Below are 144,179 nucleotides of genomic sequence, written 5' to 3'. Positions count from 1 at the left end.
ACACATTGAGGATTTTCTCGATTGGCTTTCTGAAGTTGAGCAATTCTTCGACTATATGGACATCCCTGAAGCAAATAAGATCAAGCTTGTGGCCTACAGTTGAAAGGCGAAGCTTCAGCTTGGTGGGAACAACTACAATTCACGCGAACCAGGCATATGAAAGCACCAATCTGTACACGGCAGCGAATGAAGTAACTACTACGTGCTCGATTCCTCCCTACCGACTATGATAAGGTATTATTCCAATAATACCAAAATTGTCGACAGGGTAGTCGGTGAGAGAATACGTAGAAGAATTTTACTGCCTCGTGGCGTGTAACGATTTGTCGAGACTGAATCGCAGCAAGTCGCCCGATTCAACGGTGGATTGCGTATGGTGATCCAGGATCCGGTCCAGATGCAGTCTATCTGGATGATGAATGATACAATCAAGTTGGCTACTCAGGCGGAAGTGTAACTTGAACGTCCTAACACACGGACCTATCATACCGCAAGGGTCACTATGGAAGGTCCGCCCTAGGGGAATGAGCCCGTAGAAGCACGTACTCAACCTCCTACATCTGAGAGCCGAGATCAGGGAAGCTTGCAAGCTATACCCCAAAGGGGTATATCGATTGCTGCTGGTCCAAGTAGAATCTCGAACCCCTATGCCCAGCCAAGGCCCGACAACTGCTATCGTTGTGGCCAACCGGGGTACCTATCAAATACTTGTCCCTAGCGAAAAGTGACAAACCTCGCTATCAATGATGATAGTGCTGATAACGCATATGAAAATTCAGATATCAAAGAACAGGAGCGCACCACCGAGGATGAGGCAAATGAGTCAGGTTAGGTTAAGCAAGATCGCGGTGAGTCGCTCATCGTGAGGCGACTATTATATGCGCTAAGAAAAGAAGTACATCCACAGTGGCATAACATCTTCCGAACTAGGTGTATGGTGAACGAAAGGTTTAAGATGTGATTATTGATAGTGGGAGCAGCGAGAACATCTTCTCCAAGTTCATGGTGGAAAAATTACAATTGAGAACGGAGCGTCATCCCTCCCCATATACAATCAGTTGGATCAAGAAGGTTAGCGAAATAAAGGTAACAGAACGGTGCACCATATCCTTTTCAATTGACAAATATTATAAGGATGAAGTAGTATGTGATGTGGTTAACATGGAAGTATGTCACATACTACTCGGTCGACCCTGACAATCTACCGTGACGCCACTCATAAAGGGCGAGATAACATATATATCTTCGTCAAGGACGACCGAAAAACTATATTGGCCCCTATGGATCCAGAGGGACCACTTGAAACTTCTAAAGTGGAGGGTCATTTTCTTTTAACCATACGGGACTTCGTGGAAGAATCCAAAGAAACAGGACAGTCTTACGCATTAATTGTAAAATGGGAAGAACTCGAGCCTACCATCATCCCTAAAAGACTAAGGCCCATGTTACATGAATTCAAAGAAATTTGGCCCGATGACCTTCCTGATGGGTTATCCCCCATGTGGGATATCGAACATCGTATCGACTTTGTCCTTGGGTCCAGTTTACCCAATCGCCCTCACTATCGGATGAGTCCGAATGAGTGCGAGATTCTGTAGGGGTAAGTGGAGGAACTGATCCATAAAGGTCTTATTCGAGAAAGCATGACCCCATGTGCCGTACCAGTTCTATTAACTTTAAAGAAATATGGGAGTTGACGCATGTGTGTCGACAGCCGGGCCATAAAAAATCACCATAAAATATAGGTTTCCTATACCACGATTGGACAATATGTTTAACATGTTGGAGGGTGCAAAAATATTCTCTAAATTGGACCTAAGGAGCGGATATTATCAGATTCGAATACGGCTAGGTGATGAGTGGAAAACGACCTTTAAGACCAAAGAAAGTTTGTATGAATGGATGGCCATGCCATTCGGTCTTTCGAACGCGCTTAGCACATTCATGAGATTGATGAACCAAGTTCTGAAACCTTTCATTGGGCGGTTCGTTGTGGTTTATTTCGATGATATTTTGATATACAGTCAAGACGAAACCACCCATATGGAATACCTTAAGAAGATCCTTCAAGTGCTCACTCAAAATAAATTATATCTCAATTTAAAAAAGTGCAGCTTCATGACTGATAGCCTGTTGTTTTTAGATTTTGTCGTAACATCCACGGGTATTCGGGTGAATGAGGAGAAGGTGAAGGCAATCAGAGAATGCTCGGTTCCCACAAATATTCACGAAGTGTGAAGTTTTCATGGATTGACGACATTCTATCATCGGTTTGTGAAAAATTTCAATACCATTGTGTCACTAATCACAGATTGCATGACGAAATGACAATTTCAGTGGATCAACGAAGCCGACAGGAGCTTTGCCGAAATTAAGCGCAGGTTATCCACAACCCCGGTTTTTATACTTCCCAACTTCGACAAACTATTTAAAGTCGAATGTGATGCCTCATAGGTTGGGATTGGGAAAGTTTTATCTCAAGAAGGTAGGCCGGTAGCCTTCTATAGTGAGAAACTTAGCGATGCACGCAAGAAGTGGTTTACATATGAGATCGAGTTGTATGCGGTGGTCTAGGCACGGCGACACTGGTAACATTATTTGATTCAAAGGGAATTCATACTTTACACAAACCATCAAACTCTCAAATTCATTAATAGCCAAGCTAACATTAACCGTGTGCATGCTAGATGAATCCTATTTTTGTAAGAATTCACATTCGTACTAAAACATAAGTCTGGGTAATAGAACAAAGTAGTCGACGCCCCGAGTCATCGTGCAACTTTGTTAGTCAATATGAACAATGAGGTTGCCAGGTTAGAGCGCCTCAAGGACATATATGCCGACGATGACGACTTCAAAGATGCATGAGTTAGATGCCAAGAAGGTCACCTCGGTGACTTACATATGCAAGATGGGTTCCTTTTCAAGGGGAATCGACTGTGCATCCCCAAAAGTTCGTTATGGGAATATATAATCCAAGAGCTACATAGAGGTGGCCTTAGTGGACACCTTACGCGAGACAAGACGCGAGCTCTTGTGGAAGAACGGTATTACTGGCCGCAATTGGTATGTAATGTGAGAAAGGCAGTCCAACGTTGTTATATTTGTTAGACCTCTAAGGGGTAATATCATAATACGGGCCTCTAAACCCCGTTACCCGTGTCTGACGGCCCTTGGGAGAATTTATCTATGGACTTCGTGCTTGGTCTCCCACGAACACAACGTGGCATGACTTCAGTGTTCGTAGTAGTAGATCATTTCTCTAAGATGACGCACTTTATTCTATACAAGAAGACTCTCGATGCAACTCATGTGACGAATCTATTTTTCAAAGAAGTTGTGCGGCTACACGAGGTTCCTAAGACTATTACTTCTAACCGTGACACGAAGTTCATTAGCCACTTTTGACGGACTTTGTGGACTCGATTCGATACACGACTTCAGTTCAGTAGCGCCTACCACCCACAGATTGATGAGCAAACTGAGGTTGTGAATCACACGTTGGGAAACCTCCTTCGATATATTTCAGGAGAAAAACTGAAGTAGTGGGATTTGGTCTTGTCTCAAGTAGAGTTTGCATTCAACAACATGGTAAACCGCTCGACAGGGAAATCCCTGTTCCAGGTTATTTACGAACGAGTACCTTGCCACACACTAGACTTGGTCCCTCTACCCAAGCTCCTAGACATGAGCATTGCAGCAGAACATATGATAGATAGGATCATGGGCATTTATGCGGAGGTACAGACCAAGTTACATGCCTTGAACGAAAAGTACAAGGAGCAAGCGGACAAGCATCGACAATAAAAAGTATTCAAGGTGGGCGACCAAGTAATGGTCTATCTGTGCAAAGAAAGATTTTCGACCAGAACGTATAACAAGTTGAAGAACAAAAATATTGGACCGGTATCAATCATCCAAAAGATCAACAATGCTTATGTTGTTGATCTTCCAGATGACATAGCGATTTCACTGACTTTCACCGTCGCGGACCTGACCGAGTATCATGAACCAGAGAAAGACGAGAACTCGAGGACGAGTTCTTTTAAAGTGGAGGAGACTGATGTAGAGCAGGTCACAGATAGTTACATGGCCAAGTTGGATGAGAAAAGGTCGAGTCGACGACAGAAGTGATCCAGACCATTGGACCTTAAATTGGGCGTATCTCGCTAGAGCTGGGCATTTCAGATCTGATCTGGTGGGTCCGAACCTATCCGACCCGATTTGAACTGAACCGACGGTCTGGATCGGTGCGGATCGGGTAGCTCCATCCAGATCCGAATTCTTTTTCGATCGAATTCGGATTAGGCATAATCCGACCCGATCCAGTTCGGTATTCGATCCGATTGGATCCGATCCGATTCGGGATCCGATCCGGACCTTACTCTCAATGTAACAGCTACTTCAAAGCTCTAACATGGAGAAGATACCACCAGCGGGTGGTAGCACCAACTATCGATTTCTACAATGGATAAAGTCAAATTAACAACAAGAATCTCAATCATCAAAGCATACAAGCTCTACATCTGCCACCTTCCAACAATCAAATTCCAAAACAATATCCCAAAAAAAAAAAAAATCATCTCAAAAATCAATCTCTCGCACCCAAATCACGTTAATTCAGAGCAGAAATTAAAAAAAAATCCAAATCAAATATCAAAAGAACCCAAACAGTGACTGCAACAAAATGATACTCCCATCAATCTACAGCAATAGCAGAGAGAGAGAGAGAGAGAGAGAGAGAGAGAGAGAGATCGCCGTACCGATGGAGCATCGACAGCTCGATTGACGATTCCATCTTCTACCAACTGGAAATGGAACATCTATTGGATTTCTGAGCTAGGGTTTCCTTTCTCCATTTTGGGCGGAAAGTAGAAGAGAAAAAGACCCCTGGAAAGGAGGAGAGAGAGAGAGAGAGAGAAGGAAAAACGATTGAAAACAGAGCTTGCTCTTGCTTTTCTTATATGATACTCCCGCTCCGTATGACACTTGATACACAGGCACTCCAATAGTGCACACGTGATATGTAATAACTCACATCTGGACCGATCCGAACCTAGCCCAATCGAAAAATCGAGTCAGGCACGGATAAGATCAGACAATCCACATTTCGGATCGGTCCGACTCAGGTGGCCCAAACTCAGTAACGGATCGATTCAGATTCAGCTCAGACCAATGGGATTTCGGATCGGATCGAGTTGGCCCGGATTTGATCCGATCCGGACCGATGCCCAGCTCTATATCTCGCAATTTGGAATGAGTTATCAGATGTAAAATATATGATTTTGGGGTAGAATGAGTTAGTTTAGCCAACCAACCCCGCTATGCCAGGTTACCCAAGCTGGATTTGCCAAATACCTCCCGATTGACGGTCGTTTCCCTGTTTTAATTCCGTTTTTACTATAAATAGTAAGTTTTAGTTTGATTATAACTCTTCATCCATTGGGCTTTAGGAGTTGTGTCCAACGTGAAAAGCGCATAGAAAAATTAGGAGAACAACTTGGTGAAGCCAAATAGGACACTTATTATTTTTGGTTGAAAAGCATGCGCACTAGTAGACATCATGACCATCTATAAATAGTAAGTTTACTATTTATAGTAAGTCGCAAATTCTAGGAGTTTTAGTTGTAGTTTGATTCTGATTTCTTTCTCATTGCTTGGTACCCCTATTTAAAGGGTTGTGAACTCGTTTTTATTCATTCATTAATCAATTTCGAATTCATTAGAATTTATTTCTATTTTCTTACATTCTTTCCTCGTGGATTCGAGAAGTCTCTGTGAGGAGTTAAGAGAAGTTCCGTGGATTCAGAATAGTTATCCTCTTGAGGAAGACGATGCTCGACCTCACGTCCTTCCCTGCGTCAGTAGCATAGGAGATATTCAGGGTGACTTGACAGAATATAAGTCAAGGTGGAGATTATTGTGTGGATGTCTAAGATTCTGCACAATCAAGGAGGTGAAGCAAGGCTCTATCGGTTGGACTGAATTGGGTTTTAGTCTGACCTATAGAGTGAAAGATTTCTCAGGAGTAGAGACGGACTATCGGTCCGATTGAAGATGAGTTTGGTCCAATCGATGGACATCGACTTTGCTATGCAATTTTTTGTAAGTCAAGGTATTTAAGTCCTAATTTGATTATGGCTTAGTTATGACAAGTGTTTTCTCTCATAGGGCAATGGTTTTATAGGGTGAGAGTTTTTTTTTACACTTGCAAGGGCTTGGAAATGTATTTGTATAAAAGACTAGGATTTTTCCTAGGGTGTGCATTGCAAAGGGAGAACGAGTTGCTTCTGTAATTGAAAAATGTTAGTAGTGTAATCTGTCGCTTTGTACCATAAATTTTATTTTATTTTTTCTGCAAGGGCTTTTCATGTAAAATTATATGTTTGTAATTGCTTGGTTGGTTGATTCTAGCTTGATTGTTATTTCTTCGTTGAACATGCTTTTGCACAACACAGAATTAATAGTGATATTAAATCTAAATTTCTAATATTTAAGGTTAATCCGGTTTTGTTGAGCATGCTTTTACATAACAGCCATCACTGTTACCGTTACAATATGAGTCACAAAGGCCCTTACTAATTTTTTTTTAAAAAAATTATTAAAAAAAACTATTTTGGTATAAGATTGTTAGGGGACCTTTACAGGCTATTACGGGGTCATTACGCGTCAATTTTTGCATAACACCGGTTACAAACCCATAATTATATAACCGTTTTGGAATTCCTTGCTCCATAGAGGCAGCATTTATGTGAATCACTACCAGAGAGAAGACTAACAGTTGACAAGCTCCAGAGATTCGAATGGCGCTTCCCAGTAGGTGCATTGTGTGAAGTCAGTCAGGAGATATCCCCCCATTCTCCTTTACTACCCAATAATGGAGATACGGAAATTCTTACCAGCTGAATTTAAGTTGTTCCAGCGCAGCAGCTACAAATTGGAGAAGCATTTATTAGATGAAAAAACGGTCCATTTAGGGGGAAATGAAGTATCATTTGGCTAATCATGCCCTGCGCGACTTGCTGGGAGATCTGGAAAAAAGAAACAATAACATTTTCAACGATATCCAGATTACCAACTTACTGCATATGGACAAGATCAAAGGGGCAATCACTGAGTGGGCTTCACTATCTTCAAAGTTGGAGGAACGTCAGCCTCGGATATCAGTTTTGAATGATCCAATATCGTGGCTTAGGTTCAGGTTTCTGCTTGTTTAAACACTTCATTCAAACTGCCATCATCTGAACCAAGCAACTTTCTATGTCCTTTTTCCTTTGTTTTTTTTTCCATGTTTTGTATCTTTCTCTAATAATACATTTTCTGTCATCTACTCGAACAAACAAAAAGTAGAAGAAGAAGAAGAAGAAGAGCTCATTAGTTTGTAATGTTTTACATCTTTGGATAGGCTGCATCACAATTTTTCAGTGAGATTTTGCAATGCATATAACATGCATGCATATGTGCTACTTGAACAAGAATGTTAGTTGCACGATGTTAGTTGTCTATCAAAAGCATAGCAACTTTCATACTGTGTAAACTCAGACTATCCCCCTTTTTTTTTCTACCTGATTTCCTTAAGGGCCCGTTTGGATGGGTGTGGATTGGAAGGGATTGAATGGTATTAGGGTGGATGGCATGGATTTCAAGGTAATGATGGTGTTGTCAGTGGATTGTCTTAAGATCCATGGGATTGCTATATCCCGGGATTGCTATATCAAGTCTGTTTGGCACGCCCGGCCAATCCCGGGATTACCAATCCCGGGATTAAACCTTCCCATCCCTTGAACCAAGCATGTCCCAGACAAATTTGAACAGATTAGGGTGGATTGGATGGGATTTAAAGGTAATGATGGTGTTGTCAGTGGATTGTCTTAAGATCCATGGGATTGCTATATCCCGGGATCAGGTCACCCAGTCTGTTTGGCACGGCCGGCCAATCCCGGGATTTAACTTCCAATCCCTTCCAATCCGCCCAGCCAAACAGGCCCTAAGTTATTACGAAATTGGGAAAATAGAATTTCTCGTAATAACCTAATCAAGTGAAGTATCCAAAGGTAGAAATCTCTGAAGCCTGCCAAGAGGAACTTGAGATCAAACAGCATTTGGCCACAACGAAACGAAGGAAACAAGAAAAGCTTGGAATATATGGAAAGCTCTATATTATTCTACAGGGGTACATGAGCACTACCCATACAAAGAAATACAAATATAAACACACAAGTATCAGAAACACAACAAGAACTATTTGTGCACCTTTAAAACCTACATTCACTCACCGCGGAAGAGTAAACAGGATCACTTCATTGAAAACTTTCAACGGAAAATTGTACCATCATGAGTGAGAGATGGAAATGGAGGAATAGATTGCAGTATCAATTTCCGGCCACTTCTCTGTCCAGGAGATGACCCAAATTCATTATGTGGAGGTGAGACCCTCTTACGGTTGGGGGAGGTGGTCTTCACTCCACTGACAGGCGAGGAGCTGCCTCTTAGAATCTCAGGGGTTTCATCTTCTGAAATGATCTGCAATTTCTTCTCAAACTTCAGTTGGGGTTGTAGAAAATCAGATTTTCGAAGTGTCTCACAAGTACTTAGGCAAGTAGATGATCCAACAGCAACTACAGGACATCGTGGGGGTTTCCGACCAGAGAAAAATGACAGTTCAACAGATGACCTACAACAGAAAATATTCACAATAAATCAAAACTTTAAAAACAGACAAAAAAGAAAAAGAAATCTGATCTTTACTTCAGCCAAAGGGTATTGGAATACAAAACCTGGAAAGATGGATAGGTGTTATTGCCAACATAGAGTCTAAATATTTCTTTTCATCCTTCTGGGCTTCAGTAATCTGCAGAGTTTCATCTGGCTCATCTTTCTCACCAGCTTCTGATTCTTCTTCTTCTGGTTCAGCTTCTTCTATTACTGGTGGTGCATACCCTGATTTTTTATTTTTTATTTTTTTTAAAAAAAAGAAGAAAAACACAAGGCAAGAAGGACTAAAATTAAAAGAACAGTGTGAAGCTGCATCCCTTGAACAGATAGAAAAAGAACAAGAAAAGAAGACTAAGGAGAAGATGATTAGGGGAATGATGGTTGCATAATTGCACCCATTGCATGGAACGGGAGTAACAATAAAGAGGAAGTAACCCATGCATACAGAAACATGACATGCTTGTTAACAGAATAGCCAACTAACCCACAACATTTTCAAAGTGGCAGAGAAAATAATAGGAACTCATAGTCTTAAGACAATAAATTAAAGTGGCCCACTTCCAAAAATTGCAGCACAACACATCAAGATCGTTTAACAGAATACCAGGGCATTTTGTTAATCATAAAAACGTTGAAACCATCTTTTCTTCCTTTTTTTTTCAAAAGGTGAAACCATTAAATTTTTTTTGGTATTTTTTGAAGAGTGAAACCAACAAAAGAAAATACTCACCATCTTTCCTACCAAATGCATTTTTACACCCTTCACATCTGCAATTACTGGAGCACCCGACTCCACCCTTTAAAGACGAACAATCAGATCCCAGTCAGATTGTATGCAACCTAGAAATCAATCAAATAATTCAACAGACAAAACCTGATAGCATTCACAGTATTTCTTCAGACAACTTGACTTCTTGCAATTGCATCCTCTTTTATGCCGAGCTGAAGCTGGAGTGTTATTACCTTCGTCCTGCAGTGCACAAGTGATGCCTAACCACTTAACAACAGCACAAGATTTCCAAATTAGCAAAATGAACTTTGGCTTTCTGTGCATACCCCAATGTCTGGAACAGACTCAGAGCTCCTAATGACTTTGGGAGCAAATGCAAGTGGATTGCGTGATTCTATCTGTTTGCGAGTTGCAAGAACAGTGTCTTCATGTATAGGCTTGTTAAAGCATTCTTGACATGAACAAGGCTCAACACAGTAGACACCAGCGGCAAAGCATTCACAATAACTGCATGGGAAAATTCAACATGTTAAACCATAAGCATAATTCAGAAAGGGGAATCAAACCAAAATTAAGATCTACCTAAAAATTTGAAAATGAATGCAAACCTCATACTGTGAAAATTTGATAGAAATTACTAACCTAGGTTTGAAGATCAAACCAATAGCTCACTTTGACAGACCAAATGATCAAAACCATCCACTCAATGGCTAGGAAAACTGTAAGCCCATATTGATTATAATAGAGAAGGTCCAGCCATTGATCTAGACCTCCCATCATGTGGAACACACCTTTAATTGCCTTGTCCACTTAAAAGTAGAGCTGGGCATCGAGTGGAGTCGGACCGAGTTAGGGCTGACTCGACTCAATCCGGTTTTGAAATAGGCCTGACCCGAACTCGATCCGACTTGATACCAAGTCCGATCCGGTCAGAAGTACCAAGTCGGGTCGAGTTGGCACCGAGTTGGATTGAGAGATGAGGGAGGGAGAGACCGAGATAGTAGAGAGGAGAGAGAAGAGGAGGAGGAGGAGGAGGGTGATGGTGGTGGGTGGTTGCCGGGCTTGGAAGATGAGGAGGATGAGGGAGGGAGAGAGGTTTTGGGATCGGGTCAGGGTAGGGTGCGGCGGGTAGGGTTAGAGAGTTGGGTTTCAGATCGAGTTGGGTCTAACCAGATCGAGTTTCGGGTGGAGTCAGGTTACTAGGTAACTCGAACTCGACTCGGTTTGACTTCGGATTGGGCGAAGCCTACTCGGTTCAGACTGACTCACCCATTCGGTTCGGGTCGAGTCGGACGAGTCGAGTTAGCCGGATCGAGTTGTCCGGTGCCCACCTCTACTTCAAAGTAACTTTGATTAGATGATCCAAGCCATTCAACCAATGGCTAGGAAAATGGAAGGTCCATATTGATTATAATAGAGAAGGTTTGATCATTGATTTGAAACTTCCATCATGTGGAGCCCACCATTGATTGCCAGCTCCGCCAAAAAACACTATGATAAGATTATCCTAATTATCCAATCAGTGGCTTAGAAATAGACCGTAAAAATTGATTATAAGAAAACTCCAGTAATTGACCTAGACCGCCCATCATATGGGCCAGCCTTTGATTGCTCATCCCTCACAAAGGTCACTTTGATCAAATAATCCTAGTCATCCAACCAGTTGCTAGGAAAATATGGACAGTACATATTGATTATCACAGAGAAGGTCTAATCATTGATCTGAACCATCCATCATGTGCATTGCACCTTTGACATGCCCATCTCAAACCAACGAACATCTACCATACTTAAGTGTGACAATTTTGGGAAGCAAATATGATCCTGACTAGAAACATTGGGAAGCCCCAGCAGCCATCAACTTCTTACTCAGGGAAAAAATTCAGTGCATGTAAGAAACTTACAGCTTCAAACACTTGGACTTCTTACAGTTACAACGCTTGCAAGCCTCACTTTCTCCAGCATTTTCCAACCTGCACCTGTTCATCGTGAAAGCTCATGAAAACAGCAGGTCACTTAAGAAATATCTCATGAACAAAATCAAATAACATTTCAACGACCAACACGAGCAAACTCATCATGCCTTTTCTTCTTGGGGCTACCCTGATTAAACTCTTCACCAACTCCAAATGTAGGTGTCTGTTGAGAACCTTGCATAACCTGAAGTTCATTACCAAGCAAGCCCAAGTCTCTTTCAACAGAGTTCGGAGCCAAGGAGTTATCCAGTGATTTCTGCCCAGTTGTTACAGAACAAAACGAACCAACAGAATTTGGCATGCTGATCAACTGGCTTCCAGAGGCCAGAGTCTCATGCTTGACCATTCTACAGTCCTTTGAAGTAGTTGCCAGAGCATTCAAGTGCAAACCAATTCCAGGTAGCTTGCACGAACCAATTCCAGGCTTGAGAGGGGCCAGTTGTTTATCACCAGAAGGAAATCTTCCCTCAGATTGAACCAAATTCGAAGAACTGCTTTTCGAATCATCCTCTGAGATCTTTTTCTTAGCTCCTGTCATCTCGAAAACCAGACAGCGTCTTCTCATGCCACGCTGCTGCTGAGTTTCATCCTATTCACAAGGATATGAATAATGTTATCTACAACTAAATAGTTCACTTTTTCTTTTCATTTCTTTCTTCTTCTTCTTTTCTTTTTTCCTTCGCATTGGCAGACATAAAGAACTCCAAAACATGCAGCAAGTGATATATGGCCAAGTTTATCTATAACGATTAACTGTTAATATAGGATTAACAAAAGCAAGCAGTAAACGGGCTAAATTGATAGATAGAAACTCTTTTACATGTCCTTCCAGAAGTTTTGGATTAAAAAATTAATTGCTAATGTGATTTTTCTAAATATTTCAGTATGTGAAACTTATTGAACACATCTAGATTACCAATTGATGCATCCACGCCAAACTAGTGGGTGTCTAATCAACCTGCATGTACATTTTCATCTGCCTACATTTGGAGTTCCATACACCATGTAAAAAATGGGGGAAAGTCACATCTTTATTTTGTGAATTGACTTTTGATAATCTAAAACATTGAAGCGATGGTATGTGGAAACAATAAATGGACCTGTGATCTTTAAAAACAAATAATAAATAAGCGGAACCATGTAGAAGTATTGGATGCAAATTACATCAACAAGAGTAAGCCACTGTCAAATCCTCCTATCTGCATAGGTTCTGAAATATACACATCCCAGCATATATTCTTAGAGAGGAACAGGCTTTCTTTAGTTGAATGGAATCAAGTACAAAAGTTTTGTTTATAATGTGCATGAGTGTTTGGATAAGTTCCAAGAAAAATACTGACATGGAAATTGACTTTATACACAATTCCATCCCCAGTTGCACAAACCTTCTATCAAGTATTGTTTCCACTTTGATTCATGCATCGTATTCATGCTTTCATTACTGCTTTGTAGCTGTTTATACTTGCTACGATTTTGAAACAAAGGCTTTCCAGTTCCCGAATTTGCTACCCCTTCCTTTCATACTTCATGCAACTATAATTCCATCTCTGTGTATGTTACCTTTTACCTTACTTCTCTTTTATGGGTCTATGAGGTATTGGGATCTTTTCTCAACAGCACTTCTACACCCTACATCAATCATGATTCTGTCTGGCTGGAAGCATTTGAAACTGCCGATCCCCAGACTGGCAGAGTTAATGTCAGGTAGGCAGCTGGGCATAAAAAGTTTGCCAATCTACCATGAGAAAATATCCTGTTTCATTTTGGTGAAACAGGATTTGTAAAGCTGAGTCAAATAACTAGGATAATATTATGATGATGAATTATATTCTCTTAATTTATACTCATACCTAAAAGGCTAAAAAATGTCATATGGGCCCATTCTTCTCCAAGCAGGCAGCATGCATGTACATTTTAAACTAAAGGTCTTCAAGAAAATGACATGAAAAGCCTTGTGAAACACATCAATGGAAGGGAACGATATGAATGGGCTCTGCTGTGACACTTCTATAATGTAGCATGCATGGGCTGCGAGTGTCAGAAGGCTTTGGTACCAAAAAGAAACTAAAACGGTCATGGCATCATTATCTTTATAATTACCCTTCGAAAAATAATTGTCTTCATTATTTAATAATCAAAATGGTGTGATGCCATAGGGTATGGTGTGACAAGCAGTGTTACAAGAGCATGTTGATGTCAGATCACTAGTGAGGTAGTTTTCCATTTTTCCATGTACATTATTTTCTTTCACCTTGAACTCTTTCCATTTTTCCATTTTCTTTCCATGTACACATCATGTGAGCTTTTCTCTTCTTGAGGTGGGCGCCTTGCAATGTGCAAGCATATCGTCAACTTGAGGTCTTCAAGAAAATTTACATAAAAGCCTAGCAAAAAATAGACATCCATATGCATATTACACTTCACAGGGAGGGTACAGGATGGCTGGGTTTTCTTGTGGCACTAGAAAAATGTAACGTGGATGGGCTGCAAGTGTTAGAAGACTACAATAACAAACAGAAATTAGGATGGTAGTGGTATTATTGCCTCTATGATACGACAATCAAAATGTTATGAACTTGTGATGTCACAGGTTTGCGACAGGCAGTGTTATCAAAGGATGCTGATGTTAGACCATGTTGGGGGGGTTAGGGTGCTGTGGAAGGGCTAAGTTAGTTCTGCCATCTTCTGTGTATACTAGTCTCTTTGCTGAATCCCTACCTCTTCTTCAAGGGTACGTGATTCAGCATAGGTATTCAGATCTTTTCATAACATTTTGTAATTGCAAGCTCTCTTTTCATAACATTGTGTGATTGCATGCTCCCTATTGTCGTGCGAGAATGAGAATTATATTCACCCAGTTAAAACTTATAGCTCATAGAAATTACACAAGCCTTTTTCTTCTCCAAGTGAGCACCATGAAATGTGGATGGAATATTTCTTTACAATAGGGCTTCAAGAAATGACACCAAAAGCCTTGTGAACAATACAAATCCATGTGCATATTACATGCTCGATAGAAGGCTACACTATGGTTGGGTTTTGTTGTGCCACTAGAAAAATTTAACTTGGATGGGCTGCAAGTGTTGTAAGGCTAAGATACCAAACAGAAACTAAGACGGTTGTGACATCATTGTATTTATGATTCAATAACCAAAATTTGGTGGCATCATAGGGCTGTGTCCAGCAGTGATCTCAAAGGATGCTGATGTCAAACTATTTTAACACCAGAATTCTATAGGCTTGAGAAAGCTAATATTTGACCAGCTTTGTTGTCTGAGTGAAGAATGTCCATGCACCAAAAGAGTTGAAAAGCTCTGAGAGAGAGAGAGAGAGAGAGAGAGAGAGAGAGAGAGAGAAGAATGTTCATGCACCAAAAGAGTTGTCTGAGTGAAGAATGTTCATGCACCAAAAGAGTTGAAAAGCTCTGAGAGAGAGAGAGAGAGAGAGAGAGAGAGAGAGAGAGTAAATGTGTGACTGATAAGAACAAATAGTGGTGTAAGAATGCAGTAAAGGTGATCAGCTTATGTAGCTATTCAAATTCAATATGAAATCTAAAATATCTTCTCACCTTAAAACCAAAGGGAATGCTATCCCTGGATCTGTCATCCATTTTATCGCTTAGATCACCAGTCCCTTGCTTATTCTGGAAGGTACTCGGAAGTAGCTGCGGAGTGTGATCTGTTTCGTTCTGCTCCCTAACTTCCTCAGGGTGAACTGCAGGATCTTGCAAGCGATGTTGATAAGAAGAACAGAGGGAACCAACAGATTGCACCTTATGCACATCTTCAGTCTTGTCATGTGGAAGTTTTGGAACACGCGAAGCAAAATCATTAGCATTATGATCCGCTACTTTCTTATCCGGCCCCCTAAAAGCCTCTGATTGATCAGCGGACGAATCGAAAATCAAAATCTCACCATCAGCATCAGCAATTAGATTCTCCCAATCATAACCCAGAACTTCTTCCTTAGATTGCTCATCCTGGCATCTCCCCTGCAACTCTAGTTCAATTTGCAGCGAGTGTTTCTCCCCTTCTTCTGGGCCCTTTTGAACAAGTCGAGTAAGTGATGCAGGTGTCGCAGACACCTCCATCTCAAGATCTGTCTTGATGCCACCATAGAAAGGGGTGGCATTACCTTTGGGGCTACCACAATCATATTGCAAAGTCCGAGGTGGCTTATTAGCTAGCTTTGAGCGCTTGTTATACGGGTCAATGTTGAATTCTTCCATAGAACTCCCAAGATCACATCTTTCCTGCGTGTCGGCTGAGCTACCAGGTTGATGAAGGGCATCTGAAACTCCCAAAGAAGTCTTGCCTTCATCCCCATCATCAGAAGAAAACTCGGGTTTTGACAAATCTGACAAGTGATGCCTGGAAAGAAAGCAATGAATCTCGGAAATTTTACTACAAAACTGAGATACAGCATCATTTTCAAAAAGAAGCAAGAAGCAATGAGTTGTTACCTTCTGAGGAACCTAGATTCTTTATGGGAACTGACATGCGGTGAGGTAAACACAGCTGGCAGGGACGCAACAAAACTAAGTGATGGGAAGCTTTGCGTGATATGCACAGACTTATCTAGCTTAATAGGAGACAGATTATTGATGTAATTGAAGACAGGCGAATCCTGCAATCAAAAGAAATCCTATTAGAGACCGAAACTTCACAACACAAGGAAAAAGGCAAGATAAAATCAATGACATATGAAAGGATGGCTGTTATATAAATATGTATATTGGTGGACTGATACATGAATATATATAAGAATGGTGGTGCCATAATTGAAATAGAGAAACAAACATGTATTGCCTCGGTACCATAACGCTACCTTTGTCCCAGCCAATGTGTCACTTGTGTGACATCCAAGATGTGCAAAGTTCAGCCTCATTGCGAATATCATCTGGCATGAACATCATACCAATCCAGAAATCATGTACATGACACGCCATAGAAATCAATTGGCAGATGACGTTCAGAGATAACATAGAGGTTTGCTCACATAATAAGTGGATTGGCCTGATTTCCACACCAGGAGATCGTCATGATAGAGCTGACCTTCTACACGGCTCCGAATTTCTAAATGTGCGAGACATTGGCAAGAAAAACATTGCAGTATGTTGAGCTTGCGATACAGTGGGTAGTGCTTAATCATTTCTCATTGAAGTAAAATACATTGCCGGACCGTGATTTCTATGTGATCAGCATGTATTGATCAAAAGACTGCTGGAACAAAGAACACAAACAAATTAAAATCAAACACCTAGCCAACTAGCAGTGGCAAAATTAGGAGAACTGCCAAGATTGAAGTCAGATTATCAGAGCTTTAAGGAACCAGAAAAAGGAAGTGTTTCAATAATCCAAACAATGGAAACAAGAGTTCCACTAATGATGAGCAAAGAATGCTGAGAATATCAACAAAATAACGGATTGGCATCAAAAGCAGTATGAAACAGTGAAGATAACATGGCTTAGGGACTGTTTGGGTCTTCAAGCCTTGTGCAGCAGGATGGAATGCACTCCACCCAGATCTCAATCCAGACAACTTCGAGTACAACTCAAAGTTACCCGGATGTCAGTTCGGAAATAGGGGCTTCCCAAACTGCATCCTCGTTCTGACATTCACCTGAATTACCTCAAGCATCAATTTAATTGGAATAATATACACAATTACAAATCACAAGAGCAAACAAAATAAGCATCCCTATGATAAAGATCACCTCGAAACATAGACAAATGAAGGACGGAATCTCAAAAACCTGTCGAAATGAAATCAATTGCATCGAACAGCCATACCCACCAAAAAAGGACCACTTTCATAATATATTTTTTAAGGAGTTGTCCTCAAATGGCACAAAAATAAACAGGAACTGATGACCGCACGCATCCAAGCAGCTTCAAATCCCAAAATGGACAACGGGCGTGTGCAAATTAATCAGGATTGGTGTAAATATCAGCTACCAAATAAAAACACTAACTCAAATTCTCAAAACATCTCATTGACTGCACACTGAGGGAGAGAAGAAGAAGAAGATGAAGAATCTCAAACCATAGCTAAACCCACCCTATCTCCTTAAAAGAAGAAGAAGAGAAGAACCATCGCCATGAATCTCAAATTATAGATAAAACCACCCTAATTTCCTAGAGAGAAGATCAAAAAAAAAAAAAAAAAATCACCATCACGAAAAAACAGAAACAATTACATCCAAAATCCACTCAAAAAAAAGAAAAAAAGAAAAAGCATCCATACAATCTTAATCACCCCAAAACACACACACACACACACACACACACACACACACACACACACACACACACAAAAGAAGGGAAGAATAGAACCTCAAAAACCCATCAAACAAATTCAATTACATCAAACAGCTCACGAAAGCCACCTCTAACCCACAAAATTTCCTCCCCTCGTACAATGCAAAACAGTAATAAAAAAACAGAATTTGAGAGAGAGAGAGAGAGAGAGAGAGAGAGAGAGAGAGAGAGAGAGAGATGATGATGATGATGATGATGATGATGAATTGGGAGGAAACGGCATGAAAATAAACCCGAGTAACTTTCCAATTCCCAAAATGGAGAACATGTGTATGCAAATCAATCAGGCTGGGTTTAAATATCAGCTTCCAAACAACTCGAAAATACGCAAAACATCTCTTCAATCACAAACCACAGAGAAAAAAAAATGGAAAAAATGGAAACACGAGCAACTAGAAACCCTGATTAAAAATAAAATGCAGATAGACCAGACGGCGGAGATCGAAACAAAACCCTAGAAATCAGAAGGCAGAAAGGAAGAAATGTGAGAGAGGGAGAGAAGACCTCGAATTTAGAGAGGGGAGTGCCGATCTGGCTCCGATCGGGCGTGTCCATCTCGATCGCGTGAGGAGGGAGGCCTCCTCCACATCCTTCTCTCTATCTCTCTACATACAGCTGCTGTAGCTGTAGTGAGGATTGAAAAAGAAAAGAGGGGGGAGAAAGAGCGGGAAAGATTGGGGATTTTGGGGATTTCTCCAAAATGCAGCGGTGGAAGGTGGGTGTGAATGTGGTCCTACCAAACGCCTTTCTTACACCAAGACCGCCTATTTTACAGTCTTATTTTAAAAAATAAAATAAATAACGCATGGCAAGAGAAGACACAGATTGCTCTGCCTCCTTCGCGACTTACAAACAATCCTCCGTCGACGTCAGTCGGGGCCAATATTTTGAGATATCCAATGATCGGAACCGTCCATGATTCGTATTTCATTCTATATAAGCCAAAAAAATAAAATAGTAGGAAATAAATTCTTTTGTTTTCTACAAAGGACTCAGGATCACCTGTGCGCCGATACTCATTCTGGGCACATATGCTTAGATGATCTGGTTATTTGTACTGTCCATATTCTATTTAACCACTAAAAATAAGTAATTCTACCTCCTAAAAACGTTAATTCTGATCTTCACCTTTGATTTTTAGAGTTGAATATGAACCGTTGAATTTTCTTTTCATCGCTCTAAATTTATCTATAAATTTAGCTCGATTTTCTTTTGGTAGATTATATGAATAGACTCGGAAAAATGGACGGTTCCGATCATTGGAGAACTCTCCGTGTAGGCGTTGCTGACGGCGACGGACACTTGATTCTACATCGCCACAGAGGCAAATCGAAATGGGGGGAAGAAACGTATATTTGAAATTGTTAACGGAAGTAAAGACGAAGAGTAAAGGGAAAGTAATAGGAAAAGGAAAAATGATTAATCGGTTGGACAGTACTATAATATCCAACAACGAATAAAACAGAAATCAATACCTAAGTATAAAATCCAAACGGTCAAATATCTTGACCCCACTGTATTAACCTCACTAAAAAAACTTCTATAGTTTAATTCGATTTATCAATGAATGGTTGGATATTTACATAATTAATAAAATAAAGATATGTCCCATATTATGATTGGTCTGAATAATTAAGCTATTAGATAATGGCTATCAATACAAAGTTTGGATGGCGTGGATTTTAGAAAAATGTTCTATAATGGAAATTATTTACTATTGGATAGTGAACTAGGGGTCCAACGGGTTGGACATTAGCATGTCTACAGAAAGAGAAACGCTTTTTTAATATTTATATATATATTATAAGTTTTGCCGTGAAAGGGAGTGTTTGTCACGTTGCAGAGAAATCCTGTAGGTGAACGGCTGGAATGCATGATGGTTCATCAGCCCCACCGTTTTGGAAATGGTGCTGACTCATCCTCATCACATGTGGCACTCATGCACTGCTATCCAGGCTATCCTCATCTGATCAGCCAATCCTAACCATCCATTTGATCAGGCTGTGAAATGGATGGTTAAACGAATCTTCACTAATAAAATCGGATGATTACTGTAATCTCGCTCGGTTTATTTTTTCGCACGTGGTCCGTCGATGATTGGTTTAGAATTTTGAATGGTCAAGATTTCGTTTAACTAGGCCGAGAATTACTAGTATTTTTTAAACTATCCCAAGACAGGAGTGCGTGCGTACTGCGGACCGAAGCTAGTTGGAGCCAACAGTAATGTTTGTGATAAATCCATCCCATCCGTCCGTTTTGGCACCTCATTTCAGGGCACTATACAAAAAATGAGACATTTCTAATAATCAAGAGGGCCACATGACAGGGTCCATGGTGAAGTTTATTTGCCATCCGAACCGTTCAGAAGGTCATTCGTGTGGCCCACTTTAGTTTTGTATCTGTCTCATTTTCTATATGAGAACCTAAAATGTGGTGGTTAAAACAGATGAACGGAGTGGATTATTCACAAGAATCACATTAGGCCCCACCTATAAAATTTTCACAAACTTCACAGTTGGGCCCACCTAGCTTCCGACCGCAGTAACCCCGTTCGGTGGGGGTCTCAGTCCTGTCCCAGAAATCTTATCCTTTTTGGGGTAAGGGGATTCCGTACTGACTTGGTACTGGAAGGGGTTCTGTGGGGCCCACCATGATGCATGGGTTTTATCTAGGCCATTCATCTATTTCGCCAAATCATTTTAGCATATGAGCCCAAAAAAAAGAACATCCAAAGGCTCAAGTGAAAAACACCAAAGGAAGCATCGGTTACAATGATGTCGAGCACCACTGAAGCCTTCATCCAACATGTTCATGAGTTCACATAGACATGAATGAAGGGAAAACACAAACGTTAGACTTAGATCTGGAAGTTCTTGATGGTGGGCCTTAAATCTCCACTGTCTAGTTTACTTGAGCCGCAGATCTACCCTCATTTTTTGGGCTTATACCTAAAAATGATCTAAAAACACCATGGTGGGTCCCACGGAGCTCCTGCCTGCATGGACTGAGTCTGCCTGGAGAAGCATGCCTGAATGCCCATAACTGCATTTCTTTCCCCACCGCTGATTAGGTCGGACGCGGATTAGCTACCGAGAGATTCCGTGCTGAAGTGATGTCACCGAGATCTGTGAGCCCCCCATGATTTCTGTATTGTATCCACACCGTCCATTCATTTGGACAGATCATTTGAGGGCATGAGCCAGAGAATAAGATAGATCCAAAGCTCAAGTGGACCCCACCACAGGAAACAGTGGGACAGTGATGCTCACCATTGAAACTTTTCTCAGGCTCACAAATGTTTTTTTGAGCTTCCAACCTATTTATAAGTTAACACAGATGAAAACACAAATATCAGCTTGATCAAAAACTTCTATGATCCTTAAGAAGTTTTTAATGATGGGATTCAATCCCATCACCGTTTTATATAGTAGGGTTCACCTGAATTCTGGTTCTGCCTCATTCTTTGACTCATGCATTAAAATTATCCCACCATATGGATAGATGGTGTGAACATGAACCATACATTATAGTGGGGGCCACGAAACTTGGTGATGTCACTTCACTAGTAGCCAGACACGGTCCTTAGCTAACGGGCGTCCAATTGGGTGAGGCAAGAGTAACAGCTTAGTGGGTGAGGCCTTGGCCATAGGACCCACTTCCATGTTATCCATTTTGTCAACTCATGTTAGGGCATGGTCTCAAAATATGAGTTAGATCCAAATCTCAAGTAGGCCCACTACAGCTCAACTGGTAGGCTGAGTGGAGATGCCTCGTTTCAACACTTGAGGTCTTGGTATGATCCATAGCAGGGGTGGCTAACATGGAGTGTGTGTACTAACAAGTTAACCCAACAAAAAAAAAAAAGTAGGCCCACCACAGTAAAACAGTGGTGATTGAATGCCCATTGTTAAAATCCTCGTGGAGCCTACCATAATGTTGATAGCCATTCATCCTTTTTGATAAAGACACATGGACCAAACCAGGCATAAACACAAATAACAGCTTCATCCAAAACTGTTGCGTGCCCAAAAAGGTTTTAATGGTGGGATTTTAATACCTGTTGTATGGTCCACATGAGATTTGGATTTGTCAATTTTTTGGACCATCTCTAAAATGAGCTCATAATATAGGTTGCTTGCATGGGTATACATAGGGCTGTACATGAGTTGCACTCAGTCGGGCTTGGCACAACTCAACTTCGATTGGCCACTAGCTAACCTCAACTCGAATTTGGCTCGGCTCAATTTGGTCAGCAGTTTGGGACAGTTTAAGCTGAGTTCGCTTGTGCAACATTGTCATAAACACATGGATTGCATCTTTAAATTCTCACTGTATATAAAACATCAGTAGCAATTTTATAAGTATTTCATTAAACACCTTTTAAGCAACATCAAAATCAAGAAAAAATAGTATTTGTTTCATATACATACCTTCTTTGCCACTAGCCAACACTTCATTGAGTCATTTCATCAAACACCTAGTGAGCAACATCAATATCAAAGCAAATGGGTCACCAAAACTTGATTCAAAAAATTTTTCGAGCTTAAAAAATCAGCTCTACTCTACTTGAATTCAATTTCGAACTGAGTCGAATTGAGCTTTTTCAAGCCAAGTCAAGCAAGCTAACTGAGCTAACTTGGCTCATGTACAGCCCTAGGTATACAACACATACAACAAGGTGAGCCCATGCTTAGTACCTCACCCACCAAGTTGTTATCCTTGCCTCTCATGTATATGTTATATAATCACACCATTCATCTATTATTTCAGCCCATTTTAAGTCATGGTCCCAAAAACAAAGCAAATCAAAATCTCTAGTGGATCACACCATATGAGAACAAAGGTATGCCCACCGTTAAAAACCCCATGAAGTCTTTTATGGTGGGAATTCAATCCCCACTATTTGGTCCACTTGAGATTTAGATATACTCTTTCTCGGCTCTTCTAAAAAATTGTTAATATAAAATTGTGCATGTGAAAATTTATTAACAACACCTTCCTTACAATTGATGTATCACTTGCGTAGAATATCTAAGAAATTCAAAAGGTGGGTTACATTGATTCAAATCATCATTTGTTGATTGGTTTCAATGAAGTAGCCTTCTTGGCAAGTAAATCATATCAATTTCACTTGGGTGATCTATACGAAAAAAGAAAAAAGAAAAAAAAAGACTCACCTTCAAATGCCTTGGGAAGTTTTCAACCGTCAGCATTCAATCCCCATTGTTTTGGGTGGTGTGGTCCACTTGGGCTCTAAAACGACTTCATTTTTGTGCCCAACCGTTAAAATGAGCTATCAAAACGGGTGGCCGTGGTGGATAAAACACCTGCATCCAGGTGGGGTCAGCAGAGCTTGGGTCACATCTCGTGCCACCAGGGTATATCCTTGGTGGCGGTTGCTGCAGGCAATCATCCCATCCACTGAAAATTAAAAACCGCCCATGAGGAAACGGATTAGCTACACCAGCCAATGGCTGATGATCGGTGTTCTGTGGGGTCAACCATGATGTGTGTTTCATCCATGCCCTCCATCTATTTTTTGAGATAATTTTACCGTGTGAGACCAAAAATGAGATATATCCCAATCTCAAGTGGACCACATTAAAGGAAACAGTGTTGAATGAACATGGACCATTAAAATTTTTTTGGGGGCCATAAAAGTTTTGGATCACGCTGATATTTTTTTCCCTTCATCTGGGTTTTTATGATCTAATTAACAGATTGGATGTCAAATAAACACTACAGTGGGCCTCAAGAGGATTTTAATGATGCATATCCAATCACTATTGTTTTCCTGTGGTGTAGTCCACCTGAGATTTATAACCCTCTCATTTTTTATATCAAGCACTAAGATGATCTGTAAAAATAGATGAACGGAATGGATGAAGTACATACATCATGGTGGGGCCCACAGAGCACCGACCAGTAGCCAATCCGTTTCCCAAAATTGATGATTTTGCCCGCATAAAATAATGATTTTTTTTTTCGATTTTTACTCTGTGGATCCACTCTGGACACATGGCATGAAATGATGATTTTACCCTCTTTGTTTTTTATTATTATTTTTTTTAATACCATTGTTCTCGCAGTTTTTCACTAGTACTGCTGGACATCATCCAGACCATTAAAACAAAGCAATCCACCGTGTGAATACTCACGGAGGGTGGGGATCTTTTCAAATCCTAATTTACAATGTCCACTTGTCAACCAAGGTGCATGGGCCATGAGCAAATGCACAAGCAGCGAATCATAACGGTCACGTACTCAAGTCATTCACTAGCAATCAATGTACGTGTGCATGTACACGCGGCAACTAAACAAATACGTTTGGATGTACGTGAGATCCTCTATCGGCAGTTATTTATACCATCTGCAGTGACAGTGATGGCCGTACTAGCGCATGTTAGTCTGTGACGAAATTGATAATCGGATAGCCCGAACCAGTGGCCTCTATCAGGCCTATCCTGCTATACATGTAAAATCCACTCCATCCATCAGATGTGACCTCACACGTTTACCATAGACAAAAACATTCAACTCCATATAAAATTCTGATGGGCAACACTACGGGAAATTATGTAATGGTGGGCACATAAATCCCTACTCTTCCCTTTGGTGTGGCCTACCTGAACCTAATTACAAGCTTGATTTTTGGTTTTCAGGTGAGTATGAGGCAATGAAATTTATGAACGGTGTGGATCTCATGCACGTTGTTCCACACGTGCTGAACGGTTGCTAGCAGGTATGCCTTGGCCATTCCTAAATTTTCTACTTTCATAAAGGCAGTCACGCGTAACTAGCCAACATCTGCACCGTATACTCAATGAATGATTTTTCAGGAAGGGAGTACTCTGCCGGAGTACGACGTTTAATACACAGGCACTTAAAAATTGTACAATGCATGCCACGTATGCTATCTTAAATGCCTGCGTATCATCCAATACACTCTACGAGAGTATCAAAGTTTAATGAATTCGCCCCAGTACACTTTGGACGCGGATTAATACTGACAGGTTGAGTCGCGAGTTGGCTACTGAAGTGACGTCACCAAGTTATGTGGGCCCTACTATAATGTATATGTTGTATCCACACCGTCCATCCATTCTGAGATATCATTTTAGGGCATTAGCCAAAGAATGAGGCAGATAAAAATCTGTGGTGGATCCAATCACAGAAAACAGTGGGGAGAGTGATTCTCACTGTTGAAACTATCCTAAGGCCCACCATAATATTTATTTAAAATCCAACCTGTCAAAAGTTTAAAAAAAGACATAAAATAAGGTAAAACACAAATATCAGCTATCAGCTTGATCTATAACTTTTGTGGCCTTTAGAAGTTTTTAATGATATGTGTGACTATCTCTACTGTTGTTTTTTGTGGTGGGGTCTATTGGAGCTTTTTATTTAATTTATTCTTTGGATATCACACTAAAATGATCTCTTAAAATGGATGGAAGGTGTAGATACAAAACATACATCATGGTGGGGCCCACATAACTTGGTGACGTCACTTCACTAGTTGTATTCCCTCACCCACATCAATGGGTCACACGTGTGAGAGATCTTCTCCTACATGTACAAAGAAGTCAAATTATCTTGACCGTTCATTTGGGTTGATCACTCGATCATCATACGGGTCAGTTTTTTTAGACAAGGGGTCCACATGATGGAGACCGATTGATGAGCAGATCTGATCCTACACACTTGCGTCTTGTTGGCACGTGTGAGGCGAATTAACTTAAACAGTGCACGGTGCACTCATGATGTTTGGATTCTTTCCCAATTCCCTACGAATTCAGGAAATCCATGCAATGATGTAGCTTGCACATGCGCGGATGCGCCCCAGGAGCATGCGGTCTGCAGTCGAGCGTAGGCTTCTCACACGTGGAAACCAGGAAACATGGAAGAAGGCACTCATGTGGCAAATGGAAGCCTCTCATCATGGGGGCATTATTTATAGATACCCTTTCTATAAAACCAGGCCGATCCGACCATCATTTGGGACCCATGTAATATGAACGGTTATCTTTTCTTCCTTAGCATCTATTTTTTAATTATAGAAAATGTGCTGATTTCTTCAAGAAGGAATGTACCCAGTGACATTGATCTGATGAACGGATAGGTTCTGGCATAAGCTTCGAGTTCCCACGCATGAAAGCCTAGTGCCGAAAAAGGTGCACCCTCTCAAGTCCACTCGCATTCCTTGTGTGCCCTCACATCACGTGCTAGAACGTGAGAGGGAGACTCTCTCGCGACTTAGGATCCATCGTGTGTCGCGTCCACTGGGGTGTGGCCACATGCTGAGTGGTCAGACGATCAGGACCGTCCATGCTTAGAATTTTTTCCCATATGGATCAACTTATCACTGGATAGACGAACGATCACTATCTGAGAATAATTTAATGGCTAGAATTGAATACCAAAAATAAAAGGATAGAATCATCGCCGAACTATGATTATTGAGAAGTGGTCCATCTACGGCAACAAATAGAAGATGGACAGTTTAATCATCAGATTATTTCATCATGTGGGCCCCAGTGGGTGGAGACATACAATATACTCTCAATCGCGACGGAGGCAAACATGATCCCACATAATTGGGCGCTTAAGTCGTTGTTGACTTCTATATATTTATAAAGCAGTTATATGATACTCTGATTGCTTACGATGCTTCATACACATGCACTTACAAATAGCATACGTGGCATATATAAACTCGAATAAATTAAATAAATCGTGCAACCCAATGTTCAAATCAGTTTGTTTGAACGAACCTAACTTCTGATTCGTGGAAGTTTTTTCGTAGAAAAAAGACCATTGGATAGTTTCCATTATCAACCGTCCATCAGATTCTAATAATCAGATGATCAAAAAATCATAAATTTTGGTTGTTATCTTTAAATAATCCGGACGGTACACAAATGTAGAGGATCTAACCTTTAGAATTCAACCAGATCCATCTGCAACCTGTTTAACAGGGACGCACCCCACCAGTAGTACATGTAAAATCCCAATCCGTCCATCAGATTCTAGCATGGATTCTGGATCCTAGGAATAATAATCTACCAGATCAGAATCTCAGGTGGGCCACACCAAGGGGAAAACGAGGAACAGGATGCCATCCATAGGGAAGTATACATGCCTCTTTTGAGGATTAGAATAGTTAGTAGAGACATGATATCCTAATAGACAGTACTAAAATAAAAGGCTATGAATTTTATTGATATATAAAAGAGATTTGTTTTATTGGGTTGAAACCCCATGACAAAAATCAAAGAAAAAAATTGGAAAAGGGTCACTATTCTAAGCTAACAACTAATAAATTAAAAACTAAGTATAACTCTAATGACAATTAAACTATATTTAATTATTTAAAACCATAAAATGGTTTAGTTAACAGACGGCCTGCACAGCGAGCCTCTTGTTAATGTTGTTGTCACAATTGCTAAGCCCTAATGTCGCCTCCGAGACATCGATTGAACAACTTTTCCGTCCCACACAAGCCTGCAATTTTTTTAAAACAAAATTAAAGTCAAAATTAAAACAAATTCAATCCATTTATTTTTTAATTTCGACAATATAATACGATGATTGCAAATGGCTCATGAGAAAAGAAAAAGACGAGAAGAAACATGCATGATAGTAAATAAAAATACCTTTTGCACTACCAAAAAGGCATGGTCAGCCTCACATGTGCCTTTTTCAAAGAACCCGCAAGTGCCTACAGGGTCCCCGAAGCTAGCAAATTGAATATCAGAGATGAAATGGCCACCCTGACATGACAATTCCAAAGTAGTCCCCTCATTAACATTAGCACAGATAGTTCCAGCGGTGACGGTCTGAAAATTAACTAATGTTGGATTGCCGCCTGCTTCCTCAAACAAGATCAAGGTGTTATTGTCTGTGTGGAGGAATGATCGGGGAACATGGTACCTACATTCAATTTCGATGTCAATCAATTGAATTTAGGAATTGGTAATTTTAAAGTATTAGTAGAAAATGATTGTATTCAAAACATGGGCCTTACCATCTTTGAGTAGGTTCACCACAATTAGTTGCACATCTTGTTTTGCTGAAATGTGGGTAATCACATTCCTCACAACCATCTGATGGAGCTATGACAGTGGGCCAATATCGACCGATGCTGTGACCATTAACCCATGCTTCACCCTTTCCTAAGCCTTGCAAATCCACTACCACTGGCTCTAGTCCTAAAGGAGCTTTGAATGTTGTCTAAAACAAAAAAATAAAATAAAATTCAATCAAGTACATGTTTATCAAACTAGCAACATAACTAATTAACAAAATGAGGAAAGAGATGGATAGAGAGTACCTTGTACCAAGTCATGGGTCTCTTAATAATAATTTCATCCGAATACCATTTAAGTTGTTGTGCATATTTATTATCATAAATCTTTTTATCCTCACCATTCAATCCCACCTGTAAGTTATCATCAACACAATGTAAGGTCAAATTAACCAAAAGAGAAAACATAAATAATGAAAAATAATATATATTAGTTATTTCACCTCATAGGTCCACTGGTTATAAGACAAGTCTCTAACAACACTTCCATTGCCAATGAGTTGTACGGGTCCGGTAATCCCAACTGGAATTATATCAAAGTACGCACCATAATTCTACACAGAGAAAAGATAAAATGGGCATTCAAAACTATAATTTAATAAAATAAATAATATAATACAAAAGAGTGTTTATGTAAAAACTATAATTTAATAAAATAAAATAATATAATTTATGACTATTGTAATGAGAAAACAGATATTACAAACCGCTAATCCAACTGTAACACTGAGAAGGGTAATGTAATTCTTTCCGGATTTCACTGTGACTGGAACATCAAGCTCAAAACTATATTTTCCAGTTGTGGCGTATTGCGATCCTGATTACGTCGAATTTAGAAATTTAGTTGCTTTCATTAATTCTCAAAATGGATGCATGAATTAATGATGATGAATTATTTACCTACAAGCTCGCCATTGAAATAGATGTAAAGACCATGACCTTCTGTCTTTATACGTAGCGTCATGTGTTTGCTATAGAAGGGATCATGTTTGCTAATGCGCACACTGTAAAATAATCAAATATTTTTAATAGTGAAATAATACTGCTATGACTCCCATTAATTAGATTCCTAGCCTAAATTAAAATTTAAATAAATGAATGACAATTTACCTGGTCATATACCATAGATAGTCACTTGCATCAGATGATGCCAATTTCTGTTCAAGAAGATGGTCTGCTTTGAATGAACCCTTACCACTAAGAGTATCTTTGATGTACTCAGGACGCCATGCCCAGTTTAGCTGCTCAGGTTCTTCTTCCGCCTTATTCGGCATCTTTTCTATTATAGAAGTTTGAGTGTTCACCTATGATAAAAAATCAAATATCATTCACATAAGAAGCCCAATTTTTATTATAGGTAGATTAAAAATTGTATTGATTGGATTACATGAATCATTTGAATTCACTTATGAGATTGGTCTGAATGAGATAGAGCTGGACTTGGACATGAATAAATACTAAGTAATTAACTTATTTTTTTTAAATGAGTTTTTTGGAATGTGGTTTCATAACTTCTTCAAATTTCAAATTTGAATAAAATTCCCACCAACATAAAATTTAGATGGTAATTTATTACATAATGTCAAAAACCATGACATAATACAATCTGATGTTGCTTGATAAGAGAATAAAAGCTTACAATTGCAGTGTTGTAGGCGACTTGCTTGCAATCAGGCAGAATACTAACAGACCACCTAGGCAAGAAATAATTATTTTTCTGGAAGTAGATAGTCTCATCACTCATTTCATTGCGATTGCTTAAAAAGCATGCTGACGTCTCATTAGTTGCGTAAATGGTTGCCTAAAAATGCAATAGGCCCAAGTCAATAAATTTCAAAGATAACAACAAAAGAAATTTCATGATCACATGATTATGGGTCTACCTCAACTCCGTTACCAAAATCGATGGGAGTTACATCGCCATATGTGAGAACTGTTTCCATTGATTTAATGATAGAATGAAGACGCTTGAGATGACCCCACTTAGGTTGATTAATATTACCTGAGAAAAATAAAATGCATGAATTCAATTTTGGAAAAAATGTGTAGTTAAGAAAATTCACTTTAATTGAGACCATTTATCAGGAAAAATCCACTTTGATATGGATGACCACATGCTTTGTATTAAATGGGAAAGTTTGTGCACCAACCATTTCTCATATACATGCTACTATTATCATTTTAGGGCATAGATTTGATAAGTAAATATAATATTAATGAAATGCACTTACCATATTCATCGAGGAAACCATCGTAATCATAAGACGTCGCAATATATGGACCACCTGTTGTGCGCCCAAAATTGGTACCTCCATGATACTAAATTAAGAGCAATACCAATAAATTCAAAAGAAAACATTAGAAATTTGTGCATATGAACCATATGCTTATTCATTTATTTACAGTCTATGCTCATGCTCATATGTATGAATAGGTCTATAAATTCTAAGTCTGTAAATGTTTCTTACAATACATACCATGTAATAATTTTGTAGAGTACCTCCCTTTTGATAGAATCGTGCAACTGCAAAGGCTACATCCTCTGCTCTCCTGTGAGGGTCCCTCTCACCCCATGATTTATACCTGAAAGCAAAAATTAAAAAACACAACAAAAGCTTAGGTTATAATTATTTCAATGAGATCGAATTAAAATCTTAGTTTTAAGCATTTTGAGCCATATCTGCTTTTAAAAAAATGGCCAAAGATTCCATCAACACAAAATTTGAACAGTTATAGCCTGAGTAAAAAATGGAAATGAATATCTAAGTTGTTAATGGCTTTAATAAAATAAAGATGATAGAAATCATACCAGCCAATCCAATTCTCAGTCCAAATCTTAGGACTATTAGGGTTGTTTGGCGAAAAGCCATCACAGAAATATCCATTACATGTATTGATCTGTTTAAATACAAATAAATAACTTTTAAAAAGTGTTATATGCAATCCAGTATGGTGTATCTCGTTAAAGATAGGCAATGATATATACATAAATGTCACTAAATATTGAATAATTACCATCGGCTGCGGCGCATCTTTTTCCTGACACATAATCCATGGAATGTCAATATTGAGAGATGTGGCCATCTTTGCACACCATTGAAGGTAGTTTCTTCCTTTTGCTCCATATGAACCAATGACATTACCATATTCATTTTCAATCTGTTACAATTAAAGAAAATCAACAAATTAATAATATTAATTAACATAAAAATACTACTATTTGAAAAAGATTATGGTGATAACATCTAATTTTATATATATAATTTTTGATATTATAATCATAAATTGACAACTAATCGAACTCAATTAAAACTTGGTCAAATCTAATATGACTTAACAATAGATTATATAAATAAGACAAATCAAATGAGTAACCCATAATTCTAGAGTTACTTTAGTGAGTTATAGTGGGAATTAGAACTAAATGAGATATTGGTATAAAGTTAAATCAAAGTTAATGATTAAAATAAAGTACCTGAGCAAGGATTATTGGACCACCTTGTGAAGCAAAGAGCTTCTCTTGCTTGATCATATTAACTATTAGAGTTGTAAAATTCTGCATCTCATTCTGAGAATAAAATTTTAAAAAATATTAACAATATTTATAAGCCAATATGCATGATTAAACACTTATTTGTAAGATCAAAAAACAAAAGTCCACACCTTAATTATCAAGGGGAATTATATATATATAAATCATTCTGTTTCTAATAGACTAACCTGATTTTAGACGGATAAAAAAAAGATTAACAAAAAGTAAAATAAATAATAAATAACAAAGAAGATTTAAAAACCTTGAATACTTCATTATCTGTTCTCAACTCAATTCCAGGCATATTGTGCAGCCAAACAGGAAAACCACTAACAACAAAAACAAATATATTAATTAAAGTGAAAATTTTAAAAATAATAAAGAATATGAAGTACTTATTACCGAATTACTTAAAAATCTTAAACTTACCCATAATTCCATTCAGCACATACATATGGTCCAATTCGAAGAATTGCATACAAACCAGCATCCTGTATTGTCTTGAGAAATCTAATGATGTCCCGGTTGCCGCTAAAATCATACTAAAAAAAATACAAAAATTAGCATGTAAAAAATTATTCAATTAATTAATTAAAATAATAATTTATCTTTAAGTAATTATCTAAAATTCCATGTTTCAAATAGATAAAAACCTCACGACGACGTGGCTCATGGATATTCCAAAAAACATACGTCTCGATCGTATCTATACCTCCCTCCTTAGCCTTTCGAAACAAATCAGGCCACATCTGAAACAAAGAAGAAATCAATGATATCAAAGATATATAAAAAAATCAAATAAATAATTAATTAATTATATTACGGACTATTGATGATAATGTTTTATTTTGAATTAAAAAAACAAATAACAATGATTTCATTGGTGCATAATCTATATTAGATAATAATTGTTAGAGTGCAACAACAACAACAACCATGAATTTAAGTAAGTCACAATAAATAGATTTGGAGATTAGTTACAAATTGCATAAGTAGCATATGATTAAGTAAATATTAAACTATCCCAAATCATAAATCCCAGATTAGATGCATTATATGTCTCCTGAGGGCATATATGGGACCATTAAATGCACGTCCCAGATTTCATGTAGTGGACCATTAATTTTTTTCAACTTAAAAAAAAAAAAAAAAGGGTGGTGGGAAATTTTCCAAATATTAACCTCTGCAGTACTACGTGGGTAATGAATAGCACCAGATATTAAAATCCGTCTCTGACCGTTGATCAGCACTGCTCTTCCATCATGTGAAACATTGATGGCTGATGATAGAGATAGAAACCCAGATGTTAAAACAAACAAACAAAGAAAAACAGCATTAAAAATCCCCATCTCTCAGGTCAGGGTGAAGATTGTGAATAGAAGAGAGAAAAGCTATGAAACTGGTTGTATTTATAGAAATCTGTTAGTAAGAATGGAGGAATGGATAGATAGATAGAATGGTATTTTGGATATTTCAAAATCATATACGTTCCTATCTTTAGATTTTTGAATTTTTTTTTTAATTTTTTGAACTCATTGTGATTACATTGAATACAGGCATACAGTCAGCCATTTTACATCATACTTTAACTAAATCCGAGCCGTTCAAAACAACAAGACCCACTGGATAATTAGTTTAAATGGTTTAGATCTTTGATTGATGGGCACTTCTTTGCTAAATCAAGATTATGTATTATGCTTTATTCCATTGGTCAATTATATTTCAATAAATCAGCCGATTATTATCGTCCATTGATTGTGATTTTTGAGTTGTAACTTATTTTAGTGTGGGCCAGCGATTTGGACGGTTTGATTGAAATTGATATATATATTTTTTTTCATGTGTTGTATGCATTGGGACACATTAATTGGATTGGATTGGAGATAATTATATATTATTTTAAACATCCATTTGAATTATTATTATTTTTTTAAATAAAAAAAACGTTGTTTTGATAGAATAGTGTGGAGAGAGAAGAAACGTAATGCATCTTTCCACGGGAAACGTAGTAGGGTTAACTGCAAATCAGGTCCGTTTGATCTGTGGCCGTTGATTACAAAACGGATCTAGGCCTTTGATTAATTAAATCATATTACCTAATGATGTCCATGTGATCTATGGCCATGAAAGTGACGGAAACTATGTGGGGCTCACCGTTATCTCTGTGAGAAATCCACACCGTCCATCAGTTTCACGAGCTGACGTCAGGATATGATAAAAAAAATGAGTCAGATCCAAAACACAAGTTGGCCGTACCAAAGGAAACAGTGGGAATCAAAACGGCCAATGTTGAAACCCTCGTGGGGCTCAATGTAATGTTTTCATGCCATCTAAACCGTTTATAAGGCTATTCCCACTGAGATTATTTTAAAAAATAATAAATAAATAAATAAATAATTAATTATACTGATCCATAAATTTGGTGGGCCGACGAAAGTTTCAACGGTGGGCATTCAATCCAGGTTTTTTATACGGGAAGGAATCGTTTGGTGAATTTGGGATCTATTAGGAATTCAATCCAGGTTTTTTATACGGGAATTTTTTATTTTTTATTTTTAAATATTAATGTATGGAAATCTTTCCAAACACCTAGTTGCATTTAGACAAATGTAGAGTGAATGTTACCAATCTGGATCATCCGTTTGGCGTCGCCCACTATTCATAGGTTGCCTTGAAATATTATTCTAATAAGATGATCCAAACCTTCCAATCCGTAGAGTAAAAAATTGGCTGGACGAGATAATTCATAGAAGACAGTTTCAGTTGCGGATGTTTAGGGCCTTCCAATTGAACTGATCTTTGTACAACAGTGAAAGAAAAGTGGGATGGAGTTTAATGGACGGTCCAGATTGGTGATTTGTGTGACAATAGTTCAAATGCAACAAGTTGCTTGGGAAGGTTTCCATACACTACAAGCGTACCGATCGAGGAGGGTTTGGTATAATACGTATTGCAATAGGATACGTGGGTTATTTTAGTCTTTGAATTTGAGTCAGCTTTCAAATTCTTTTTAGGCGAGCTTCAGTGGTACCAATACATATGTGGGGCCCACTTGATGTATGCATGCATCCAATCCGTACAAAAGAGGGAGCAGAATGAGAGGGGTGCCTGCCGTTGATATGTTCAGTGGCCCACCTTAATTGCAAAAGATATATGATTGTTTGGCTGTCCTTTCATCCAGGCCAGATGAAGGGTTGGAACGGCCTAGATTCCATACAAACAACATGGTGGGCCTTCCATATTAAAGGTCCATTAATATGTATCATATACAGTGTGGAGCTAACCCTTGATGGTCCATCCCTTTTAAATTACTTTGATATATAGGATGATTTTAACCATTGGAACAATGGCAGTAGAAATGTATAATCCATATTGATCATATAATAAAAGATTCAACCATTCATGTCATGTGGGGCCCACCTTTGATGGCCCATCCTTGTCAAATTACTTTGATGAGATGGTCTTAAGTATTTGATCAAAGGCTAGGGAAATGGATGATAAATATTCGTAATACTAGAAAGGTCCAGTTATTGATAGGGACCATCCAGTGTCTTGGAAAGATGGTTAGGACCGATCCTTAAAGGCCCATCCCTCTCAGAACATTTGAATTGAATTCTAACCATCAAATGAATGATTCGTATTAATTATATTAGAAAATGTCTTATTAGTGATATGGACCTTCTATCATGTGCCTACCTTGATAGCCCATCCCTTTAAGATGATCTAAACCACACAATCAATGACTATGGAAATGGATGCTTGATAATGATAAAAATCGAAAACGTGTAACCATTTATTTTGTGGATTGGGATGGCCCACTGGTATTAAATCACTATATATGATTAGATCATCCTAACCATTTGATCGATGGTTATAATGGAAATGGATCATACATATCCATTACACTAGAAAAGGTACATTATTGAAATGTACCACCCATAGTGTGGGGCCCACCTTGATGGTCCACCCTCTCAAATCAATTTCACAAAATGATCCTAACCATCAGCTCAATACCTATGGAAATGGATTATCCATATGGATTATGCTAGCATGTCTTATCATTGATATAAAATGTCCATCTCGGGGGCCGTCTGACCCTTGATGTCCTATTACTTTGATTGGATGCTCCTAACTGTCTTATCACTTTGAGTGATTGTAGCCATCTTATTAGTGGTTTGAAAATTTTTTTAAAAAATGGACGGTCTATATTAAATAGAGTAATGTTTGGCTTAAACATTAACATGGGATGACTATCATGTGTGACCCGCCTATGGTTGCCCATCCCTAGCATTGATTTGGCAATCCATCATGTGGGGCCCATCTTTAATTGTCAATGGCTCTCAAATCACTTTAATTGGATTGGACGCGGATTGCGTCGTACCCCCGCCCGGACGGTAATCCGTTCAAGCAGGGTTATGTGAGGCCTAATGTGATGTGAGTGTTTTATTCATACCGTTAATCGTTTTTCTAAGATCATTTTAAATTATGAAAATAAAAACCTGAGCGGGCAAAGGGATTAAATGGACCACAAAGTGGGGATTTAATTTCTACCATTAAAAACTTCTTGGGAGCCGGAGAAATTTCGGATCAAGTTAAAATTTGTTTTTTCCCTTCATCCACGTCTACATGACCTTATTAATAGGTTGGATGGTAAAAAAACATCACGGTGGCCCTTAGAAAGGTTTCAACAGTTGGTGTCATTATCACTACAGCTTCCTTTGGTGTAGTCCAGTGGAGCTGCTTTCCAGCCTCATTTTCTAATTCATATATTAAAATGATTTGATAAAAACGATGAACGGAGTGGATAAAACACTTACATCACTTTGGGCCCCACATAGCCAATTGGATTATTCTAATCACTTTACTAGGATCCAACAGCCCAGGTTACATTTTTGGCCCACCTGATCGGAATATTGGGAGGAGTTTTGCACCAGTTTAACCTCAGGATGCGGCCCACGTAATGAACGGCTCAGATATTTCACTACATGGGCTGCACATGTGCCTGCCGTAAAGTGTGCGAGGAGACGGTTGCAAGTGGCCGTGTGGCTGGACGCCTACCCCCGCCCGTCTATAGCCCCGAACGAGCAGTTCTATGGGTGGGCCCACCGTGATTTATCCGTTTATCTAAGCCGTTCATCACTTTTCTCAGATCATTTTAAGGCATTTGTATAAAAATGAGGCATATCCAACGCTAAAATGGACCACACAAAAGATGACTCTCGCATTTAATGCAACTGGCATTTAAAGCATTGAGCATTTAATGCAACCATGGTGTGGTGCACTTGAGCGTTGGATCTGCGTAATTTATTTTTTCATGCCTTAAAATTATCTTAGAAAAGAGATGGACGGCTCGGATAAACAGATACATCACGGTGGACCCACCCACAGAACTGCCCGTTCGGTGCTAGAGACGGGTGGGGGTAGGACGCAATCCGCGTCCGTGTGGCTGAATTTTCATAGAAATCAACGAATACAGTTTGGGCACGTCACATCAAAGGATTTATTTGGAACTTGGGTTTCCCAATCTTTGGGGAGTCCGAGGATCCGCCCTCAAACCTCGTGCCGATCAGATTCTTCCCGATTTAAAATGGAAATTACGAATCTCCTCGTTATCTTTGATGGATTGTACTTGCATTTGAACTCGTTGTCGTCTACAGAATCAACAGGGGCCGTCCATCAGGTTCGCTCTGCTCTTCACAGGCTGCGTTGAAAACATCATATTGATCGGATGATCCAGACCGTACAGTTAGTTCCATGGGAAAATGGATGGACAGATTCGCTTCAAAGAATATAATCCCAGTGAAGGATGTTTATAACGGGCGCACTACTCCGCACCGTCCATCAACTTTGAAAGATGCTTTGAAAGATCAAAATATCATTTTAGGGCACGAGCGGCATATCAAAGGTTAAGTGTACCATACCACGTGGATCTAAAGCTTATCCGCAAAACTCCCTGAAGGCCACCGATATTTATGATTTCCCTACATGAAGAGCTATGTGATTTTATGAAGAGGTTAGGAGGAAAATAAATATCGCGGTGGGCTATAGAAATTTTTCAACGGTATCCCACTGCTTCATGTGGTGTGTTCTACTTCAGTCTTCCATCTCCTCTTTTTTAAAATCATGCCCTAAATGATATGTCAAAATAGATGGATAGTGTGGATAAAACACATATGGCACCACGGAACCTCACATCGAGTCGGTCAGTAGCTAGGTTTATTGGAGTAATAAAGTCTCTTAAATATGCATGGATACACAGCGCTCTGAAAGCTCAGGGCATGTTTGGGCGGTGGGATTAGAAGGGATTCGGTGGGATTCAAAAAACAAAATTATTACCCATGGCAGGGATTGTCCCCTGTTGCCATGGGATAAGACTAATTCCATGCTTTGCCGGTGATATGGTGGTACATTGAATGGATATACCCAACATCATTTGAAATTACCGAGAATAACACATATGTGTTATATCTAAACCTTGTAACCTCATTTTATGGCATGGGCCTAAAAATGAGGCAGATCCAAAACTTATGTGGCCCAAAAAAGTTTTCAACGGTAAGTATTCAATCCTCATAGCTTTTTAAGGTGGGGTCCACTTGGGCTTTAGATTTACCTGATTTTTTTGGCCCATGCTCTAAAATAATCTCGAAAAATGAGTGGACGGTGTGGATATAGCCCACACATCAGGGTGGGACCTACACAACTTGCTAACATTGAGTGAAATTGGCATGGGACCCAATGCAATTCCATCTAATCTCATTCCAAGCTTTTCCACTCTTCTCAAACATGGAGTGGAATTGGCACACGACCAGATGCAATTCCATCCCACCTAATCCCTTCTAATCCCACTGCTCACATGCCCTTAGGCATTATTTCAGATGGTGTGACCCCCCTAAGTTTCGAATATGGCTGATTTTTGGGACATCCCATTACGAAGAGAGGACCCACCGAAAGCACACAGTAGATGTACGACACACATGAGGTCAACCTCTGTGGATCCCGATATGATTAATGTCGGACATCCACCCCGTAAATAATATGAACCTTCCATGGTGGGTGATGGGCCTAAAAATCATGCCAATCCATTGTCTAGCACCGTCCAAACATTATCCATGTAAATCAACGATTAAAAATCGTTGGTTAGTCACTAAAAAATGATCTTGTGCTTGTGGCCCATCCGAGACTTAGAATTTCATTATTTTCGGGCAAGGCATATATTTCAGCGAGCTTATCACAACCATTGTATCAAAAATTACATATATCACTAATAAGAGATGTTAAAGTTGATTTGGTAATTAAATTCAAATCCATGTAACTATACTAGGGATTAGTATTTTTCGATTAAAGTTGATTCACACTCCAGGGTGCCAAACACAATAAGAGGATTGCAAATCCAGTTGATTTCTAATCCTAGGGGTTTCGAATTCAGGGGGTTACAAATTCACGCTCCCAAACAGGCACTTAAGCTTTTAAAGTAAATGGTTGTCTGACAAGGTCAACTGAAGAAGAGTGGGCTGAATCTAATAGACAGTGTAGATAGATTATATGAATATCAAAGAGTATTATGTAACCATGTACATGATGAGGTTTCGATACACTAGGCCCACCAAATCATCTATTCACTCTGAATGCGGGTTGCATACTAACATTGCAGTGGCGAGCAACCATGATGTATGTGTTTTATCTTTGTTATTCATTCATTTTGTCAGCTCATTTTAGATTACGTGCTTAAAAACTAAGCTTATCCAAGTTTCGGGTGAACTACACTACAAGAAGCAATATTGATTGAACTTTTATCATTAAAAACTTTTTAGGAGCCATGGAAAGTTTTGGATCAAGGTAATATTTATATTTTTCATCATTCATCCAAATCTGTGTGGTGTAATTTACCAGTTATATGACAAATAAACATTATATTAAATCCTAGGAAGTTTTAGCCACTAGTGTTTAATCACCATTATTTTCTTGTGTAGTCCACATAAGCTTTCGATCTGCTTCTTTTTGGCTAAAATAATTATCCAAAATGGATGAACGGAGTGAAAAAATAAATAATTCATTGTGGGGCCTGCAGAGGACCCTTGTGATTGGAGTCAGTATACAATTGGCCTCCATCTTCCACAAGAAGAGAAATACTCCAATGCCCCGGTAGAAGAGTTGCAATTTATGTTTAAACAAACACTTGAAAATGGAAATAATTAGGGCTCATTTACTTTGCATTTCATATGAAATTAGAAAATTAAATAGGCCAAACCATCATTCTTGCAATGATTTTTGGGTGAAATAAATAATGTAGCAAAATTATTATTGCTAATATAAGTGATATCACCTCACAATTACAAGAATAAATAATAATTACTTGTTTACAGCCATTTACCATTGTAATAGGAAACCAAACAGGCCCCTTTGCATATTTACATGGTTGCCATTTGAGTTTTCCATTAGGTGAGTTGCATTGTTTATATCTTTTGGCCTAAAATTTAGACATTTTCACACCTATGGTGGGCCACAACACATCAAATCAAATGCATGGCTAGAAAAACTTTAACCATTTGATTTATATGTTATGGCCCATATTATTATTATTATTTTAATTAGTTGAACAATACAAATCTCTGAATTTAAGACACTAGTTTGTTGAAATTGGACAAGTAGATATCTTTCTTTTATTATACTACATAACTGTCTGAGTTGGAGTGACTCAGGAGCATGATTGGATCTGACTGAGTTGGGTTGACTAGGACTGGTAAAATCCAAATCTCCAACACTTAAAAACAATGTTTTGTATAAGTAGGCCCTATTGTCTAATGAACAGAGGCCCTGTCCCAAAGCCCTTCTGCTAACGGTTTATTAGCCAGCCACCTAAGGTTTAGGATTTTCTACATGGGAGTCTTTACCTGCATGAACCATTGGGGGGTGGATTCGGTGAGGTCTGGGCCTCACCCAACATGGTAAGACCTGATATGCTGAGGTTTGATTGGTCTAGTTGCATGTGATGTGATCTGGTTAAATCACTTTCAAGCATTAATCTAATGTGGTCAAGTACTGGTTAAATCACTTTCAAGCATTAAACACATGCACGCACACCGGCAAACACTGATGCTGTTGCAGGATTTCACCACCTGTCAGGTGTTGAAACTCCTAAGGGGGTGTTTGGCGCATGGTATTGGGAAGTATCAGGTGGGATGGGATTAAAAAAACGTAATTATTACTATGCATGGCAGCTATTACCATAGGATAAGCTTAATTCCATGTTATGTTTGTGATATGGTGGTACATTGAATGGATATACCCACAATCATTTGAAACTATTGAGAATAACACGTGTTGTATCTAAACCGTTCATCTGTTTTGTAATCTCATTTTATGGGATGGGCTTAAAAATTAGGCAGATCCGAAACTTATGTGGCCCCAAAGAATCTTTCAATGGTAGATATTCAATCACTGCTGCTTTCTATGGTGGGGTCCACTTGAGCTTTTAATATACCTAATTTTTTGGCCATACTCTAAAATGATCTCAAAAAATGGGTGGAAGGTGTGGATATAGCCCACACATCATGTGTGACTTACACAACTTGCTAACATTAAGTGGAATTGGCACGGACCCAATGTAATTCCATCTAATCTAATTCCAATCCCAAATGCAATTCCATCCCACCTAATCGCATATATAATACCATGCGCACCGGACGCGGACTGACAAGGTGAGTAGCGAGACCGGCGACTGGAGTGACGTCACCAAGTTAGGTGGGCCCCGCCATGATGTATGTTTTATATCAACACCTTTCATATATTTTGAGAGATCATTTTAGGGTATGATACAAAGAAAGAGTCAGATCCAAGGCTGGAGTGGACCCCACCACAGAAAACAGTGGAGAGAGTGATGCCCACCGTTGAAACCTTCCTAAGATCCACCATGATGTTTATTTGAGATCCAACCTGTTCATGTGTTAACTCAGACATGAAAGAGGGGAAAACACAGATATCAGCTTGATCGAAAACTTTCGTGGCCATTAGAACTTTTTAATGGTGGGCGTCACTCTCCCCACTAATTTTTGTGGTGGGGGTCCACTCTAGCTTTGGATCTGACTCATTCTTTCAATAATGTCCTAATATGATCTCTCCAAATGTATGGACAGTGTGGATATAAAACATACATCATAGTAGGGCCCACAGAAGTTGGTGACGTCACTTTCATAGCGAGTCTCGCTACTCAATCTCTCATTATCTAATCCGCGTCCGAGTTTACCACCGCAAGAGCAAGGACCAATAACTTTTAAGCATGCTTTTGAAGCCTTATCTCAATAATATTGATATGCGAGAAAGAAGGAATGATAACACATGATGGTGCGCAGGAAACTTGTAGTATGGTGCTATCATTCCCCCGACTTTTGTCGGACATTACAACCGTGGAAAATAGTGGCCTTTACTAAGAAGGTCAGTGGATTAGGTGCGACGCTGACAGTGGGGCCGACCTTGATGTTTGTATTTTATTTCATGGCATGAGACCAAAATATGAAGTAAATCCAAATATCAGGTGGACCACACCATAAGATTGAAGCCCTATTAAAAACTTCTTATAGCCTACCTCAATACCTATCATTATTTTTATTTTCCATCTAACCTGTCCATAAGATCTCATGGGCATGAATGAAGGGAAAAAACAAATATTAGATTGATCTATAACTTTTGTAGCCAACAAAAAGTTTCTAATGGTCAATCAGCATTGTTTCATGTGGTGTGGTTCATCTTAGACTTGTAATGCTACATTCTTGGGTTAATGTTCTAAAATGCGCTGAAAAAATGAATGGATGGAATAGACATACAATACATACATGAAGGTAGGTCATATGAGTAAGGGCACACTATGTTGAATGAGGCCAGGAGTACACCTAAGTCGCACCTAAGTGTAAGGTTCTTTTTTTTTTTTTTTTTTTTACTACAACGGCCCTGTAGTATAATAGAAGCAGGAGTTTGACTACTTTTCTTTAACACTTAGTTTTATGGCCTTAAATGCACTTTTTAGTTTTTACATGAGAAAATTGTACTCTTGCCTATTGCTCTCTCATTCAGCGGTAGCTTCTCTCAAAAGTTAAAAGATCTTTTCGAAGAGGGGATTGTGGGCTTCACTAAAGAATACGTAAACTCACTTATTGGTTGATCTGATTCGTTCATTTTAATCACATGGTTGTTAACCATGAAAATGTGTTTTTCAATTTTCAATGAGAAGCATTTTGTGATTAACAATGGCATTAAAGTTCTTCATTAATTTTAAGCTATTTCCTCGGTTGCGGTTCATCTATGATAAGTTCTGTTCTCAGACTTTAGTTGATGACACGAAATTAAAACTCTTTTTATATGGACGGTTTGGATTTACTTCACGACAAGCTAATGGGCCCCGCATAAGATCCTAGATGAGTTCTTATGGTGGGCCTTGCCGAAGGAAAGTTATTTGGCATTTTTCTTCTTTGCTTTTTTCATGAGAGGGGACCACGCTAAGAGTCGAAGATCTGTCAATATCTGACGAAGCTCAATTAAAACTTTAATGAAACTTAGTACATTCTCTGTGCTGAAAATTAAGGTTTTTTTAAGTTCTTCGATGTATAATTTATAACGACTAAAGGTAGGTTCTTTTGTATGTTGTATTTATTTTTATTGGTGAGTATCAATGCTTGAGGTTTGTAAAAGGGAGGAATGCGTGGTGATTTCTTTTTAGTTTTTTTTTTTTTTTTTTAATAGTTAGGTATGAATGGTGAAAATTTGTGAAAGAGATAATAGTGTGGAAGAATGTTGTAATGGATGAATTTTGTGAAGAAAGAATGTTATAGTGGATGAATCTAATGAATATTGGAATAAATGAATGTTATAATGGATGACTATTGTAATGAATGAATGTTGTAATGGATGAATTTTATGATGAAAGAATGTTATAGTGGATGAATACAATAAATATTAGAATAGATGAATGTTATAATAGATGATTGTTATAATAAATGAATGTTGCAATGGATACATTTTTGTAATAGAAGAATGTTAAGATATAAGAACGGTGTAATAAATGAATGTTGTATGGTAGATCGTTGAAATTCACTATAGATTACTGATATTCACCGTGGATCGTCAATCCACAGTGAATATCGACGATCTACTATACACCATTCATTCATCACACTATTCTTCTATCGCAACATTCATGCATTAGAAAAATTCTAAGCTTCATTGGAGATTGTTGTGGTCAACAGAGAGTGGTAGATCTTCATACAACTACCAACTCCCATAGAGGTTTCGATTTGTCGTGATCCCTTCCCATGAGAGAAAAAAAAGAAAAAAGAAAAATGTTAAATGACCTTTATGCAGCAGGGACCCAATATAAGAATCCATATGAGATCTTACGTGGGACTCATTAGCTTGTCGTGAAGTAAATCCAACCAATCTCACATGAAAGGGATTTTAATTTCATATAATCGTTCAAAGTTTGAAAACAAAATTCATTACAAATAGACCACATCAGAGGGAATAGTTCAAAATTAATGAAGAGGGTTAATGACATTATCAGCCATAAAGAGCCTAAATTGAAAAACACTTTTTCCTGATTCACAATTATTCAATTAAAATGAACCGATCAAATTGATTGAGTGAGCTCATTCATAGTTTAGTGGAATCCATAATTCCCTCAGCGAAAAGTCATTTCATCTTAAGAGGTAAGACATTGTCATAGGAGGAAGCAACTAGTAGAATAATATTTTTATCATATAAAAGAGCAAAAAGTGTCCTGAGAGCTTTTTTATAAAAAAAGACTAAAGTTTATAAGGGGAGACTAAAACCTTAGTTCCTTCATGCTTAAACCATTGTGGTTAAAATAAATAAATAAATAATAATACAAAAAACTAACCTTATATGGGACCGCATTTGAGTGGATCCGATGTCATTGGATCCTTGGGACCACCGTGATGTATGTGCCTTAAACTCACACCGTCCATCCATTTTGATAGCTCATTTTAGGGTATTGTGGACATTGAATATCGGCGCCCATGCTAATTTGTATGTTTTTGTTTTGATGGTGGAGGTGACCAGGCTGATTTGTGGATGTTGGAGTCACCACTAGCCGATGAATCTTAGAATCTCGCAGTTGGCTAGAACCGGGGAATTTGTAAGGTTGGAGAAATCCAAAGACTCTCCTACCTTAGGTTGACTCCTTGTCCACGATCCGGGATTACGAGTAAGGGACCTCGGTTACAAAGGGAAAGATGTTAGGCACCCTATCTGTCCGTACAAATCTACGATCTCTACTTCGTGTAATAGAATACTCTTAAGGGAAGATGCATGCTGTGGTTGGGATGAGACTAGACACATGCGCAGATTTCTGATGTGACAAGATCGGAAGTTTCGACAAGTCATAGAGCGTACGTCCAATAGTGTGTCTAGAAGGCAGATGTGATGATGTTTATGCAAAGAGATAGAGGAAATCAGACTAGACTACTAGGAATTTCTGATGTGACAGGATCCATAGTACGGCAAGTCACAGAGCATACGTTCGCTAGAAGTCTAGAGGAGCCGGGGGGTTAGGAAGGGAGTAAATGTTATGATGGTGTATGAGATGAGTGGATCTTTAGCTTTAGACTTGGATAGGCTAAAACATAGGTTGAATCATGACCAACACGGGCTAGGCTAGAAGAGTCAAGAAGAAAGGCTAGGGGGTGGCTAAATGATCAAATCTTGAGGGCTTGGGAGCTCATTCCCTCTGATTCCCTCTCTTCTTCTCCCTCTTTCTCTCACTCTCTTAGATGTGGAAATGGTTAATGTGTTATTGTTGTTGAAAATGAGAGGAGGGGAGGGCTATTTATAGCCTTCTCCAATGGCATTGCTGTAATTGTGAGGTTTAGAAGGGGTAAAAGCTGAGGTGGCAAATGGTGATTGGTTGAGGAGAGAGAAACGGCACGTGGCGCGCTCTCATTGGCTCTTAAGCTTAGTAAAATTGTAAATAGGATAGAATATGGGGTAATTCCTGGAGAAATTTGACTTTCGGATGTTGTGACAGCTGTTGCTCGGAGGACACAAGCGTTCGGCGAGCGGAGGTAATCGGAGTACCACCGCGGTAGTCCAAATACAGCCTGGGCCGGGCCCAAACGTGCGGTCCTCATGTGGCACGCTAGTTTGTCCGGTGGTCCTTTTTTCGGATTTTTGGCTTGATCAAGTGTATTTCTAGGCTGACTTGTCTCGAATGGGTCTTAAATTTGGGATTTCGAACTGGGTTTGGGAGGTTTTAAAGGTTTGGATTAGGGTTTTGAGTTCGGGTAGGGTTTTGATTAGGGTTTTGGGTTCGAGTAGGGTTTGGATTAGGGTTTTGGGTTCGGGTAGGGTTTAGATTAGGGTTTCAAGTTTGGGTAGGGTTTGGATTAGGGTTTCGGGTTCGGGTTATTGATCATGGGTCGGATTGTCCTTGCCTCTTCAAGATGTTAGCTTGGGTGAAGTGTCTACAGGTATGATCTCAAAAATGAAGCAAGTCCAAATCTTACGTGGAAAATACCGCACAGTGGCTACTGGAATGTGTATTTGCCATCCAACCTGTTCATAAGGTCACACAAGACCGGATGAAGAGACCACACAAATATTAGCTTGATAGAAAACTTTTGCAGCCCACAAGAGACCACACAAATATCAACTTGATAGAAAACTTTTGTAGCCCATAAGAAGTTTTTAATGCTTGATCACCATTGTTTGGTGTATTATGGTATGCTTGGGATTTAGATCTCGTTCATTTTTTGGATCATTACTTAAAATGAGCTTTCAAAACGGATGGGATGTGTGGATATAAGGAACATAAATAAAGATGGGCCCACGTTCATGAATTGGTCCATCTTAACGGTAGTTTAATCGAGTCCCATCTAAGTCATCTCTACCATACAGTGGCAAATGCGTGGGCGTAGCCCAAAAATTATGTTGCCAGATACGGTAACATAATACGTACCTCAATGTGAATGGTTAAAAAGTTATTGAGTTAAAAGTAGTGATGGACCCCATCCGTTTAGACCCGCTTTATATGTGTGCTTTATATCCACGTTGTCCATCCTTTTGGGCCCTTGATTTTAGGGCATGAAAGCAATAATGAAGGAGATCCGAAGCTCAATTGGACCACACCAAAGGAAACAGTGTTGTTTGAACGCTTACCATTAAAAATTTATTGGGAGCCACAAAAGTTTTGGATCAAGTCGATATTTGTGTTGTCCCCTCATTAAGGTCCAAGTCACATCATCAACAGTTTGGATGACAAATACACATTATGGTGGGCCCCAAAAATATTTCAGCAGTGGGTGTCATTGTCCCTACTGTTTCCCGCAGTGTGGTCCACTTGATCTTTGGATTTGCTTTATTTTTATTTAATGTCTTAAAATGAGCTGGAGAAACGAATGGACAACGTTGATATAAAATACATTCATCAAGTTGGCTCCACAACGTCCAACACATCAACACATAATCTAATCTGTGTCCCAACACAATAATGGCAGAGCTCCCAAACTTTGGATCACCTGAAATTTGGTTTACCGTTCATTCAACTGATGGCCCACCAGATAAACGGCTGTGATTAGGGCTGTACAGAAACCGGGCTATCCCGGTTAACTCGCTCGACTCGGCCCGAAAAAGCTCAACTTGGCCCGACTCGGAACTGAGTTCAGGCCAGTACGGGCCATTTTCTTCAGCCCGAAACTGAGTTCGGGCCAAGTTCAAATATGTCCCAGTTCGGTCAGCCCGACCCAGCTTGGCTCGACTGTTTATATATATATATCTCCTAATATATTCTAAATCTTTATCCTAATCATTTGAGATAGAGAAGTGAGAACGCTGTCCGTCCTTTTGTAAATGGAGTAGGTCCGAACTCACCCGATTGTTGACTGGGCCGAGTTCGGGCTGGACATCTTGGCCCGATGATCGGGCCAGGCCAGGTTTGGGCTAGGTGTGGCTGGTGATAAGCCCTTCAACTTGAATCGATTCGTGTACACCCCTAGCTGTGATCGGCACTTGCCATGCAATGTGTACCGCGTGGAAGGCACTCCATGGAAATTTGACTAAGGGGGACATCATTTTCATTGGCATTTGGCACAATCCGTGACTTTTTGGATGGATTCGCAGCCAATAAAAAAAAGCGTTGGACTTCTCCACTAAAACTTGGAATTTTTGTGGTCATCTAAAAGAATACGCATGAGCCCTATTTCCACGGCCTAGAAATCAATTTTATAGGCCCATCTAGCCGATCAGGGAGATTTGGGCCGTTTGAATGTGCACCGTTGACTTAAAATTTATTCCTAGCCGTCCAGTTGGAACTAACGATGGGACATATCCTAACAGTTGGTTCAGTGATGTCGACCGTTGATCTGATGTACCCCACCGTGGATTAGAAAAGATGTTAGAAAGAGATTGGAAGACCCTGTGCAATTTCGGCATTTGTTTGGCCGTCGATCGAACGGACAGGATCTTATAATTGAGTGATTTTTGGGTTGTAGTAAATCTACCAGAGGGCATATATTATGAACGGTTTGGATTCGCTATCCATGGCCCACTCGGAATGAATGAGGACTAAGGAACACTACATGCCTCGGGTCGCGGATCATATACCGCCTCCCAAGAGAAAAGCTATTCGTCGCGGTGTACCAGCACTTGCCAAACAACCAGCGTCCAGCAGGCTCCGATGTGGCACATGCGTGCTAGATCTGTGCCACATCCAGGCCGTTCGACGAGGAGGTCCCACAATGAGCGACCCTCTATCCAAGAAAAATCCAAGCAGATCGCTGATCACACGTGCCATCTGAGTACGAAAAATAGACGGTTAGGATAAGGATAGCTATGGTCGGATCCGCCTGCAATCACTCGATTCGGGCTTGGATGCTTGAAAACGTGTGAGGAATGGTTGCCTCCCACTCATGGATTGGCCCGCAAGTGTCTTTTGAGCATAGACCGTTGATCATGTTCTTTTAACAATCCGTATGTTCTCATGCACGTGTGACCCACCTGATGAGTTTTTCATCGTGTGCCCCCACTTGATCAAAGTGGCACATGTGCGTCACGTGCACCAACAATCCCAGCATTTGCAGTACGAATACAAACGAAGTTTGCTACTTTGCTGAGCTCACGCGCGTGTGAACACTGCCAATCTACACGCAAGCATACGTGCCAATGAGGAGCACGTGTGTGGTGTCGGGCTATCCATCAGACGGGGCACATGGTTCAGATCTTCTTGGCCGAGGGGGTCGTTTGGCACTATGGATTGGAGGCGGTTTCAAATCGCCTTGGTTGTTTGGCAAAATAAAGTAACGGGGATTTTCAATACAGGAGTTTCCAATCCTCTCTTCGAGGGGGTGTGTAATCCACCGTGAGAGATAGGACTACACCTAAAATCATTTTAATAGATGCTGGTATAACATGTATGTTATTGTAGACTATCATTTTATTGGGCACATGACCCACTAATGATGATCAGCACTCTCTAAACATTGTCTAACAACACTCAAACATTATCTATATTAATCAACGATTAAAAATCATTAGTTAGTCGCTTAGACATGATCTTGTGCTTATGGTCCATTTGAGATTTAAAATTTTATCATTTTTAGGCAAAATGTATATTTTAGCGGGCTTCTAACAACCATAGTATCAAAAATTATATATCTCACTAATTAGGGATATTAAAATTAATTTAGTAATTAAATTCAAACCCTTATAAATATACCATGCATAGGTATTTTTAAATCAAATTTAATTCACACGACAGGTTGCCAAACACACTAGGAAAATTGCCAATCTAGGAGGTTTCCAATCCGAGGGTTCCGAATCCAACGTTTCCAAATCCACGCTCCCAAACAGGCCCTAAACATCATGCTATCTCCCTCCTAAAACAAATGGATGACTCCAAAGTTTGTTTGCCATCGATTATGATGGAAATTGTGGCCCACCTGGGTAGTAATATGGCTTTTATATTTAATCCACGACATCTAAAAGTGGATGTCATGCTGTAGGGATGGAGTGTCCGGCCGGCCATGGGTTGTTAGCTGTCATGACTGGCTGAAGTATTGCCGAACACCGCGCGTTCTTCAGTGTAGAATTAAAGCATCCGTGTCATGGATTGAATCGTCTACAACACTCGAGCTTTGTGTGGCCCAAAAATATATGTATAACATCTACTCCGTCCATATATTTATTCATCTCATTTAAACCGTAAATTAGGAAAATAAAATTGTTAAAATATTAGTATAGGCCAAACCATTGAAACAATATAACATCACCACTAAAACCTCTAAGTATACAATTTTTGGCCTGTATGAGTTCTAGATCAGACGTAATTTCATAATATCAGTTTATCCCGATATTTATCAATATATGAAGGGATGGGATTTCATATTAATGTACAGTGGACCCCATAAAGGCTTCTACAATGGGTTCCCACATTCCCGCCGTGCTCTATGGTATGACCTATCTGAGTTTTTATTCGGCATGATCATTTAGTATTAATATTAAAAAGAATATTTTACAGAAGATAGACGGATTGGATTTAAACATACATCACTGTAGAACCACATAGATTGTGCGTTGGATGCTTTGTCTACGACAGGTGGTGTAGAGGATTCAAGCAAACCTACCGTACAAACGCCATTACGGAGTTTTAGTCAACTCAGACAAAAAAAAGGTATTAATGTCGAAAGTTCTCCAGTTCAACTGCTTGGACCAGACTTATGGTCCATCCAGAAGAAAACTTCCAATTCATCAAGTTCATGAAAGATCCAACGCTTCCAATAGGTGGATCCCACTATTATTATTACATAAAAATAATCTCCATGTGATGATAAGGTGGGACATATTTTGTATAACAATAATTATCCATTAATAAATATAAATATAAAATTATGGTTCTTTTAATGAGTTTTTGTGGATGATTATTTCATGATATGATCCTTATACTCGGTCCAACGTATCTGAGGGTTTAGATATTTCATATGACAGATAGATTGGAAGTTATTTCCTGGGTTCTCCGTCACTAATAGTACAATTGGTTGTACTTGAGACTTTCTCGTTATTGTCACTTTCGAGGAAACTTCCGTCCATACAAAAATACAGAAATTGCAAGCATGATTTGGGTTTCGGTAGATCCGTTACAAACTAAAAGAAGGGGATCTGATTTGACGAGGAATTAAATGATACTCAGACAGCCTATGACGCTTGATACGCAGGCACTCGGATAGTGTGTACACGTGTCATGTATTAGCTATAATTAAACGGACTAAATAGTGGAAAACACTGTCTTACAGTCCCAAACTGGATAGCTAATTCTAACCTCTGATTGATGCTCACTTGTTTGTCGAAATAGGACCGTTGGATCTTTTACATTTTTAACCGTCCACTAATTTCCCACCAATTGAATAGTCAGATTATCAATTAAGTATAATTTGTGGTCAATGATACATCTAGACCGGGAACCATGATTTGAACTGTTCAATTTGACTTAATTGTATGCTATGAAAGCAATTTCCAAGCAAGTTCTAAGTGCCTGCGTATCATCCATCACACTCAGTCCGAGTATCAAAGTTTTTTTCCCTTCTTATTTGATACTCTGGTGGAGTGGGACGCTTGATACAACGTGTCATACCCCAACTCAAATCCACCCTTCCAAATTGTGGGATCGACTATAGATGGAGAGTTCATGATCTAAAAGCCCAACAGATTGAGCAATCCTAAAATTTCATATTGAATTTAGACCGTCGATTATTTTTCCTCTCAGTGGTCCACCAATCATCCATATGAAAAAAAAATTCAATTATTAAAGTTTACTTAACATGATCCATCTAAATTATTTAACACAATTTCAACAGTTGAAATTTGTATTTATTGTATTTACGTTAACAATATCTTATTACATGCGTATGAACCATCACAAGCTGTCGGAGTATCAAATTTTAGGAAGAAGAGAAGTCGAACTCTACCACTATTTGTACGGGTTCGTTCTCTGTCTGTCGCGTAACATAGTACAACGTATATATCCAGCCAGGGGAGACCAAATTATGAGATATCCTAATGATCTGAACCGTCCAAATTATCTCTAATACCATAAATAATCTAAAAATTAGAATAGATTTGCTTTTTAGATAATATAATTAGTAAATACTTGTATTTGAATAAGAACCATTGAAAATTTATTTTTAAGATAGAGGTGGTCAAGATCATCTTTCAGCCTAAGAAAGTTTTCATGGACAGTTCAGATCATTTAAATAATTAGTGAGTTGGATTCTGAGTCGCGACGGAGGTAAAACGACCTAACTGTTTGTTGGAGTCGGTCATAAATGGTCTTTTGAAGGCCGTGAAGGGCGCATTCTCTCTCTCTCTCCCTCTGATTCTTCTTCTTTAAATCTGGACCATTGGTTACAATGGATAACGGATGGATGATGTTGACGTCATGCCGGTCCTTTTACTCCACCTTCATTCCTCTCTAATTAAAGAAAAAAAAAATAAGAAGAAGAAAGGGAGAAAAAAAAGGATCGGCTGAGCTTCTCCTTCGCTTTTCTTACTCTTTCTTTCAATTCATACTACGGTCAACGAATCCGTCTCTTCTTTGGGATTTTCCCTTCTTGGGTTCCCTTTTTTTGAATTTTCCTTTACTGTGTTTCTGTTTTGTTTTGGGTTTTTGGTTTCGTTTCTTTGCTTTTCTGGGCTTTCTTTTATTTGATGGGTTGTTGTTTTTGTGGCCTTCTTTCAACCATTCGGCCTTGATTTTTGTGGGTTCCTTGGAGTCTTTGGATTCCCACAGGGATTGGGTCTTTTGAGTTTTCTTCGATTATTGGGTCTTTTCTATGTACTGGTTGGGATTTGGGGATTCTTGAGTTCCTGGCTTTTTGGGTTTGTATTGAATTTGATTGTGTGGAATTTTAATTTTGGCAGCGTTGGGAGTTTGTGATTGGTGATTTGGAAAATTGAGCTTGGGTCTCTTTGGTTCGCTTCTAGTTCTTTGATTTTGGATTTTGGGTGGCGATTGGTTTGGAATCCGATCCAGTGAGAATTCGTTTTTTACGTTTTGTTTGATTTTTTTTTTCGGTCGTTTGGGTCCCTTTCGATCGGAATTGGGATTGGTTTTGATTGGGTTTCATTGGGTCTTCTTATTGTGTTGAGAACTTGTTTCTTGTCTGGATTGTCATCTTAAGGGAAGGATTTGTTATTAATACTATTGTTATTTTTAAGTTTCGGATTTTGGGTGGCGATTGGTTTGGAATCTGATCCAGTGGGAATTTGATATTTCCATTTTGTTTGATTTTTGGATGGTTTGGGTCCTTATCAAACAGAATTGGGATTGGTTTTGATTGGGTTTCGTTGGCTCTTCTTATTGTGTCGAGAACTTGTTTCTTATCTGGATTACTAGCTTTTTCTTTAAATTTCCTGTTTTGCTTTTTTCCGCTGTAATTGGTTGGATTCGGTTTTTTTTTTAAAATTGTTTTTCTATCTATTTGCGAATTTGATGATGAAGATGAGAACATGCGTTTTAAGGAATTGCTGATTTTTTTTCTGTTTGGGAAAACTTCAATTGTGTTGGAATAGTCGCTTTTCTTTTTCCTTTTTCCTTGTTGGTATTTTGGGCGCTCAAATCTTTGGGTACGATTTGGGAATATGGATTCAAGGATGGGCGACGAAGATGAGAATGTTGGAATAGCCACAAAATCTGATGTTAGGGTGGGCGGTCCGGGTGAGAAGGTGAAGGGTGCCGCAAGCATTAGTAGTAAGGATGTGTTCTTCAGGGCAGATAAGATCGATTTGAAGAGTTTGGATGTGAAGCTAGAGAAACACCTCAGTAGGGTGTGGTCAAGGGATAGAGAAGCCCCGAGGCCGAAGGAAGAATGGGAAATCGATCTGTCTAAGTTGGATATAAAATATGTTATAGCTCATGGGACGTACGGTACTGTGTACAAAGGCATTTATGACGGCCAGGATGTTGCAGGTAAAACTGCAATGCACTTGCTCTCTTTTGTTTCTTCATTAACTTCCTGTTTTGGAATTGAATTTTTGAAGTGCTTGGTATGTTTCTGTTTGGGATCAAGCATGTTGCTCAATTCTATGGTGCTTTTTGTTGCAACACTGAGGTCATGGGTTCATGGTTCAAAATATCGTATGCTTTCAGTTGGGAACACGGACAGAACAATCAAACGGAATGAGTTGGGGAGACTTGTAGTAGGGAAGTCTTAGTCCAAAACCGCTATTTGGAACCATGCATGGGTTTGATCTCAGCTTATCTACCCAAAGGGGAGCCTTACTTGTGGTTTTGAGAACTTGATTGGATGCCACCTCATGTTGCAACATTTTGGCAGCCGTTCCGATCCCAATTTACATATTGAAAAAGAGAAATCCTTAAAAATGGGTTTTTCATGACTTCAGAGGAAGTGAAAGTGAGTTAGAATTACTTATTGGTTGTTCCATGTTTGAATGTTCTATACAACAAAAGAAAGTAGATTCTTCTTTCATTAATTTTCATTTTCTTTCTTTAAATTATGTATATTACCCTGATTCCTTTTTTTAGGGTAAGATTTGATTCTGTCTTATGCAATTAGCTGTTGTTTTTATTTATTTATTTATTTTAAAATTAGTCCTTTTTTTTAAAAATAAAAAATCTTTGATGATGGGATTTGTTTGGTTATCCATCTCAATTTGGGAAGAGATGCCAATCATAATCTCCAATCTACCTAGAAGTAAGCAGACAAACTTTTCTTAGCTTTAAGAAGTTTTGCTATGATCACATGCAACTCTAACTCACAAACTTCTATGCGACCACTTGGCACATGCCGAAAGGCCACATCATCTGTTAGGTGTGTCATACCATGTGGTGACTTTTAGGGCCTGTTGGAAACTATTGATTCTAATGAAGAGGAATCTAGGGCCCTTTTAATACTGTTATTATGTGGGCATCTTCATCAAATCTGCAATGGTTGCATCCTTTACCATTAAAGATATTTGACATTTGGTTAATCATTTTGGATGTATACTTTGCTCTTACTTGAGAGAGGCAAAGGAGTTGTCTGATCTCTTGTTAGAGAGGGATTGGAGGGAGATCTGTTGTTGTTAGATACCCATTGCCTCTTCTGGCCTTTTCTTCTTTTCTCTTTGGAAACCCAGTCATTCAAAAAAAAAGGAAAAAAAGAAGAAGAAGAAGAAGAAAAGAATAGGTGGCTAATTCTTTAGTTAAATAAATAATGTATAAATGGGAGAAATTCAATCAAAGTGGAGCTTAATAACATCACCCCTCCCATAGAGAACCAGGGCCTGAGGTAGTTAGGACCAAAACTGCAAAGTTTCAGTTAGGGAGATAATGACTAATCTGAAAGCATTCCCAAATGTCAAAGGTTATAAGCCAGGCAGATTTGTTTTTCAATATTAGCCTCTTTCTTTCTTTGATTTCTTGATCCAGATTACATATGGAAAGGCACAGCTGTAACAACAAAAGTAGTAGAACAAAAGAACTAAAAATGACCAGAAAGTGAAGAACATTCCTTAATAATTCAAGAAAGAAAATAAAAATACATGCATATAAAATATGTATACTTCAGTTCCACATGCATTCATTTGAAGGAAAAAAGAAAGAAAGAAAGAAACATAATCATAGCAAACAAAGGGCAAAAATAGGAAAGTATCTTCAATACTAGAGAAATTCTCTAATCGCCAGATCCACGCTTTGGGTTGTTGAAAGAGGTTTAGATTTCTGTTTTCTCGCACTTGATATCCATTTAGAACACTCAACGCTATGAAAGCTTCTTTTCTCCAATCCATGATGCCCAAATCAATGGAAGAAAATGACCAGAACATGATTTGTAGTCTTTTTCTAGGAACCAAAGTTATCTGAGTTGGTTGAGTTAGATAGGACTTGGTTCACCTGCAAGATTTTGTGGTATTATTTGCTAGATTGAGATTGATCCATACTATCCACATGATTTTGGCAGGAACCTTGAGTTTCATATTTGAAAAGAATGGCCCGGAGTGCCATTGCTTGTGTGGGATCAATCTGAAGAGGGCTTACTCGCGATTTCTTTGAGTGCAGCATGTGAGGAAAAAGACAAGGAGATACTGATGGTCAAAGGAATCGAACAACTAAGGATCAAAGAAGCATCCAAGACACTAGGGAAGAGGAAAGATAGTCCTACCCAGGCGATATTTAATTAATGATTTCCACAAACATACAACATAAAATGCAATGTAGGAGGAATATTTCAACTGGTAGGTTATCATATGAAAACATTAAAAAAACAATCAACTTCCATTCAATAACCAAAACCTTTATTACATCAGCACTCAAACAATATTGTAGATGAGTCAAAATATTAATTCTAGTCCAAAATCTTGATTCCTAAATCAATGTGGAACCAATATGATTGGGAATGTTTTCTAACCAAAAGAAACCCCAAAGGGAATAGGAAGTTGGTTTAAACACTGAACAATGATTCTTGTCCTAAAAAACAATAAAATGATAACTTCACCCCTAGTCTGGTAGTCTCATCACTAAAATTAGCATCCGTTTGGATGCACCCTCTACAAGGGCGTTTGATTCCTAAATGCCATTTTGATCCAAACGGCAGTTGAACATGTGCATTTGGATGCATTTTTCCAACCCCATCTCATTTTCCTCTCAATAAAGTAGGCACTAAAATGGCTGACTTGGCAAAAACCAGTCAACCAAAAAAGCAGGCCTAAAAACCCCTTTTCTGGAAACTCCCCTTTGAGGAAGTGCATCCAAACAGGATAATGTCAAAATGAAGTTATTCTAAAAATAACTTCACCTGAACTTAGCTCTTGCAGAGCAAAAATCTGTGGATCACATGAAAAACGGACACACAGGTGCAAGTTCTAAAGCTCTGTTATATATGACAGGAAACGAGTGCAAAGTTCATGTCTTTGGTGCATAGTGTGTTTATTTCAGAACCAAAGTTTATGTTTCCCATACAAAATGGGTCATTGGTGCGGACTTTTTGTATGCATGATTGGTATCTTCTAGTGACGATCATAGTTCAAAAACTCAACTCGATGTTCATCTGGGTCAGGCCAACTCGAAAACTAAACCCAACTTTACTCGATATTTAATAATTGTAATTAAAATATTTGTAATTATAAAGAAGATTAAAATAGTTATTTCTCTTATAAGTATTATAAAATACAATATCTATCTGCAAAGTGCTTTGTAGCTGAGTGGTGGAGGCTGCCACTTCATCTCATTGAACTCATGAGTTTGAATCCTGCATCCTTCTCTTTTTAGGTTTTTCTCCAAAACCACAAACAATCACTCCCATCATCGAGAGCCATGATGTGGTAGTGAACTGACTAGTCCGATAACCAGATCCACCCAAGCAGGTAAGTACCCTTGAATTCCTGTTTCACATTCCGAGTGACTCAGCTTGAGTCACCCTGAGTCGCACCAGGTCAACCTTATTTTGTGGGTCAACTCGACAAGTCTGACCAACTCCTGGCCGAGTCAGTCTCAAAACTTAGTTCCGTAAGGACTTGGCTTCAAATCTTGGCAAGTCAACTCAACTGAGTTTGAAGTAGAGTCAGCAGGTTCTAGAAATATGATGAAGACTCACTTCACATTTATTGTATCATTATTCGATCCCAGGTTGGCTGCACCTAAGTTTCATGATTTCTTACGGCTCTTCCATTGACAATCAACCATTTTAGTTGTGAGAAGGAGAGATGGCTAAATCATCAGCTTGTCAAAGAATTACTTGAGAACATATATTAAGTCATTCCTATTATTGACATTAAACTCACCGCATATTTTTTTTTCCGCATTACAGTGAAGGTGTTGGATTGGGGAGAGGATGGTATGGCCACAAATGCTGAAACCGCTGCTCTTCGGGCATCATTTCGGCAGGAAGTCGCCGTTTGGCATAAGCTCGACCATCCAAATGTTACAAAGGTAAATACATTCTGTATTTTTCAAACCTTTGTGAGTGATAATCATTCTAATGAAGAAAGGTGTAAGCCTTAAATTATCCTTTATCAAAATTTTAGGGAAAGCTAGCTTTTTGGATTTAAACTGTCTCTTTGGATTTTTTTAGCTTTTTTCTAGTTCCTATGCTACGTTGGTCTTCTTCAGTCTTCGAGGCTGGCAAGAGGACATAGTGAGTTTTTTTTTTAGGGGTGCGCCAGGCCATGCAGTAGTGCCATGCAAAGGTGTCAACGCTCAAGGGGCCCAACACCAAGTTGCTGTGGTGGGCCCTCTCCAACAAGAAACTAATTTAATATCATGTGATCTGCTGGGCCATGTAACAGATATTAAACTGATAAGAACATATACTATGCCTGATCTTTTAACCTTTTCATTCAAATTGTGACTTCTGTGTTTTGTGCTACATAGTTTGTCGGAGCGTCGATGGGAACTTCTGAACTCAAGATTCCAACTCAAAATCCTTCAAATAGTGCCAACCGTAGTTTCCTTCCAGCAAGAGCATGTTGTGTTGTCGTAGAGTATCTTGCTGGCGGGACATTGAAACAGTATTTGATAAAAAATAGAAGAAAGAAGCTCGCCTTTAAGATTGTGATTCAGCTCGCCTTGGACCTCTCGAGGGGGTGAGTGCGCCGGTTGTTTCTTGCATTTGAAATGCAAATGTTTGCAAACGGGCATCCACACAATTAAATATGCTTCCTTTGTTCTGATTTTGTAGATTGAGCTATCTCCATTCGAGGAAGATTGTACACCGTGATGTTAAAAGTGAAAATATGCTGCTAGATTCTCAGCGGAATCTCAAGATTGCTGATTTTGGTGTTGCTCGTGTCGAAGCTCAGAATCCCAAGGACATGACTGGTGAAACTGGTACCCTTGGATACATGGCCCCAGAGGTGTGCAAAGCTTGTTAATCTTTAAAAATATTTAGGAGGCGGAAATCTTTTATTGTGTCACTTTTATTGTCTGAAACCCACTACAGTCTAAAAGGTGACTGAAATATGCATTTCAGACTTGGGAAGATGGGCACTTGTCCTTCTACAGGAAGGACCAGGCTATTTTGTGTTTTTCACCATTTGTTGGATTTTGGTAACTAATTCATGGTGCATATGCTATATGGGTTCGTCAATTGAGACCAGCCAGATCAGTGGCCCCATTCTGGATTGAGCAGAACCCAAAAGTCTCACTGATTGGTTGATCATAACAATTTGATGTAGGCTCTTGAATTAGGACCTCTGACCATTTTCCTCTCTACTGACCATTTTGATGGTTGGAGTCACAATAATTATATTTTCAGGATTTGCTCCATCTAAATTGTGGCCCATGATTTTTGGGTGATCTGATTGAAATGCATGTATGCCATGTGTACAGTGGATGGGCCACTACCATTTAACAAATAGTGAAAGATACACATGGTAGACTAGATAGTGACTTTTGGAACAAGAGACCGTGAACTGGGTATAGGTTCCGAGAACTTGAAAATGAGTGCTGATTTCTTGCTGCTTCACTTCCATAATTCTAACAAAGTCCTCTGTATAGGTTCTCGATGGTAAACCTTACAACAGAAGGTGCGATGTGTACAGCTTTGGCATATGCTTATGGGAGATCTACTGCTGTGACATGCCATACCCTGATCTCAGTTTCGCAGAGGTCTCATCAGCCGTTGTGCGACAGGTTTGTCTGTCTACTATATGTTTCCCGCTTGATTAGATATGTAGATTATTCTTTCAATTGCAAGTCTAAATTACTTTGTTTTCTACAAACATGAGTTATCTTGAATTTTTTAGAAATCCAATGGCAAGAAACATTATGAAACTTTCATCAATGTGATTCTCATTCAGTGACATAATATCGGGTCTTCTAGAATCATGTGGGGTAAAAGGCTGGGAATTATACCAACGAATACGGTGCTGGAAGGGCATTCTCTTACTCTACACTAGGGTGTAAGGCATGTCTGATGCACATGGAGAGAGGAAAGGGGAGAGACGAGGTGAGGGCATGTGGCCACATGCTCCCCATTAAATGGTGGGTAACCCATCGCCACTTTTTCTGGTGTTATAGCCCACTTGAGTTTTAGATCTGCCTGTTTTCCTAACATGAGGGCACAATAGATGTATGGAGTGGGTTGCACATGTCATCATCGTGGATCCACAACATTTGTGGCATGGATCTCTGGTGGTACTGTCAGCGTGGGCTACAAGTAGAGAAGAGGAGCAGGCTACTCCCATTAGATATGTTGCTTCTTGCGGGTAAAATCTAGTTCGTCGTTGCAAGCATTTTGCGGGTGAAATCTGAACCTTTGGACTGATAGTAGCCACAATTTCTAGTTCCCAAAATACCCCTGCTTTTATTAGAAGTGTCTTCTCATGTACTTTGAATATCCAAAGATCTCTGCCCAATGGTACTATGAGGTCGAGCTGTGTGGACCCCACCGTGATGTGCATCGGATATCCACACCGTGTATTTGGTGGGTCCCCTATAGGTTATCTATCCTAAAAATCAGTCATATATAGAACTCTGGTGGGTCACACCATCTAAAACAGTGTGAAAACATTCTAAAATATCTAAAAGCATTTGGCGGGGCCCACCTGAGTTTTGGATACGGCTGAACCTTGGTGTGATCCTTCATCCAAATGGGACACACACAATGTATGGGCTGGATGTCTAAACCACATCTCATTGGGCCCTATAAACAATCATGAAGGTTTCAATGGGTGGGTAACTACTCTCAACTGTTGTTTGTGGTGTGGCCCACCTAAGTCATAGATTGAACTGATTTTTAGGCTCATGACCACCATGGAATGGTGCATCTGATTGATGGGGTGGATGTCCAACACGCATCACAGTGGGGCCCACAAAGCTCAACCTCATGGGAAGCACCCATGAGGTCGACCTCATGGTACACACACACACCCCAAATCTTGATTGTTCAAATATCTGAAAATTGACAAGTCATGAGTCATGAGCCAATACAACCTGTAATGGACCCAATTCTTTTACCCAAAAAATTTGAAAATTTATTGGAAAATATGGAAAATGTGAGACTACTATAATCTATCTTTTAAAAAAAAAATTTAAAAAAAAAAAAAAACAAAACATGTTTTCAATGGTGTAGTAGTTATCCTTTGATAAAAATGCTATTTTTCAGCCTAATCTGCTGAAAGTCAACCAAATAGGCATAATCAAAACACAAAGCAAGCATGAATGGTGGATTATGGCCAATTAAATTGATTTTTGTTTTTGAGACAAAATGGCCAATTACATTGAAACACACAACTAAAAAGAAAATGGAGAAAGAGAAAAAAAATCCCATTTACCCCATTTTCCCAAATTTATTCAATATGGTCCATTCCACTTCAGTTCATTCAATCCAATTCAAATCTTGTGTTCTGGTAATGCAGGGGCATTTTCACACCGGGCTCGAGTGGGGTCGCCTGTGGGATGCAGGGGCACGCTCGGGGTGGGTGGGGCCCACAGGGGAGGTCTCGTGTTCGAGACTTCCTCACCGGGGGTGATTAGTGCGCATTTCACACCGCCGGGCTCGTGTGGGGTAGCCCATGGGATGCGTGGACAAACTCGGGGTGGGCGGCCCATGTGAGGCAGTACCTATGTGATTTGGGGCCCATGAGAGGGGTTCGGCCGAGGTCCTAACTCATGAGATGTGGGGCCTGGGCTATGAGGTAAAGGGATTAATTCGCCATGCTCTAACAGTTCGAGCTTTTAGAACAAGTGGTTAATTGTCCTGCATCAAATTGGTATCAGAGCGGGAGGTCTCGTGTTCGAGACTCCTCATCGAGAGGTGATTAATGCATGGGCATTTTCACATCGGGCTCGAGTGGGGTCCCCTGTGGGGTGCAGGGGCACACTCAGGGTGGGCGGGGCCCACGGGGGTGATTAATACACATATCTAGTATACAATGAGCTTCTAAGTTTCATCTAAGATTGAAAACAGTTGAGGGAAGTCTTTATGGCCGTATTGGGTTGTATCGGATCTTGTACATCCCGTCGACTATCACAGGGATTGATATTTCAAGTCCCCCGTTGCACCCCTGAAACTCGTATTCACCAAAGCCAATATGGATAACAATATAGCTCTATTATTTTTGAACCATGATTGTAACCCAATCATTACATTGGAAATATGGTCCTAACTGGCGGATTGGTGGACATAATGGATGGTACTCAAATTCAACAGACAAATGCCCTTTAATCAGAGGTCAAGATTGATTTAAGCAATATGATTATGTGGATATAGTTGATCTACACAAGTCCCACTATCTGGGCAGTCTAGATTAGCGATACATGTAAAATGCATAGTAGAACCCCCAGCAACAGAGTTAGTATAATGAGCAATGACTGTCACCCCATCATTCCCGGACTCATGGTTGCCCTCCTTGACTGGTGATTTTTAAATGTAATCACAAATAGCTCTTCATTTATTCTAGGACCAGCGTACTCTTCAAAAGGGCCACTTCAATTCTCGGCTAAGCCAAGATCGTTACCTCACTACTGTAGTTACCATCTATGCTACCTACGGGATCATTTCATTTATAAAAATGTTGCCATCGCAGACACATATCCATGGTTTAAAGAGTTGGTTGAGTCTAATGCAACTTGTTCGAGTTGACTCGGACTCAGTCAGACTTGAACTGGTTTGATACCACGAGTTCCCCCCCCCCCCGACTCGCGTGAGTTCCGGTTCAGCCCCATTCTGGTGAGTCACGACTCTGACTCAGGTACAAATGAGTCGGGTCTTGTTGCCCAGTCTTCTGATCATGCACATATTGGATGTATGTCACATTGCTCTTAGGAGAACACCTTCATGATTCTTTTCTTCTATTTACATATTATTTGTACACTATTAATATAGTTTTTAAGTACTCAAAAGTTTATATCAATGAGTTTTGTTCTTCCTATGCTTTTAAGAACTAATGCTAATAGAATATTAGTTTTTACTGGTTTCATATGAATTGTAGAGATGTCCTCAGGTGTCATGTATTCAACATTCCATATTTGGGACCTCGTGTCTGCATTAGATGCCAATTAGGGCTGCAACTTGGGTGGGTTGGGTTGAGGGTCAATGTAATCCTGACCTTATATCAAGAAGACGCAATCCACAACCTGACCCAACCTGAATTCCAACCCAAGGTTCCTAACCTGAATTCAACTCAAATTCCTCTATACTTAACCCTAAACCGATCCAACCTGACCCAAATACATGCATTTTTATCCAACCTGACCTAACCTGACCCAAATTTGCTCGACCTGACCCAATCTAGTTTCAAATAAGTTTGGGAATTTTCCAACCCTGACTTGACTCAAGGACCCTGACAACCCGACTCGGGTTTGGTCAGTACCTAATACGAATGCTCATGCCATGTCTACATTATCTTAGACTATCATGGTTTATATGACTTGTGCTCTGTAGAATTTGAGAAATAAACAAAAGTCATTTGCATTTGTCTGAAGTTTTTGTTTAGTAGCTAGTAGGCGTACCACTGAATTTGAATTGTTCAGGGAAATGGCAAAAACGCCAGCCGGATCTTACTTCACTAGTTCTTCCAGATTGGTCAGCATATCTAATAAAAGAAAAGAAAATATCTAAGGACATGGAGATTGAAGAATATCTTAACAGCATGCATGTGGTCGTGTGAAAAGTCTGGACTGCCTGTTGGGTGCCCTGGCCAAAACATCAGGCTGGGCCACTCATCACGTGGACTTTGTGTTCATGAAAAAGAAGCCATTTAGAAAACCTGACCAACCTTCCATATTCAACATCCATGCTGCCTGATTTTTTAAAATGGGTCCATGGTAATTTCATGGTTGACCGCACCTGATGAATGAGTCGATATCTCAGACGTCCGTCATGTTGCCAAATGTGCAATGAAAATCTTCCTCAATAATCGTTCACTAAGAAACAAGAAAAAAGAAGTTAAAATCAGTCATGATTTCTAAGAAAAAAAGAAGCAGGACATTTAGGGCCCGTTTGGATACCACCAAATAAGTTACTTTTTCTACTTGAAGCAGTAGGTAAGTAAGAATGGTTTATGATGAATTCAAAGTAACTTTTTTACTTACAGTTAATCACTTCAGCTTAATATGTAGAAACCAAGATAAGTTACTTAAGGCATTAGTAGCTTATCTTAAGTAACTTATGATCCAAACACCCCCTTAACATCCATAGCTTTTTAACCACTGAAACGGATTTGAGTTTTCATTGTTTGATCATTGCAATACAAGAAATTGTTCTGATACAGTCGGAAGCACAGTTTGGATATGCTTGTCATTCTACTTATTGCATTAAGAGAACGGGACATGGCCGGCTTACTGAAACGACCAGTTTCTAGCATGATATAAAAACTTGAAAACTCAACTCGACCCAATATCCAGCTGGGTTGAGTTGACTCAAAGACTCGATTAAACTCAACTCGATGTTTAGTAATTAAATTAGGAATTTAATTACACTTAAATAGTATGAATAAAAAAATATGCAAATTTGAATACAGAACTCACATGTGGTCGGCTGGTAAATCCTGTCCCTCAGCTGACTCAAGTGAGTGACTTGGTTCTAGTCATGTTGAGTTGTGTCAAATTGACTGAGTAGGGGAGCTGACTCAGTCGAGCTGAGTCTGAACCAAATCTGACTCCTAAGCAAGTTTCACAATAACTCGACTTGATTTCCTGTCGAGTTGAGTCACTGAGTTTTCGAAGTATGGTTTCTGGTGGGAGTTTGTTTCATCTTTTTCTTATTTGAATTTGGCAGAATTTGCGACCTGAAATCCCTCGTTGCTGCCCAAACTCATTTGCGAACATCATGCGCAAGTGCTGGGATGCAAATGCGGAGAAGCGACCTGAAATGGCAGAGGTGGTGACTCTTTTAGAGGCTATTGACACGAGCAAGGGAGGCGGCATGATCCCTGACGATCAGGTGAATGGATGTTTCTGCTTCAGTGCAGCTCGGGGTCCTTGATCCTCTCTCTCTCTCTCTCTCTCTCTCTCTCTCTCTGGCCTGTGTTCTTTCTGCCTTTTCGTCTTCTTTTTTTTTCTTTCTTTCTTTCTTTCATATATACACGTCGAAGGAAGGCAGTTTCGTGTATGTTGTCACCCGGAATGCTAGTGCTTTGGGGTTGTTCTTAACTTCTAAACTGCTTGTAATGCCTGTATCATAAGTCCTGCTGGATCAGTAGTGGGTGTCGACCCATGGCAGGTCGATCAGGCCATCCATCTAAATCGGGTCCCATCTGTTGATGGGCCACTGGTTGAAAATCACGCTGGCTGAGCGATCCTTGCTATTGATTTCTCTTATTGAATCCATATCCATTTTTCAGAATCTGTTTGAATGGCCATCCGCTCATTCCTCTAAAATGTCTACTTCTTTGTGCATGTATGGCCCACTTGATTAACGGATAGATTGGTAAAATCGAAGTAAGAAATAGGGATTTTTATTATTATCAATCTTTGGTCTCAGGATTAAGGTCGGGCCTGCTAGCTAGGCCTGTGCTGGGCTGACCCAAACCAGGCCCTTGCCATCCCTAATTAAGTATGGTTTCAACGGCAATGATATTGGTAAAATGATATGTGGGCCCAATGTGGTGTTTATGTGCTATCTAATCCGTTCATCTGATGAAATAATTAGGCAAAATTCACACTATTCCAAAACTCAAGTGGGCCATACCACATGAATTTAGAGGTTTTAGTTATAGTTTTATATGATGCGGTAACTCTATAGGCTGTAGTGTACTGATTAAACTGTGTAAGCCTGAGTCGGATGAGTCGCATCAGACTCTTCGGAGTCTTAAAAATCATGATGGTACATGGATCTAAAACCCTTTAGGTTGGGAGATCTAATGGCTGCTGCCTCTTCTTTTTCTTCTTCTTCTTCTTCTTCTTCTAAAGAGAATATCTACAGGTCAAGTAATAGAAGGTTTAGAACTTGAAAACATTGGCAGGCTCTGGCCAACTACTGACATTCTCATACTATTCACATTCAATGAATTGGTTTGAATTTTAGATGGTAGTCCATGAAATGTGTGTTGGAGCTGATGGATGATCCGATATCAATCTATGTTTAGGATCACTTTTGTGGGGCTTCTAATGCAATGGCCAATTATCCAAACAATCGCTCCTGCCATCTCTGATGTTGACGCTGGAACGGGCAGATCTGTGTGGGAGCCCCACCACAAATGACTCTTGGATTTAATGCAAGCCAAGATGACTTGCATTGAGTGCAACCCAAGCTTAATACTTGGTGTGGTCTACTTTAGCGTTTGATTTGCCTCATTTTTTTGATTCATACCTTAAAATGAAATGAGAAAAGGGATGGATGATACATCATGGTAGACCCCCACGCTGCTCTGCCTGTTCCTGGCTAGAGATGGGCGGTGGTGTAAATCTGCCCTGCTGCCCACGGCCACACCACAGAAAAAGTGGTGATTAAATGTCTACCATTATAAACTTTCTAAGGCCTACTGCAATGTTTATTTTCCATCTAACCTGTGGAGTAGATCACACAGACCTGGGTGAAGGGAAAACAAAAACTTTCGTAATGCCCAAGATGTTTTTAATGGTGGGCGTTCAATTACTACTGTTTTCTGTGTGATCCACATGTTATTTGGATCTGACTCATTTTTGGGTTCATATCCTAGAATGAGCTGTAAAAATAGGTGGATAAGGCTCGCCTTGATACATTTGTCTTATATCCATGCCGTTCAACCGTTTCACTAGTTCAAACTAGTTCATTTTAAGGCATGAGCTAAAAAATGACTCGTATCAAATTCTAAGGAAATAATGGTGATTGAACACTACGTTAAAAAATTTCCAAATATAATTACGGTCTTCAGAAATATTTTAATGATAAGTGTTCAATCACTATTATTTCTTGTGGTGTGGTCCATCTGAATTTATTTTATTTTTGGAGTCATATTCTAAAATTAGCTCTAAAAAAAGATGGACATCAGTCACGGATACACTACCTTAGAAGTAGGGGTGCACATCGAACCGGTAGAACGGTGGAACCGGATTGGAACCGACCAAACGGTCCGGTTTAGTCTGGTTCTAGAGTGCAACGGTTCCGGTTTCAAAAATCGAAGAACCGTTTAATTTGGTTCGGTTTCAGTTTAGGGGTATGTAGAACCGAACCGAATCATGAACAAAACCGTAGATCTGAATTGTGGATCCGAACTGTGGAACTGAACTTGGAATCGAACGAACCGAACTAAGAATTGAACCTGTCTTAAAACTAGTTTATGAGTTTGCAATATATGTTAGTTGTATATTTAACTCGTGATTTATGGTTTATAATATACCATTTGATTGTTTTCATAAATTTATTTTTTCACACCGTACACAATATCTAAATCATTCATTAAATGGATCACAACATGAATGGACATTGGCTAAATTATAAAATAAAACATGTAATTGAGTTGGATTATAAAAAAAACTCAGAACTGTGGAGCCAATTCAAAACCGAACCGATTTTCATGGTCCAATTCCAGTTCGGTTCTAGAGTGTTAATGGTCAAGTTCCGGTTCCAAAAATCCTAAAACCGTAAGGAACAGTTTGGCTCCGGTTTCAACTCCAAACCAGACCGTGAAATTGGAGCCGAACCACTGTTGTGCGCCCCTACTTAGAAGTAGAACAACTATCCAGATTCATTTTGTAATTTGTATTGGTGGCCAACTTGTTCAAGTGGACACCACCTGCTTCAGTACGGATGGTGGACCCCACATGATAGAGGATGCCTTTCATGTCACGTATCTATCTTGGACACCAACAAGGCTTATCTCCATCAGTGGCAATTCCCACTTCATCCAAATCCAAACCCCACATGATATGGCCGACCGAAATGTCCATGCAATATGGTCGGCTGTCCTATCAGTTTTCTCCTTACAGGCCACCACATCACAGCCATCATTTCCCTTTTTTTTTATTCTTTCCATCTCGACCTCAACCCTTTTCTCGATTCTGACATGTGGGACCCGGAGTTCGATGATCAACACCGTTGGTCTTTCTTGGTTTATCATGAATGGACCGTTGTTTTTTTCGACCCTCTATTCGTGCATCATCCACCGTTGAGGGCAACCGAATCATGGATCTCAATTGTTCATTACTAAAAACCGGAGTATACCGTAGAAAGCATCGGGTCGAGACGCTGTTAATCGGCAAGGGAAAAAACTTTGATATCTCCTAAGCAGGGAGTGGATTACGTGTGACCCCAGGTGCCCAGGGCCATGTGGGCCCATGTCTCTGATAAATCCACTCCGTCCATCTGATTTTAAAGACCACAATAGGATAGGATTCCAAATATCAGACAGATCCAAAACTCATGTGTGCCATACCACACGAAACAGTAGGGATTGAATGCAAGGCGGTGATAGAAGTTTTATATCAGGATGATATTTGTTCCTACAGTTTATCTGAGTGATAATAATTCTATGAACGGTTTGGATGGAATATAAATATCATGATCAGCTCCAGGAAAGTTTCAATGGTAACTGTTGCTGTTCCCACTATTTTGTTGGTGTGGCCCACCTGAGTTTTGGATCTGCCTGATTTTTAGAACCCTGTTCTATCTTGGTCTTTCAAAACAGATGGATGGAGTGGTTTTATCACAGACATTTCTGCGGACACCCTGTAGATCTGGGCACTGAGATTTTTATGTACAGCATAACCGGCAATCGCTCCCGCGTGACCACCGCGTGGATATTCAGCTATTTCGTCCGTCACAAATTCACTTTATTCATCTGTTTTTTAGTACTACAAGAGGACAAAAATTTAAAAATTAATTGGATCTGGATCCCATTCAAGATCTCACGTGGATGTTTGTTCTTACGGTTTATCTGAGTGGCAATAACTTTAGGGGGTGTTTTTAGCATAGGATTAGATGGGTTTAAGTGGGATGGAATTATCAAAATGTAATGATTACACTGTGTGGTAGGGAGGCCATCCAACTTCATGTTTGAGAAATGGATTGGCTACTCATTTTGTGTACTACCGGTCGGTGCTCTGTGGGCCCCACCATGATGTATGTGTTTCATCCATGCCGTCCACCCATTCTTCCATGTCATTTTATGATATGAACTCAAAAATGAGTTTGATCCAAATCTCAAGTGGACCGCACATTTGGCCTTGGGAGGTTTTTAATGGTGTAATTCAATCACTACTGTTTTCCCATGGCACGGGCATGGTCCACCTGAGATTTATATCTACCTCATTTTTGGGATCAACCCTAAAAATTATATTTCAAAATAAATGGATGGCATTGATAAAACACATACATCATGGTGAGGTCTTCATAGCACCGACCGTTGGCTACATGAAACTCAAAGTAGGATTGGAGAAACCCTTGCCGCAACGCTAATTCCAAGAAGAGGCTTCACAACTCATACCTTATGTGAGTCCCAAACAGACGTTGCAATGATCCATGGGATCTTAAAACTCACTCCTACCAAATCCCATTTAAACCCATGTGCACTGTGGATTGTAGGGGATTTGACATGTTTCAAATCCCTAGGTTGTTTGGTGGCGTAAAGTAAACGGGTGTTTCAAATCCAGGGGGTTTTCAATCCCTCTATGAGGGATTTGCAATTCATGGTGAGAGTTTGGATTACACCTAAAATCATTTTAATAGTTGCAGGTGTAACAAGTGTATAACTATACACTATCATTCTATTGGGCACATGACTCACTAATGATGATCAACACCGTCCAAACATTGTCCAGCACCATCTAAACATTGTCCATGTTAATCAACGATTAAAAATTGTTGGTTAGTCACTCAAACATGATCTTGTGCTTGCGGCCTATACGAGACTTGGAATTTCATCATTTTCAGGCAAAACATATGTTTGAGTGGGCTTATCACAACCATTGTATCAAAAATTACATATCTCACTATTAGAGATATTAAAATTGATTTAGTAATTAAATTCAAACCCCTGTAAACATATCATCCATAGGTACTTTTGGATTAAAGTTGATAGTCACTCAGGGTGCCAATGACACTTGGAGGATTGCAAATCTAGGGGTTCCAAATCCACGCTCCCAAACATGCCCTTACGAACAATTTGATTAGCGTGAGGAAGGTTTCAGCTGTAGAAGATTCTGTTCCCACTTTTTTCTTTGGTGTGACCCTGCTTGAGTCTTGGATCTACCTAATTTTTATATTGCTATCCTATTGTTAGCCTTTCAAAACAGATGGAAGGAGGGGTTTTGTCACTGCATTTTTGTGGGCCCCACACAGCCCTGAGCAAAGAAATATCTATTCAAATCCATACCATCTAACGTTTCCAGATCATTTTAAGGCATAATAAAAAAATTGAAGCAGATTCAAATATCAGTTGGACCACACCACATGAAGCCATGATCAGTGAGCACCCACCATTAGAAACTACCTAGGGCCATTATATCACTTATTTTCCACGGCGTGGATGAACATAAATATATTAACTGATCTAAAACTTTCTTTGTTATCAATAAATTTTCAACCATGACCATTCAATCCCTAATATGTAATTCACTTGAGATATATATCTACTTCATTTTCAGTACGTCTTTAAAATCGGCAGGCAAATTTGAGGGAGAGCGTAGATATACAGCCCCACGGTCTATTCATTAATTTAGTTAACTTTTTTTTAGTAGTAAAAGTAACCATGGTTACTTTAGCAATTTTTCTTTAAGAAAACGACATTATTATTCAGAATCCTAAAACCCCATATCTAACCTTTTATATCTATCTTTCTCTTATGGTAGTCTATGATGGTGCCTATGACATAGTTCTTTCTTGAAGTCCTCTTTTATTTTCGAGTGCTTCAAGTTACTTTGATTATGAATGAAGAAAATGAACAGGGATTGAATCCAGCTGTGGACATACATGGTCCACACCCAATGCCCTGGGTCCAACCAGGTCATTGGATTCCTAGCTGTGAGCCTCACCATAATGTATTTGTCTTATATCCACATTGTCCATCTATTTCTTCGAATAATTTTTTAGAGTGCGAGGTCATAAATTCTGCATATCCAAATCTTAAGTAGACCACGCCGTAGGAAATTATAGTGATTTAATATTCACCATTAAAAACATTCTAAGGCCCATTGTAATTAGGGGTGTACATTGAGTCAAACCATTAGCTGACCTCAGCTCGAACTCAGCTCGGCTCGATTCGGTTAGCAGCTCAGACCAGTTCAATCCAAGTTCATCTGTGCAACATTTTCATAAACACTTGGACTACACCTTTAAAAGCCTATTGTATGTAAAACAACAGCAAAGGTTTTTCAGGTATTTTATCAAACACTATCAAAGCAACATAAAAATCGGATATCATATACATACCTTCCTTGCCACCAACCACACTTCGTTGAGTCATTTTATCAAACACTTGGTGAGCAACATCAATATCAAAGTAACCGTGTCACTGAATTGGTTTGATCCGAGTTCAATTCGAGCTGGGTTCAATCTGAATCGAGTCGAGCTGGGCCAGCTCACACTCGGCTCGAACTCATTTTTGAGCTAAAAAAATCAGCTCGACTTGGCTCGAACCAACTTCGAACTGAGTCGAATTAGGTTTTTTCGAGTCGAGTCGCGCGAGCTAACCAAGCTACTCAGTTCGCGTACACCTCTAACTGTAATGTTTATTTGTTATCTAATCTGTTAATTATTAGCTGAAGGGAAAACACAAATATCACCTTGATTAAAAACATTTCTGACCTGAGAAATTTTTAACAGTCAATCACTAAGGTTTCCTTGCTGTGGTCCACCTTAGATTTAGTTCTACTGAATTTTTCGACAAAGTGGATATAAGACACATAGATAAATGTGGGCCCGACAGTCAGGATCCTCTGAAGTAGCCGGAAATCTTTAATTCGCACCTGAGGTCCATGCCTATGCATGCCACGTGGTGTTTTTTTATTGGTGATGTACCAGTTGCGTGCATCCAAACACAATCCACATTTCAAGAGAACAGAGGAAGGTGGTGGAATATATTAATCTTTCTTAAAGATAAGCTCCACGCAGACTACACTTAAATGGACTTAAAAGATAATATTGTTTTTGCATGCTTGATATATGGGTAATTGAAGATTATATTATTTTTGCATGCTTGGAACATGAGTAATTGAATTCGAACCGTCCAAATTAAGCTTATTTCATTTATCTGACCATACATTAATTGATGGTTATTTATTGGATGGTTAAAAATGAACAGTAACTAATGGTCCGGTTTCAAAAAATAAGCCTCCATAAATCAGAGATTAATATTGTACAACCAATTTCATTTTGGGACTGTAACATAATTTTATACAATGGAGTCTGTTTAATTTGAATTTATGTATGCCATGCATATAATTTTTAGTGCTCGACTATCATTCATCATCCGCTAGCAGAGTACAAATTAATTCCCTCTCTCCTCCCAGGCGTACAACCAGATGGAATCCTCCATGCCGGGCACAAGACTTGAGTTGTGCAGGCCCACCATATTAATTATGAGAAATCTACTCCGTCCGTCAGTTGCACCTTTTAAAGTTAGGTCTGGGTACGGAAAATCAGTATGACCCACAAATCGGGTGGTCCACACCAAAAGGAAAAATGGGGAGGGGACACAACCATAGGTTTGTATAGGGCGCAATCCGGCAGTGTATATTCAATCCTACCTATTCATCAGGTGCACCCCATTGCGATGACTGCTAAAAATAGATTGATCCGAAACTAAGGCATGGAATAAAATGTTCCAGTCATTACTTTACATTTTCAACATGATGTGGCCAACCTGATTTTTGGGTCATTTTCATTTGAGACGTCACACGTGATTGTTGGTGTGGATTTTACATACACAATACAGTGGGTCCCACAAAGCAGGGTTTGGTAGAGATTTCATTTATGTTCTTCGTGATGGTTTTTTTTTTTTTTTTTTCTAATGATGAGGGCATGCATGCTTTCCTGTTATATATATTTATTTATATACAATATGGTGCGACCCTAACCTTGGGCCCTACCTTGATGTATATTTTATACACCCACACAACCCACATTGTTCATCTGTTTTTTAAACTCCCTTTAGGGCATGGGACCAAAAATGAAGCAGATCCAAGCGCTAGGTAGACCATATACCATAGGAAACAGTGGCAATTGAATCAGCCCATTAAAAACTTTCTAGTGCTCACCTTAATATTTATTTGTCATCCAACCTACTGATCAGGTCACATGGACCTGGATGAAAGGAAAAAAGTATATATTAGCTTGATCTGAAACTTTTGTGGCCTGTGAGAAATTTTTAATAGTTTATCACTACTTTTTTTTTCCAATGTATGCTCCACAAGAGATTTGGATCGTTTCATTTTTTGGGCTCCTGTCCTAAAAAGAGGGGGAAAAAGGGATGGGCAGCTTGAATACATAAAATATACATCAAGGTGGGCCCCAATGTCAGGGCCACACCTAATCCACACGCTCTTATACTAGTGCTTTCTCTAATTGCTTACGTGAACAACACTTTTCTCCCTTTTCAATCTCCTCGTTTCTTTCAATAATATACTATTGATAGGATATACATGTGGAGAGAGAGAGAGAGAGGGAGAGAGAGAGAGGGGAAAAGAAGAAGAAGAAGAAGGTGAAAGTGACACTGGGTAACCTCGTTTAGGTGCCTAAGGCATTTAATTTCACTAACATAAGGTAAAAACCTAACTTGCAAGAAATCTATGTTTTCCATCACTTGCTAGTCCATCATTCAAATTTTTTTTAAAAATCAGGCTTATTCAACTCTCAAGTGGGCCACCGTACCTAAACATGTAACTTATGTTAGCCACACCCCACTTAGGAATCAATACCAAGGCCTTAGAGGTCAAACGAGGTTATCTTCACTCAGCCTATCACTTGAGCAATAGATTGGAGTGTTGATATATCCCATGTAAGTTATAGAATTTGTGATTTTTTGGGTCATTCTTTGGCCCACTTGAGTTTCAGATGATCGTGATTTCAAGTTGAATGGTTGGAATGAGGCAGATAGACAGGGTGGATTTCATGAAAGTTTTACTACATGGCTTTTTATTCATCAACATAATCTCATACCTTTAAAAATATAAACTGTTGAGTGGAATTTACAGGTAAATATTTAACCACAGTTGTTCAAATTGAAAACTTTGAATGAATAGAGCCAAAATTCATGTTTAAACCAATGATCTTAGAATATGATTTTTGGCGGTTGAATTTGGACATCTGACCATGTAATTTCCAACATCCATCTGATAGCTAGCAATTAATTGGATTATATAGGATCCACCAACCAATATGTTTTTTTTTAAAAAAAATTATTAGCTATGGTCCACCACTACTTGTTCGACATTTTGGGTACATTTGGACAAATTTGCACAGAGGCCACTTCCGTAGTGGATGAGACACCACCAATTATAAAAAATGCTGCTGAAATAAGAAATATTCACTGGCCATATCGCCGAGGGAGTATATCATCCTCCTCCGATGTATGCTTGCAGTGTTCGGACCTTTCAATCCATACAGTGTCGTTTATGGTTGGGTGATCTAGCCCGATGATCTCAGGGAATCCATTGTGGATGGACCATCACAAGAATTTCATGGTTGGGAAAACTATGATCGTTCAATCTGTTTCGAGCTGATAAATTGGATAGTAAAACACTAATTCTTGGATCAGTGTCCATCTTCAATAGAAAAACTGCCCAAGTTTGGATACGAGAGATTTATAGCAATGATATGCATCTATGGTGGATCCCACTAAACTAATGGTCTAAATCATCCCACTATCAGGACCACTTAAAAGGGAACTGATTCAGCGATGCTGGGGAACAATGGAATCGATGAGGCATCTCTAGGGAACTGATTCTGCGACGCTGGGGAACAATGGATTCGATGAGGAAGCGGATTGCGTACTGAGTAACTCGGTACCCTTAGCGTACTTGGTGTGATTTGATTGGGCCAGCCGCAGGTGACGTGGGTGAGTCCCTGACTGCACGGCCCACCTTGATGTATGTGTTATATACCTTAGCGTTGATGTAAGACAAATACATTCATTATGGCCTCATAGCCCTTAGGACTCGCGCATAGAGTCCATAAGGGGTCGTTTGGCATCAGGGTTTCATATTCAGAAAATTTCAAATCTTTTTTTAAATTTAAAATCTACAGTAAAAACTTGAATTACATCTAAAATCCTTTCTATAGTTGCATGTGTAATATGTATATCACTAGGCTATTACTCTACTAGGCACATTGCTTGCTAATGATATCCTAAAATAATTAGATTATCAATTGCATCACTATAATTACTTTAATATGATGATCAACATTATCTGAACATTTTTTTTTATATAAATCAATGGTTAAAAATTGTTGGTTAGTTACTCACATATGATCTTGTGTTTGTGGCCCATCCAAAAGTTAGAATTTAATCATTTTTAGGCAAAGCATATATTTTAGCGGGTTTATTACAACCATTGTATTAAACATTATATACATTCACTAATTAAAGATATTAAAGTTAATTTAATAATTAAATTCAAACTCTTATAAATATACCATATATAGTTACTTTTGGACTAAATTTTATTCCAAGGGTGCCAAACACAATGGGAGGATTTTAAATCCACGCATTCCGAATCCAGAGGATTCTAGATCCACGCTCCCAAACAGGCCTTAAGTAAAATATGGCTTGTTGATGTGCATGGCTTAATACATGTTTGCCATTTGGTTATAAAGATCCAGACCATTGATTTGGTGGGCTCAATGCATGTTTGGCATCACAGATATTTAAGTTGAGGGTGTGTTTTTGTGAATTTTTTTTGATATTTGGTGCAACCGGATGTGCACTAAGCAAAATAATAATAATAATTAAAAACTCATTATTATAATATATGAAAATTTAAATTATTTATTATTTTGTAATAAATACTATTTAATGTTTTTCTACTTTTGGTGAGATTTTTCCCTAGCAAATCTCAAAAAATGGAAAATCTCCTAATAAATGTAATGGCAAAGATACATTGGAGGATGAGATCTGCCAGCATGTTCACCCAACTCAATCCTTCTAGTCAAACGTAGCTTAGAAGTTAGTTTTACACAATTTAATAAACAATAGCTTATCAATGGTACATCTTGTGTAGTTGGATAGCAAATCAACGGTGGATGGATGTGAATTTCCTTCTGAATCTCACGTAACCTCTGGCATGGATAATTGCACATTTTTGCCACATATCAAGCAAGTGGATTAAGTTTTTAACTGTGGATATTCAATCACCACTGTTTCTTACGGTGTGGTCTACCTAAGATTTGAATTGCTTCATTTTCGGGATCACGCTTTAAAATGAGCTTCAAATGGATGGACAGCTTGGATTAGATACTGACAAGGTCAGTAGCCAAATCCCTACTGAAGTGACGTCACCAAACTCTGTGGACCCCACCATGATGCACGTGTTGTATCCATACCGTCCATCCACTTGGAGAGATCGTTTTATGGTATGAGAAAAAGAATGAGATATATCTAATGTTCAAGTGGATCCCACCATAGAAAACAGTGGGGACAGTGACATCCACCGTTCAAAACTTCATAGGGGCCACAGAAGTTTCCGATCAAGCTTATATTTTTGTTTTCACTTCATATATCTCTAAGTTAACTTATGAATAGGTTGGATCCAAAAAATACATCATGGTGGGCCCTATAAATGTTTCAACGGTGGGTGTGACTGATCCCACAGTTTTCTGTGGTGGGTCCACTTGAATTTTAGATCTATGTCATTCTTTTTCTCATCAAATAAAACGATCTCTACAAATGGTTGGACGGTATGGATACAACACATGCATCATGGCGGGGTCCACAGAGCTTGGTGACGTCACTACAGTAGGGATTTAGCTACTGACCTTGTCAGTATCTAATCCGTGTACAGGTGAGATGCACTTTCGTAATTCAGCGACAGGACAGAGGTTATTTCCGTAATTTAGACCAAACCACTTCTCTTCTGTGTCGCAAGGAAGCGGCTACTGTCTTTCTCTTATGAGAGAGTAGCATCTATAAAATGGCGGGCGAGCAATTCAGGCCGTTGATTTCATCGCCTCTCTCTGCTTCTTATTTCTGTTCGTTGTGGGCGTTTGGAGATGGGATTTGTAGGGGAATGGGCAATGGCTGATTTCATAAAAGAGGCTGGTGGGTGGGCCGTGATCGACGGTGGCCTCGCTACGGAGCTGGAGCGGTATGGAGCCGACCTCAACGACCCTCTCTGGAGCGCTACATGCCTCATCAGCTCCCCTCACCTCATCCGTCAGGCATTCCTTCATTCCTTTTTCTCTGTTCTGCAATCCAAACTGTTTATTTGATGGATCTTATCATGGATGGTCCATGTACCTAAAATCTCCCAGTTGGATCTTTTGCCTTTCCTTTTCTTCTGTTGAATTTGGGGCTTTTGGCGAGTTTCTGTCCCTCTGGGAGATTTCCGGTGAGCATGGCCCATCATATCGATGGTTTGGATCTCTTATTCAGTTGCTCGGTTGCTTATTCTTTCATTCATTCATGTCATTCGTCTGATGTTGTCGTTTCAGTTTCTACCAACTGATTTTCATCTGCAGTTCTTAAATTTAGGTTTTGAGTTGTGGATGGATGTTTTGGTGTGTTTTGTTCCCATTTCTCAATGAGGTTGGATCCAATACAAACGTTTCTAGGAGAATCTTAACGTGCTAATTGATATGTGGGGCCCACCTTGATGTTTTAATGGCATCCAATCGTCCATCATGCCCACACCCTCCTGTTCTCTTTGGAAGACAAAGCTCAGGTTGATCCAAGACTTAGGTGGGCTCCACCACATGGAACAGTTGGGATTGAGATGCCCACAGTTACGAGGCGAAACAGGCCATTACGGGGCCTGTAAGGCTGTTACAGGTCATTTTTTTTATGACCGTTACGATCCTGTAACGCATAACAGTTGCCACACCATTACCTTCACATAACGGCTTTTACAGCCCCATAACGGCCATTATGGCACACCATGCTTAAGGGGGCTCCATAGTGCCATACGAATGCAGTGTGCCCATTGTACTCTCCGGAAGATAACTCAAGAATCAACCCGTAGAAAGAGCTAATTGAGAACTGACTGGACTTTTCTTTTATTCCACACCATTGCATCTCTAACTCCCAAAGAAGGACAAATACTATGAAGCTGCTCCAACATACGAATGAGCTCATCCTCTTTGTCCTCTAGTAAATTCCTCTGACATGGAGGAGACTAGACCACCGCATTACCTGAAACCATATAGCACCGAGCAATGGGAATGCTCACTTCTGGGGATAACCTAGCTAACCACGGAAAGTCTTCTAGAAGCACCCTCCCAACTGTCCATGCATCCTCTCAAAATCGAATCCTTTTACCATCTCCTAAGGAGAATCCAATCTCCTCTTTTTACTTTTCTTAGGTTGCTAGTTTTCTGCTATTTCAGCAGATTCTCTTCCCCTTTTGTATCTTTTCCTTCTCTTTTGAATGAAGTTATCCTTTTACAAATAAATAAATAAATTTAAAAAAAATAAATAAATCCAATCCCCTCTTTGAACTTGGTCCCCATACTGATAACCGTCTTTCACAGTGCCAAAAACCTATGAAAGGATGAATCTTTCACACCACCCCTACCTTTCTCCATAAACTACTATCTTCCAAACCAAATCTCAATGACCAATTACCCGACAACATTGAATTCATAACCTCCAGTTTATTTATACCTGCCCCCCCCCCCCCCCCCCCAAAAAAAAAGAAGAAAGAAAAGACTTTGCACCTCATCCCACTTCAACATATGAAACTTTTGCTTCTATTCTGCACCTTGCCACAAAAACTCATGCCTTAGTCTCCCCAACCTGTCCAACACAGCCTTCAGGCACTTAAAGAAGGATATGAATGTACAAAGGAACCACATCAAAGTATCTGGTTGTATCGGGCACTGGTACCGGTATCATACATGCATGGTTATTTTGCTTGGTAGACACATTTATCCATCATATCATTTAATTTTAAGATTTATTTCTATGCATCATGGTCAATTTCTCTACTTTATTAATTCCTAGTAGTGTGCTCTTGTCGTACTGTTACCACCGTAAACTATGATGGTACCAGGCAGAAGTGCGATCCACTTGATATATTCGTGACAGCCAATCCGTCCATTAGATGTGTTGCATTACGTTACACCCAAGGCCCAAAAATAAGCCCAAATGGAAACTCAAGTGGGCCACATAACAATGGACAAGTTCAGAGGGAATGCCTCAACCCTTAATCTTCCCCAGATAAAGGGTTAATACATTTTTCATATCCATTAATGAAACAGGTTCACCTAGATTACCTTGAAGCTGGCGCAGAGATCATTATCACAGCATCTTATCAGGTACTTGGGGCATCCATCTTTCCCTTGCTTTCACACGATAATGGTGTCTTAAGATCATTTCAACCATGGGTCAAAGCAGGCTACAATTCAGGGTTTCCAGTCTAAAGGCTTGTCTAGGGAAGAAAGTGAAGCTTTACTGCAGAGAAGTGTTGAGGTTGCACGTGAAGCACGCAATATATTTTGGGAGAGATGTGAAGAAGGACCACATGATGGCCCTGCGGATGGAAAAGTCTCCAAACGTCGTCGTATATTAGTTGCCGCTTCAATAGGAAGCTATGGGGCATATTTAGCCGATGGTTCTGAGTACAGGTGAATTGTTTTTTGGCCATTTCTTTACCATTTTAGCATCAATGTACAAGTGTTTTCACGTGATTCACTTGCTTTTATGATCCATTTAATTATCGCAGTGGGAACTACGGTGACACAGTTACATTGGCAACTTTGAAAGATTTTCATAGGAGAAGAGTCCAGGTTCTTGCAGAGTCAGGTGCTGATCTGATTGCCTTTGAAACGATTCCAAACAAGATCGAAGCTCAGGTATTTGCAAGCTTTCTATTATTTGGATCTGGTTTCACTAATAAGTTCTATTCATATAATCCCACTTATTGCTCTATTGACAACCCCTTTTAGGGCGTGTTTGTTTTTCAATTACAATGGTAAATGGCTGGTAATGGGTAATGATTACTTACTCATATAATAAACTAATTCAAAAACATTCACATAAAACTTCCACATCCCACACAAAAGTTGAAATATTCAAGCAAGGGGAATCTGTGCAGGTTCAGGCCTACACGTGTTAGGGCTGGATCAATAAAAATTATGAGCCAAACGATACTCAAAGGGAAGTAAAACTCATCCACACATGCACAACAATCAGTCCCTAATCCAAGGGATTCACTAGTTTCAATTCAAAAAACCCAAGGAGGGGGGGGCAAACAAATTGAAATAACGCAATCGAGGGTTAGAGTTATGGATAAGAGGCATGAGAGGAGTAAAATAGGCGAAAATCTGAACCTAGAGATAGTCCCCGTGCGCAGACAGCAGGCCAGGCCTGACGCACGTGCACAGGGGCCTGGCCGCATGTGCGAGGGGGGGTCCGAATCCCGAAACCGCCTCCTTGGCTCTGGTCGGCCAGGGGGGCTTCAAAACCTCCAAGTTTTGTAGTGATCCGACATGTGAACTGTGTGTGGTGCTCCGCCGAAGTTTTAGCCCTCCTGCAAGGCCAGATTCTGGAATTCTGCTGAAGAAAGGAGAATTGCTGCAATAAAGGACAGATTTGAAGCACGGATGGTGGTAGGAGATGAGAAGTAGATATAGTAGAGGATGGGGGCGAATCGAGATAAATGTGGCTTCGCACCATGGTAGTTAGCCCTTCGATGAAGGGAGGGCTTCGCACCCAATTAGATTTCCACAACTCAAGAACTCAGAGGAGTAGGAAAAAGCATAATTTTTATTAAACTTCAATAGTCCAAAAAAGCTACAAGGGGTGTCTATTTGTAAGAAAACCTTATACTCCAAAACTCGCGCCATGTGCGCATGATTCACTTGCTTTTATGATCCATTTAATTCTCGCAGTGGGAACTACGGTGACATAGTTACATTGGCAACTTTGAAAGATTTTCATAGGAGAAGAGTCCAGGTCCTTGCAGAGTCAGGTGCTGATCTGATTGCCTTTGAAACGATTCCAAACAAAATCGAAGCTCAGGTATTTGCAAGCTTTCTATTATTTGGATTTGGTTTCACTAATAAGTTCTATTCATATAATCCCACTTATTGCTCTATTGACAACCCCTTTTAGGGCGTGTTTGTTTTTCAATTACAATGGTAAATGGCTGGTAATGGGTAATGATTACTTTCTCCTGTAATTGTGTGGTGACATCACCTACATTTGACTGCAATGATGAGTTTGCTGCCATTGTTTGTTTTACCCAGACATCACTATAAAAATGATAGTTTTATAATGTAAAAATGTAATGATTATAATTTCCTCTACTTGTTTCCATTACATGTGTTTTTGAGTTTTGATTTCTGAGCCGTAATTCTTGTTTAAACAAATACCTTGAAATGATAATGGTGGCTCATTTACTTTGCATTACACAGGAAATTGGAAAACCAAACACACCCTTAATCTTTCTATGCAGAAATCAATTGTATCCACTTTTCATCTCTGGGCTACACATTTTGACTGAAGTTGCATTAAAGAACAATACATGACCCATGAGCACAACCTGAGGTTGATGTTTGCATCTGGCCTGCTTGTATTGTGTTGCTTGCTTCAAATATCGAGTAAAAATGATATATGATAAAGAGAAGGTTTCAAGTCCAACTGGTTGAACCATAACTTATGGTCCACCCAGTAGATAACTTCCAAGCTTTCATTTGCACACAACATCTAACTAATCCAGTCAATTGTCTCCGCTTAAGGAGGATCACATTATGCAAAAATTAACCAACATCTACTCATTGAGTGGACCATACTTGTAAGTTGATGGAGCACCTGATTCAATGGCTATAAATTGTTTTCTATGGCGTGGCACACCTAATGAGTTGATGGAGCTAATGTTGATCCTCGTGGTCAGGAAAACCTATTGGAAGCATCGGATGGCGCACAAACTTGATAGGTTGGAAGTTATTGGATGGGTGGACCATAAATTATGGTCCAATAGGTTGTACTTGAGACCCGCATGATAAATAGTTAAATACAATCTAATTTAGTAAACTCCACTTGGTAGCGATGCGCCAGTCTGTCAGCAGCCTGGTTAAAGGAGGGTTTGATGTCGCGTCGGGTGAGTGCGGATAGTCTGTGTTGAAGGCACAGGAAATTCCACTGCCGTCGGGTCTCATTGGTCCACGGCATTTCCGATGACTCAAGATAACAAGATATGTCGGATTTCTCTCTCCCAAATAAATTGCACGCTACACAACATGACTTTTAAAGGAGTATTTTTTATATATTTTAGCTTGTTTGTTTAGAAAAAAAATGAAGTTCTTTATGATAAATAACTGCATATATAATTAATAAAATCATAGGTACAAAAATAAGATGTGTATTGAAATAGAATATACTAATGTAATAACAAAAATATTAGCAAGTATACACCCAACCAACCCGACCGTGCCTGCTTGGGTTGGGAATTCCCAACTCGAGGTTGGGTTAGGGTTAAGGTATAGGAACCTTGGTTGGGGCTAGGGTTGAGCAGCAACCCAACCCAACCCGCCTGACTTTCAGCCCTAGATATTAGGTGGGTAGCCGATCATTGGACTTTTTCCAGTCAATTATGAGAATGATTCCCAGCCCCAAATTGCAGGGCAAGGCTATGATGATGATGACAATCTAATATTTTGAATTTTTTACTTTCTTACCCCATTGTAATTTTCTAATCTATGAAAAGTCTAGCCTTTAGAGCTCACGTGTGTAACAAAACTCGTGTCGTTGCCACTCATGTGCTAGCATGACACATGTGCGAGATCTAATCCATCCATCAGGTTCATCTGACCTTGTACATGTTTTCCCAAAAATAAAATCTAGTCCAATCGCTTGTAGGAAATGTGGATGGGTTAGAAAACTTCATCCAAGTTTTTCAGAGCCATGCAATTGTTTTGCAAACTGTGGCTCACTTGACTAGTAGATCAACCTAATTCTTGGGCTAGTGACGCAGGGGAAGAGCATGAAGAGATAATGAGGAAGATCAAGTGTGCAAGCCTTGAATCCAAAAGGTGTATTGACTCTTGAATCAACAATAAATAAAGGTAAATTCGAAATAATTTTATTGATGTCTCTAAAACAAAATTACAATGCTTTAAATTATAAAATGTAAACCCTAATTAAGAGTCATAATTCAACTAAACCAAAACTTACCCAAAGTAGTAAAATTTACTAAAAATAGAATGTTCTAATTTAATTTTGCTGAATAATTCCTGGTATGATAGGAAGCAAATCCTAAGAAGACATCACATACTAAAACTCTAAGATGAAAGAGATATGTCCAACCTAAAACTTACTAAAAATAATAAGTTCTTTTCCGTAAAATTGCGATTTTGAATAGGAAGGAGTCGTTTTCTCGTGAAACAGAGCAACGCAACCTGCTTACATGGGTCGGTTGACCTGTTCCAGTCAAAATTCACAGGTCGTGCATCCCGTAACGATACTCGGATCAAAAGTTATGGCTAATTTATGGTTCGCACTTCGAATGCCAATTTCTCTCAATCCAAAATGATTTTCTTCGATCCGGACGCATCTAGGCCCAATTACGTCATGCGATTGGGCCTGAATTTGATGGACTACGTCCACTTCCGTTCGGGCTTCTTTCGGTCCATATATGCCAAGAATAGGTCTGCAGAGCTAGGGCATCAATATAGTGGTGTTGTTCTGATGGATGGATTGGATCTTGGATCTATCATGCCATGCTGGCACATGCGTGGCATGTGCACGAGCTTTATAGCACACGCATGAGCTCCTGTTTTTTTAAACCTATAAAGCTATGCTTTCTCTGTCCCATGACCTATTTCTCATTCTGCTTTCTTGAGCCATATAATGCATTGCTGTTGAAGACGATGATCCTTCTTTCCATCTCATGCTTCCAAAGTTGATATGTTTGTATTTTTAAATAGACATATTTATGAATTTAAAAAAATTTAAAAAAAAAAAAAAAATTGCATATTTTTTGGGAACCTATTTCTGTTATGGCCTCATGCCTATCTCTCCTGGTGCTCTTTTTTAGGCATATGTTGAGCTTCTTGAAGAAAATGACATAAAGATTCCTGCGTGGTTTTCTTTCAATTCGAATGATGGTGTTAATGTGGTTAGTGGAGATTCATTGCCTGAGTGTGCCTCCATTGCTGACTCATGTAAGAAGGTCGTCGCCGTTGGAATCAACTGCACCTCTCCTAGATTTATCCATGGAATGATTCTCTCCATTAAGAAGGTATGATCCTTTCATTGTCGGAATTGTATTTGCAAATTAAATGCGTGCATGAAGTGTCACTTATTGAACCTAAAAGACACAGCAAAAGTTCCATGTTATGCTCATAGTGTGCATTTTCTTATGAATATCCAAACTCGAATGAGATCATAGTTATGTAATTAAAACTTGCTGTACATCTTGAGAAGATGCTACTTCAGCATTTATTGTGCATGTGTGCGACAGGAGCTCTGGTTGTTGTATCATTTTTTTAATGCAGCTTGAACTTTATTGAAAAATCAAGTATTGGAAAAGGCAAATAATTTTAAATTTTATGAAGCGGAATTTGTGGGCCCCCCTCCCCACAGAAATGTGCATCTAGATCATTCTAGCTTCTTCAACATGTACACTCATGGTATTCAATAATGGTAACAGCGGCTGTAACGGCCACAGCCAAAAAACCTGCATTGGCCTGGTAACAGGCCATTTTTTCCGGTTAAAGCGTAACTGTTCCCACCATTACTGTTATATAACAGCCGTAACAGCCATTACGTAACCGGTTTTGAATACCTTGTGCACACCAGAATCTTGAATAAGAAGAGAGTAGGCGGGATGATTTACAACCAGTGACAAGTTTAATCTAATCAATTTAAATTAAAATCACATGGGAATTTGGAACTTTCTTGGGGCTGACTGAGAGAATAGGTCTCTCCACATAGTTAAGATAGCAAGACATGCAAAACCTAGGGAATTTAGAGGTCCGGTCATAAACAGTCTAAAGGCTTGGAATGCGACATGTACAGCAAAACTCTTATGGCATCTCGCATTGGTTCATAAGTCTTCATGGACCAATTGCATCCATGGGTAACACATTAAAGGGCGAAGCTGCTGAAGTATTTCCTGCTCTACAAGTTCCTCCAGTATTTGGAAGCGCATCTTCGGCATGAGGCAACACATCAAATACTATATTTCTTATATTTTGGGCACTTGCAGATGTTTCTTCTTATGGCATGATCCTTGGTCAATGACTTTAGTCTTTTTGAGACATTTGGGAGCAGCTCAATCATTGATTTGGGGGGAGGAAAGAGAGATTAAAGTTGCCAATTTCATTCTAATGGCAGTTGGAACTGGCCCATCGGATGCTCTCCCTCACTGGATACAGTGTAGGAGGCTATTTCAGATCGAGGTGATAGTGTTACATGGAGGAATGCACCTTTTGATCAATTCACTTCTCCAACTCCCTATTTCAGTCTTCTAAACAATGGGCCATGAGTTTTGTGGACTTCATTTGGAATAACTTGAATTTCCTTAAGTACGCCTGCACCGCTTGGTTTGCTCTTCAATCCAGGCTCAAAACAAAAGACCTTATTGCTCGTGGCGTCTCTATCACTGACAGATGCACTTTATGTAGTTCTCCTCCTTTGAAATATTTGAGTTAGCTTTGTCTAGGAGAGTACTATTATGTGTTGAATAAAGTTGAATTTGTGGACATGCAGAAGTTCCCAAATACCTGCAGACATGTATCTTGACAGTGTATTGACTTGTAAGTAGGAATAGGATATTATGCCAATGCTTTAGGTAAGTAAAATGGAGTTGAAAAGCTGAAACTCTTAAAAGCGAACACTAGCAATTTTTACAATAGTTTCATCAATTGTAAGCTAATAGCATTTATCCCTCTGCAGTTATATAAGCTCTTAATATTCTACTGCCTAGAAATTGTAAAATCAACTCATGCATTTGAACACTTAGACCTGGCATCTAAGGATTTTAAAATGCACAGTTTACAAGAGGGTTGTATGTCTAGCCATTGAATCTTCTTCTTTTTTTCTGGTAGTTGCCAATTTTCTGATAATTTTTCTTGTGCATATGATTCCCAGCTTTTGAAATACTGTTCTTACTCTTGAGATGAATACAAATACAGTCCTAACATGGTGGTCTTTTTTTGTGTGGCGTTATTTATCTTGCAGGTCACAGACAAACCAATCCTCATATACCCAAATAGTGGGGAGACGTACGATGCAGATAGGAAGGAGTGGGTGGTGAGTTTTTCCTCCTTTTGAATACATTCTGAGCAATTGCTTCTATTTTTGGACCTATGAGTTGAATTATTAGTTCAGTTTTTATGTTAATCAGGGCTCTAAGATTCACTTCAGTGCTCGACTCTGCCAAACTGATACAACTTGCCAAGTCTGGTAAAGACTTGGGGAGTAATGTAGATTATCGGCAGAATTTTCTTGAGTCCAAATCATTCCCTTTTGTTTGTGCAGAAATGTACTCTCTTTCTATCGAATCCAGTTGAAAATTGGATTTATTAATTAGATTCGATAGAAAGTAGTCTACGAATCCTTTTCTGCAATTCCACCATAACTAAGTTAGACCATAGGTCATCTAGTCTTTTCTTACTACCTCCACCCATGTCTTTTAGGGCCTTCCCCTTGCCCTTTTAGAGCCTTCAACTTGCACCAACTCACTCCTAACTGGGGCAATTCTTGGTCTTTGTTGCGCATATGAACCATCTAAGTCTACTTTCCCTCATCTTATTACATATTGGTGCTACTATTCTTCCCCGGTGCACATGTTGAGTCCTTAAACTTTTGAGCAACTCTGCAGAACTCTAAACAATAGGAAGAAAGGTGAAATTTCTAGAGGAATATATTATCCACCTCTGTTATGTACGCACCAATATTTCAATTATGTCATCCAAAACATCATGAATGCTTTGGACACTTCACATGAGGTCTTGTGTTGATTATCGTTTTTTTTGTAATATTTTCCTCCTCTTTTTTTTCCCCTTTGTTGTTAAGTGGGCTTTTATTGTTAAGATGAAGTTTTATCATTGCTTGCTTGCACTCAAGCGCATCTCCACTCTCTTGGTCCCAGGATACTATTCATAGGCAACTGCTCCCCCTGGATCTAGTTCTAGGGTTTACTTTCTTTCTTTCTTTTTTTGACATTTTTCTTATACAATAGGTTGCATGTAACATCTTTTCCTTTCTTTTTATTTTGTGGGTTTCCTAACTCTTTGGGTTTTCACATAGGTGTTGCATAGTTTTTGCATGATGTGTATCATTTGTTTAGTCTTATTCTCTTTAACTCTTTTATGAGTGTACAAAAATGTCCCCTTGTCTATACTTTTGGAGGTAGCCATGCTGGACACCTGAGGATGGTTTTGATGTCCCATTACAATTGCTTTAAACCTGATGGGCCTAATTAGCACTATGACACACGGCACTGATGCCACATCTACCTGTGCACCCTGGCTCTTTTGGACATATGGATCATCCCACCACTGATTTAAACCATCCATTAGGCCTAGCCTACTCTTCATGGACCATCGTGAAAAATAAAAATAAAAATTTAAATGCCCTATAGAACAGATGGCCTAGGTCGTTTATCGAACGAAGCTTAGATCATCAACCTAATTATTCCTTCAGTTCACTCCACCTTGGATTGTCTCTCTCAAGAATTACTTCAATTGGATGGTTATACCAATAGAGGCCATTGTTCTAATGTTTATGATCTCGAGTTAGCATGATTTTTTCATGATGGTCCGCGAAAAGTGGCTTCAACAACTTTGAATTGTCCGTGTCCAAAATCACTATAGGCCAGTGAAAACTAACAAATATTCAAGGGTAACCAGGTGTATTGGTACTACTTCTATCTTAATCTCTTGTTTTCAAATACAGATCATGTCATCTCCTTGGCTCTTATTTCTTGTGCAATGGGTTTCTAAGATGACCCCAATCTCTTGCTCATCTATATAGATGGCTATCAAAATGATAGATGAGTTTTTTCCTTGATCATTGTTTAAGGATGTGTTTGGATGTGCAATTGAATTGAATTGTGAAACTCAGTTCAATAAGAGGGCGTTCCATAGTACTTGTTTTTAGTATCATAGGCAGCCCTGAGATTGCAGATGTATTCCTTCAAGTCCAGCTTGAAGGTAATGTAATTGCAACTTGAATCCTATCCCATCGTTAAGAATCCTAATTATGATTTCTTTTGTGGATCTAAACATCACAATTCAGTTCAACGATGCATCGAAAGATGGCCATTTGCTGAATTAAACTCATGTTCCTTCATCAAATTCGTCTCCCAATCCACTCGGTCATCCCGACATCTACAAAGTACTAATGCAGTCTTAACCATAGTTTTAAAACTCAGTGACTTGACTTGACAAGATTTCAAGCCAAATCACCAAGAAACTTGATGGCAATCTTGACTGGGTCACAACTCGGCCTGACTTGTTGAGTCAGCTCGCTGACTCGGTTGACTAATGCGGCTCAACATGACTCAAGCTGAGTCACTCACTGGCTCATTGCTTATTAGTATAATAATTATAGGGCAGCCTGAAATTTGAACCCATGACACCATTCGCATGTTTTGTAACCATGTATCATACATGTTAACTTTACACTCAATAACAAATGAAATATCTATTATTACTCAAAACATTCTTATTAGAGCTTTGCCAAGCCTGCACGTGTTTACAAGTCAGATGATGATGCACATTCCACACATGCTAGTGTTGCACATGGGTGTAATACCCAAGCTATTAATTGGAAGGGTCCCAATATATAGATTCCCTATCCCAAGGATCATGTCAGTCCACTAGTTAGGTGGGCCACAATTAACTGAACAAATGTACAGTTATGAAAAAAATGGCCAAACTTTTCTAATCCATCCACTTATTTCTAACGTCATGACACACCTACTGAGCGAGACAACTTTTATCTTTCAGCAATGGCATCTACATGGTGAGGTCATCATGATGAATGATTTTGATATTTCACCTGCATGCCATGCTGGCACATGTGGTCGCCTGTGCATTATCTGTCTTGTAAACGTGTGGACTTACTGAAGCTCTTCTTGTTAATATAATTATAAATATCGAGTCGACCTGACCTGTCTCAGACTTCCAGTTGAGTTTTTGGGTTTTTGAACTATGGTCTTAGTTAACTAGTCTAGGATGCTAGTGCCATGGATCCAATTTCCATGTAATTCTGCATTTTAGATGCCCAGAAAATGCTTTCAACATACGTTACTGAAAATCCTTTTACTTCTCTTTTCTTTTCTTTCCTGCTAGAAGGCATCTACGGAGGTTTCGGATGAAGATTTCATTTCTTATGTCAGCAAATGGCGCGAAGTTGGAGCTTCCCTCATAGGAGGCTGTTGCAGAACGACTCCAAATACTATCCGTGCAATATCAAGGACTCTGCGCAAGGAATCCGTTTTACAAACATCTCTGCCATGACTGACTTAAATTAAGGACTAACTTGGAGAGCTGTAAATATCAATCGAGAAACTCAGAATGGTTGGTCCATATGAATCTGAATTTTCGCTCTCTGTTGGTCATGTTTAGACAATTTCCGAAGCTGAGAATGTCGGAAGACCGGGAAAGAAAATCATGGGTTGGTCAGGCATGCATGAATAGATTATAGAGATACGGGGCAGGAGAAAATGGCATCTTTGTCATTTGTTAATGGCCCATTATCTCTAAAACGACATTGCTGGTACGATCTTAACCATCTAATTGAGCCCATTGAATATGGACGGTGGACCATTTTATCCATCGATAGCGATGAATGGGATGGTTAGGATCATTTGATCAGTGTTGCATTCGGGCTATGATTGTGGACGATGTTCTCCCATTATTTATGATAGTCTGGATTGACTTGCATGTCTGCCAAGCCTAACATCAGTGTGTGACTGTCAATGGTAAGGGATGATCCTGACCATCCATAAGTGGAGGTGAAGTGTAGAACATGAAAATGAACATTTCCTTGGTTAACATTCAACATGAGAATCAGTAGTCATGATTACCTTTGAAGCGTGATTATTGCACCATAGATCAGTTATTGTGGCACCTAGAAGAGAGACATTCCAATCAAAGAAATCTCTCCCCATGTGGGCCCCTATGCGATGACCATAGAAGCTTCAAATGAGGCTGATATTTGTATTTTCCCTTCATCCTTGTGGGCATCACCTCATGAATGGGCTAGATGTAATATAAATCTGATGGTGGGACCCATGAAGGTTCAACAGTTAAAAAGTATTTCCATCCCCTACTGTTTCATGCAAAACCTTGTGATTTAGTGGAACTCATGGGCAGATATATATATATATCTTAGAAGGAAATCAGGTGGGCCCCGCATAGTGGACTAGGGAGAAATATGGTAGAGCCGGCAGACCCATCTCTTCAAATTTCATGTGGCAGGGAGATGTATCAAATGGGGCCGTCCATCTAGTTGGCTCTATCATTGATGGCTCATGAATGTTTTAGATAAATGATGGGACAGTTTTGTAGAATGATAAATGGATCGGGTCTTCCATATGCAGGGCCTGGAGTGGATGATTTGTCTCAAAATCACGAATACAAGGCAATCCCATTCATTTGATAAGCGGATATTGAAGTGACAATTAAGGAAGGAAAAAAAAAAGAAGAAGATAAAAAGAAGTTAGTGGTGGGTGTGATTAACGGTAGAAAAAGTAATTAATAGGATCATCTAAAACTTTAAACCATCCCTTCCTGTGCTCATTGGTCGGTGCACCTGATTGATACATCACACAGCTACTTGTCTTTCAATACCCTGCATAATGCCAATAGTTTTGAACATTTTTGCCGTTGCAATTAGTCTTCACAGCATTAGTTAAGAGAGGGTAGATTCATCAGAAAAATGTGATTGTCATAGGCATGAAAAGGATAGCATATGTAAGGTCTACCATGTTGTGTATATATAAAATCTACAGCATCTATTAGGTGACAACCATTATTTCAACAGTAGTGTAGATGACACCTATTAAAAACTCACATGGGGCCACACCAATGTGAACAATGTAGAATTGCTCCACAAACCATTAAGTTCCCACGCCAATGACAACGTAGTTTCCCACTGAGTTAGACCTGATCGATAGGTTTGATGAAAGACAATAAATCTAGACAATCCACCATATTTTTTTTTTCTGTTGTATTATGAAGGAATCCTATTTATAAAAAGCAGGATATGAAACAACTGCTTAAGCCAATTATCCTCATTACTATACATTTGGGTCTTCCCAATATTATTATTTTTATACATTTGCACCGATGCACACCACATGAACACTTAAATCTATAACTTACTTTAGTGTTGAAACGCAACATATTTATCACTTAGCCATGCATTAAGACCCACCCCATGGTTTAAGTATCACGTTTTATACACAATTCATTTACTGTATAAACTAAGTAGGCATCTCTTGCTCTCCCCACAAGGGCCTGGGGCAACGCATGTAATTATGATCTCTCTATATGACTAAGAGAGTGCTTTATTTATGTTGTCCATTCATTTTCCCATAAATAAGGAAGATCCAAATCTTAAGTGAACCACACCACAGGAAACGGTGGTGATTAAACAGTTTTTAATATACCACACCGCCATTAAAAACTTCTCAAGGCTACAAAAGTTTTGAAATAAGTTAATATTTACTTTCTCCCTTTATCTAGGTCTATGTTACCTAATTTAGGATTAGTAGGTTGGATGGCAAATAAACTTTACACTGGGTTTTAGAAAGCTTTTCATGGTAGGAGTTCCATCACCATTTTTTTTTTATGGTGTGATCCATTTGAAATTTGTATCATTCAATTTTGAGCTCATGCCCTATGATAAGCTGAAAAAGTGTATGGACAATATGAATAAAACACATAAATCATGATGGGGCCATAGAATCGGCATTGTCCAAGTAGCTATTGGCAGTGTCAGTATGCAACAATCTGTGTGTTCGGAACCAGTATGTATCACCCAATACTGTTATGTATCGACCATGAACGTTATGGGTGTATCGATCTCAAACAGCCCGACACAGGGGATTCGTAATTCTAATTGTATGGGTGGTAACCGATGCATTACTTAACACATCCTGATCCATAGCTCAAGTGGTAGACTGAGTGAAAGATACCTTGTTTCAACGCTGAGGCCTTCCTATCGATCCCTGGTTGGGGTGGCTAACAGTGAAGTGTGAACTGACAGTGGCTATCATCAGCTATGGCTTCGACCCTTCTGCTTTCACCTCATCTTTCCTTCCCCACCGTCGATATCGATACCGATCCTGACCACCATCATCATCAACGGCCCATAATTAAGCGCAACTCAGCAGCTACTGGGCTAATCCAGATATGCAGGAACATCCAAGAATTGAAGCAGATCCATGGACAGATGATGAAAATGGGCCCCACAACAGCTCCAGTGAGCACCAAGCTCATTGCCGCCTGCGCTCGAATCGCCACTCCCGAGAGCTTGAATTATGCAAGAAAAGCCTTCCAACTCTTACTGGAAGAAGAAGAAGAAGCCAATCTTTTCTTATGGAATTCACTGATAAGAGGCTACGCTTCTGCTGGCATTGGCCAAGAAGCCATTTATCTATACCTCCAGATGGTAATGGAAGGCGTCTTGCCTGACCATTTCACGTTCCCTTTCCTTTTGACCGCCTGCACCAAGATTGCTGCGGCGTCGGAGGGGATTCAATTCCATGCTTCTTTGATCAAGATGGGGCTGGGAACTGATGCTTATATACTTAATTCCTTGATTCATTTCTATTCTGAATGTGAGGATTTGACTTCTGCACGTAAGGTGTTCGATGGAATGCCTGAAAGAAATGTCGTTTCATGGACGAGCTTGATCTGTGGTTATGCCCACAGGGACTCCCCTGAAGATGCTGTATCTCTGTTTTGGGAGATGGTGAGAGCAGAAGCGATCAGACCTAATTCAGTTACGATGGCATGTGTTGTCTCTGCTTGCGCGAAACTTCAGGACCTTGATCTGGGCGAGCGGGTCTGCTCTTATATTGGGGAATCTGGAATTGGGCTTAATGCAGTTTTGGTGAATGCACTTGTTGACATGTACATGAAATGTGGGGCGATGGAGAGGGCAGAGCTATTGTTTGGTGAGTGTAGCGATAGGAATTTGGTTTTGTATAACACCATGGTGTCGAATTATGTCCGCCTGGGTTTGGCAAAGGAGGCACTTGCAGTCTTCGATGAAATGATACATGCAGGTCTTAAGCCGGATAGGGTTACGATAATTGGGGTGATATCGGCATGTTCTCATTTAGGCAAGCTGGTCTCAGGAAGACAGTGCCATGGATATGTCTTGCGGAATGCGTTGGATGGGTGGGATGCGGTGATCAATTCCATCATTGACATGTACATGAAATGTGGTGTGCCAGAAACTGCATGCAGGGTTTTCGACACGATGTTGAAGAAGACCATCGTGTCATGGAACACTGTAATTGCGGGATATATCAGAAATGGCGATTTGGGTTCTGCCCAGAATGTTTTCAGTTCAACACCAGAAAAGGATATTGTGTCTTGGAATACCATGATTGGTGCTCTGGTTCAGGAGGATCAGTTTGAGGAAGTGATCACCCTTTTTCGGGTAATGCATGATTCTGGTGTAAAGGCAGACAGGGTGACCATGGTGAGCATCGCGTCTGCTTGTGGGTACTTGGGTGCCCTCGATCTTGCAAAATGGATCCATGCCTACATTGACAAGAACGAAATCCCTTGTGATGTTCGGCTGGGAACAGCTTTGGTTGATATGTATGCTCGGTGTGGGGATCCCAGAAGTTCGATGCAAGTTTTTGAGGAAATGCCTGAAAAGGATGTTTCTGCTTGGACTGCAGCCATTGGAGCAATGGCCATGGAAGGGAATGGAAAACAGGCCATACAACTTTTCAATGAGATGGTCCAGCATGGGGTGAAACCTGATGGTGTAGCATTTGTGGCAGTGCTAACTGCGTGCAGTCATGGTGGGTTGGTCGAAGAAGGCCGTTGTCTCTTCCGATCAATGAGTGACAACTATGATCTTCTTCCACAGATTGTCCACTATGGGTGCATGGTTGATCTGTTCGGCCGTGCTGGCCTGTTTGGAGAAGCACATATGCTCATCGAGAGCATGCCGATCGAGCCTAACAGTGTCATTTGGGGGGCTCTATTAGCTGCTTGCCGGATCCACAATAATGTGGAGCTGGCGGATCATGTGGCCAAGCAGGTGATGGAGTCGGCTCCTGACCACTCAGGAATACATGTGCTCATTTCGAATATTTATGCATCAGCAGGGAAATGGTCTGATGTTGCAAGGGTGAGGATGCATTTGAAGGACATAGGAGCCCAAAAGCTACCAGGATCAAGCTCGGTCGAGGTGAATGGAGTTATTCATGAGTTCACATCCGGGGACGAATCGCACCGACAAATGATACAGATAGTTAAGATGCTCGATGAGATCAACAGTCGACTTAAGCATACAGGTCATGTGCCTGACTTGGGGAATGTTTTGCTCGATGTCAGTGAAGCAGAAAAAGAGCACTTGCTTGGTCGACATAGTGAGAAACTGGCCATGGCATTTGGGCTCATCAGCACCGGTCATGGGGCACCAATCCGTGTGATCAAGAACCTCCGTATGTGCTCCGATTGCCACACGTTTGCCAAATTGGTGTCGGGTATCTACAGCCGTGAAATTGTGGTCCGAGACAACAACCAGTTCCATTATTTCCAGCGAGGGCAGTGTTCTTGCATGGATTACTGGTGAGATTAGATGCAACTAATGAAAATGGCACATGCAAGGCATGTACAGAGAGGATGGAAGAGAGGAAAATTAGGATACGCAGAGAGAGGATGAGAGAAGAGCATTCATGTTTCAATGTTCGCCGACCCATCTCCACATTTTCCTGTGTTGAGGACTGTGGTCCACTCAAGATGTAGATTTACTTCATTTTTTAACGGACATCCTAACATGAGCCGGTGCAATAGATGTACGGTATGAATTTCAGTCATCACAGTTGCCCCTATAAAGCCATTACTGCACAGTCTCACTACTATTACACTCTGTTTGAGCTCATCAGCACCGTCCATGGGGCACCGGTCCTTTTTGCAGGTGAAATCTGAACCGTAAGTCGGCCAATAACCATATTTTTCATTTCATCTAAAATGTCTTCCCACACTCTGTAAATGTTGAAAGTTTTCCTTTGTATGAAATTAGCTGTGGCAAAAATATCCAAAATCTACTCATGATAAATATGGTATATATATGATGAGTCACACAGCAGGGAATGTGAGAACAGTTCCCTTAACAAACTTTCTTATGACCCAATAGGAAATTAATCATCACCATCAGCAACTGCCGCACCACCACCATTATCATGGCCTTGTGCTAGTCATTTAGGGCCTGTTTGGATACCACCAAATAAGTTACTTTTTCTACAGACAGCAGTAGATAAGTAACTTATTTGAGATAAGTAAGTTTGGTTTATGATCAATTATTTATAAGTAGCTTTTTTTAGTTAAAGTTACTTGATTACTTTAGTTTAATAAGTAAAAATCAAGATAAGCTACTTAAGGCATGAGTAACTTATCTTAAGTAACTTATGATCCAAACGCCCCCGAGTCAGAAAAATTCTCATGCTACCTTGGCAAAAGTTCATGGACTGACTGCCTACCTACTTGACATCAACCTTCCTCCTATACCTGGGTTAGGGACTGGCTGGAGCGGTGCCTAGTCGAGTTCTCTTCCCAAAAGGAAAACCTTTTAAATTACCCATTGAAATGCCAAGTTCATTCCACCATGAACTTGGAGAGACTCGTCGAGTCAACTTAATGGTTCAGATGATTTGGCATGACTCCCATGGAGTCGATTTGTTTAAGTGGTAGGATTACTTCTAATAATGAAATATGAGGGAGCCAGATTTTATCCCGCCAACCTCAAAAAAGGAGGTAAGCATTGATGATGTTGTTTATTTGTCAACAGTTTAAAATACTTATACCAGATATACCTTTTTAAATATCCATCGATGCCCAGTATTTTCAATTTATAATAATTCAATATCGAGTGAAATCGGGTCAGGTTGAGATTCGAGTCAAACCTGATCCAGCTGAACATGGATTCAAAGTTTTTGGGTTTTTGAACCATGGAACGTGAAAATTTAGTTGGGCTGGCCAAGTAGATAGCAGAGGAGATGTTTGAAATTGGCATTTGCAAGTGTGCCAACTCCCGGCATCCTCAATTAGCGTCTTCCCTTCTTCCATATCTTACTCCAAGTGGCCTGACCAAGCTCTCTTCAGCCTCTTCTTTAAAATAAACAATGGTTCTTCTTTCTCTTTCCCCTTTTCCGCATTCATTGGGCTATTGCTGTTCTTGCAACTTTGTTACACACCGATGCTCATTTGAATGATTACTCAATCTCCTCGCTATGCTGATTCGCTCAATAGCAACCATTGCTTTTTAGTCACCCTTTAGAAGGCGCACACCCAATGATGTGCTTGACTTCACTTGTTGTATCCATGCTAATTTAAGCTTCTAATATACCTGATCATAGCGCCACTCTTTTTTTCTTTTCTTTTTTTCCACGGAAAAATGTCCTTAATACACTGTTGTATGTGAACTTTGACATTAGTGGCACTTTCTTTCGGGCACAGATTGCCTGGTTAAGTAACAGCTTAGCGGGTGTTACCATTATTGTAGGGCCCACCTTGAGGATATGTTGTATATCACTCTATATGAATTCAGCAAAAGGGGACAAAAAAAATAAACCTAGCATTTCTTCAAAAAAAAAGAAAAGAAAAGAAAAGAAAATCAAAACTTCGCATTTCATGAAGTTGGGGAGTCCATAGCTACCATCGAGGATTGGTCTCGTCTGTCAACCAAGTACGCCCCCATTGGATAATCCATCTATTAAGAATCACTTTCATTAGATGATCCCAACATTCTGATTTATGTTTAGTAGAAAAATTCACCAAATTCACAAGTTAAGCGTGGAAATAGCTCTAGTTATACACTGAGTGGAGTCCAAAGTATCTAAACATTCACGCTACTCACTTGTTCTGGAAACGTGGCAACTGTGCCGTATGTTCCTTGCCCACCCATGCCTCAGTGTGTGGATGTGCCATCCTGGAAAACAGCAGACAAGGTACAAGAAAATTGCCAATGGTCTAACTAAAGATACATGCATGGCCAACTTAAATGAGTGGACTTGCCTATTTCTTGAAACTACACAGCGTGGCCCACCTGATGCATTTCATGGTTGTCCCCCACACCCGACTGCTCCACAAATGTGGGCTTAACAAACCTCGCATCTAAGAGAGAGACACCACTAAATCCGTATCTCCAAAACATCATGAAAATGCTAGTGTACAGAAATAAGCAACTTCGTGGGGATGGGCCTCACATCCGTGGGAAGATTGGATCAACAAAAGCATGGTGCATTGGGTCTGAAGCCCACAGCTCAGCCAGATGGTGATGAGAAGAGGTAAGCCTGTGAACTTCTTCCATGAGCCAGATGGTAGCTTCAGCCTTCAAAGGATGGATGATGGTATCCAGCGGCTGATGTTCATCCTCAGTCCCAAACCTCGCCTGGTCCCACTGTTTTAAGAGGATATTGGTGAGGTAATGCAAGGGCTGCCCATACAACTGCTTTAGAGATTTAGCCAATCCCTGCCATGTTTTAAATGGGATGAGTGACCCACGTCGATTGGGGATGGGGACGTGTTTCATGTATTCCTGATACATCTCAGCTCTTCTGATCGCTGCATCTGCACCATATTAGCACATGTTACATCACGGGGTCACTGTAAAGAAGAAATTTTACGTTACTCCACAACAAGATGGCAGACCACACGAAAGAAATGATTAGATCTGGATGCCCCAGGCCTGGAGAATGTAGACTGAAGAAACTAAAGAAAGGCCTGGAGAAATAATCATTCTTAGGCCTGGAGAAACTACAGAAAGATCAATAAAAATAAAAATAAAAATAAAAAATTGGATGCCATCCTTGCTGGGAATGATTAGATCTGTGGCAGGATAGGTGGAGTTCTGCTAAAACAGCGTGAACCTTTACCCACAGCAACACATTACAACCTGGCACAGGTATGTGATATCTGAGCCATGCATCAGGCAGGATCCATCATGCGATCACCTGGCCAAAAAATCAAGATGTCAACCCATCGGGTGTGTAGACCAGTGGACAATTTAATGCATATTGTCAACATTCAGCATTCAACCTACATGCTTCCCATTTGAGTAGTGGATCAACCTGATTTTTGGGGCCTTGTTATCCACATGATGGGGCCCACATAATGTATTGGATAGGATGTCTCATACACATGCCAAGTGGGCACATGCAATAACCACTCATAAATATTTCTTTTGAGGCATTGTCTCCAGCTACTGTAACTTACAACCATTTATTTAGTTATTTATTTTTCCTTGCAATAAGCTAGGGTAGAACTATAGTTGCACAAAGTGTGAAGTGAAGCGGCCATAAATTTGGGTGGCAGAGCAGGGAAGCGTCTCTTTCAAAACGTAAACAAGTCCTTGGAGACTGAGGAAGATTTTCATTGCCTTCGCTGCTACGAATGGGGTGTGCAGATAATCTTCACAGGTTGGCACATGCGGCGTGGAGCATGGATCGCTCTCAGGAAATGATAATTTATTCCCTTCCCATGTGCATCCACTCTGCTTCAAAAAGGCCTTACCCTAAGGCCCGGGTGGGTTTCTGTTTCAATGCCAGGCTTTCTGTGGGTCAAGGAGGTCAGCAGCTGCTGGAATCAAGCTCAGGACTTTCTGAGCAGCAGTCTCTATGCCCTCAGGAAGGGGCCCTGGTATGCGATTCAGCTATGGACTGTCTGCTTGAAGAGGATCTCGAAGCAGCAATGGAAGTTACTCCCATCCAGATTGTCAAGAATGTTAACGCCCGTCCAGAACACTGAGGTATGTGCACTGACTCTGGTAGTAACGGGATGGGGTACGTTTCTGTAGGTCATGGTACGAAATGGGTGAGAAAGTGTCTGGGAAAAATTGGGAGGCTCTTGGAGGTCACTTTTGGGGATTATGAGGAGGATTACGCCGCTATATTCCAAACTATTTGCAAAATGGGTTCGCAGAAAGAGAGGGAAGCAGCTCCAGCGGCAATGATACTACCTCTAGAGATCTCAGGGAGTTAAAAGGGCTTGAAAGCTCAAGCAACTATGAAGCTTCCTCAGCTTTTAAAGGTTGTGAATCAGGGAGAAGGGGTAAGCGAGTGGTCTCATGAGTATTATCTCTTGGTATATTAGGGGCTTGGACGGTACCCTCAAGTGGCCCCAGATCCGAGCTATTGGTAAAAAATACAAGGTGCAACTGCTTGCCGTTCACAAAAACAAAAATCAGTAGAATGGAGCAAAGGGTGGTGAATGGGTTATGGAGGGGCCCATCGAAGGAGTGGTTGGGAAAGGGCGCTGTTGATGCTGCTGGAGGAATTCTGATTGTTCAGAACTCTTCGCTTTGGTCCAAGGAAGACAACTGGGTAGGAGGCTTTCTCTAAGTTTAGTCTTTCACAACAGATCTTCGGGCTTTAGGTCGGTTTTTTCACCAGTTAATGGTCCAAATTCTCTTGGCTATTGGAGAGTCATTTTAGGTGGATCGACTTGCCGATTGGAGTTAGATTCACATGGTCTAATGGCCAAGCTGCCCCTATCCAGTCAAAGTAGACCGTTTCCTGGTATCGGACAGTAGGATCGATAAATTCCCTCTCTCTAGTCAGCGGGGGTTGCCCAAGCCCGCTTCCGATCATTGCCCGATTATACTAGAAGTTGGTATGGCTAACGGGGGCCCAAGACCATCCAGATTCGAATTAGCGTGGCTAGAAGTGTAAGGCTTTTGTGAATTGGTGAAGGGCTGGTGGGAGTTGTTTCACATCACAGGTCAGCCAGGTTTTATTCTATTCCAAAATTTGCGTTTGTTGAAAGGCAAATTGTCTCACTGGAAGGGGGGGTTTTTTCGCAATAGAGAGCCAGCTATGGATAGTATGTTGGAGGAAAATCAGGCGTTAGATTTGAAAGAAGAAGGGGATGTTCTTTCTGCCGATAAGAGATCTCGTAGGGATTCTCTTAGGGTTGACTGCAACAATTTTCTAAACAAATAGGAGATTAAATGCCGGCAGCGCTCACAAGCAACCTGGCTCAAAGAGGGGGATAGCAATACAAAATTATTCCATGGTTTTGCAAGTGCTCGAGCTCATACAAATATGATTGAGAGCATAGTGGTGGACGGGGCTTGAATTGAAGGCAAACCACAGGTATGTAGCGCAATTGTTCCATTCTACAAAGATTTGCTTGTGAGTCCAGAGTCGATCAGGCCAAGATTAGGTAATTTAGAGTTTGAGGCAGTCCCTTTTTTGAGGCTTCCTTGTTGGAAAGGCCGTTTTTGAAAGAGGAGGTTAAAGAAGCTATTAAGGACCTTGGGCAGGATAAAGCTCTGGGTCTCGAAGGTTATCTGGTAGATCTGGGCTTTATTACTGAGTTTGGGGTGAATGGCAAGCTGTCTTCAGAACTGGGCACAACTTTTATTGCTCTTATCCGAAGGAAGGTGAGGAAGGGGGAGTGGGGATTGATGTTTGTAGGCAAGAGGAGGAAGGGGGAGTGGGGATTCGTGGCTTAGGTGTCATGAATGAAGAAGAGGTTTTGGGAAAGGCACAACTTTTATTGCTCTTATTCTAAGGAAGGTGAGGAAGGGGGAGTGGGGATTGATGTTTGTAGGCAAGAGGAGGAAGGGGGAGTGGAGATTCGTGGCTTAGGTGTCATGAATGAAGAAGAGCTTTTGGGAAAGTGGATTTGGATGTTTGGGTCAGAAGAGGGTGGGCTATGGAAGGAGTTAATGTATGGGGTGGAGCGAGATGGGTGGTGACCCAAGTGCATTCCCATATATAGAGGGCTGAGTGTTTTGAGATCCATTACGTCGGTTAAGGAGGTGGTGATTAGTGGGGTGGGTTTTAGGGTGGGGAATGGTGCACTTGTTAGATTTTGGAAGGATGTGTAAATAGGAGGAAGAATATTGTTAGAATTTACCCAAGATTAGCCCAAGTGGGGGTGAATCTTGACATCGTTGTTAGTCATTGCTATTCGTCTCTTCGGCCAAGGGGAGTTTGGACCCCCTCTATGTCCTAGAGATCTCTAGGAGAGTGAGGTTAAAGAATTGGTGGCTCTTCTTAAGCAGCTTTTGAGGGTGACTCTTTCAGAAAGTGATGACTTGATTTGTTGGCTTGATTCTAAGGTGGGACAGTTCTTGGTTAAATCTCTCACTTCTCGGATTTCAGGTCCCTTTGTTGGCATCAAAGCCCGTTCTTTCCCCATTTGGTTGTATGCAGTGTTTGAATTATCTCCAATATTATCCTTATCTCTAGCTCAGCGATACCGATAACGGTGGTAGCGATAACGATATCCCTGGTAGTATTGGAAATTCCAGGTATTAGCAATGTCTCAATATCGCCAAGTATCGCCAACATATCAATATCGCCAATGTAATCGCCAATATTTTTAACTATGTAAATTATAGGTGTTGCTTGTATTGCCAATGCATAAATATCGCCAATGTATTGCCAATATTTTTTACTATGTAAATTCTAGGTGATGCTTGTATCATAAGTATATTGATGATATTTCAACAATATCGCCAACATATTGATATCATCAAAATTTTGTTTATTAGAAAAAAAAGATTATTTCAATTTTTTTCATTGGTACATGGTTGTATGTAGTGTTTAATTTGTCATTGATAATATCTCGATATTATCGATATCGCAATTCGCAACATGTGCAATATTGAGACCACAATCTTTCGTTTTCTTTCCAATTGTTGATGATTTCTTGGTGAAATATCATGTGTTGTTGATATTTTGCAATATCGATGGATATTTGGATGGAAGGTTGGATGGTTAAATAGGCCGGATGGGATGGTTGGACTGATTTCTTTCAACAACACATGCTTTTAAGGCCCCATTAAACTTGAAATGTATGCATTCTTTTTACAATTTTCTAAATTTCTAAATATGCAAATATGTACATTTTAACATCTCCTTAAGTTTTGCTAAAAATTCCACCGTTTTTCCCATGTTTCCCCGCATTTCCGGTTCTCAGCGATATTATCAGCGATATCAATATTGTTTCTGTATCCCTAGCCAGTGAAACTTGTAGCGATACCGATACTTCGAACACTGGTTGTATGGGGCTTCATCTCAGGTGGCGGCTTTCGTTTGGCTTGTGGGTTGGAATAGAGTGCTTACGATTGATAATTTGAGGAAGAGAGGCCTATCTTTAGTTAATGCATGCCCATTGTGTTGGCGGGATGAGGAATCAGTGAATCATCTCTTCTTGCATTGCCCGTCTCCAAGGTAGTGGAGGATAGCTTTTTCAGTCTCTTTGGCATGGCTTGGGTTCTCCCATCCTCTGCTGAGGACTTCTTCTGACAATGGCACAACGACAAGTTTGGCTCTGTTATTGTTGGGAGATGGAAATTGGCTCTCCTAGCATGGTTGTGTCAAATAACCATTTACTCCAAAAGCTTAAGCTGTCAGAGTGTGGTGTATCAATGTATATCAAGGGACTTTATCACTTCAACACCCCCTCGCACGTGCGGGGTGGGAACTCCGCATGGGAACATACTGACGAGGGTGGAGGGATGCTCACACCATAAATAGGCCGGGCTTGATTTCCCGGTCCTTGGGCCGGACCTGATTTCTCCTGACCCCCTATGGGAGAATAATAAATTTGCGAGGCATATTTGCTGCTCTCGAGATTCGTACATAGGATCTTCCGCTCTGATACCATGTCAAACAACCATTTACTCCAAAAGCTTAAGCTGTCAGAGTGTGGTGTATCAATGTATATCAAGGGACTTTATCACTTCAACAGGATGTGGGATGTGTTGTTTAAAAGAAATAATAGGTGCTTTCATGACATCAGTGGCTCTCCCAAGGGGATCTTTCATAAAGCAAACTCTTTTATCATCGAGTGGGCTGTTGTGGCCTCCCTGTAGAGGCTTTTTACATTTTTTTTGAGTTTTGTTCCTGTGTTTTGTTTCTATCTTCTTCTTTTTTTGCTATGCCATTCTCTGAATAAAGTTGTCACCTTTCCCAAAAAAAAAAGTATAAATAAGTAGGAAGTGGGAGTAGGAGTGAGATTCCAAAGTGGGAATTCCAAGTGGAAGCGGCACCTAGTTAGAAGGGTCCTAAAACTAAGGCTTGAACCTAAGACCTAAGTATTGAAACACGCCTTGTCTACCATTGAGGTATGGGCTCAAACTCCTCGTACATTCGTTATTATTATCGGGTTTGAAAATTAAGTTTATAGTGTTATTCAATCTCATAAATAGAATTGCAAAATAACTTATCTATATATTAGGTTAAATTCAGATAGATTCTAGAGTTGTGATTTTATTGTCCACAAGTTTCCTAGTGTGCCTCTTATCTCTCACCACTCTGTACAACCTTGGGAAAGCCGATGCTAAGGATTCATTTCCTACCCCCACATCTTCTCGAAATCACACCTTGTCCTCTTTTACACTCTAAATTGGGTTGCTCATATTATGAAAAAGGTGCATCCCATTTTTATCATCCCCAAGTTTGCTCACGCCCTAGGATTCCATCCCCCATTGGAAACCCCATGTTCGTTATCAATTATCCTTGCCCTAAGAGACCCCTGCTCCTCTCCAGTTCTCCACCATTTACAAAATGGAGTGAGCTCCAGTGGCACTAGTGCCATTGTAAGCTAATGGTGGTACTAGGCAAATGTGGGGCCCAGTGACATGTTCATGGAATCCAATCTGTCCATAAGATTTGTCAACTTAGAAAACCTCCAAAGCTCAAAATATCATCTCAATCCAAAACTCAGATGGGCCATAGGACAAGGAACATACACACATTGTTGATTAGCATGGGGTGTCGACCGTGTTTTGTATATATAATCAAGGTCATTCAGACCTTTTATCCAATCTAGATGAAGGGAGGGTCAGACCACAATTCAGACTGTTTTGCCTTTTAGGTGGCCCCCTGTAAAATACAAGGATGGGCATTCCCTTTTCTGTGGCATAGCTTTAGCTTTGGATTGGGCTCCGTTTTGAGTTATGGGGGTTTTGTATAGTGATGCATCTAATAGACGAGTTGGATGGTCTGAATACATCACGTGGCCCCACATCTACCCAATAGTACCATAAGCTTACTGTGGTACTGGTAATACTAGAGTGCACCACTTACACAATTCCAATTTCTTATTCTTCCCACCACCAAACCCACCTTCCTTTCTAGACTTTTGAACCTCTTCCAATCAATCAAGCAATATGTGTGCTTCCTGACCTTCCGAATGAAAGTCTTTATGGACTTCTCAAGTTTCCTCGAAGGGGAAACCAAGATCTAAAAAAAAGAAACAAATAGTAAGCACGAAGATAGAAAATGTGCCTCAGACAATGTGATTTGTCCCCCAAAAGATAAGTACTCCCTTTCTTTCACAAAGGGAGTCCTTTTTCAAAATCTAGGAAGCCCCAATACTTAGTCAAAAGCCTCTCTGCACGTACTTATATACTAATGATGAAATGCTGAGCCAAATGAATGCAAAGCCCAAACACCTCCTCAAACATCCATGGATGAATTTAAGATTCCTAACCCGACTCTCTGAAGCTTCACACAGAACAAGTGTGTCATCTACAAATTGATGATGCTTGATTTCAACTTTGAAGTCCCCAACTTTGAAGCGTTTCAAAAAATTCCACTCTTCCATCCTCAAAAACAATCTGCTTAGGCTTTTACAACTATGGTGAATAAGAAAGGTGATGAAGGGTCGCCCCGTTGAAGACCCGAGTGCTAGGAAAGAATCCTACCAGAGAACCATTCACAAGAATGGAGAAGGATGTGGATGAATTACATACTGTTACTGGACCAATGAATGTCTCTGAAACTCATGTTCGAGACACTTCCCTTAGTAAAGCATTGTAAAATAAACACTTTATGTGATAAGGATGCACAATGAGCTTAATGGCTCCATGGTAGATTTGACCCTTAAAGGGTGCCATTGAATGTTAGTGAAACAAGTGAATCAGTTATGTGAGAGGAGAAAGTTATTGCGATGCTTAATGCTTGGCCCACACCAAGTAGTCCTTAGTAAAAACAACTTTAGATCTTCCACAAAAAATCAAAGGTACAGGATTACCTAGTGCAATTATGAACTTGAACAAAATTACCCAAGGGATAACCATCCTTCCTAGCCTCTGAATTGAAGTGTATTCATTAACTTGTGGGTTGAGCCCTAATTCAAATGCTTTGTATATTGTGGATAAAGACCCGTATCACAAGCCAGTGAATAGGTCAGGCTTGCTTGACACCTCAATTCAACTCAATCCCCATGTGTATTTATCCAAATAAAAATGGTTTGACAGATCTAATCTACTTTATTGATTACAATGGGTTATATTTAAGAAAATGGAGTTAAGATATGTCTTAAGAAACCAATGCCTAATATAACTGATCTTTCTAGGGGTTCACTCATCCCAGCAATAGTCTTGCCAAAATCACTTAACATGTTACATGTGCAGGCGAAATGGCAGTTATGCAATTTTGATTGAAAAGCATTTGACAATTTGCAAATTGCAAAATGACAGTTTTGTAATTATAATTAAAAAAACCAGTAGGCACTTTTACAACTTCATAATGGCATATCTGAAATTTTCTAAACGTTTTTTTTTTTTTTTTTTTTTTTTGAAAGATGAAGGATTTCATTAAGGGAAAAGCAAAAACAAAAACAAAGAGAAGGGCTGCTGAGAAGGCAGACCGCAGCTACACGCCTAAAAAGAAAAAATCATGACCATAAAGATCCTTGACATTAGAGGCCCACTCTATCATGTAACGCTTATCCCTTGTAGCTATAGTCCCAGCCATGTTAGAAGTATTCCTGAAACATCTGTTATTCCTTTCTCCCCAAACCGACCACCAGACTGCAAGTACAGACATCCTCCATATGATTGTATTTTCCTTTCCTAGCTGCACCCCGTGCCACGCTTGAAGGAACTAAATAACTTCGCCTGGGAAGCACCAAGATAAATTAAAACTGGATGTAATCTCCGCCCAAATGGACTGAGCGAAGCTGCAGTGGAGAAGCAAGTGGTCAACTGACTCTTCTGCCCTCATACAACAAAGGCAAATATTAGGGAGGACCATCCCCTTCTTCCTCAGATTATCCACCATTAGGATTTTCTTTTTCCCTGCAAGCCAACCAAAAGCTAGGATTTTCGCGGGGAGCGGCATATTTCCACAAAAAAGAGAGATTAAGCTTTGGATCAGACTTCTGCTTCTGCATCAAGTTATAGAGGGACCGAACTGAAAAGAGAGACGATTTGTCTGGAATCCAGAAGATTTATCTTCTGACGAGAGGGAGGGAGCTGCTGTGTAGAGACATTCAAGGAGACCTACAAAGTCCAGAATTTCCCGGTCTTGAAGACTTCTTCTACAAGTCACATTCCAGACAAATTTTCCACCATCTACCGAGAAATTGTCAACAACATAAGAATTTTTGGAATTGGCTATAGAGAAGGAGATGGGGAATCTATCTTTGAGCTTTTGAAATTTTCTAAACATTAAAGTGCATACGCTTGCATTTTTATTTATTTTTTTGAGAGGTAACTGAAATTTTATTAGAAGACCTGCCAAGAGGCAGGGAAAGAATTCAACACGACGCTAAAATAAAAACCAAGAAGGAAGATCAGCTGACTTCTCTTCTTTTACATAAAGAGACCATTCTGAAACTGCCAACATTTCACTAAACCAACGGTTTCTTCAATAGAGGAACTCTTGTTTTATAAACCAAAAGATTCCCATTGCGACAAGCCTCCAAATGCTTTTCGAATTTCACTAAACCAACAGTTTCTTCAATGAGATATGGAATAGAAGAACGAAGTGTTGACAAACTTTCCTAGCAAAGGGGCAATGAATGAAAAGATGATCGATCGACTCCGCATCCCCTATACACATCAAGCAGATATTGGGAAGGATCAAACATCTTCTTTGAAGGTTATCTATGGTTACCACTCTTTTCCTAACCCACAAGCCAAACGAAAGCTGCGATCCTCAGAGGGGAACCATACGAATAGTGATGAAGCAGGAAGGGAGGTGAAGAGTGCATCTTTGATAAAGTATAAAATGACCGCATCGAAAAGCACCAGATGCATGATATTTCCAAACCATCAAGTCTTCTTCAAGAGGCGAAGGGATAACAAGCTTCAGATGGTCGAGAAGGCGAAAGAACTCAAATTCCTCATCCAACAAATTTCTTCAACAAGGAGGGTACCAAACAACGAGGGAAGCAACAATCAACAAGAATGAACCGGTCGGAAGTAATATTGGTGAGACTCAGGAATAGATCTTGTAAAGGCGTGTACCGACACCAAATGTCTATCCAGAAACGAATCTTGTTTCCTTCCTGAGAGCGAAAGACACTCCCTCACGAAACTTTTGTTCCATGGTAACAATTGCCTTCCAAATATGAGAGGCACGATAAAGAGATGAAGATTTTATGCTCCAATCACCTGCATGTGTACCGTATTCAGAGACAAGAAGATCCCTCCATAATTTGCCCGTTTCCAAAATCCAAACCAAACCTCCAATGCCACTTTTCCAAGAAGATTATCATTCATAAGGCCCGGATCTTTCAAACCGGCTCCCCCCTCATCAAACAACTTACAAACATCATCCCAATTGCGCTTGCATGATGTGCCAAATAATAGAAATCTTGCTATCTTTTATGGAACTTAAAATGTCTCTCATCTTTTGGAGATGTGTCTCTTCCTTTCTTTATATCTTTGACATATTTAACATGGTGAAAACATGTCTTAAGGGGGAATTGATGGCTCTTTCAGGAGGACGCTAGGAAAATATAGGGTTTGGGATTGTGTTCTCTTGTAAGACAAATGGTTGATTTAGCATATAAAAACCAGAGTACCTTCGGGGTTGGCCTTCACCGTGCTTAAACACTCATATTCAGCCACTGCAGGAAGATGGAGGAAGGTCTAATCCTAAAGGAACTGATGGTGATATCAGCTGGAATATGAAGCATTTCAACCTTCAAATCTAAAGGGTGATTTCTTCATTTTCTGCATATTATAAAGAAAAAGTTAGCAAGACTAGCTTTGACCTTTGTTGTGCTCTAAATTTCAAGTCCTATGTTCATTTCCTCCAAAAACCCTCTCTTTAAAGAAGATAGAAAACGACCTGTACCAAGATTTTGGATTTTGAGTATCTGCCAAAGCTGATCCTTGTTGTATTCAATACCACACCTACACTCGTGTGGCATAGGTATGGACCAAAAGATATAAAGTTGTGCAAGTTATCCCTAGGGGAGGGAATTTCTCTCCAACTTGACACATAATCCTTCGGTTAAGTATCATTTGTCATAACCACTACTGCTGTGCATATGACTTTAGAAAACAATTTCAATATCATCGCATTATTTCCATACAAAGTGAAAAAACTTGGAATTATTCAGATTGTTTCTATGTTATAATTGTGGATTGACAAATACAGTTTCAGATTTTTTCTATGTTCTAATTGCGGATTGACAAATATTGTTCTGTCATGCCCACTGCAAGAATGAGAAGCTAGTCCATGCAGCATGAAAAGCACCCAACACAACAAAAATACATGACAAAGTTAATTGAATCCAAAAAAAGGTATATCATGAAGAAGGAGAAGAAGAAGAAGAAGAAGAAGAAGAAGAAGAAAGATCAATCTGAAGGAGCCAAAGTCACTTGGTTATGACATTAAGGATAAATATCATTTCTAGAGACGTTTCGTTCTAAAAAAGTAAAGTTAAACTGTACAATAAATAGAGATAAAAACAAGTTGGCTGGAGAATGGAAAGTGGACGAAGATTTCTTGAAGAAAAGAATAATCAAGATCATGGCCCATGATAAGAAACAAAAAAAGAAGAAGAAGAAGAAGAAGATTTCACCAGGTATGAAGTCACCAATACAACATACCTTCTGAGAGAACATCTTTTACTGATCTAACAACAGTATTTTTATTGTTTGTCATCATGTTCCCAGCCCCATCATCTTCTTCCATATCTGAGGTTGAGGAATCGTCGGACGATAAATTGTATGCTTGATCCCATTGGCCCACACTCGTCATGGTAAAAGTAACCTTCAAGCATATAAAAACACATAGGTCGTTAAGGGTTGGAGTACTTGGGGAGTTGAGCTCGAATGATGACCACTCAGTTAAAGGAATCGTGCAATTGGGGCTTTGTGCATTTTCCCTGTGTATTGAAAACTAATTTCCAACATGTTGGGTAGGGATAACTTTTGGGGAGTATTCCTTAGAAAACCATAGCTGTTCATCCCTTCTGGAAATCTTTTTTAAACACTGACAAATAGTGGCAATGTAGTCTTTGCATAAAACTGTTTCTTGTTTCAGAAACATGGCCAACCCAAGAATTCCTAGGCCACTCATCAAACGGCTAGGATCGTGCAGTTGGTGAGACTTTTCGTGTTATGCCTAACCCATGATGGGAACTGCTGGGATGATGAGTGGTTATTCTGAAGTACGCCAAATAGTATGATTTCTCTAGTGGGACAAGTCAGGTACTATCATTCCTACTCTTACTGATAAAATGTAGTATGTGAATTTTCTTTTCTGAAGGTTCTAGCTATTAATCCACATGAAAATGGCAAAAGGAGTAATGGGTTTCATCTCAGATAATAGAATTCTACTCTTCTTATCACTAAATGATTATTGCGCAACTCCTTTCCAATAATCCAAAGAGGAATGCATGCTCGCCAGCTCCCACCTGCAGTCACAAGCACACAAGTGCCCAAAAGAGCCAAGATCGCGTTGTGCGCATGTGACATGAACAGGGCATCCATCAGGCGGGCCCCACAGCGAATGTTTTCAAGTTCAACTCCGGGTGGGGTACACATGCAGGAAAAAAAAAAGTTGGAAAATGGTTACCGACAGTCAATATTGAAGGCGTGTGTGCGGGCTAGGTGATTATGAATTGAAAGGTCTGACATTTTTGGGGGTAGGGGACACTCACCACTGGGTCCTGGTGATGAACGTCTCCGATGCAGCGTACGTGCGGCTCACGGTAAGGCGTTTGCAGATGGGAGAAAGGTCTGCGGAGAAAAGAAAAGAGGAAGAAGGAGAAGGAAATGTGAGAAAGTTTCCGCAGGAAAATCAGAAAGAGATTTCGAGATTTCACATCAATTTCAGTAAAGAAACGGATTACATCATATACAGATATGAAGAAAAGGAAAGGGATTTGGGATGAGAGGAGGGAAACACTTACAATAGGTGAGAGAGAGAGAGAGAGAGAGACAGGTTTTCAGTCTCTCGTGTCTTCTTCGGACCTTTCTTTTTTCGTGTCTTCGTATTTTTTACTTTTTCTTCAGCTACGAAACGCATGACTTGGGACTCGAACTGGGTAGTGTAGATCATAGCACGAGGTTGGTACTGTGCGGAGATTGCAAAGTTCTGTGGCCCCACCCCACCATGATGTATGTTTTTATCCACACCGTCTATCTATTTTTTATATTATTTTAAGGCATGATAAAAAATAAAAATAAAAATGAGGCAGACTCAAAATTTAAATGGACCATTCCATAAAAAAACAGTGCCGATAAAGTCTACCACGATATTTGTGACAAATTCACCTCATCCAACCGTTTTATCAACTCCTATCAGAACATGATACTAAAATTGAGGCTAATCAAAAACCTAAGAAAGTCACGCAAGTAAAAAGGTGAGGTAAGAAATTCTTACAGTAGAAACCGTCTAAAAGTCCACCTCTGTTTTTATATGACATTCAAACCGTTTATAAGGTCATTCCCATTAGGATGAACAGAAAACACAAAAAATCTAGCTCGATGCAAAACTACTGTGGCCATATAAATGTTTCAACGGTGTTTATTCAGTCTCCAAATGTTTCAACGATGTAGGTAAAACACATACATCAAGGTGGGCCCACAGAGTCCAATCCCCAGGTATATCCGTGATGCTGGGCTCATCAAGCAATCGGGTTCGCAATCTTCGTATATCTCAACTCTCACGTGTTAAAGCACTCTCACATGTGACTGTGCCACACGACTTTAGCCCCATCAAAACCGTAGATACCCTAGCTGTACAATTTGGGTGGCCCAATCTTCAATTAAGCCATACATTCACACAAGTATTTTTTTAAAACCATCCCATTCATTCTTTCGGCACATTCCTGGCTCCAATCTCATGTGCGGTCCACCTGATGCACGGCTCAAATATCGGCACAACGTTAGTCAGTGTTAGTTTTGCATGCATGAGTATTGCCACATGTGCTCGTTGATATAAAGAGAAGGAAGGAAGGAGGGTATTAGAAAGGTATAACCTTTTTTACTTAGTATATTTTAAAGGGAGGTTAGTTAGTTATAGGGTAATTTTTTACTATAGACGTAACCTACCACTCATCTTTTTTTATTCGATCTAAACAAAACTTATCTTACCAAACTAAACATCTACCCGTATGAATGAACCAATAAAGACAAAAATCTATTTTTTCCAGCTGCTTTGCCTTTAAAACTAGGGGTATTTTTGTCCAAAACTCTCTTTCCGTACCCTAAAAATCTACTTTCATAACACAAGTTTTCGACTGTCTAAAAAAAATAAAAAAAAGGCATAAAAGGGAAGCATCTACTATGCTAATTTTTTTCTTAGTTATATGAGTATAGCCCAAAAGCTAGGGGTGCAACTCAACTCGGGCAGGTTGGGCTTGATTGACAGTCTAACCCAAAATCCAAACCCGAGCTGCCCAACCCAAAGTCATCTGTACACAAATACATGTGATTATTCCCAACTCAAATTCGAATTGGGTTTTGGAGTTTTCAAACCTGCCGCAACCTGACCCGAACTTGAGTTGGGTCAATCGGGTACAGGTTGACCCCAATCCAAAGTTGCAGAGTTGTATATTTATGTAAGGTCACCAGTTCAATTTACACATAATACCCACCAAAATCTGATGTGCTTGTATTATCTCATACAATGTAAAGACAATGGTGGTCAAGGGCAGAGAACCCGTCGCTGTCTTGGTTGTGTTACTGAAGGCTCTAGGAAAGTTGGATAGTACGGAAGGTACATGAATGATAGTTGGAGTCAACTGTCTGGAACCTGAGGAAAAGGACCAAATTGGCCCTTGCAAACAGCTTCATGATCTAGCAAGCATTTCAAAATTCAATGCTGCAAAACCCATTTTTAAATGGTTGTTAAGATTGCCACCCACCATAATTGGATGGTGTGAGAGATGTGTGCACTGAGTCTTCACCGCTGGTGTTCCCTTCATCGACAACTAATTTAAAATAATAATTATTATTATTATTATAAAAAAAAAAAAAAAAAAAAAAAAACCAGATATTCACTCATTAGCAAAGGCATTTATGGGAAATTCCAAAATCCAGATTTAGAAATAACAAAAACTACCAGGCATGAAATTGGTTGAATTAACGGTCATGGTGATCAATTGGGACAATAAGAAGGCTCGAAGCAGGAACTGGAGTGGTGTAAGATTCCCATGCCGGATGGGCAGCAACCAACTTACAATAGAGATTGCATTTATTTGAGCTTTCAATGAGATATGACAGAAATTCAATGACATTTCCCACATTGGTAGAGTGGAAGCCGCCTCAAAATGCAGGGCATTCGTAGACCCTCGATACCGATGCTCAAGTCAGAATGCGGTGACTTGGACTAACAATTGCAATTCATTTCATTCGGGCATCCAAACAAACACACCTGTTGTTCTGTCGTCTCCTTTTGTTTGTTCTTTCCTGTCAAATACTCACAACAAGTTTATATCATAGTTCAAAATTTTGAAAACTCAGCTCAATGTTCAGCAGGGTCAGACTGCCTTGAAGACTGGGATGAGTTTTTACTTGATTTGACTTGATATCTGATAATTAACTTAATAATATTTATAATTATTTTACATAGGCGCATGCAGATAAACTTTTTTTTTTTTAAAGGATAAATTTTCAAACATGCTGTGCTGGTCAGAGGCGGTAGCTTTCCTTAGGTTATGAGTTCAAACCCCATCTTTGGTTTTTTATAGGCACCCTTTTCAAGTAACTTGGCTCAAGCCATTGCAAGTCGCACCAAGCTGACCAAGTCATTGAGTCAACTAGATAAGTCACACCAAGCTGAGACCTCATATTCGACTCGGCACTGAACCTCCGTCTAATCGAGTAGACTTGTTCGAGTTTTGAGTCAAAGTCACCAAGTTTTAGAACTTCAGTTTATATGTTCTTTAAGTTTTTAGACCCTCAATACAGATGCTATGTCAGAATGTTGGTTATTTAGACTAACAATTGCAATTCAGTTCAGTTGGGCATCCAAACAGTCCTGATGTTCAGTCGTATCTTGTTTGCTCTTTCATGCTGCAAAACTCACATTGAGTTTGCATGTTCTTTAATATTTATGTCAACTTGACATTTAGCACAGATACAAACATCCTATTCATACATTTTGATTTGACGAATTATCCTTGCAAAAATAACTATAAATTTTGAAAGATTTTATTGAATAAATGGAAAATAAAATACAGTATCACGAGGGTAGAATGAGAAAATAAATTTGTTACAAAGATGAATTTGAGGACAGAGCCCTGAGGCTTTGTACAGTATACATAGATTTTCTATTCTGAGGGTGCCACCCATGCTTCTGTAATCCAGGCGATCATTCCGGTGCACGCCACATTGGCTGGACCATGGCCCAAAAAATTCCCAGATTGGAAAATACCCAAACCAGTCCCCAGGACCCTTTTTTTTTTCCAGTTGAATGTGGATTTGCTGTATTTCTCTTTTTACCCATCTATTTATGGGTCATATTGAGGAGATTTTAGGGGCATGGTGCATATACACGGTGGAACCCAACAGACCAGTGGTCTAGATTACTGAAAATAGGCCCCACTCATCAGAATTCAAAACTTCTGTGTACCATGCAGAACCTCAGGTCATTCTACCTCTAATTCCTTGGGTATAAAAGGGACAACTACATAAGAAAATACAAGAACCTATTTTTTTCCTTTTTAACACACGCACCCACCCCCCACACACACCACACAAGCACCCCACATGGGCACTCAAACCCATGACTTCAGTGTTGAAACGAAGTGTGACACCACTGAGCCATGCATTGAGACCCAGAAAAATACAAGAACCTTGCTCTCAAAAACAAAGACTGAGAAATTTTAAATTAGCATGAAATAGAGGGTGGAGACAGGAGAATCTCAGTATTGCTCAAATACTCGAGTAGGACCTCTGAGTCGACCGTTCAAACAACCCTTTCGCCCTTGGTTTCTGCCATCCCAGCCTCTCCAAGAACTCTTCAATCAATCTGGCATAAATACAGAAAAATCAGTCAAAAGAAAGCATGGAAGTAACAACACCCAGAGACTTAAGTTCCACATACTCACAGGCTGCACATTGCCTTCTGCGAAGAAGCGAGCTCACGATTGGGAAAGGAGTCCTCCAGCCGGAAACTCAACCAAACATACAGTTCCAAAACCTTCATTTATTTAATAGCAGATTGGTGGAAAAAAAAAATCTAATCACCAAACTCAGATAGCAAAATCAATAACAAAAATAAGCTATTGCAGTCATTTTGGTCCTTTTCATAACTTCTGCATGATGACAAAATAAGCTATTTAAGGAGCATTTGAGGACCAAATGCCGCTTTGATCCAAACGGCAGTTGATGATGTGCATTTGGATGCACTTTGCAAACCCCCATCACATCTTTCACTTGACAAAACAAGTGGTAAAATGCTGAATCAGCGACTGAGTCGACCAAAAAGGAGGCTTAAAACCCTTTTTTCAGAAACTCCCCTTCGAGGAAATGCGTCCAAACGGTCGTTTTTTTATTCTTTTTGTTTTTTTATTGACACGCACTTTCACAAAAAGTTCAGTTGACTCGATGAAAACCACACATAATGGTTTTCGTCGAATCAGCATTTTAGCACCTGTTTTGTTGAGCGCGATGATGAAATGGTGGTTTGCAAAGTGCATCCAAACGCACATTAAAAAAAAAAAACCCAGTTGGGCTCAAAAGGGAGTTTACTCCTCCAAACGCCCCTTTGGAGGGTGCATCCAAACAGACCCTCTGTATATTAATCATCTAAAGATTAGAAAACGAAATCCAGAAACTCCCTGAAATTCAGAAGATAATTGAGTGATGACTGACATCTACAAAAATATTTATCTAAGCCTGATGTCAACTACTTGTGGTCGACTAACTGACATATAAAAGGTAGGATTTTTTTTTGTTATAGAACAAAAATCCTTTGTTTCTATTTTGCTAGTGCAACCTACCTATGAAGTAGTTTTTATTTTGATCTTCTATAAGTAAAGGGTAATTGTTTATGAAAGCAAGTATCAATGCTAATTTTGCGATTCATGGAACGTGGGGAGGCTTTTATAAGTTCTCTAAAGGTCCACTTCAGTACGGGATCCTACAAAATTTGAATTAACTATAATCCTGATTTTGGCGGGCCCCATGCCCTCCATGTAGAATTGGCCACATTACAGAGGTGTTTTCCTCTGCACAAATGCAACTAATGGCATTTTTGGTTCTCTAAAACTTCCTTAATTGTGTTTATGATGAGGAGAGGACCACTTTAGTGCAGTGAATCCTACATGGAAGGCATGGGTCCCACCAAAATCGGGATTAGATTTAATCCCAATTATGCAGGATCCCTACCCAAACAGACCCTAAATGGGTAACAACATTTTTCATAATTTGGGGTGGGATTGAGCCTCTCTGCTTGCTGTGACAACCCTGAGTACCAAGACAAGGATGTTGGGTTAACATCTGGCTTTGACAAAAAAACAAAAACTAAGCCACCATGAGCAGTTCTTAAGAGAAACAGAATAAAGGATGATATTACCTTGTGAACAGATTCGAGCTCCTTCAGCTCATCCTGCGATTTTGGGACCTGGAGTGTCTCAGGAGTGAATATTTCTTTAAGTCGGACAATCCCTTTCTTTGAATAGCTTTCTGCAAACTGGTTCAAGACAACAGGTTCTGTTATTTACTCATTCAAAAGAAGAATCTGACAAAGGGATGAAAGTAGAATAAATCATCACCTGTATGAGGCCCTGGGTGGAAATATCATCATTCATGTCAACTGGGCTGCAAATTTAAGAAGCCAATATGAGCAACGACCAAATTTGTTATCTTCATGCATAAGTAATCCTCACAAACCACCCTTTTTTTTCCTTTTCTATTGAAATTTCTGCATTATTCTATAATGATTTTTTATATGGACCAATTGGGAATCTTTGGAGAGAGATCTTTTAGATTCGATCTCTTTCCCTTCGGAGTAGGCAAACTTACTAGTGAAAGAAATGATCTTTACATGGAAATGAAAGAATTTGGAGAAATCAATGAACAAAATATTGCAGAATCAAAAGTAGCTTTAGTCTATGGCTGGAAATTCTAGCCATTCCCAGCATGATATTGGGGGAAACTCATTGCTATTACTCAAACAAGCATGAAACATGTGCTTGCATGTTCGTACATAGGCCAAATCGGATATGTAGCATTAATGCCTTTTGCTGGTTGATTCCATTATCACAAAGTTGCTCCAAAGTTGGCTTGGTTCCTGATGTAGAATCTATGTCACGATAGAACGAGATCCATTTTGCATCATATCTAACTGAATTCTTGGTTTGGACCAAAGAAGGAGACAGATTAGAGATTGGCCCTCAAGTGAAAGGGCAGCAGAGCGCTTGACTGCATGACCAACCTGTCAAGCAGGGACAAAAGCGGCCTTAAGAGACCAAATGGTGCCGAGTGGAAGGGCCGTCGCTCAACCGATATTTCCATATTGATGCATCAGAAATTTTTGTTCTGCCAATGCAATGGAGAGCGAATGCAAGAAAGGGTGAGAGACTTGAGAACAGAGAAAAAATAATCACGGGCAGACGGGCAGTATGGTATTTAACCGAATAAATCTAGATGAATGATAAGTGTTTCCATGCTATTTGTAATGGATTTCTCCATCCTGTACTTTAAAATAGATGAATGAAAATATTCTATCATTAACTCCCACCCATGTGAAAAAAGGATAATCCATTTCTTAGAAAAACTTTTCATGTTAGATACACTGCTAAGAAACACATGGACATGACTATTTTCTGTTTGGTGTTAGTTCACATACATTCCTATTTCTGTTGGTATAGTTCAGCGCATTTTTAAGTTGTCTCATCCAGTGTTCGAAATATCGGTATCGCACAATGTATCGCACCCTTGGGATACAGATATGTATCGGTTATCGCACAGGATATATCGTTTGTATCGCATAGTTTATCGCACTTTTTGGGAAATATGGGGAAACATTGGGAAAATGGTTGAATTTTTTAATGAAACTTTGGGGATTGTTAAAAAAGACCTCCATACACACTTTTAAATCATAAAATCTCAAAAAAGAATGGCACATAATAGGTTTCCTTTGTAGAGGGTCCTAAGCTCTGCGCTGTCCGATTGAACTAAGACAACTATATCCAGTATCCACCCGTCTATCTATTTTTCTATATCATTTTAGGACATTATGCAAAAAATTAAGCAGATCCAATAATCAAGTAGACCATATCATAGGAAACAATGGTGATTGACCATTAGTGGGCCACTTGAACTTTGGATATGCTTCACTTTTTGGGCTAAAATCATAAAATTATATGGTAAAATGGATGGATGGAGCGGATAAAATACATGAATTATAGTGGCCCCACAAAGTTTACTCACTACGTCGTTCCCACCCCACACACGTGGATTTCCTACGAAAGCCTTTCGCATGGAGTTCCTGTGCTGGGAACCCAAATGGGGCCCACTGTGATGTTCGTGAGAAATCCTCCCCTTCCATCAGTTTTGTGAGTTCATTTCAAGACAATATGCCAAAAATGAACCAAGCTTGAGTGGGCCGTGCTAAAGGAAAATGTGGTTAGGGAAGTTCCTACCGTTGAAACCTACCTGAGTTCGACAGTGATGTTTACGTGCCATCCATACCATTAATAACTTCATTCCAACAGGGATGAAATGAAATCACAAATATTAGTATGATTCAAAACTTTCATAGCCCATGAATATTTCAACTGTGGACATTCAATTATCATGTTTTCGGCTCACTTGAGCTTTGGAAACGGTTCATTTTTGACATCATGTCCTAAAATAAACTCACAAAACGGATGAGCGGATAGGATTTCTCACAAACATCACAATGGGTCCCACCTGAGTTCCCAGTGCAGGAACTTAATGCGAAAGTCTTTCGCAGGAAATTTGCGTCCGTCGCAGGCGCTCCTCCCGCTCAGGTTGTCTGAACGATTCAAAGTGAAATGGGCCCCACAGTAATGTATTTATTATATCTATATTGTTCATGCATCTGGAGAGATCATTTTAGATCAAATGAGTAATATTCAAAGCTCAAGTGGACCACACCACAAATAGTTGTGGGGACTGATTCTCACCGTTAAAACATTTGTAGGGCCCACCATAACGTCCACCATAACGTTTATTTTTCATCCAATCCATTCATTAGGTCACACAAATCTGGATAATGAGGAAAAACAAATATCATATCGATCAAAAATTTTGTGACCCCAAAAGGGTTTCAATGGTAGACCTTTAATCTTCCACTGCTTTTTTCAGTGTGGTCCACTTGATCTTTGGATCTGTCTTATTTTGTGGCTCAAGTCTTACGACGAGCTCACCAAATGGACGAACGGTTTGGATATAACGCATACCTCATGATGGGACCCACAAAACTGGGTGACGACGTCAACACACCAGTCGGTGGTGTGTGGTACGGAAGCGGATTGCGTACTGAGTAACTCTGTACGCTAAGCGTACTGAGTAAATTCTGTGGGGCTCACTGTCATTCATGCATTGTATCAACTCCGTACATCCGCCTTATTATATAAATTTAGGGCTTTCAACCAAAATTTAATCATATCCAAAGTTTAAGTGGACCACACCACTTGAAATGATGTGAATTGAAGTCTACCGTTGAAAAGTTCTTGGGGGCCCACAGAAGTTTTAGATCAAGATGATTTTTGTTTTTTCCATTCATCCATGTCTATGTGATCTTATGAACAGTTTGGATGACAAATAAACATCACTGGGGGCCTTTGAAATGTTTCAACGGTGGAAATCAATATTTCCACTGTTTCCTTTGGTATGTTCTACTTGAGCTTTTGATATACTTCGGTTTTGGGATCAACCCCTAAAATGATCCGGAAAAACGTATGGACGGCATGGATAGACCACATACATTCAAGGTGGGCCCAACTGAGTTTACTCAGTACGATAAGAGTGCACCGAGTAACTCAGTACGCAATCCGATTTCATGCGGATGCCACCCTATTCAAAAACCAGGGCCGGACGCCCTTTTTTTTCTAAGCAGAGGGGGTTCCGGCCCCAAAATCTCCCAAATCTTCGGATTCCGACCTCCAAATCTCCCAAATCTTCGGATTCCGGCGAAGATTCTCCAAATTTTGACGAGGATTTCCCCCAATGTCGCCCAAATACCCGGATTTCTTCGGATTTTGACGAATTTCTCTCCCAAATCGAAGATTTTGCTTGCACTAACCTACGAAAGAAGCTTCGATTGGAATGGCCCACCAAATGGAAGCTTTCGATGATGACGATCTCTTGTACAGGTACCGAAATCCAGTTTCTTGGTTTTTTTTTCAATTTTTTCGGATAATTATAGTTTCGATTTTTTTGAGGAACTCGCGCGATATCGTCGAAATATCGTGCGATATCGACGATATATCGGCCGACATTTGAAATTGGGATTTTTTGATATCTTCCGGGGGTTATCGGGGTTGTATCGTCTCGCATGGGTGCGATAACGATAATATCGGCCGATATATCGGCCGATAGTATCGATATTTCGAACACTGGTCTCATCCACCACATGCTCCACATGTATGGATGTCAATCCTGTCCATCCAAATATAATTTAAATCTATTCCTATTTATTTAGAGATAGTTCGGTGCCATTTTAAAAGTTGTCTCATCCACCATCCACACCACATATATGCATGTCAATCCCATTCATCTAAATCACAGGACCCATAATGGATTGATCAGAGCCCAAAATGTCACACAGACTGAAAATCTTAATCATCCAATTGGTGGCTATCAAGTGTACAGTAAAATGAAATGGTCAGCTGTACGTGTCAACAAGCTAAAGATCGTCCAATGAGTGTCAAGTTTGGGCTACCCTCCATTAGCAACAGGGCCCACAATATGGAGGGGAATCATCAATGGTGTCTAATCCTTTTATTTAGATTTTGTTTGTCTTATAATTTCATAGAAGCGAGAGAGTCCTCCCTATAAAGGGCCTCCAACACTTGGAAGTCGATAGTCTCTTTGAAGCACCACCTAAGAGAAGGCATCTCCTCTTTGATACATGACGGTTCGAGAGTCAAATTTTGTAAAGACATGGTGCAGCGATACTCTCTTGCATCACCAATTCCCTAGCTTGGCATGCTCGGCCCCTAACAGAGAGATCAAAGTGGCCGAGTGTTACTCCAAGTGTGGTGCATCCACCATATGGGCTCCTCCTTGTTGGAAAAATTTGTTGGAAGGGGAGCTAGCCAACTTCTTTCATCTGTTGGAGTGCCTTCAATCCTCTCAGTCTCCTTCCAAAGGCAAAGATTCTATGATATGGCACGTTCACAGCTCAGGCCACTTTTCGGTTAAATCTTTTTACAAGATGATTCAGGCAAAAAGACTTGCCAGTTCTTGGGCTCATGCCTTCCGTTTTTGGTTTTACGGATGTCCCCCAAGGTAGCTGTGTTGTCTTCGCTAGTAGAGGGGGAAAAAGTTCTGATGATAGACAATGTCCAAAAAGGGGCTATGATCATCCCAGACATTTGCTCCTTGTGCATGAAGGCGGTGGAATCCTTGATCACTTGTTTATCCATTGCCCCTCCACCTATAAGGTGGGGGCACACTTCCTAGCTCTTTTTGACATGCAGTGGGTGATGCCAATGTCTGTGGGCAAGCTTCTTCAGGCATGGCATGGTGGATGGGTGGAAAGGATAGGCAGGTAAGTTCGGCACCTTGGCCATTTGGTGGGTCATTTCATTTTTTTTATTTTTTTATTTTTGTGTGTGTGTTGGGGGGTGGTGTTGAACAGTCAATGCTTTCAAAACAAAGCCAGCCCGGAGGAGTCAGATGTGGGGAAAATCATAGTGGAAGGGGCTCCGTTTTAAAATATGTAACTGATTATGTTTTAAAATCTATTTTGGGCTGTAATTTTGCTTTTCTCCTTTGTATTCTTTTGCTAGTTCTGCCAGCTTCTTCTCAATAAAATTCCTTTACCCCATAGAAGAAGAAAAAAAATCCGATAGCGGAGAGATTGAGAAGGATGTTGCTCGTAGAATTATATGTGGGCAGATGAAGTGGAGATGTGCCTCTGAGTTTTATGTGATCACTGCATACCAACAAACTGTAGAGGAGATTTTATAGAATAGCTATAAGACCAGCCATGCTTTATGGGGCAAAATGTTAGGCAGCCAATGAACAACACATTCCTAGTATGAGTGTAGCTGAAGTGAGGATGTTGAGATGGATGAGCAGCGAGACTAGGAAGAAATAAATAGACAAAAAATGCATTCGAGGGAATGTAGAAGTAGCACCAATAGGTAATAAGATAAGGGAAAGTAGACTTGGATAGTCCAGCCATGTGCAATGGTTGGGAGTGGGTTCCAGTCGAAGGCTCTAAAAGAGCAAGGGGAAGCTCCAAAAGGACATATGGGGAGAGGAAGTAAGAAAAGATTTGATGACCTATGGTTTAACTTAACATACGGTCATTAATGGAATGGAATAGTGGAATAGGATTTGTCTAGCCAACCACAATTAGTTGGGACAAGGGCTTTATGAACTTTGAATGTAAAAGGTTTGATGACAGGCTGCCCACCTACCATCAACCCGACTTTACCTTGGCTTGGGACAGGCTGGCACATCACTTTTATGACGTAGCATTTATATAAACTATCAGTCTATCACACATTGTATTTACAAGTCAATGTATTAGATTTAACAGGGTTGTGGTGCCTGCACCTCATGTCCATGTCTAATATTAACACTAATGCATCCTGTATCTACTTATACAAGCTCCTACAAAAGAAGAAGAAAAAAAAAAAAACACATTTTGACAGAATTTTGATAACCTAGAGAAAACAAATGGTTACCTCATACAGAAAAGGTATTTATCTCGCAACACAAGAGGCAACTCATCAATAACAGCAGCAACTTTCTGTTGTCAGTAGAATGTGGTTCGTTAATGAAAATGGCTGTGCAGTGAAAGAACTTGTCGTGGAAATCCTCACGCTATGCATCGTAACAGTAATGCGGAAAAGTTTGATTTTAAATTGATTGCCATCAGGTGAAAAGCTGAACTATAAAAACTGTTCTTGGCAATAAAGAGCATGCAGATAAACAAACCAGTAAGAGAAACTGCATACCATCATTTCTTCACAATTAGCAATGAAATAGTTTGGAGATAATTTTGCCTTCTCTAAGAACTGTTCCTGCATAACAAGAAGGTAATAATGTAAAATTTAAAGCATATGAAAGACATTATTTATAGATCTTTAAGATGGACATGTAGAAAATAATGACAACATAAACTTGTCATCCATCGAATGAGAGTGGAGCTTTCTTTTCAGCATGGACCATTCTTCTAGTAGTTCACTGGTCCCTACTGTGTCATGAGTCTTGTGAGTAGAAAAAAAAGCCAATTAGCTGAGTGTCCTACTTGAGGATTAGCGGAGATTTTAAAATTGAGCAAGGATCAATGTTCAGTGTACTAGTACAACACATTCACCAACTTGGCACACATGAGAGATCTCACATGTGGCACATGCACTTTGGTCAAGGCATGTCCATTTGGGCCATCCAATCATCCATCCGGTGATTACGTTGTTGTATTAGTATATACTGTCAAACAATCAGTTGCTCTAAAAGCTCGAGCCGTTAGAGGATGGTGTATCAATGTATATCAAGGGACTTTAACATATACCATGGCTAAAAAGTCAAACTCCGCCTCTCTCTCTCCACCAGTCTAGTAGGCCTCAGCATCTAGTGAGATAAGAAAATATTCACATTCATTGTAAGCATGTGCATACTTAACAATTAGGCACATTGTGAGTTCTCGCATGGACCATACATTAGTTGGAGCTTGTTGTCTGGCCCAAAAATCAGGCTGATCCACTCAACAGATGGACCAAATGTGTAGGAAGAAAATGGATCAGCAATCCACATTTAACAAGCGAATCATACAAGGAATGAAGCTTGCTTTGTGGCCGGGGCATGTTCAAATGGCCCACTCATCAGGTGATCCACACCGTGTATCGGTGGCTGAAAAATTAGGAGCTCCAATGATGAGTCCAAACTCATATGAAAAAGTGAACAAGTTACCATAATAACTTTTACATAACACATCCCTAACAGTCAACCTGAGGAGAAGTAATTCCTCACAATACATTGAAGCTATTGGTTAAAATCCAACCAAATGGTACATTCTTTTTTCTTTTTTTTTTTTCCATAGGTAAGGTGGGTCGAACCCAAGACATCAATGTTGAAACACACCCTGTCTACCATCAACCTACAGGAATGAAACCAACCAACCAGTACTCTTTCCAGATTACTTTTCAATAGATTAAAGTATGGAAGTCCTGTCCAGACTCCAGAACCTTTTGTGCTGAAACTGTTACCAACACACGAAAGTAAGCATGTGATGGTAGCTTAGAACTCCACACAAATTGCATGAAAATAAAGAGGAAATGGAAACAAGAATCGACATCATGAATGTCAGTACAAGTTTTAATTGTAAACAACATCCCGACGGCATATCCATGCCCATGCATGATGTACCATGGTAACAAAGATTATCACGACAATATATTGATGATTTGGATATTTCCAAGGATCTTATGATGTCTCTCTTTTTTATTTCTTCGTGAAAATATCTTTAATCAGAACTACAAAAGGAATTGTTCAATACAAAGTTTGAATCCAATAAAATTGGTAAATTATTATCAATAGAAAATTAGCAAAATGTGAAACAAGTTATCAATTTATAATGAGCATAATTATGAAAAATGATGCAAGGACATCTTAAGTTACCAAAATACATCCAGCAGTATCAAGTGTATGGCTGTCACTTAGCTGTACTGAATTTTGGTTTGGTAAAAGCACATTTGAAGACCATTTTACGCCAATTCCGATAAATAAAATGTGTAAAAAATGCTTGGAACTTCAAACCATATATGAAGAAACATTGGAAAGGAAGACAACAACACATATGAGTAAAGATTCATATTTGCAAATAGCAAAAGCAAGAAAGGCTGCAGGGTTTCAGCCCGTAGCTCACTGTTAGGGCATGTTGCAACATCGAGGTCCTGAGTTCGAACCCAGCCTACCTATCCTCAAAAAAGGAGGAAGAAGTAGAACAAGCCAGAATGGCTGTTCCCAGGAAGCCAAGCCTTGCATCGGTTATCTAGAGTACCCAGTGAATGAAAAATAAAAAATAAAAAAGGAACCATATCACTTTTTTGTAAAAACATTCTCAAACTTGTACAATGTAGCATATAATTATCAGTATCAATCTATGCAATCAATTCTGAAACATTAATGAAAAATAGATATTGAAATTGTTACTTACTAGTATATTGTGGAAACTGTACGTTGGGTGTAAACGTGAATACAAAGACAAGAGATCAAAGGTCGGAAACAGTCCAGCACGCTGCACAAACAAAATCCAATGCCTCTGAGGAGAGAATACAAGGACATGTAGCATGCACTGATTGCATAATAAAATTGAAGTACAACTATGATGTCAATCTAAAGACCCTAAATGGAATAGTTAAATAATCATATTCCAAAAATAAAAATGGCCATAAGAATACATTCACTCTGTTTTTAATTGCACCAAAGATTACATCCACATTAGCATAACCCTTATAGCTACATGGTTTAACCATATCTATAGACTATAATACAAAACTTGAAAAATGAGTATAGTTTCACCTTGTTCAGCACCCAGCTTTCATTTTATGATTTTCTCTTGTACTTATGGAGAGTATGATGCGGAGGCACAGTTCTTCTGAATGAAGTGACCAACTGCCTCTCCATTTTCAGATTATGAATTTAGAAACAAAATATTGGAGTTAATCTTACAGTTACGAGCCTCACATAACAACAAAAAATTGTACTTCTGTCTATGATCTTCATTCTTCTTTCTCAGGGTTTCTTTTAAGTATCTTCTATTGTATATACAAAGATTTACACATGGCATGGATATGCAGGAGAAATATCACATGGCGAACCCAAAATTTTGTAGAATCATGAGTCGTTAGCCTTTGTTAACTAGGCACCTTCTAAACCTACATGATAGAGAGACCCAACTGATTTTACAGATCAAGACACATAGGAAAATCAGCAACTTCTATTTCCCCTTCTACCAGAACATCAACAAAATGGCTAAAAATTATAAAATCACCAAAAAGGTCAAAAAATCAAGAGCTTTCGGTTGACCAGATCACATGATGTCAATTGAGGATGTAGATAAAACATGGATAACGTAAGTACAAACCCCAAGGATTATTAGGATGGATTTAGTTAGGTAAGAAGCAGGAAAGAAGCCATAGAAAGCAATTTTGTTAGGTTTTAATGTTCTGCGATCAGATGCTAGAACTTTGTGATCAGCTATTAGATGTTTACTACTCTTCAATATCCTCCTTGACAGGAGCATCTTTTTTTTTAAGAGTAAGTGATTAATTTTATTAATAAGCCACTAAGACAAAGGTCAAAGCAGAAAAGAATACAGTCCTCAATTTACATCCTAAGCAAAGGTGCAATGGAGGAAGAGAGGGTCTATCGATTCAGCATCATTCACGCACATGAGGCATATATTGGGAGGAACCAGCATCATTCATGCACATGAGGCACATATTGGGAGGAACCAGCGTCATTCATGCACATGAGGCATGTATTGGGAGGAACCATAGACCATTTCTAAAGGTTGCCTACCATTAAGACTCTCCTTCTCCTGACCAACAATGCAAAAGCTGCCACCTTGGTTGGAGCTCCATAGAACCAAAATCCATGAAAAAATTCCTGACTTGGAGAGGACAATGGCTTTCGAATCAATTTGTAAAAACCCTGGACTGTAAACTTCCCCGATGGAGACACATTCCAAACTGGAGAATCCTTTCAGGCTGGAGAGAGATGAATGTTTGAAGTCACTCCAATAGTTGAACATACTTGGCCGCTTCTTCATCAGATAGATCCCTTCAAAAAAGGGGGCACCAAGCACCGTTGCTACCTTGAAGGGAGTAGCAAGTAGCCACGAACATGTTCTTGGATGGGGCTAATCTTGCCAATGAAAGAAACTACAACTCCAACGGACTCTCCCCATACCAAGAGTCCTCCCAAAAATGAATATGAGTCCCATCTCCAATGGAGATGCCAGTCCTTGAGATGCCTTCATTTTTGTTACTTTATAGGCATAGGGTTTACTATTATCAATTCCATTTTTTTAATTTCAAAGATGGCTTAACAGCTTGCTATGCTGTTGGCAAACTCATTAGCAGACTAGTTAGCAAACAAAGATGACACTATTGTGATAATTTGGGTTCTCTCTGTGGCAATTTAGCAGCTTATTGATTGACCTTTTGGACCCTTGTAGACATTGTTTGGCTGCTTATCGAACATCTTGTACTGAAGAAAGAAACAAAATATAAGAATTCACTACAATGCCAACAAAGTTAGACTTCAAGGCAAAGCCAATTGCATATACATGTCAACTGTTTTCAGAAGTGAACAGGAAATAAAGACTTTTTTTTTTGTTTGAAAGGTAGAAAAGAAAAAGACGTGTGATGCATGCATTAATGTGTGTACCCAAGTCTCAGTTGGTACATAATTGTGTGTACAGAAACAACTCTATAAAAATGATTGCATGTGTAGGAATATTAAACCTATTGGAATACTTGAAGGGGTAGCTAACAATCACCTCCAAAACAGGAGAAGGAGATTCCAATGATGAATGAAGTAAAGGTAGATCCTCAGCATCAATACAAGTCACTTCACCAAAAGGAAATTTAGAGCCATACCTTCCGGCCCTCCCTACAAAATGAAGAAACAATAAGGCATCTACACAACCCCCCAGAAAAAAGGCAACTACACAAGTTTTCAATGAAAAAATGAAGAATAATAGTCCACAACTTGCAACAAATTGGACAAGTATCTCTGTGATCTGGAAAAAAAAACCACTAGAATGTGTCTGTAAACTATACGAATAGAAGAATAAACAGTTTCATGAATTGCTTTAAGACATGAAGATGACAGCGTCTCTGAATCACTTCCTCAAACTAAGAACAATACTGTATGGGGTATAACAAAATCAATCTCCATCATAGCCTTGTGCCAGCTATCTGGGTCAAGTTTACGAATCTTGTTTTGCAAATCAATCCTAAGGCTCTACCCTCATTAGTGAACAAACCTTCATATCCCTTCTCACGACCCCAACCCAAGTCCTTCTAGGTATTCCTCCCATACTTTTTTAGGCCCTCAACTCTAATTACTGTTCCCCCCTTAATCAGAGTCATCTCCAGTTTTCATTGCACATTTTCAAACCATCTCAATCCGCACTCCATGAGTCATTTTCAGTCGTAAGTCTCTCTTTCAGCCCCTCCTTGACTATTTCAGAAGACGCTTGCGGCATGAAACTCCTCTCTTTTGCAAGTAAGCTTGTATTGATTAAGCATGTCCTATGAAGCATCCCCATCCCCAATTTTATGGTGCTTCTGATTCCGAGCTTGATCTAATCACAAATAGAGAAACACATGGGAAACATCCTGTGGCCAGCTAGTGAAATTAAATGCAAGGCAGGTCTTATAGACTGGGACATGGTCTGTCAGCCTAGACAAGAGGGAGATCTCAAAAGTCGCTGCCTTCATGATCTACAAATGGTGTGTACAATGAAGATGGTGTTGAGAGGTATGTCAAGTCTGGCTGGAACTCTTAGGGATAGTTTCCTTCAAAGCACGACCCAGGAATCATGAAACACAGATCATGTATTTGGCGCAAATATCATTCACACAGGCTGTTCATGCAAAATGGAGCTATATGGTCAATTAGAAAAGAAAATCAGCCCGTCTGTGGTTCAACACTTGGTTAGATATCACTCCAATAGCTGATAGATTTGCCAGCATTTTATTTGACATGGAAGCAAGAGTGCCTCAGATGATTCCTAAATCCAACTCCTAGGACATATCATCTTATGGAATCCACTGCTTAGACCAACTGCTTAGGCTCACTTCATGGGGGCCTTAAAGTCTATACGCAGTGAAGTAATGCTGGGGTGGGGCCCACGAGTCTCCTCTAGGCTCTGCCAGCAAGCCAACCACTTTAAAGGCCCATATAGGTGCTGCGGTTGGGCCTCCTTGAGCCTGTGTTTTTTTATACCTTTTGTTCAGAAAAGCTATTGCAGGGGGTATTTCGTAATAAGTCTTTAAGTCATTCTGATAGTCTTTATTTAGGGTTTTCCTAGGGGAAAAGAGGGATCGATTGTAATTTAGTTTTTTAAGAAAGAAAGAACTTTCCCAGCTAGAGGTGTCGATTCCTCTTCTTTCGTCTTGGTGTTGACTCCAAGATTTTCACTGGTGTTGATTCCAATGAACCCTATCTATTCTCTCCTCTGATCTTCTATAATCTTCTTCTTCTCTTCTTATCTTCACATCTCCTCTTCAAACCCTTGAATCTCCGTTCTATCTTTATTTCTTGATTCTCGTTGCTCATCCGCTATCAAACTGGTATCAGAGCCCTAGGTTTGCCAATGTCGACTTGCACGGGCAGATCTTACTGTGGGAGACTTACGAACGAGCAACGGGATGACATGCTTGCACGCATGGCAAATCAAATCGACTACTTCGTCCGTCACATTGACGCATTGGAAATGTGACTGGAGCGATTAGAATAAAGGCTTGATGAAAATCGTGTAACAGCAAACCCTACACAGGACAGGAGATATGGCGAGACTTCCAGGTAGCATGTGGCAGAGGAAGAAGGTGAGGTCGATGATTTTCCTCAAAAGCATCCAGTGGCACCTACGAGTTTAACCGCCGATAAGACTGCTCGAGAGCGGCCTATTCCTCTACGAGGTGCATTCATGGAGACAGTACCAAGGTATTTTGAAGGGGACCGACCAAAAAGCAACTATGTGGCTAACAACATTACAAAGAAAGTGAGAATAGACATAACTGACTTCATTGGCAAGTTGGAGCCGAATCAATTTCTTGATTGATTAACAGCGTCGGAGGACTACTTCAAATGGTACGACATGAACGATGATCATCAAGTCCGATTTGCGAAGATGAAGCTTAAGGGGCATGCTCATGTTTGGTGGAGAAGTATGGAAGACCATATGCATCGACTTGACAAGCCACCTATATTATTCATTGGGAAGAGATGAAATTGAAGTTAAAAGAGAAGTATCTTCCTCTTGATTATGAGGATATTCTTTATGAATAGCTAGTCAAGCCTCCTTGCATCTCCAGAGATTGGAGAGGGTGTGAGACCCACATGGAGTGATTCCACAAGTATCTTTCTTTCGTTTTCTTCGATTCAAAGTACGTATCTCTTCTCTCTCTCTCTCATCCCTTCTTCTCTCCTCATCATCTTCTTTCTTTTCTTTTCCTTCTTTCTTCTTCCATCAACAACCAAACCCAACCCATCCGTCTCTCTTTCCCCACGTATGCACGCATGCATTTCCGCACGCACGCACGTGCGCCCGCACAGTCAGCCACATGTGGCCCCCTTTTCCCTTGTTTGTTTTCGCATTCCCTTCTCCAAACCTCACACATTTAACCCATAAAGCCCCTTCTTTAAAACCCCTAAACCTAGAATTCCAATTTGCCCCAATCTGTCAAATCCCCAAATTTCCCAAACCCTAAATTTCTCATCTTTCAAATTCATCACCCTTAGCCATCCAAAACCCTAATTCCTCCATCCTACATCAACACCCTTAAATTTCCCAATCCCAATTTCAAACCCTAACCCTAAAAGCCTAATTCCCCAATTCTACCTCCATAAACCTAGCCATCCACACTCTAATTCCCTCCAACCCGAACCCCATCCATTCAAAACCACCCTACAATAACTGGACAGCCCTATACCTTTAAATATCTTAACTTGGTGCATGTCTTTAATATGAACGTGGGTGAATCCTATGCTAGATGGGAAGTTTTACTTCCCATGGGGCCTTTCTTAACAATATTTTATAGCTACGTGCATTGTGGGATGTTTGTGGTCTGAATTTATGCCTTAGTGTAAATCTGAACATTTTAATTTGTATAGAAAAGCATGAATTTTGTATTTTAGTTACTTGAATTGAACTGTTTTATGATCTTGCTATTGCATATTAGTCTAAGTCATTCGTCCTACATCCTGGAGGCCCTCTTCTCCTTTACTGGCAGTCCATATGCACTGCCTCTCCCTGGCTTCATGTTGCTGCTGTGAAGATCCTGATCAGTTGGTCACAGCCCTTGAGCAGAACTCCAAGAAGTTAACTGTGGATTTTAGTTCAGAGTCATGCTTCAAGTTTTCTCTGAAATGCAGGTAAATAAGGACTGGAGTTTTCTGGACCTTGGGCTGTAGTCTTCTTGCTCTTGAGAAGCGTATTCTCTGTTGATTCCTTGCAGCTTTGATGGATGTTTTTAAAGCTAGCAGCAGTACGATATATGGAGATCATCTGGTCAGTATTGACGCAGCAAGCTTTCATTTTCCACAGCATCTATTTAGAGATTTCTCACAGCCAGCCTCTGAGAATTCATTCTTCAGTTCAGTCGGCAACCTAAGCACCATTTACAGCAAGATTTCTGTTGGATATTTTTCTGAATGCCAGCTAGTTGCTAGCCATTTGGATTTTCTCTGACCAGTTTCAGACCAGCTGCCTGGAACCCATGATTGTTGGAGTTGGGTCAGCTGTCCCGCCCTCCCTCATACTGCAACATGTCTCCTCTCTCAAGAAGATCCCTGAAGCATTGGCATGTGGAGTGTCTGCACTGACTCTGTTTGAGGCTTTCTCCTTCAGCATCTTGCTCAAGATTATTGCCACCTTAGGAGTGGGATCATCCTGCATGTGAATAAATGCTTGGTCATGAAGCCAACGGCCTGCTCCATGGAGTCTTCAGCTGCTGAGTTGTTTCTTCCCTTCTAGAACAGTTCAAGCCTAAAAGATTGGATTCCATCGTTGGGCTTTATATCCTTTAGGTATTGGGTTAGTTTTTGCGGTGGCTTTGTGCTTGTTTTTTCTCATTTGTTTGTAAGCTTGGGTTCATTGAGCTAGGCTTTTACCCTATATGTATTTTTTTGAGCTTTTTGGTTGCCTATGATTCTTTGGGATTTTGTTGAGCCTATCTATTTTAAGTCTTTTCCTTTTTTCTTTTTTTTTTCAATAGAATTAATTTGCCTAGCAAAAGAACAAAGAAAAAAGAACGTACTCCTTCATTTATCTTATTGGGATTACTCCTAGTCCTAGGTTGCTTGATGAATTCTTTGTGCAGTTTTTCAGTCTGTACAAGTAGGCCTACGCTTTGCAATGCAGAGCATTGATAAAATGGGCCCACCACATGGCCCATGAACCGAAAAACCCAGTGGCCATCAAGAGATGATTAAGAAAGAAAATATAGCAACAGTCTCGAGAGGAATAATGCCAAAGATTTGACGACTAGGATTTCCAACCTTGGAGATTTTCAGTGCATGCATCCACAGAGCCAATCACATCAACAGTTAGAATAACTGAAACAGTGAAACCTTGTCCCACTTGTAGAAATTGCATAACAAAGCAAACTGTACATAGCCATAGGTTGAGCATTGTATGATACAAGTCAACGTGTACCAAAATTCAAAATTCATTCAACAAAAATACATATTTGCAGAGAAGTAAGATACCTGCAATTTGTTTGATCTCTGGTACAGTAAGTTCCCGCATGCATATGCCATCAAACTTCTTCAATGTTGCAAATATGATTCTCAAAATGTTCAAATTGAGACCCATTCCAATGGCATCACTAGCCACAAGAACATCAAACTCACTGCTTTCATCATTGAACATTGTCGCCTGCAATCCTAAACAGTGAATTTTCTCAGCTAACATTTTACAATCAATGCAGCATAGGCGGAACAGGATTTGTTAGCTGACCCCAACTAGTTGGGATAAGGCTTAGATGATGATGATAATGATGTAGCTGACCCATGCAAAGTAACTCAAATCCATGTTTGCAATTCAAGATGGTTTACATGCATGAACATGATATGCCTTCCATCACACTTCTGTAATCCTATAGAGACAAATATACATTACAAGTTTTGACCCTTATCTGACATCAATATCAAGATTCTTCACATACAATGACAAGATGTGAAAATCACATACCAACCCTCCTAGGAACTTCCTAGAGAATGTCAGGATGGTGTGGTTGAAGGTAAGAATCATATTTTTCAAGAAGAGATGATTGGCAGCTTGGACTTGAGAATGAAAACTATGTCAAAACTAAAGTTAACCTGACTGGGTCAATTACGTAGCCCTGGCAAACCTAGTTCTTATTAATTTGGCTGATTGTTTCAATCAACCAGCCAAGTCAAATGAAATTTAGAAGATTTGGTAAGGGGAAAGAATGTATAAACCCAGATGGGCCAATGATTCCAATAGGTGTTTAGAAACAGACAAGAAGTAGATTGATCATGTTGCTATATTGAATCTGCTACCAACCAAGCGACATTCATCTTGTATTTAAGTTCACCAGATCACATGGCAGCATTTGACATCATTCAAACAAGAGCTATCTAGAGATGTTTAGGTTTTGCCGATGTGAAGGCGTAACATCAAGCATTGCCGAAGACATCTGAACACTATCGAAAGATGCTAAGAAGCATGTATTTTATGCACCCATGTCATGGGTCAACACAACGATTAACAAAATCAAGCATAATATTGGTAGAATCTTCAAACCATTTGAATGGAATTTCAGCAAGAGCATCACACAGCAGATCAATATCCAGGTCCACAAGTGGGCAAAATTTCAGAGAAAAAGGAAGTGTTGCCATCATGTTTCAAAATATGCAAAAGGAACAATTTCACCAGGTAAAATGATTAGGCTCTAATTACAGACAAACCACAAAGTTAGACAATTTGCTGAAGGTCTACTGAGTGCCACGGGGCAAAAGTACACAAAGGAAAAGGCTAGAACAGATAAACTCGGACTCCACTCTGACTCAGGACGTAAACAGATCAAAAACTTGCACTACACTCTGATTCAGGATGTAAACAGATCAACTCTGAAATCTTTTAACCTGATTGGTCTGGCCTATTGGAACCAAGTCATGCAAAACCAATTAGTCTAGTGGTCTAGGTTATCACTGTATCTCAACTAGCAGTTTTAGGAACCACCACAGGGCGGTTCACTTGGTTAAAACTTAAAACAACCATTTCTTTGAGTTGCAATCAGTATATGTATGCTAGTGTTTGTCGCATTTAAAAGAAGAATGGATGTGTTTATCCAAGAGTGCTGATAACAGTTCCCTTCTTTTTTGCTAATCATTTTACCTTTTAAATTTAACCGTAACTATTCTTTTATAGACATGTATGAAGATTTAAACTTACAGTATTTCAAAAAATGTCTTCATTTCTAATCAATTTCACCATGTTGGTTCATGCAAATCCTGCCATTAACCCTGCTAGATATGGACTTGTTTGATCTAGTCTGAATGACCAAACTGGTGACCTTTATGATCCAACACATCCGGTTTTAAAACATTGCTTGTAGACTATCCACCAGAAGGCTAATTTATTTGACTCCCTGATGCAGGACAATTAACCACTTGCTCTAAAAGCTCAAACTGTTAGAGCATGGCGAATCAATTCCTTTATCTCATAGCCCAGGCCCCACATCTCATGGGTTAGGATCTCTGTCGAACCCCTCTCGTGGGCCCCAAATAACATGGGTACCGCCTCACACGAGCCACCCGCCTCACACAGGCCGCCCACCCCGAGTGTGCCCTTGCATCCCACAGGCAAACCCACTCGAGCACGGTGTGGAAATGCCCCCGCATTACTCTCCAAGATAACCTCTTTGTGATTTATTTTTTCAAAAGGCCTCATCCAGATCAACATTGTTAATCAACTTAAGGAGAACACTACGAAATACCATCTTTATTACCAACGGCATGTGGATACCTACCTGTATAGGCCACCAATTACCAGTAACCATAGCCTTGGATCCAATCTCAGTGATTTTCCAATAGGTGTATGAGGGCTGGGTAAATTTGTTATATACAGAATGTTATCGGATATTGTACTAATGAGAGCTAATCAACTAGTCCTTACATACTGCTACAAGTACTATGGTGATGGAGGTGGGGGTGGTGGTTACTGATGATGATGGTGAAAGTAGTGGTTGTGGCGTGGTGTGGTGCGGTGCCAATGATGATGACGACAACGATGACCATGCAACTGATTAGTTGAGAAAAAGAGTACAAGCGGAGAAAAAGGTCAATTTCTTGCTGGTAGGTTGGGAAAGAGAGCCCTTCACTACAGCTGTGGAAGCCAGGATTGAACAAAGTGACGGGGTACTTTTGCCTCAGTTTTGATATTTATTGCGAACTTATTATGAATTTAGGTCACTTTCATAAGACTTCTGAATGGCTTTTTTATGAACTGTAAAAAGACAAAACAACATTTAAAAAAATTTGTGAGTACTTCTCCCTAAACTATGTTTTGGTTCTCTTTCTTCTTCATCTTCGAAATGTCTAACCATATAAATTAAAATCAAATCACTGATACAGTCACATTTAGTAAAGGAAAATCAGTAGGAAAGGTGGTGATTGCCATGATACAAATTTCATGGGTAGAAGTAGAAGTTTCTCAAAATCAGAGAGGACTGCATACCTGCCTGGTTCGAGTCTCTGGTGGAAGTGAACCATAGACGACAGAACAAAGATGTTTGCCCCCATTTTCAATCCTTTTCTAGTCATAGATAAAAGATAGAAGTTATCATGTGATGCTAGATGAATGAATCAACTACATGGTAAATGCACAAACCTAAAACAGAAAGGAAAAGTTCAAATTCATTGTCCACAATTACATTGTGAAGCTTGCATAACTCCCAGCATCGTTGGTCAGATATGTTCAATGATTTTTTACATTTTGTGACTGAGGTTATCTTCACCAGCCAAAGCTTGAAATGGAATCTGTTTTCTCTTATTTCTTTGAATATTAACTTTTTTGGTCCATCTCCACAAGAATAAACCCTTAGGGCCTGTTTGATAGGTGGTAAAACATGGTAAGAGAAAGGAAAAGTTAATAATGATTTCCACCGCGAGTTGAATTCATTGGAAATAAGTGTTCTGAAAAAAAAAAAAGGCCTGTTTGATTTGCAAATGTTGTAATGCAGAAAATACGAGGGGCCTTCTTTCCTCTGTTTGATACACATTGTATCAAATGGATTTCAATGAGAAATGGTACAGTGCACAACAACAAAATACTACAGCTAAGAAGCACATACGGATTTCCATTTTGCACAAGTCACATACATCCACGACAATGATAGAAACCGTTCATTCATTGGGGTAAACAGTGAGTATGGCATACAAAAAAAAAAAAAAAAGAATCAGTTGGACAATCCCAATGATTGTGATCTGATGGACACATTTTTTACATGATTCATTCATATAAAAAGTCGCGATGAATTTTTAAATAATACACATAATATGATAACGTTGCTGAACCAGATTCAACAAGTATCCAAACATTTTCGGTTTTCGAGTACCAGTGACGTGTGCCCTGTCAACACCAGCACTCCAAGCATGTATGAGCATTCAAGAATCCTATACAAGTAGGATTAATTTTTGACATCTTCAGTAAAGGTGAGCTTAGTATAATGGTCATATGTGTAAACATTAACGCATGTAGATGTAGCTGTCTGGCTGTATGGGGTCACATAACATTAACTTCGATTACCACATAATGAACTAGCAATTTTTAATAAAATATAAAGTATAGTTTTGGAGCTTTCTCAGAGCTCTTAATAAAATTGTTGTTACATTTCATGAAAAAAAACTAACAAGGGGAACTTTAGATGAATGGAACTTAAACGGACATAAACTAAAAGCATTTTTAAACTGACATCGCAAATATCCATATGAGTGGGTACCTTTAATTTGTAAATCTGGCGCCGTGAAAAGGTTACAACACAATCTCCTGTTTGTATGTTATCAAAGGATCCAAGTGGAACCTTTGAAGGAATTAGAGGTAAGAGCCTCTCATAACATTCAACCTAAGAAAAACCAGAAACAAAAACTAATCAGATTAGGAAAAAATAAATAGGTTAAGATATGTGAATCATGATAACAAAGAAACCAAACTCATGGCACTAACAAGCATAGCAAAGTAAATAAGAATCCAACAAGTGAAGCAATTTATAAGATTTGACTAGTAGAGGTGAATGAATAAATATCTAGAATCCTGATTGGATTTTTATTCCAATCCAACTACAAGAAGAATATCTGGTAGTTAGATGGAATAAACTCAATATATTACAATTTCTACTACAATAAATGAATGAATGTTAGAAGTCCTCCCTCCCTCTCAAAATCTCTCGAACTCTCTCTAAGTCTTGAAACCATGGTGCTGCTCTCTCTGGTCAAGATGGAGTGGCCAAGTCTCACATGGGGCTTCCAGAAAAAATGGAAAACAACAAAAAATTACAAGAAATATCTGCGACTAAATCATTGATTATTTTATTTTATCAATTCCCCAATAAATTAACTACTACGAAGGTTTCTCTCGGTCAAGTAGGATTCATGTGGTTGTCTTAGTTGGAGTTATGTTATTGACACTCAAATTAATTGAGTCCTCAGCGATTGCTTTTTGACACGCAGGGAAGTTTATATTTGAGTATAATTTTAGCCATAGATAAGGCTAAATTCTATTACTGACTTTGAAGTGACCTGTGTGAGTCGGTACATTGAATCTGTTTTTGGATCACAAGAAATGATCCTATCCCAAGCCCAAAGGGTGGAAGTAACTCCGCATTTGCACGATTGTGGTTATAAATGCGCAAATTGCGTATATTGCGTATAAAAACGCCAGTTGCTTCTGGTGTTCGCCTGCGTATTGAAACCTACCTGGGCTAGATCTTCCGACTCTCGCTTAAAGATGGACTGGTGGGTTCCGAAGAATACTGGCTTTCTAGGCTAAGGAAGGAACTTCCCGAGACGTAGGAGTATGTTGAAATCTTCACTAAGATAATGGAAGGTGACGTATGTGCAGCTAACGAGAGTGAAGCCAGGGGGGGGGGGGGGGGGGAAATGCAACGAGACCCATGCCCCCTGCTTATCCCCCCAAAACAACCAGCTGCAACACATTAAGATAAAGGAAAAGAGTCCCCACGAACAACACTATCAAAGGTGTATCCACGAAGACCGCAATCATCATCTGCTCACCGGAAAGAAAGGAATAAATAAATAAATAAATAAGAAGAGCCCGGCCAAAAGCTTTATAGGCCAATACTAAAAAAGAATCATCTTATTGGAACAAGGGTAATTTGCTTAAGCCATCCGTCTTAAGCACACAACAAGCAATCTCGCTCGCTCTTGTAGGTGGGAAGGGCCTAGCCTCAAGTGGGGCTGGAGAGTTGTTGCCCTGGATCATTTTCATATACCAAGGGTACAGGGGAAAATAGGTTTTCAAATGAAAGTGGTGCATGTAATGTACTAGTAATAGTCAATAAATAATGTACTAGTAATAGTCAATAAATGAAATAGATATCAATCTCTAATGGTGGAATCAGCCACACCAACCATTCAAGGCAGATCCTAAGCCCTTAAATAAAAAAGGGCGATGATAGAGAACACAAGAATCTTCTTTTGTTGTTCCTTGAATATAAAAGAGGGGGGGAGGAAGCATCAAGCGGATATCTTCCAACTCAGCTACAATGGAGAGATAGGAATCAACTAAGTTTCAATTGTCATTTCCTCCCCTTTCCATGTTCTGCCTTCCTTGCTTTTTGCCTTATGGCTTCCGCCTTTTGCTTTTGGTTTGAGGACAGCTGACCTGTCACTGATATTATTAACTACCGTCCTTTCTAATATTAGAATTGTGGAACTTGCAACCATTTTCGCCATTTCAAGTTGTTGGAGCCTAGCAAGCGAGAGGAGAGTGTATTTTCGGGCATACTACGCTACGAGCCGAAGCCATGCGCTCAAGCTGCGACTCCTCTACAATAGATTCATATAGGCGGGATTCAGGGATCGCCCGCGCTATAACAGTTACCAGAGCATATCATAGATGATAAATAGATGGGTGCAAATATGCACGTTAACAAGGTATGAAATATACTAAGTGGAAAGAGAACTTTGGACATCCAAGGGACATTACACACAAAAGTGCACATACTATGTTGAAGTAAATTACAAGCTAAAAAGTAAGAAACAAGTCGGACAAAAGACAACTGTTCTACACATAGAATGGTCAGTACCTTGACGGCATCATCCGTTACTTTAAGTATTTCTTGGACAAGAGGAACCGCAGCTGCATCCCCGCAAAGGTGAAGTTCATCTGCGGAAATCCCTAATAACGCACGCGTGAATGAGTAACCCCTCGTTTTACACCCCACCATCTGAAAAACAAAAAACAAAAAAATATGAAGAAATAAATAAGATTGCTATGTACCCTCCCTACATCACTTGATCTCTTGACAAGATCACTTTTAAGTTGGCATTATCAATCATGAAATTTCCTATTTTGAACATTGATCATGTTAAGGAGTTCCCTGGATGGGACAAATCATAGCTTGTAGACTTTGATGTCATAGGAAGTGTACAAGTATGAGCTAGGCATTCCCTACAAGCAACATGCCACAATATGCAAGCCTGGTTCTTTTGGGAAGTGGGCAAGGGTGGGATACAGCATCCCCAAAAGCAGCAATGAAATCTGATTGGAGTGCAGGTAAGGAAGCAATCTAGAGGAGAAAATTTTGCCACTTGGAACGTCTGAATTTTGTTGTTTAAGTATTGAATTGGTACTAAAATAAAGAGGACTTAATATGGCGTGCCTGCAAGGGACATAGTGGAAAGAAGCAACAGCTAAAGAGTAGGGTGGTGATTACAAGTTAGCGTATGCAGGAAAGGATAACACTAGGAATGGGGTGGGGATAGTTATCAATAAAGACTTAAAGGATAACATTCCGGAGATTAAGATATTTGCCAATAGCTTGTGGCAATTAAACTGGTTTGAAGCAAGGGAAGAATTAAAATCATCCATGCTTAAAAACAGTTCAGTGATGCAAGTTGCAAGGGATGAGCAAATGGAAGGATTGGCGGATGAAGAAAGGGTGTTAAGAAGGAGCGACAAAATCAACCATGAAACAGTAGAATTGTGCTAATCATTCCCAAAGCAATACAGAATGGTGACCACATACTCAGAGATCATAAGTAGACAGAGTAAAAGAATTACTGGTCCGAAATGACTTACAAAAAGTTTGACAGGTGTGTCGGTGAATGCACATGATCTGACTTTGCAAAAAAAAAAAATCCAAAATGATGCAGGGGATATTATGATTGATTAGAGAAATGGAGATGAAATGGCATAAAAAAGATGACAAGGTAAAGGGAACTCATAAGTGACAAAAATATATATAATTAAGTACAGAGGGGTATCTGAAGCTCATGGGCAAGACTTAGCAAAGGCGCATATGGATGCGCCCCAACTTGCTAGAGGGACGGAAAATTTGGCAGAACAAGTGGTTATCTCTTCAACTGTGCATTAGGGGCAGTCCTGAAGTGGGAAACCACATACATGGGATACTGTTTTCCACCTTTTCTGTCCCAATTTCTGATCCACAATTCGGACCTCAAACATAACTCACAACTATTTGACACAAAAGCACCACAGGAACCTTTTATTTATGGGATTCAAGCACGCCCTAAAGCAAGAAACTCCATGCATTATGAGGCTTGAGGATATAAAATAGCTCCGATCGCTAATCAATTGCCATGCCTGAATTTCATCGATAACTGCACACTGGTATTCGCAGGTTATGTCAGCCATTTCAACAGTTACTGCCTTGTGTTTTGCACCATCAATCTCTTCTCTCTCTTGTCCAGTAATCAGGTTGCAAGGGACATTTGCCTTGTTTAACCTTTTTGCCACCTCCCACGCCAGCAGTCTTAACGGCCCACAATATACCCCTGTATCAATTGTGAAGATTTGATGTGATACGTGTAATTCTTCACAAATGTCATTTGTATTGTTCTTCATGCAAAATATACAAAAACTGAGCACATATCAAATGATTAAAGTTAACATTTAAGACATACCTGTAGTGCTTGATTCTAATTGTTTTAGTGCATGGTATGTTTTACCACTGTTTGTAGGACCCACATGCATAATAACATTGCGCTTCTTTCTCCGTGCATTTGGATACCAAGTATGAGGATGACTGTAGTTATGCACAGCTTTTAGTACAAGCGAAAAAAATAGCATTACAATACAGTAATTGTATTATTTGTAAAGGGCATACATGTTAGTACAAGTCATATGGACCAATCAACTATGCCTTGCTTTATACGCCCTACAAGGCATAGAGTTCTCAGGAATCAGCAACGAGAGCAGGGACTCAGAAAAAGACCAAGGACTTACGATGAAAACTAGCAAAAATACATTTTGTGTGCTCAAAGAGGAATCATATATTTGAACATCCAAACATAGATATATGTAAGTTTTCACAAACAGAGAAGTCGCATGATAGAGAGGAAAATAAAAAAATCCTCTATAAACAAAAGTAAATATACAAAAATGACCAAAACTCCCATTCCATAATGACAAACAATCTAATACATCAGTGAAGCGTAGAGCAGCAAGGCATAGGTTATATGGTTTAACACCAGGGCTGTACCCCTCATCAGGAAACTCTGGTATGGTTTATTCCGGACAGAACCACTTGATTTGTGTATTGAATTACAAATCCAGAGGGATGGCGGATAGCGTATGAAAATCCCAAATTACTATCGACGATAGAAGTTATCTTGAGTGATGCTGGGATCCATTGTTTATTTATCCAACATTACTTCGCTCGAAAGCTGTGGGATAGATTTATTGCATTCTTTGTTATATCTTGGGTGATGCCAGGATCTATTGTCGGCCTTCTATTAGCCTGGCCTGGTGGTGTGCTAGGAAAAAGGAGGTCAAATGGCAGAAGTTAGCGATGAAGGCAGTTCTATGGGCCATTTCAAGGGAGAGAAATGAACGGTGCTTCCAAAACAAAAGCAAATTGGAGGCAGATGTATACAGGAGGGTTAAAATAAACATAGTATGGTGGATTTCTTGTACAAAAGACTTTGATCCAAATAATGGGTTGTTTCTAGCGGGGATGTAAAACTATTCATAAATGGAGCCTTTTGTGCTCATTACTATTAGCAAATTAATCATTACCTTTTATGGGGAAAAAAGACAAACTATTGATGATGGAGGTTATTCCATAGATTTTGTATCCATGCGTGTTCAAAATGTAATTTTATCTAGATTATCTGTGCTAATCATCTATATTGTCCCCTTACCTTAAGTCAGTCAAGTCAAATTTTGATGCACCACAGGAGCTGTTAAAACGCCTTAGATCACGCCAAACACTCGTCAATGAGTAGAGATTCAGTTGCACGTGCAATGGTAAGGGCTTCATAGCATCTGCCAAAAAGATTATAACATTAAAGTAACCCATCTGGAAAACATTAGGATAGTTATGAAACCAGAACCTGTTAGTTGCATAAACATTCTGAATACTGCAATGTTAAAAGAAAAGTTTATGAATCAAAAGCACGTCACTACAGAAAGAAAAGATGCCCATGTTGGTTGTGAAGATTAAAAAAACTGAAAAGAATCCCGAGAGGCGGTCATTGCAAATGAAACTCAGGAGTGGGAAGGTAGGATTTATACAAAAAAACAAGGAATAAACAGTCTGGATTGATTAAAAAGGAAACCAGAACCCAACAAAACTAATTTAGTCAACTTCAGCCAAAGAGACATGCTGAATATGACTTGGGTTACAATGTCTAAAACAAGTCCAGCAGCAACTTCAAATAACCTGACCTTTTTTCCAAAATCCCTGCTGTGCTAAATATCTATGTAAATAGGAGATAGGAGAGAAAACTGAGGAAAAGAACATGAATTTCCAGATGTAACAGTTTCCCCCATCTGAGAAAGCAAAAAAGAGGGGAAGTCAATTTCCTTTTCCTAGCTTTTCCTCATAACACAAGTACAAGTGTACAACCATTTCCAAAAAACGAACTATTAAAATAGATTTCCATGGTTACAAGAGACAGATCTCACTGTTTGACCATTGATATTTTAGCATTTCCATAGGGGGGAAAACACTCATGGCCAAATAATGGAATTACTGTTGGACTGCAGTTTTACATTTCCTGAGGATTCCATAGGGGCTTTCCATTTCTATATTTTGGACTCTCTTTATCCAAATAGGAAAAGTAATTCATTCACAGAAAAATAAAGGGAGAGAAAAGTAGAGACATAAACAACATTAGATGAACCGAAGGAAACAAACAGAGGATCTTGGTGAGGACAGTGAGATCATGGAGAGATTAAAAAGTTTCAAATGTCATTGTTTAAGATGTGGGTGTTGCGTGTTGGGATAGAACATAGACAGGCCTTGGACTCCAAATACGCTTACTGCATTAACTACCCTAACTTGACTAAAATCTTGAAACTAACTTTGACTTACTCCAACTACTTTCCTAAATCGAACAAAATTTGCTTAAGGCCTGTAACAACAGCCCTAAATTGATTACGAACCTTTACTTAGGCTGCAGGAAATGCACTATTCAAATTAGAGTGACTTACTTGGGGATCAAGATAGTCGCCCCCTAGACTCTACAGACTTGTACCATGCATGAGGTACATGTGGGATGTGCATTAAATCCAAACTGTCCAGATGGTAGACCCACAGTAGATTGGTCACGTCTCAAAATTCAGATCTGGTTAGATGTTCTGACCTTCAACTAATGGACATCCATTTGTTTAATTTGCACTGTTTAGTGGTTTCCATTTCTAACAGTCCATCAGATATCAACCAATCAGCCAGTTAGGATCATTCTTTTGGTTATTTTTTGAGTTATGATCAATCTACAGTGGGGTCCACTATTGAGCTGTTCAGATTTGAGGTGGACTCCAATTATGCGTCCCCGCACCCTATCATTCCCAGTCCACTAAACGAGACAAGAGACAGACAAAAGAAAAAGATGCAGTAGTGGAGTTTCAAGCAATACCATTCCCCACCACCTAATTAGTGGAATCAAGCAAAGCAGAATGGAAGTGCAGCAGAAGAACCACCGCATCGGCTCCTAAGGCTGTGTACAGTATATGCAGATTTTCAATTCCAACAAATGGGGCTCCTGATTTAGTGATCCAGACCATTGTTCTATTTCATCCCACTTGATGGACGTCCCCAAAGAATACCGCACAAGAACCTAAACACCGATCATTGGACATTTTTCAGTTGAATAACTGAATGCTTGCTAATTTTATTGAAGGCAAATGGTAAGAGAAGGCCAGTTAGGATCATTCTTTTGGTTAAATGTAATTTTGTGCCTCTCTTTCTTAACCATATATTTGTTAGGCCACAAACAGAATATGGTGGTTCCTCTTTCTTATAGAATTAGGGTTGTGTGGTGGGTCCACCATGTGGTGTGTATGGCATCCAACCCGTCTACCAAGGCCAGCCCAGCTCACCATGAAAGTTGAACACCCCAAAAAATCAAGCTGATCCAACCATCACGTGAATTCGGTGGTTCTTCATAGTTTTCTGCAGTATGGCCCAACTAATTATTGAATAAGCCCGATTTTGGGGGCATCCCATCATCGTGATGATGGGGCCCACTTGATAGGCAGGCTGGATGGGCATGCTGCACACAACACAGTGGACCCCACAAAGAGAATATGGTATGAGGAGGTGAACGAATAACTCGCGGAATAAGCCTATTCTACGGGGACTGGTAGAGGAACCAGCTACATACAGAGAGGCCTTCAATTCTACGACTATAGAGATAAGTGGAGGATGGTTCTTTGATGGGGGCACATGAACAGACCAGTGATCTAGATTACGCTGGGAGATGGGCCCCGCTTATGTCCGGCCCCTGCACCATATTGTAAAACAGGAAAAAAAAAAAAAACCCTAAAATCAAGAAAATGGGAGATGGGATTTGGAAGAGGGTTACCAGAGAGATTCCGGAGATAGGGCGAGTATGAGTATGTTTGCCTTCGAATGAGGGAAGAAGCCATGGCCAGTGTTCGTCGCAGCTCGAAGCCTCGAATACATCAACCAAAAGCAATAGGGCGGGAAATGAAATCAACGGTCGATCGAAAATTCATACTCCCGCTGTTCGTGCCGGGAACTTTCAACCCCCGATTACGTAGTTATTATTGTGTGGTCCTCGAACGCGTGGTGTAGTCGGGATTATTCCACGTGTCAGCCACATCATTGAAATTTCAATGAAAGCAAAAGGAGTGGACCATCCATGGTCAACAGACATGGCGACTTGGACCGAGTCGTTCGGACCCTAGTCGAGTAGATGAATCAGCCCGACTCACCAGAGTCGGGGTATCAAGGTAAATTGGTGTTGATCAGTAGTAATTGATGTGTTAAATATATTAAAATATTCTTTTTTGAAAGCACAGCAAAATAATATG

At 39.7% G+C, this 144,179-nt stretch overlaps 7 protein-coding genes and 1 non-coding gene across 21 annotated transcripts; 3 read left to right on the top strand and 5 right to left on the bottom strand.

Moving 5' to 3' along the window:
• Positions 1-8,118: 8,118 nt before the first annotated feature.
• Positions 8,119-18,486, bottom strand: LOC131249426 (protein tesmin/TSO1-like CXC 3). 2 transcript variants are annotated; one of them, XM_058250217.1, is made up of 11 exons: positions 16,420-16,594; positions 16,249-16,320; positions 15,884-16,047; positions 14,990-15,791; positions 11,529-12,010; positions 11,350-11,424; positions 9,772-9,952; positions 9,590-9,685; positions 9,446-9,512; positions 8,778-8,940; positions 8,119-8,674 (listed from the first exon to the last, which is right to left on the bottom strand). In XM_058250217.1, exons 1-11 carry the CDS (start codon positions 16,570-16,572, stop codon positions 8,314-8,316), a joined length of 2,616 nt encoding a protein of 871 aa, XP_058106200.1. In that variant the 5' UTR covers positions 16,573-16,594; the 3' UTR covers positions 8,119-8,313. The 2 variants fall into 2 exon arrangements, with proteins under 2 accessions (XP_058106200.1, XP_058106201.1); XM_058250218.1 differs by lacking the exons at positions 16,249-16,320; positions 16,420-16,594 and adding an exon at positions 18,246-18,486.
• An 8,648-nt stretch (positions 18,487-27,134) lies between these two features.
• On the bottom strand, positions 27,135-32,709 carry LOC131250179 (beta-galactosidase 15-like). The gene is made up of 19 exons (XM_058250789.1): positions 32,542-32,709; positions 32,014-32,109; positions 31,790-31,902; positions 31,623-31,689; positions 31,304-31,396; positions 30,844-30,987; positions 30,638-30,726; positions 30,306-30,411; positions 30,060-30,147; positions 29,712-29,830; positions 29,468-29,629; positions 28,939-29,132; positions 28,729-28,832; positions 28,536-28,645; positions 28,272-28,382; positions 28,075-28,182; positions 27,769-27,974; positions 27,398-27,674; positions 27,135-27,245 (listed from the first exon to the last, which is right to left on the bottom strand). Exons 1-19 carry the CDS (start codon positions 32,707-32,709, stop codon positions 27,135-27,137), a joined length of 2,466 nt encoding a protein of 821 aa, XP_058106772.1.
• Positions 32,710-51,773: 19,064 nt separating this feature from the next.
• LOC131249425 (serine/threonine-protein kinase STY13-like) lies at positions 51,774-64,574 on the top strand. Its single transcript, XM_058250216.1, has 6 exons — positions 51,774-53,321; positions 57,157-57,278; positions 57,720-57,931; positions 58,027-58,201; positions 58,845-58,979; positions 64,069-64,574. Exons 1-6 carry the CDS (start codon positions 52,994-52,996, stop codon positions 64,273-64,275), a joined length of 1,179 nt encoding a protein of 392 aa, XP_058106199.1. The 5' UTR covers positions 51,774-52,993; the 3' UTR covers positions 64,276-64,574.
• LOC131250473 (U2 spliceosomal RNA) lies at positions 57,498-57,694 on the bottom strand. Its single transcript, XR_009173398.1, has one exon. It is a non-coding gene; the product is annotated as a U2 spliceosomal RNA (small nuclear RNA).
• Positions 64,575-76,305: 11,731 nt separating the features above from the next.
• On the top strand, positions 76,306-88,931 carry LOC131249424 (homocysteine S-methyltransferase 2-like). Of its 5 annotated transcripts, none has more exons than XM_058250212.1 (8): positions 76,306-76,581; positions 78,619-78,675; positions 78,755-78,984; positions 79,083-79,212; positions 83,397-83,600; positions 85,544-85,615; positions 85,710-85,768; positions 88,666-88,931. In XM_058250212.1, exons 1-8 carry the CDS (start codon positions 76,414-76,416, stop codon positions 88,739-88,741), a joined length of 996 nt encoding a protein of 331 aa, XP_058106195.1. In that variant the 5' UTR covers positions 76,306-76,413; the 3' UTR covers positions 88,742-88,931. The 5 variants fall into 5 exon arrangements, with proteins under 5 accessions (XP_058106195.1, XP_058106196.1, XP_058106194.1 ...); XM_058250213.1 differs by having other exon boundaries at positions 76,307-76,581; positions 88,663-88,775; XM_058250211.1 differs by lacking the exon at positions 85,710-85,768 and having other exon boundaries at positions 76,309-76,581.
• A 2,662-nt stretch (positions 88,932-91,593) lies between these two features.
• Positions 91,594-94,686, top strand: LOC131249420 (pentatricopeptide repeat-containing protein At3g22690). The gene has a single exon (XM_058250201.1). It carries the CDS (start codon positions 91,601-91,603, stop codon positions 94,139-94,141), a length of 2,541 nt encoding a protein of 846 aa, XP_058106184.1. The 5' UTR covers positions 91,594-91,600; the 3' UTR covers positions 94,142-94,686.
• Positions 94,687-96,301: 1,615 nt separating this feature from the next.
• LOC131249422 (protein RDM1) lies at positions 96,302-109,814 on the bottom strand. Its single transcript, XM_058250209.1, has 4 exons — positions 109,684-109,814; positions 109,432-109,510; positions 108,377-108,539; positions 96,302-97,137 (listed from the first exon to the last, which is right to left on the bottom strand). Exons 1-4 carry the CDS (start codon positions 109,797-109,799, stop codon positions 96,770-96,772), a joined length of 726 nt encoding a protein of 241 aa, XP_058106192.1. The 5' UTR covers positions 109,800-109,814; the 3' UTR covers positions 96,302-96,769.
• Positions 109,815-111,121: 1,307 nt separating this feature from the next.
• LOC131249421 (ATP-dependent RNA helicase SUV3, mitochondrial) lies at positions 111,122-143,898 on the bottom strand. Of its 9 annotated transcripts, none has more exons than XR_009172833.1 (19): positions 143,708-143,897; positions 141,041-141,164; positions 139,802-139,923; positions 139,482-139,672; positions 137,962-138,102; positions 135,637-135,759; positions 134,373-134,450; positions 131,378-131,546; positions 126,438-126,550; positions 124,089-124,169; positions 122,705-122,782; positions 121,888-121,953; positions 121,615-121,679; positions 115,498-115,543; positions 115,299-115,415; positions 113,830-113,921; positions 113,697-113,750; positions 111,643-111,708; positions 111,122-111,530 (listed from the first exon to the last, which is right to left on the bottom strand). XR_009172833.1 is itself a non-coding variant. In XM_058250204.1 (18 exons), the coding sequence occupies exons 1-18, from the start codon at positions 143,769-143,771 to the stop codon at positions 111,699-111,701; spliced, it is 1,734 nt and encodes a 577-aa protein (XP_058106187.1). In that variant the 5' UTR covers positions 143,772-143,897; the 3' UTR covers positions 111,323-111,698. The 9 variants fall into 9 exon arrangements, 7 of the variants coding, with proteins under 7 accessions (XP_058106187.1, XP_058106186.1, XP_058106185.1 ...); XR_009172832.1 differs by having other exon boundaries at positions 111,123-111,530; positions 113,673-113,750; XM_058250204.1 differs by having other exon boundaries at positions 111,323-111,708.
• Between the last annotated feature and the right edge of the window lie 281 nt (positions 143,899-144,179).

This window comes from Magnolia sinica, chromosome 6 (assembly GCF_029962835.1).
Source record: "Magnolia sinica isolate HGM2019 chromosome 6, MsV1, whole genome shotgun sequence".
In the NCBI taxonomy this organism is placed as follows: domain Eukaryota; kingdom Viridiplantae; phylum Streptophyta; class Magnoliopsida; order Magnoliales; family Magnoliaceae; genus Magnolia; species Magnolia sinica.
This window is presented reverse-complemented; position numbering and strand designations above follow the sequence as displayed.

Bases quoted from the DNA above. Each gene is read 5' to 3' on its own strand.
- LOC131250179 (XM_058250789.1), bottom strand. From the start codon at position 32,709: ATGGGGATTTTTAATGCTGTTTTTCTTTGTTTGTTTGTTTTAACATCT. The intron at 28,383-28,535 runs GTTTGTAATATC...TTCTCTGTGTAG, and splicing joins GTGTTACAGTTGGATTAGCG to AATTATGGTGCGTACTTTGA. The intron at 27,675-27,768 runs GTAAGGCCCATG...AATTGAATGTAG, and splicing joins GGTGAACCTACTCAAAGATG to GTACCATGTTCCCCGATCAT.
- LOC131249421 (XM_058250202.1), bottom strand. From the start codon at position 143,771: ATGGCTTCTTCCCTCATTCGAAGGCAAACATACTCATACTCGCCCTAT. The intron at 121,954-122,704 runs GTATGATTCGCT...CTTGTTATGCAG, and splicing joins CAAAGCAAGCTTCATTCCTT to GAACAGTTCTTAGAGAAGGC. The intron at 115,544-121,614 runs GTAACCATTTGT...TTAAATTTGCAG, and splicing joins AAATACCTTTTCTGTATGAG to CCCAGTTGACATGAATGATG.
- LOC131249425 (XM_058250216.1), top strand. From the start codon at position 52,994: ATGGATTCAAGGATGGGCGACGAAGATGAGAATGTTGGAATAGCCACA. The intron at 53,322-57,156 runs GTAAAACTGCAA...TCCGCATTACAG, and splicing joins TGACGGCCAGGATGTTGCAG to TGAAGGTGTTGGATTGGGGA. The intron at 57,279-57,719 runs GTAAATACATTC...TGTGCTACATAG, and splicing joins ACCATCCAAATGTTACAAAG to TTTGTCGGAGCGTCGATGGG.
- LOC131249426 (XM_058250217.1), bottom strand. From the start codon at position 16,572: ATGATTAAGCACTACCCACTGTATCGCAAGCTCAACATACTGCAATGT. The intron at 12,011-14,989 runs GTGAGAAGATAT...CCTTGTGAATAG, and splicing joins GCATTCCCTTTGGTTTTAAG to GATGAAACTCAGCAGCAGCG. The intron at 9,513-9,589 runs GTTTTGTCTGTT...TCGTCTTTAAAG, and splicing joins AATACTGTGAATGCTATCAG to GGTGGAGTCGGGTGCTCCAG.
- LOC131249420 (XM_058250201.1), top strand. From the start codon at position 91,601: ATGGCTTCGACCCTTCTGCTTTCACCTCATCTTTCCTTCCCCACCGTC.
- LOC131249422 (XM_058250209.1), bottom strand. From the start codon at position 109,799: ATGCGTTTCGTAGCTGAAGAAAAAGTAAAAAATACGAAGACACGAAAA. The intron at 109,511-109,683 runs GTAAGTGTTTCC...TTTTCTCCGCAG, and splicing joins CTCTCTCTCTCTCACCTATT to ACCTTTCTCCCATCTGCAAA. The intron at 97,138-108,376 runs GTATGTTGTATT...AATATGGTGCAG, and splicing joins AAAAGATGTTCTCTCAGAAG to ATGCAGCGATCAGAAGAGCT.
- LOC131249424 (XM_058250210.1), top strand. From the start codon at position 76,414: ATGGGATTTGTAGGGGAATGGGCAATGGCTGATTTCATAAAAGAGGCT. The intron at 83,601-85,543 runs GTATGATCCTTT...TTTATCTTGCAG, and splicing joins TGATTCTCTCCATTAAGAAG to GTCACAGACAAACCAATCCT. The intron at 85,616-88,662 runs GTGAGTTTTTCC...CTTTCCTGCTAG, and splicing joins CAGATAGGAAGGAGTGGGTG to AAGGCATCTACGGAGGTTTC.